Source organism: Drosophila rhopaloa, unplaced genomic scaffold (assembly GCF_018152115.1).
Source record: "Drosophila rhopaloa isolate 14029-0021.01 unplaced genomic scaffold, ASM1815211v1 contig_163, whole genome shotgun sequence".
Lineage (NCBI taxonomy): Eukaryota > Metazoa > Arthropoda > Insecta > Diptera > Drosophilidae > Drosophila > Drosophila rhopaloa.
In genome coordinates this window covers 4,117,430-4,239,944 of record NW_025335043.1, presented here as the reverse complement: position 1 = coordinate 4,239,944, position 122,515 = coordinate 4,117,430, and the positions used below count along the sequence as shown (strand labels likewise).

Sequence of the window (122,515 nt, the reverse complement as noted above, 5' to 3'; positions counted from 1 at the left end):
GGTTTTGGCCGGGTAATCCAAAATTAATGGCCTGTCAGTCATAGCCGTGCTACAATTTTGGCCCACTTTGGGCCTGAACCGTAGCTGCAGCTACAGCTGCGATTCCGTCTTATAGCCGGTCGTGTGCTACATCCTTTCTTTGTGTAAATTTCCGCTTTCCGTTTTCGGCAAAGTAGACCAAGAACAAGCTTAATCGAAAACGTATGAATGCAGCCGGGATCTAAAAGGCCTGTCTAGAGATGGTACCTTGTGAATAAGTGCAATTTTATTTTAATTTTAATTTACAAATTTAACAAAGTTATACTTTCTATATCACTTTTCTAAAGATTATAGATTTAAATCATATTTAAATTCCAAAACATTTTAAAACTTCAACTAAACATTAAACTAAAAATAAATGGTTTGTCTGATATTTCTTAATCAATAATCAGAACATAGTGTTATTATGTTATTATGCTATATAAATATGTTTGGTTTTATTTTATTACATCTTCAACAAGGAGAACTTGGTGCTATAATGGTGCTTATAGCTATATCCTGTGAGAGATTATTTAATAATTCCGCAAACAAGACGATTATTCTGATAAAAATCCCTTAAACCTAATTTAGACTTAAATTAACGTGATTTTCATTGCTTCTAGGGCTTATTTTACCCATCTCTAGGCCAAAGCCACATCAATTAAGCGCCTTTCGTGAGATATAATGCTATTTATAAATATAAAAGCTATATCCTGTGAGCGAATATTTAATAATTGCGCAAACAAGACGATTATTCTGATAAAAATCCTTTAAACCTAATTTAGACTTAAATTAACGTGATTTTCATTGCTTCTGGGGCTTATTTTACACATCTCTAGGCCAAAGCCACAGCACTTAAGCGCCTTTCGAATGATATAATGCTATTTAGAAATATAAAAGCTATTATGAAATATTTAATAATTGCGCGAACAAGACGATTATTCTGATAAAAATCCCTTAAACCTAATTTAGACTTAAATTAACGTGATTTTCATTGCTTATGAGGTTTATTTTACACATCTCTAGGCCAAAGCCACAGCACTTAAGCGCCTTTCGTGTTGCGCTTTTCGGCTCTCCTTTTGGCCGCGCCCAGACTGTGGTTAGAGCAGCCAAGTTATTACAAGCGCAAAAATATTTTCACTTAAGTAGCTGCCACCATTTTGCTCAATTTATTTCCAACATCCAGCTCTCATTCCTTTTTTAATTTTACACACAATTTTCGTGTAATGTTTGGCTTTCAGCTCATGCTCTTTTGAGCGAGAACATTTTGCAATCTTGGCTGGGAAAAAAACCGCTTCGTAATATTTAATTGAATGTTTTCTGTTAAATGTTATACCGGCATTTCTACTCGGGCTTTTGATGGTCTTAAAAATAAATCATTTATTCATCGTTGGCTTATTTTTGTGCCCCAAACCAGATCCATATGAAATTCCAGATGCAAAATCTGTGCAAATTTGTTGGACACTTGACTGCTACTCATACATGCATTTGTTTGCTGGTGGCTGCACCTTTTTCCTACCATTTCCGGGTCAACTGAACGAAGAATTTTTTTTTTCCAGAGTGCCACCCAAATGTGAGACGCCTGGAAATAAATGAAATTCACAACAATTTTTTGACATCGTTTTGCATTTCTGTGCATTTGGGCATTTAACGATGTGTAAAAACGTTTGCAATTTCGGGTAATTGAATTGTTTCTTTATGCCATTTTATGGTGTCTGCATGGGAGTGCGGTGAACTCAATAGAGAATATTTCACGTTTTAAGAGGACATTTATGATGCACTTGCAGAACATTAGGTTTTAATTAGTTATTTGTTAGAGATTTATTACTTGCCTGACTATTATTTAAAATGTGCAATTAAACTTTGGCTGTAAATAGTGTACAAATTAGTGACTTGAATACCTTTATGTTGTATATTTTCCAGCATCAGTCATTGAAATTTGTAGTTTGCTTACGTTAGAAACTAAAATTAAGGGTTTAGATAGAAAAAGAAAACTATCTTTAAACAAGCATGCATGAAATTAAATATTGTATGGGTTACAATTAACTCTAAAACTATATCATTAACGTCTAAATGGGAATAAAGCTTTACTTTTAGTTTCTACCCACTAGTTGCTAACTTTGATGGTGGAAAATATTCAACATAGAGCAGCTCACCACCTAAGTACCGTCAAGAGAAAGTGTTTAAGAAAGGAGCCGCCATCTACTAGCCCTGATTATCTGTAAATCAAATGTAATGAGATACAGTTTGAGCTAGGATTACACTTACACGACTCACTCGGGTCTCCCAGGGGATAAGAGAGCAGAAGGAGCGGTTATTTTTACGGCCTCAGCGGAATACGAAGTGCGAGCTTTGTTGAAAATCGGCTCCCAGGACATCCATGGGACTTAGGGTCGACGGCGAAGCGAGTGACCCATAAAATATCACGTATACGCAGGCCACATGGCCGCAGGAGGGCGCATGATGAACTAACACGAACATATGTTCGTGTGTGGATGCGTTTTTATGATTTGTGGCATAGGGCCCAAACAGCAGCTGATTGTAAATCTATGCGGGCTTCGAGAACCGCCAACCCAGTGCGGTTACTCAGGCCTAAAGAGAGAGAGAGGAATCGTTTAAAAGCATGTGGAATGGGGCTGGAGAATTGGGTATGGGCATGGATTATATTCGCCGGGGTCAAATCCTCTGCGGTTCGGCAAGCTGTCGCCTTCATCTTTAAACTTTAATGGCCAGCCAAAAGTTTTCGGCCGTGGTTTAAGCTTTAGTCAACAAAGACTTGGGCACGTCTTGGCCACAGCCAGATGCTTCCGTTCTAGCAGAAACCGTCGCATTATCCCCCTGTCCCTGGTTAATTCCCAGTACGTGTCCTGTTAGCGAAACGTTTTCCAAATATTTATTTATTATTTACTCTTGTCCACCTACCTTCCTGTTGGCCTTCAAGCCAGACCAGATAGGCGAAATAAAAAAAAAAATAAACTTAAAAAGTTGCGGGCAAAATTTGATTTAGCTGCTCTTTGACATCGGGTCTTAGTGGCTCTATTTATCTACGTGACGTTTTCGAGGCTCTTTAGCCAGCTAACAACTGAAAGCTGTCAAACACGACGTATACTTAATATTAATTACTGTGTACAGCAGCAAAAACAAAACAGTCCCTGATAATCTTGCGCACACTTTTTTCATTTCTTTATGAGTCAAAAGATCTGGCCATCGATAAGAATACTTCGATTAATGGAATTTATGCACTCCCAGAAAAATTCTCTTAAACATTTCCATTGATTTCCTTTTTGTTAACCATAAGCAAAGTTGAGTAATTGTCTAATTAAGTCATTAACTAAATTACTTGAGCCGCTTTTTGCTGAATAATGTTCAAATCGTATTCCAAACTAAGCTAATTACTTGTTATTTGGCAAGAAATTCGTAATTGTGGGCTGTTGGTGCTGAAGGTGATTGATGTTTAAGGAACACGTTTTTTTGCCCCAGTGGGAAATGTATTTAAGAACAGAAATGTATGCTTCATTAATAAAAAGAGTAGAATTTCTCTTCAAATATTTGTTAATACATTTATCGTATATTTGCCATTTTTTTTTTTTGTATTTGTTTATTTATTGCCTTAATTATTTTATATCAGTTAAATATTTTTATTCCTATAACATTTTATTATTTATAGACCTTTTATATTACCCCTTTTTCTCGCAGTACCAACATGTAAGTGAGGCACCAGACAGAAATCTTCCACATGCATAGAGAGCGTAAACCATTCCCCACCACTTGCAATTAACACTAAAATTAATTCATATTAATTAAGGCTCAGGGCTGGGAGCAAATGAGAACACACTTAATGCCTGGAGCTGTTAGCTTTTATGGGACTCAAATAGAATGAGGGCGGGGCAGCACTCCAGACACAGTCGAACAAATACTGACCTCAACAAGGCAAATGTAATAAATAAAAGAAAGGCACAACAAATTGGTTGGACCGGGCTGGGGGAAATGGGCAAACCCTGACCAGACATAACAACATTCATTAATAAGCACAAGCGAAATTGCGGCCCAGCTGGATATGGCTAGAAACAAAAAAAAAGAAAGAACAGAAAACAAAAAACAAAAAACACAACCCCAGCCAAATGAAGGCAACAAAGCATAACGAGAGCACGCATAATATTAATAACATTTAATAAGTTGCTGGAATTAGCAAGAAGTAGAGGAAATGGAAAAAAAATTATTTCGTAATTATGATGAATTTTTAAAACGTATCAAATTCAACCCAACATATTCCACGCTGACCCTTATGAATACAATCGCAATTAAGCAAAATCCCAGTCATTAAACTAATTAACCTTCATTTAAAACATTTCTGGACCACTTAACAAACTGAGTGGTAAAGAATCCTTGGAGATTTCTTGGTCGAGCAAAAGCTAACATTTTCTGCCAGCAACATTAACTATATACAATTTTACACATTTTTTGGCGTCAACTTGTTTTAGATTTTTCTTTTGTTTCCGTTACCTTCGCTGACAGGTGAACAGTTGCAACTGATGTCAAGTTGACATTAAGTTTTTTATAAATTTTTGCAAATGGTAGAGCTTGGCAATCGGACCAAAAAAATGGTGGCACTAAAAGTTTCTGACATTTAATAGAAATAACTGGAAATAAGGTAAAGAAACTTTACGTGATTTTACAAGAATTTTAGCACATTTAACACATATTTGTAATATTTAAATCATGTGATGCACCATGTTAAGGAAACTTAAGTATAGCTTAAATATAGATCTAAGCTTAACACTGTGAATTTAAGTGAGTTAAAATAGTTTTATCGATTTTATATACTACAAATATACCAATATTTGGAAATATATAGCATAGCTTAAATCCAATATTGGAAATAACTAAATTTTGAATTTATCATGGGCAAAGCTCAGTAATTTGATGTATATTTAATAATAACTCCTTGAGTGAGCAATGTCTTAATGTTGCTCCATTCAAGGAAATTTCAAATATGCCACAGATTCCAGGGCAAAACTTCGAGGCGTAAATTTCAATCAAGCAAACTAATGTAGGTGGGTGGCACTCTGCTCAAATAACGCCCACTCACAATTTCTATAAACACGTCCACCCACCATCGGTGATACGTAGATGCGGATATTTGGTGGTAGATCTTAGGCTTTCGGCACAGGTGTTGGCAACTACACGACGCCTGATTGCCTACTGTGAACAGACACCCAGGAATACATTAATGGTAATGCGCCTTTCGCCGGCGGGCAGAAATGAGCATCCACCACCAAGTGACATCATTAAACTAACTGCCAAAGTAAATCATATACGTATGAAACTTCAGGCAACAGCTTTGGGTATAACAATAACCGATGGCAGTGAGGGGGAAGCCAATCGAATAAATATAGGCCAGCTAAACCCTTGGCAAAGGCGGAGATGGTAGCAACAATTTGTCTGAGTAAACATGATGCATATAATTAAGTCAATTAAGTTAGGAATAAGTAGGTAGACTATTTGGTGTCAGTACAAAGGCTGTAAAATATTCCCAAAAGACAAATAAATATTTCAAAATCTCTGTGTTAATCAAATCTAATTTCGTAAGTGTGCACTTTGACTTGGACAGTATGATTTGGTCTAAAAAATACCTTTAATTTTAACATTTTTTTTAGATAGAAATTTAAAGTTCAAATAATATAAAATTTAATTTAACAATTTTTAAAAAAAATTACTATGCATTATGTTTATTTAGTTGAGTCGCCTAAATTGGATATTTGCCCATGAAAAGTTTATTAAAAGAGAAATACTTCGACGAAAAAAAATGTTTGCTTAAAAGTCGTGTTCTGATTTTGTGATTTTAATTTAAACAAGACCATACTTTCTTCTGGTTTCCAATCATTTCCATGGCTTTTCCCTTGCTTCGGCGTTCATTATACAACCACTTTTGCTTACGATGCACCCAAGGTCGCACATGACCAATTTCGATGATGAATTTTGGCATAAATGCAGAACATCGATAAAGGAGTACCCGCGTAATGCGGCAACAGCAGCATAGCAGCAAAATATTTTCACGCAAAGGAAAACCCGGGGCAGTGCGATACAGATTTTCCAGATTCCCGTTACAATTGTGCGGGCCAAGGAATGGCAGAGTCATGAATCATGAGCCAGGCGGAAGACGAAAGAGAAGTCCGAGAAAATGCCGAAAAAAATCATACAAGGAAAACCTTTGCAAACGGCAGCAGAAAACCCCAGAAGAAGAAGGTAACATTGTAAGAGAGAGAGCAAGAAAAAATTACTTATCTGCGAGTCAAAATGATTTATTGGCCCAAATGGCAAGCAAATAGCATTAAAAGCATGCTGGGGCCAAGACCGAAGGGTTTTCCTTGCATAAATTACCCCACCAGAGATGGGGATTCAAAAATCCTGCAGTTCTCTTCGATATTGGGCGGGTAAAAAGGGCGTGGCAGGGCGTGCCTTGACCGTGCTAGTAAACTATGCAAACAAATAGCAAACTTATTTTGGGTCTTAAGAAAATTGTACAGACCAGAATTCGTGTTGCAAAGCAACAGCTGTCGGGGCACTCAAAGTGAGCTGTGAAAAATCAGGAAAATTACACAACTCCCGGAATGCAAAATCATCTTTTGAAATGGAGAAACTAAATGGAAAATTTCAAAGAAATAATTGTGGTGCAAAGTCCATTATTATATTTTTTGTAGAATTATTTCAATTACTTATTAAAAGAGATTTATTATGTTTTATTTTCATGTTTACAATCCCTTGAATAAAAGAATGTTCTGCTGTTTCTCACTTAAACAAGCAGACCTTCTTTTTTACGTTTCCTTTTATAACATTAAAGTTCAGCTCGCCGAAAAAGAACAAAATTTCTGCGTATTATGTTATCATTTTTCCACCATTTTCAACTGGTTAGCTTTTGCCCACCGACATTCAAAAAAGCGTAATACAGTTTGGTAGTAGAGATCTCAATTAAATCCGCTTATCTAGTATTTACACTGGCCAATTTCCCGTTCTTTTTCTTCTTCCCCTTCTTTTTTTAGCATCCTCATACAAATGCGATTTATTGTCTGTTGTTTTAGGCAAAGGGCAAATATTTTGACTCGCCCGCCAGCAAAGCGTACTATATGGCCCATATATATACCATACTATCCATGATAATCCACTTATATAGTGAATAAAATAGTTATTTTTCCCAGGCAACATGTTGCTCGTTCACTCGTTTTTTCGCTTTGTTGATGTTCAATCAACCGTATTCGTTAGTTCGTTAAAAAATAATAGTTTCAGTTCAGTGGCCAGCACAGGGTCCGTAAATATTAAAAGAGGACAAACAAGACATTTTCACCCCTGCCAATACAAACATTTTCGGGGCATATTGAAACTCAATGAAATGAAATACATCCTGTAGAAAATAAATACAAATTCATTGAAAACTTTGACTGAACAAAATTATTATGAGAAAAAAAGTTAGTCTACGTGTCGTAACATGATTGTATTCGATAGCAAAATAATAAAAATGACTTTTTGCAAACTATGCAAAATATTTTTAAATTGCTTAGTCAAATCAAATAAAGGACTTACAAAGCATTAGTAAACAACATTTTAATCAACCTTTAATTAAAAAAGATTCTCACAATATATAATAACAAAATTTAAAAATAGTTAGCTCTCTATTTATACATTACATAAGTAAAAAAAAATAGTTAGAATGCTTTGCATTTATTTTGCACTTTATTTTGATTTTAAAAAATTCTTCCTTTGTCAGAGGATTGCAATTAATTAAATGTAAGTTATTTGTATAACACAACCAGAAAAAGACAATAAAATATGCCAACATAAAAATATTCAGAAATCACTGTGAAAATGGGAGTAACCGAGAAAATAGTGAAAAGTCGCTGGAAATAAATAAAATGTTGAGTTTAAATGTATTTCTGCAATTTTAATAAAATGAAATGCACGTGGGCCCAACGGTGGAAAATGTGAATGGACCGCCAGACACGCACACCACCCACAGTTTTTGTTTGCATGTGGGTGTGCATGTGTATGCCTGAATTTCTCCCTTTACCTGTCAACGTATATATGTGTGTGTGTGTTAAGTGTGTTTAAATGCAAATTACATTTCATTTCATTACAACGTGCGGCATTTTCACGCTGGGCCTGGAAATACAAGAATGCGCAAAGCAACGCAGCAAGAAAAAAAACAGGGGTCTGCATGCGAAACGAGTTAAAAATAGCAAACGTTAACGTCGGCACTCTGTGAATTAAGCCTTGAGGTGTATGCATTAGAGCCAGGCTGCCAGTTGAACTCACCCGTCCCCTGAAGTCCTCCATTTAGGTCCTACCCCCATCCATTCCTCACAGACATCGGGGGCCAGACAACGGTTATGAACATTCGCGCTAATGCGTTGTGAATGCTGCTGGCAATTTTGATGCCCATCAAAGAAGGTGGGTGTTCTAAACCTACTATTTACGATAAAGTTTAAAAAATAGGTAGTTTTTCAGCACAGGAGTTTAATTATTTAACTTTATATTTCTTTATATACGTACCAAAGAGTGCATTAATAAGTCTTAAATACATAGCTCTAAAATTTTAAGACAAATACAGTTTTTTTTTATTTTTGAATTCCGTTAAACTTTTTTTTTAATTTTTAAAATAAAATAGTTATTACTAAAACTTTTTTATAAAATTTTAATTCGCTGGGGGACAATTTTTCATAAATTATAAATGCGTTCGAATTTAAATTTAAAGCAAACAAGGTCATTTTCTAGTCGATTGTCCTGCTCTATTACTATACCATTTTGTATGCAAATTCCTGCCAGCAAGTGTTGCACATCGCATTGGAGCTTCCCTCCTGATGAAGCCGCTGTTGTTGTTGTTGCTGCTAATATGCAGCCGTGTCTGGGTTTAGTCATTTTCAGCCCCTTCCATCGTTTCTAACCCCCCTGTGTCACAATCCGCGCCTTCATGGTGAGGCAGCCTCACAGGTGCATTGCCCGCTTTTCTCTATTTTTTCAACCCTGCACTCTCTGCATTGCATTGAAAATTAAATTAAGTTTAAGATTTAAAGTGCAGTTGGCTTAAATTGCCGTTTACCATCTTGCGCAGCAAAATATAATGAATTGTTATCAAATTGCTGCTGGCAATCAAATTACTCGAGTTTGTTTAACAAACTGACCTACCCTGAAGCTGAGCTAGGTAGAGAAATAAAGTAAAGCAATGTTTGAACACACATTTAGGGTGAAAGGTATTAAAATATATTAAAGTATTAAAATATTCATATTTTATAAGACAAGAAAAGAAGCAAACTTCATCAAGCCAAGGTTTATATACCCTTGCAGCTCTTACAAAAATTTAATATTTTGTATTTCAATGCTTACCCTAGGTCGATTTCCCGATAAATTTTTAGATCGTTCCTATGGCAGCTACATAATAAAGTCGACCGATTCTAAAACTAAAACCGTATATTGGTAAAAAAAAACTATATTTTACAGAGTATTGGACAAACGGATAGACGGATGGACATGACTAGAATATATTTTCTTTATAGTGTCGAAAATGTGTCTACCCTCTGCAAGAGTATAATAAGTTTAAGTTTCTTGCCGAAGCTCAGATTGTTAGTTTAGGTGATAAATTAAAACATATATACATTGTTATGAAAGGGCAATGCTCACAGAAATGATATATTTCATTAATACCACAATTAAAACAATCAGAATATCACAAATCCCAGCTTAAATATTTATTGGATTACTGTGACCCACTTGCACTTCACACCAAGCTAATAGTTGCAAAGGCACCGAAATAAAACCAACTAAATTCAAGGCTTTCAGTGAAATTAAGTATACGCACAGTATTGCAATGGAAGCTGCTTTTGCCTTGGGTAATTTACAAGCATTCGCACACATATACACATGGAAATCCCCCGCCCCCTTTAAAGTATGGCATATAAAAACTTTTAGTGCTGCTAACCCAACAAGGCACGAAGTGCATATTTCGTTAGAAAATCCTTGTAAGCCACAAAGACTTGAAAAATTTGTGCAGAGCCACAAATTTCATGGGAATAAAAATGCAACGCAATAAACAGAGGAGCAAAAGTAGAGACAGAGAGAGGGTGGATGCGGTGGGGGGTGGTGGGGGTGGACCAATAAAGAACAACATCAAAAGAGCACCAAAAAATTCTAGAAGTGAAAAGCTCTTAGAAATCAACGCCAACATCCAAAATCGACCGCCACTCAATGGAGTGTGTGGCAGAGAATCGATTCGCCATTGCGTACTAGTTTCCAATTAAAAGTTTACTAATTATTTCTAAACTTTTGTACAGTGTGCGATCAATGAGCAGAGAGCATGCAATGCCAGCCACCAACTTCCCAATGAAAATTCAGCCACAAAAATTGGTAACGATTGCGAAAATGTGAGTTTCCTGGGTCTGTGCGTACATACATCCCTTGCCAAATGAAGATAGCAAGTTGTGCGGTGGCTGTTGGTGTTGTTTGCCTGCCACAACTGCAATTGCACTCAGAAAAATGCAAGAGATAAGTCTCTTTTTGACAACCTTATTTTTTTAAGACTTTTTGGTGGATTCCCTCAATGAATTTCTATGAATATTATGTATAAGATATGACAAAAAGTAAGTGCTATTATTTTAATAAAATTCAAAATTTTTGAAGATTGCATTTGATTTATTTTTTTTTAAGTGCCTAACTGCAACTGCAACAGGCATAGTTGATTCGGCCAACGGAATTTTCGTTAATTCCGTCATGCGCAAGGACATGCCACTGTTTGTGTCTTTACTAGCAGTTCCGACTCAATCAGACAAGCAAACGAATACTGCAACTGATTTGGGCTGCCACAGAATTCCAAGCGTGCTTGCGAATTAACAGCCATTTGCGAGACCAAACCCAACAGCTCTCATATTGATTGTGTCCCATATTCGAAGATCGTTAGCCATCCATATCAATTACCAAAATGTTGGGTAACTTTGCCAATACTCAAGTTAAGTTTTCTCCCACACATTGAGTAATAAGGAGGGTGGACCTCTTTGGAAACCCCCAGCGAGGGCGACAATGACTTTGGGTAAATAGAAACGACAATTGAAATTTTGCCAGCAACCAATATTTGTTATTGCGATGGTGATGTTGGGTGAATTTGTGCACCGCCCATGCATTTGTCGCTGATTTGTTGGCGTCATTATGTCGCATCTATAGAGACATTTCCCCCAGTCCCCCGATGATGCACTTAACGTTTTCAATTTGCAGACTCTGTCGCTAAATACGCGGCGTATACGTAATGTAAGGTAAATATTGTCAACGTGTTAGAGAAATGAGGCGAAAAAGCAGCAAGGGGAGAGTGTTTAAATCCAATGCCAACCCAACTTTATATAATTTGTTTTCTGAATTTGTTTATTTTGTGACCGCTTAATAATTTTGTTACCCCCATTTAAATTATTACATTTAGGTCCTGAGGTGCAAAAAGAATAAAACAGTAAACAAACATGAAAAGTATGTTAAAGGTAAAATATTCCGCAAATTGCATAATTTTAATCAATGCCTTTTTATGCAAATAAAGCATTTTAATTGTCATTAATGGCAAGATATACAAGTTATCAAAGATACGAATTATTAATACCACTTAGAGTTCTTTTTAAAATACAAGTTTAATAAAGTTGCAACATTCTTTATTACATCAATACAGATAGTAAATACTTAATTACGTTTAAATTATATTCATCCACAGCCACCAGAAATGTTTTTTAAATTGATGCGCAATCATTCTTCGCATAAATATTTAAACTTTTTTCTGACATCTGACAACAGAACAAATATAAATTGAACTGAAATTGCACAAATGAAAATCATTACATAAAATAATTAGACCATTTCCAGGCAAACAAACAACACTACTTTTGCATAGATATAAACGTGTTTGTTTGAATTTTGATTGTTAAATTGTGCAAATTATTACCAGCATTATTCATTGCACAAAAACATAAGAGGTGGAATATATAAATATGAAATGAATTATTTGGTCAAAATAAAACAAAAACATGTTTAATTAAAATAATTAACAGAATAGGGACATTTTTGACAGCTTGCGATTGAAAGGTTTATTCCCAAATATTAATAGCTACCAAAATTCCTTAAATAGTTGGATTTTTGCTTTACAGTAATATTTAACTTGTTTATTCAACAAATCCGCCGTTTTGAACCAACGCCCAAACGATATGGAAACAACACGTACGAGATGCACAAATAAATCCATTTTTATGATTTGCAATGCAAAATGATTCTTTTTTCCCGGCCGTTTTCACCAGCTCAATCCGTTTTGGCCCTGTGTTTCTGTTTTTACGGCATCACACATACACATGTTCCTTTTAACTTATTCTTACACTTTTCCAAGATTGTTGCTGCTGTATGGTTACAAAGTTGCTGTCACTGCGGCGGCTTTGTTTGTGTTTAGACATTTTTACACTCGCCGTCAGAAAGACACTTTACTGTTGCCTATATAATTCTCGACAAACTGCACAGCACGTGATCGCCGAGATAATACAGAAATACATATCAAGATACATATGTCTATATGGCTGGATGTGCGGAACATCCCACTCCTTTCGGTATAAAAATCATATACACACGTTTCTGGTTGTGGCATTTTATTGGCAGCGCTTTTATTTGCAACGCGTGAGACGCACAACAAAATGCTTTGTTTTCATGTTTTGGGGGGTATTTTTTTATTTAGTGTCGCATAAAATATAAAGGAGGAGAAGAATTTATTACTGAAAGCAAAGCAGTTTTAATCATTTTTGTTGAAACATAAACAAATTTGTAATAAAATAACCCCTAAGAAAATGACGTATAAGCTTTTAAGCCTTAAGGAATTTAATATACATTCTAAAAGTTTATTTTATTTATTCATTTGTATTCTATTATGAATAGTAAGCAACTTAACTAATACGAATTCTAGGTAATTTAAAATAAAACCAATATTGATTGACTCTAATATGAGCCGAAACTATTTTGGCTGCAAATGGCAAATAAAATTAATGGATTTGTCCAATTAGCAGACTTTCCAAAAATGCAAAGCTTTTTAAAATGTGCTCCGAAATCTGCCACATCTCCTGATTTATATATAGAAACGGAAAGCCCCAGAATATTTTTTGCTATTCATAAACGTTTGCGTGGTTGCGGCCAACATGGACGTATTTCAGGATGCTTATACGAATTTTATTTTGCCATAAAACGGCGGGAAACAAGTGGGTAATAAATGTGAAATGTCAATTGGCTTGCCGGCAAAAGTATCGCAAAAATTTAATAAATAAATAACGAGGAAAATGCGAGAGCATCACAAACTGCACATGTGTGCTGCTCGGGAGTCTCGATTTATTTCAATCGGAGTGCAAAAATTGCGCATACGCCCCATCAGACAGGGGCAGAGCACTGAGGACTGACAGATAAAATCATTAAAGTAAGAGAGCCAAGTCAACGCTAAAGCATATATCGACATGCTGCTTGACAGTTCGACTATTTGACTTAAGTATGCCCGGATGCCAGCAGACAGAGTCGGGTTTTCCTACACCGATGCTCCATTGAGATCTGGAGCACAGTTTCCCCGGAAAATGCGGGGTCCGAGGATGCTGATTTCAGTCCTGAATAAACTTGTAGACGATGAAAATCGCAAACATGCAGTTTTTCCCATCCAGACCTCTGCACCACTTTTCTCATAGCCCCGGGGCTTTGCAAAAAGTTTCGCATCTCGATGTGTGTGAGCAAATAAAATTTGTTTAGTGCTGAGGCGCAAACTACAGTCGTGTTGACGTGATGCATTGTCGTTTGTTTACCCAGTCAGAGCGGTACAACAAATGCAGCCAACGGATCTGGGGGTTTACGGCCCAGTTAAAGCGGAAACCATAAAGTTTGCATTAAATTAAAGATGGAATCGCACAAACTTTGACTGCAGAGAAAAAATATCTGCAAACTTGGCCTTCACATTAAAGCGGTTGCTATTTGTGAAAGAAACTTGGAACTTTATAAAAAATATTTTCATTGAAATCAAAATTAGACTTAATTATAAATTAACTTGTTTTTAATTTCTCTGAACGTTTTGAATCAAATTAAAATATTTCTTATTTTTAAAATAAAATAAAAGCCAATATAAACGTAATAGCTATTAAACAAAGTCTGTTATTTTATTACAAACCTTTTTATCTTATTTCCTTTTTGTATTACAGTTGTTTAAATAATTTAACCAAATAATAGTTTCTCTTTAATTTCCAATAATTTCCAATTTTTTTTCTTTGTGAGAAAAATTATAAGAATCCTTCTTTTCTTCCTCACCTTTCACTTGGCTGGCTTTAAAGAAAGCAAGCCATTCCATTATCTTTTACTCTGGCAGACTTCGGAGCTTGATTAATTACTGCTTGTTAACGCCTTGGCTGGATGCTCAAGGGTTAACCGGCATCAGCATCCGTCAGTCAAGGATTCGCTTTAATTTCACAGTTTACTTCCCACAATCCCGATGCTACGATGCTACTTTTAGCCAGTCAGGGCCAGGTCAGTGCTGGAATTGAAATGCATTTTTAATTAATTGAGAGAAAGCAGAAACTCTGCAGTGAATCCGTGAAATTGTTTGACCTTTTGAAGACTGCAACCAGTATTCTGAACTTGGCAAGGTTAACAACGATTAAAAAGTTATACCAGCCAATTGAATTAACAATTCCAATAAAATTCAGAATGGCTTAAATTGATAATATTGATTTTTTATTAAATATATTATTTAATGAATAATTAGTCCATAATAAACTAAACAGTTAACACTATCAACTTTTTTTTGCATTTTATTTTAATTATTTTCCTTCTACCCTTTTTAATATGAAGATGAAAATGCAATTACTTAGAGGCATTATTTAGCATAAAGACAAATAAGATCAAAATCTAGTACCAAAAGCAAGTAGCTATTAAATGAGTCGAAAATTATCAAAGCAAAAACTTTAGTTTCTTGCTTTTTATTTTGCACTTTGAACTGGCAAAAAGTTGTCAAGCTTTTTGTTCAGGAGCCAAACGAAACTGAAATCGGCAGAAGCCAAATGAAAATTGGACCCAAAAATCGTGGACATTCTGCTATGATTTTGTTGTAATATTTGTTAGGGGAGAGGTTAGCGGGGGATCAATTTGGGAGAAAAGTTTTCAACTGCGCCCAAGTACTTCAATTTAAACTTTTTAGCCAGCCCACAAGTTAATTTTTTGTTCTCCTCTTTGGCTGCTTTTATTTGGCTTCAAGGACACTGAAGATTTGGCATTAAATAAAGAAGGTAAATCTGTAAGGTTTTTGGATTAGGAAACATTAGAAAAGGGTTGCAGCTGAAACTAAATGAATTGCTAATTATGTTGGGACCAAACGAGGCTAAGTCAAGCTAAGCCTGGCAAATTGTTAATAATCCCGGCAGCATTTTTGCATCAGTTCCAAAACGTATTACCCTTATTTGGCCAGCGACGCGTATCGAACTTTATTTTGATGTGGGTCCAGGTCACTGACATATCAATTTGACCACAAAAGCTTTCAGACAAAGGCCGAACCCAAGTTGGCCGCAAAATTCAATTTGGCCACAATAAGACGAAGATGAGAAATGCTCAAAAATATCTCTTTTGCCAATAGTTTTGGGGAATTCCTGCAATTTTTATTTGTGACTGAGCTCAAAAGGTGGCCATCTAGTGAGAAATTCAAAGTGCAATAGGAAATACAAATGGGTTGGGGAATGGTCATTTCAATTTTGGATATGGAAAATTCCCAGCAAGTGGAACGAAATACATTTAAGGCTGATAAATATGTTTGAAGTATTTGCGGATGAAAATGTTGGCTTTCAGAGTCGAGCAATAAATATGCGAATAAATATTGGCATTCACACCTAAACAAATGCAATAATACATTAATAATTTGATAAAATATGATAAATAACAATTGACATTTTAAAATTTACACTTTTATCACAAAAACAAAGGTATTTTTAAAAAATTGGTTTAATCTTATAACATATTAAATCAATTATTTTAATGTATTAAATAAAAATCTTTAAAATCATGTGTTTCATCAATTCTTTTTACAATAAAAAATTATGTTGATACGTATTTAATGTCAATTTCTTTCTGTGTATTTTTCGTCTTTTTGTTTGAGCTCTTCTAGGAGTATATTTGTCTGCTTCCAGCTGAAATTAGCATTCTGTTCATTGAACTATAAGCACTTAAACCATCCGACTGCGAGTGCAAATTATGTGAACTATTTGGAGGGTGACTGCAAGTGCAGCTAGAAATGAGAGCACCCATGACATGAGTCAATAACCGAATCACGAGCTCCCAAAATCCAGGAAAACTGCATCAGCTTTGTGGGGCTAATTGGTTGACGATTCGGCTGCACTTTGTCCTCAATGCGCTTTTCAAATTCGCACTCATCCGGCTGCCAGTGCAGTTGTTATTGGTGCCGGAATGATATGATATGTCAATCAATCATGTTCATCTGATCGATCTCAGTGGGCGTTAGTCGTGTAGTTTGTCAAATCGAGAAAGTTGAGCTAGCTGCTTTCTCGCTGGGGACAGATAAATACAGAATTTTAGCAGGAGTCCAAGCTGAACGAAATTTTAATGAGAAAATTCGGTTCTCGCTTCCGAACTTAAATCGAAATCACATCGAAATCGATGACCTTAATTGGAAGTGAACTGAAATATGCTCCATCATGGTGCTTCACTTCATCGTTAACGCACATTGGCCCGGATCCACTCGAGGCCAAACACATGTTGGCAATCGATGATAAATGATTACTTATAATGCCGTTAACGTAAAAAGGCCCCAGATCCTTAGGCTGGAAAAAAACAACCGAATCAACTGGCCATAAAAGCTCGAGGAATTTATGTATGTCTATATCGAAGACGTCCTTCAAGGCATAAAAATTCCACTCATCCTTAGGCCATTTTTTTCCATTTGCATTATATTATTCGTTATTGATTTTATGACGGAACATTTCCTATGTGCTCTCATTATGGGGTTGCTCTTTAAATACAAGGCAATTTAACTGCCGGCGTTGTTAATTTTTACCATAAACGCGCTTAATTGGACAAATTATGTGTGCAAGCAAAGTAAAGGGGTAAAATACCCGGCAAAAAGTGAGCCACAAAGCAGTAAAACGAGTTGAAAAAAATAAACGGAAAAACGAAATTTTTTTCCCTTAAAAATGTACTAAAACTATGAACACTCTTTGGTAGAGTAGGGCTCTTCGTTTATTTAACTTTATGGCAGAGTGAGTTAATTATAAGACGTATTGGTAATTTAAATTAATAGCTAAAGGAGGAATATAAAAATGGTTTCCAGCTATACAGATGTGTTTAAAATTTTAAGTTGGTTTAATGAACAAACTAAAATAAATGCTTAACAATTATAAATATACAAATATTTTTTTTATAACCACAACAAAAATAATAAAAGTTCTTCTAAATAAAATATATTTTTATTAATACTGTCATTAAATTAAAACGTTATCCCACTCGTACCTAATTCCATCAAATTGTCAAAGGACTCTTTTTAGGCCAAAGTATGCAAAAACCAAAAAATGGATGGGCACGCAAAACTGCTGCCAATTGCAGTTGCCTAGTGGTTGGAATACTGCGGTTCTATGTTGGCTTGGTGGCGGTGACGTTTAATTTAAAATGAAACACATCATGCTGGCCAATTATTTGAGCAATTTGGCAAATTAGTGGCCCAAGTCGTTTCGTCTAGCCTCGAAAAACGGCCATTACCAGCTGGTATTCCTCCAACTCTTCTCTCTTTTGGCCATGCAAATTGTTGTAGCCCACTTTCCTGCAGTTGCTGCTGCTGCTGCTAATTACCGCACAAAAGACAATTGGATGTAGAGAGCGAAAGTCTGAGTTTCTAAATGCACAAATGTGGACTCCTCTTGGCAAGGTTAACAGCTTGACTTTTGTCAACGCCGTCTCAAGTGTGCTCCTCAACAATATCGCACGCGTACAGAATTACGAATGCCATGGGGCATGTTAAAACGCATTTCTGCCAAAACAATAGCCCCGGCAAACGAAGGGTGAAATCTGAATGGGATTTAGACACAAGGCGAATGAACACAAAAATACGCAACAACGAGGAATAGCAGAAACAGCCAAAGCGGGCCACACAATGAAATTTTAATTAAGTCTGAGCTGGGACTCGCTTTGTGCTGATGCAGCCAAATGAAATGCCACTGATTATGTTTGTATGCCGGCTACCCATTCATTTAATCAGAAAAAAGAGTATACTGGGATCTCAAAATGTACAATTTGGTTTATATCTAAATAAAACTAGATAGAGCTTTTCAGACAGAGTAAACGGCAATAAGATTCAAATCAATGATAAGTCATACCTACCTTATTTATATAAAAATATAGAGTTCAAAAATGTTGTAAGTTTTTAGGTGTTCAAATGTTGTTTAATTTGAGATAATTTTATCTATTTTGATTGACCTAATTAAAATGATAAATGCATGAATAAATAATTAAATTATATTAATCTTAATATTAAATTATTAAATATTTACATAAAAAACTAAAGATATTTATAAGCTGATGAGGTACTAATAAGTCCACTTTGAAACAACATCCTGCTTGAATAGCTCTTAAACTGCTGAAATGCTGGCACATACACATATTTGCTTGCAATTTTTCCACATATATAGTATGCATTTACTTTTCTACTTTTACTTTTCCCACCTACCCAAAACCCGACCCCCCCCTCTCTGCTTTCTACTTTCTCCTTTCCCCTATCTCGCACATGCATTTGATGCTTTGTTTTGCGACTGAATGGCTACACAAATACAAAACGTCTGCACATTGTATCTTGTTTAGTATGAAACATAAATGCATTTGTGTAATTACACAACATACATAACAGTATCTAAAGGGCCTTGTTTTAGGATGTCTGCTGGTCTAAGCCCACTGGGCGGGTGGGAGAGAGACGGAGCCGGCGAGGGAGGGAGACAGAGCGAGCGCGATACAGGCTTCTCACTAATTGAAGTAAATGTGCTAAAGGCTTGCCAAAGTTATTCGCAATGGGAGTGTTCTTTAGCTAATGATTGTTAATGGATTCATAAGGAATCTCTATTTTTATTTTCAGCAAACTTGGGTGATTTAATATTAAAGGGATTTGGGAAAGTTGCTTGCATGAAAGAGAACTAAATCGTATTTAATAATCGTTTCTAACTTTAATTTTTAAACAAAATAAAATAATAATACTCTATTTTTAGGTATTAGTATTACGCTATGGACATATTAAAAAAAACATGAAAAATAGATTTTTATAGCATATGTTTGTTTAAAACTTGATAGTAATAGCATTGAAGTATGCCTTATATATTATTATATTTTCAGTTTTATATTAATCTTGACTATAATTATTCTAAAAAAAAAACCATCTAATTGGTAAGTAAGTTAAAGATAACTAAAGCTTTATTTTTATAATTTGTACAATGTACATATGAATTTTGTTCCTTAAAGAGCTTACTTTTATCAGAAAATGTAACTTTATTGTTCAAGAACAAGTTCAAAAAAGCATCATTTTACAATTGAAAATCCATTTCGCTTAACCCACATAGACATCACTTAATTCCCTTTGCCCTTAATAACGCAATCAACTCGGTAAAAAGTAATTGCAACAATTGCCTTCGTAATCGAATAGTTAATTATGCCCAGCATGCAACAGACCAAGTCAAACTCTGTGGTCTTTGCTCTCATTTAGTTTTCATTACGAATTTTGGCGTAGCACGTGATGGGCATGGATAAATGAAGACAAATAACTCTTTCCTTCACATCCAACACAGCCAATCTTTACGATTTGTATGCATAGACTGACCACCAAAATGTAATACAATGGAAAAATTACTTGCTTACCTCTGGATCGCTGCGTTTTGCTTCCTGCTCCCTATTTAATTAAGCACTTAATTATTTAATGCGCTGATTGTGCAATATTTCAAAGGACCCCACCCAGTACTTAGCTTGCTTAACTCAGCTTAGCCAAAGTCCTTTGAGTGTGTGCCGTAGAGTGGACCTTTAAAGGCTCCAACAATTATTTGAACCTAATATTAAAAAAATCTTATTACGAATTTTATTATATTACTCATACGACTAGTGGTACACATTTCTTTTTAAATATACATTTAGATTTCATTTTCTCTGTTAATGAGGTCCACCCTAAAATAGTAGCGTGTGTATGTGGGGGTGTGAGTGTGTTGAGGTGTCATAATTATAGCATTGGGAAGCCGAAATTTAATCAGACCACCGCACCATAGGTCAAGTCAAGGTGTGGCTCCGGTTTTCCATTTGATTGCGTTTCTCTGGACTGAAATGAAATGAGGCGGGTAATCAATTACACTCAACAAAAATTATTCAGGCCCACACATACAATAAATTTAGTTGCACATAATAAAAACTCAACTATTTGGTATGCTAGCAATTTGGCATTAGCAAATTATATATATATGTTTGAATGAGAAGCTTATTTGCTCATAACATTTCATTCCTTCCTAGCTTTTTAATTAAAAATTTCTAATAAATTTTTAAGCGACCCTTCTGACTGGCTTCAAATATTTCTTTGACAACATATGCAACTTGGTTCCATGGTAAAATTTTAATAAAGTCTAGCATTGACTCCGTGGGCATTGCATTTCATTTCCAAATGCTGGCTCTGTCAACCGCCTGTCTCTCTAATTAAACTTTATGGAGAAGCCAACATTTGTTCGTCGCCAACGCCTTATTAAGCATTTTCATTATTCTGCACTTGACCAGCTCGGTCTCTTTTAATAAAGCTCATTTTCCCCGTTCCCAGCTCAAAGGAATGAAAATAAAATGGAGTGGGAAATGCGGGATAGTGTGAGTGGACATAATTGAATTACGAAATCAAAATGCTTTTATTTGCTATGATTAAAGCAGGTTTAAAGTGTTTAGGATTGTGAAATAAAAAACGTGTAATTGATGTGGTTATTGTTTTTAGTCACATTGTTTATTTACATTAAGCTGAATCTGTCCATGCATTCATTATTCAATCAGCAGTTTTCAATTAATGGCTAAGACAACATGCCCCACTCGCCGAGTCCCGATTCCATTAAAACACGAATCAATTTAATAGAGTTTTCACTCCTGCTCCCAAACACCCATTCGCTGGAGATAAAGCAAATATTGGCCCTCCTCACGATGCATGTGTATCAAAAAATAAAAAAAAAAAAAAACAAAATCAATTGAAAGTTGTTTGCTGCACTCAAATTAAAAACACAAACAGACCAATGCGAGGCTAGTGTAAGAGTGAATGTAAACAAAATGGCAAATAAATTTGATTTGTATGCAAAACGAGAGCAAAGCGAAACAAATACACTGAAAGTCAGTTGGGGTAATTTATGCGTTTCATGCATTTAAAATTGTAAAACAACCCAGAGGACACACACACACATACACACTCCTTTTGGCCCTGGCACATATTCTCAGCCTTGTTGTGCGGCAGAAAATTTGCGCTATTAATATTTGCATTCAACTGGCAACAGCCCAAGCAAAACCCATCCCGATCCCTTGGTGGAACTCCTCCTTGTCCTCTCAACACTCCTTGAAACTATCAACACATCTGCCAGCGGCATTGTCAGTTGACAATGGTCCTTTGGGGAGGTGGAGGTGGAGGAAGGACGAAGGACGAAGGATGCAGGGGGCCCAGCCGCTTGGCAATGGTGCGTATTATGGCTGCAGTTATGCAAGGGTACTTGTGCACCCGTATAGGGGGTTTCTCTATATTTAAAAAGGCTCAAGCGGCACTTAACTTCTGCTCAAAGCACGTCCTACCAGCACAATGTACTGTGGAAAAGTTGTAATTAAAACTACATAAAAAATAACAAGTAAGGTTTTAATTATGAATACGAAATTGGATCATTTAGTTTCCCTAAGCTTAGCCAAGATCTCTTCTAGATTTACATGGTAGGAAAGACTATCTATTTTCACTATTTCTAAACTCTTTGATTATTGAGGATCTCAAAACCCTTTTAAATCAGTAAACTTTTGTTGACTTTTCTTAAAACCTTATGTTTTAATAGCTTTGCTTTGATTTATCTATCAAATGAAATTCGTGAGTGTTTTTTTTCGTGTAGCAAATTTAGACGCAGTTTCCCAGGCATGGCCATCGTCGTACGGATCAAGTATTCCCCGTAGATTACGGATGCCTAACCAACTTGAGCCGAATTACTTGGATGAGCCGGAGGAATTCTCTCTTTGGCGATTTGTGTTTAAGCTCATTAAGATTGCTCTTCTGCTGCTGTTGTGGGGCTTCTTTACGTATATTCTGGTCCGGATTGCAACCACACCCGATGAAAGCTCGGTGGTCACCATATTGCCCAATGAAACTTTGCTACGCATAGTGTCACTTCCGAATGATGCCGTCAGGATAAGTATGTGGGGTCCTTTTGACCGGCATTCCAAAAGCGAGGATCAGCCCCTTGTGGGTGTGCGGTTGGAGTGGCGGGATTCGGGCCAGAATAAGATATTGGAACGGTCCGACATGTGGAATATCTATCTGCTGAAGAACGATGATGATAGTTTCGTGGGAACCACCAACACCTTGCACGTCTCTCGCACGAAAATGAGTAATGCCAAGAGCATGATTTCGCTGGAGGGTAAGAACGATCGTCCAGTGTCGCTGCTCATGGTGGTATCCGTCTGTCCCCTGGTAACCAATCATGGAGTGATCTACGCCTCCCTCCTGCTAATTGGTCTGTACATCCTGATTGTCTTCGAGCTGACGGATCGCACATTCGCCGCCCTCCTGATGGCCACCACCGGCATAGCTATTCTCACGGCCCTGGGGAATCGACCGACCCTCCAAAAAATCATATCCTGGGTGGACTTTGAGACCCTGATGCTGCTACTCGGGATGATGATAATGGTGGCCATAATGTCCGAGACCGGAATCTTTGACTGGATGGCCGTGTTGGCCTATAGGATCTCGAAGGGTCATCCCTGGCCGCTGCTTATTTTACTGAGCTCGATAACCGCCCTCATGTCCTGCATCCTGGATAACGTGACCATGCTGCTCCTCATGGCACCCATCGCCATTCGATTGTGCGAGGCCATTGGGGTGCAGACACCGCTCGTCCTGATCGCTGTGGTCCTCTATTCGAATCTCGGTGGCACCCTCACTCCGGTGGGCGATCCGCCCAATGTGATCATTGCCACCAATCCAGTGGTCGAGGAGAATGGCATAGACTTTGCCACCTTCACCGTGCACATGCTGCCCGGAGTTTTGTTAGCGGTGTTTGCCGGTTTCGGTGTAAACTATCTGACTATGAGGAAATCCCTGTTCAAACTGGGGGATCAACAAATTCAGCTAACGGCGGAAAGGGATGCTAATAGGCCTCGGCTAAGTGCGGATATTTCGCTTCGAGTCGCCCAAATGAGGGAACGTCAGTCGGCGCGGCCGTGCGTAAGGCCCTCGGAGAACTATTTCGAGATCCTGGCCCAGTTGGAGGCACATCATCGGATTCGGGACAAGACCCTGCTGATCAAGTGCATTCTCACCATGGCTTTTGCGATCATCTGCTTCCTGATGCACTCAATGCCCTTCATGCCCGGCGCCACCTTGGGCTGGGTGGCCGTGCTGGCTGCCTTCCTGCTCCTGATCCTGGCCAAGATGAACGACATCGAGACGATACTCGACCAGGTCGAATGGTCGGCCCTGCTGTTCTTGGCCGCACTATTTGTGCTCACCGAGGCGGTGGATCAGTTGGGTTTCATCCATTGGCTGGGCGAATGTACGGTCAAGTTGATCATGAGCGTTGGGGAGCAACACCAGACGACGGTGGGCATACTTATAATCCTCTGGATGACCGCCATTTTAGCGGCCTTCGTCGGCAATGTCCCAGTGACGACGATGATCCTGCGGCTGAACATCGCACTGCACCGCAACGAGGCGATCAGGATGCCGCTATCGCCCCTGATATGGGCCTTATCCTACGGCGCATGCTTCGGCGGTAATGGCACCCTGATCGGGGCATCGGCCAATGTGGTCGCAGCTGCGATAGCCCACCAGTATGGCTATAAGATCTCCTTCATTCAGTTCTTCATCTACGGATTCCCCATGATGCTGGTCACCATTTCTCTAGCCATGGTCTACCTCCTGGTCGCACACTCCGTCTTCACTTGGCACAGGACATAGTTCAAAGGCCTTCTCAGAGTTGTGATAGATGGGGATCGAAATACCTTTTATCTATGTGTTGCTCCGACGAAAAGTCTTAAATTGGGAGTTTGCGATCCAGAGATTTACCATTTGATGGGAGGTTTCTCCGTCGATGGACTGAAGGTATTGATTTCTAAATAAGGATAGCCTCCTTGGAACGCCGCGAGGCCCATAAAATACTCAACATTTGTAAAGTATAAAGTGTAATGTCATCCATTAAAGTTTAATTTTTCTAAAAATATTTCTTTAGGTAACTCGATTTCTTTTTCTCTTTTATACATATTTATTTTATGATATTTATAGTTTTTTTGGATTTTTTAAAACATAAGCTCGATTATAATTTAAGTTAATCCAATTTTTAGTCAAAGCAATAAATATAATTTATGTATATTAATTTTATATTTACAACCTGGACCAGCTACCACAAAAAAGCAGTAAACAAGATAAATATTGAAGTTTATTAATTTTAATTAATAAAAAATAAAGCAAGCCAAATCCCAAAAGGCCCATTTGGACATATTTGGACATATTTTCCCTCTTTTTCGCCCACTGTATTATTTAATATAGCATACTTTGGTGCGCAACGACCCCGACAACTCCAGCTGCAACGACAATGCGTAGCTTGGCTAAATTCTTCCACTTAATCGCGCAATAATAGCTCAAGGGTGTTAAATATGCATAAACAGCTGCAGCAACAAAGGCAACAACTGCGATTACAACTGACTAGATCTGTGTGCAGCAACAACATAACCACATCTACATCTGCTCCACGGTCCTTGTGGCTAAATATAAATCCGACTGTAAGGACTGGAGTAATAAGCGCTGGGAGAGATTTTAAATGTTGCAAGATAATTGGTAGCAATTACATTCCCCTATAAAGTTAATTGAGGAACTTAAATAAAATGTGGTTACCTACAGAAGTTCTTAAGACGAGAAAAACAACCAATCTAGCAAATTAAAGCCACTTGTTCATGCGGCATACACGTGTACACATTAAATAAGAATTCACTCGTGGCAATCAAAGAAATTCTTGGGAAAAACGCGAATAACAATTTCGCCGCGAGGGAATAACAAGGACAAACCAAAAACAACAACACATGCAATCCGCCAATAAATCAACTAATTAAATATTCCAATTCGTAGTCAAAGTATTTGATTTTTGCAAATTTAAACAACACGATGAGGACCCAATCGGAACGCAACCCTTGTGCCCTGCTTTGCATTTTGACTCTGATTTGATGTGGATGTCGCGACTTGAATCAACATCAGTAAATAAAGCAGCAACAGATATATGGAAACACGCGACGACCGGAAAAATAAGTGAAATAATATCAAATGAAATGAAATAAAACGAAATGTCTGATTGCGTTGGCGTTTTGGCTTTTCGATGTTTGTTGCTCCCCCACGGCAAACATGAAAGCGGCTTTGCATGTGAACAAAAAAATTAAGCCAAAGCAACAATATGTGGCAACAACAACAGCCAACGGGCCAAAAAGCAATGGCAACGTAACACTAATTACCGTAATTGCGCAGGGCGTGTAGAAACACTTGATGAAGGCGACGAGTACAAAACTTTAACTTGGCCTCTGGCCTCCAACCTCACTTGGCCGAAACTTTCTAACCGGACTAGAGATGAATGCGTAAAATGAGTTTGATAGCAAAAATAAAATAAAAAAATTCAAAAACTGCACACATTAACCTTATCAATTTTTATGGTTTTATAGCCCTAAGCTGGCAAGTTTTAAATTTAATTAAATTTATAATCTTACATTGGCGATTGTAAATAACATATTAGTAGTCATTATAAAATAATAAATTTTGAATTTTATATTTTAATTATAAAATAAATAAATTCTATGTTTTTTATATTAGAAATTTAAATATTTAGATGTTACTTTTAAGCTATAAATATAAACTTATAAAATAATTCATAATAATGTTTTTTTTGTCAATTCTTGTAAGTGGTTGTCGATAAGTTTTACTTTTCCTTAATACAAATGCAAAACTTTTAAATCTTTTTTAAATTATTTTTTTGGATTTAAATCTGAACCAGATGATATATACCCATGATCACCCTGCCAGCTCTATTTAGAATAAAAGAGCTCGTTACCTGGTTACGCGAAAACGTCACGTTGGCATCGCGTGCTGTGCAACGTGTGTCGGGCAACGTATAACGTATAACGTATTCGCCAAGGCGGCCAAATGTGTAGAAATAAAACATTAAATTACATTGGATTCTCTGTGTTCCTCTTGGCCTCTCATTGTCTCTCGCTTCTGACCCCCTTTTTGGGGCCAGGTGTGGTTTGCACGTAGATCGCGCACGTAGCTGAAATTTTAAGCACTCCGCAGGATGCAGAAGGATAGTCAGACAGACCGCCGGCGGTTTTGTTCTGAAGTGCGCTTTAATAGTTGGCTGTCTGCAGCTGCCGCAGCCGGAAAATCGGAAAAGTGGAAATGCAAGAGCAGCGGGCTATGGCATATGAATGTGGCGTGTTGGCAAGCCAGAGTGGTGTTTAATAAAATGGCAAGGAGAACTGAACTCATGGCACTGCTGCAACACGAACTGAAAGTGTAATTATGCAGATGTTTGAGGATCAGCCACAGCAATGATTTATGTATGTCTGCCAGCCACCAGGCGAACACAAATGTCGGTCATAATTACATCTGCAGCACCAGAGACACCGAAGAATGCATAGAATTAACCTAGCTAACACATGAAAGGCCCGAGAAAATCGGCTTTCACCTGGACAATCATGAATTAAATCAGAAATCCCCGACTTGAGGACACGAAAGTAATTAACTCGACCTGGGATGTATGCCCGGGGCCATCATCAATTTCCCAACTTGTCGCTCTCCGCCGGGAGTTGGTGTTAATTCTCGTCTAATTTGTAATTCACCTGTCCACCCACAAGCCCACATCAGCAATTAAAAATCCTTTAGGCCGACATAAAAATGCCATTAAATCTGCCTGTGATTATCCTTGTCTTGTGAATGTCCGAATGTTTGTTTGCTTGGAATTGGGCATGTAGAATTGGTGATGTGACAAGGATTTGGATTAGGGATTAGATTTACTAAATCAGGAAACTTTAAATTATCAGAAATTATCATTAATGGTAAAGAACAATTTTTAAAAAGGTTTGCCTATTTGATAAAAATAAAAATATTTTTTAAATTTTTGAACTTAAAACTTTCACAATTTTTCTAAAAAAAAGTAAAGAAAGGAAAAGAAAACAGTCTGCCTTTCCTGTGTACATATTTTTTGAATCATGAGATACTATAAAACCACTTCAGCTTACTAACAAAAGGCTTTGCTGTAGCTTGAACTAATCTCTTCCAATTATGATAAATATTTATCTTGAAATTTAGCCTTTACCACAATCCCATCACGATGCCATCTTTAGTAACGGACCCAAATATCCTTTGGTCACGCACACTAATGTCCGGACATAGTTTTCCGGACAAATACAGAGAATTAGGGGGTTGTGGTCATGACCATATCTCAGCCGAGTTGTCCTTGGTGTTATTGTTATTTTGATAGTCCCATTGCATTTTTTACATAGCTCTCTGAGGCCGGCATACATTGTTTACTGATGGTCATAATGATTACTTATTTCGAGGATTACTCACTCGTTCTCGCTCGCTCCACCGAGTGCTGCTCCGTTTTATTGGCATTGTTAATATTTGCTTTGTTGGCATCCTTAGTTTATTTGCTCAGGATTTGCAAGAATACCAAAGTGTGCTTTTTACGCCCACTCCACTTCTTAGATACACGCTCATTTAGTTTTATTGCGTACTTCGGATTGTGGCATTTGGGAAATTCAGTATTTTAAAGATGCTGCCACCAAGCTACCAAAAAATGCTAGCTATTTGTTTCCGTTTTATTTGCCTGAGGTTTTCCCACAAAAAGATGCAATTATAATTTTGAGCTTTGTGCTGAGATTCCTAAGTGTTTCTCAGGAAATATTTCGTGATTTCATGAAATGAAAAGGAGTGCTAAATAATACTACAAATATTTGATAAATGTAAGAAGATGAACAATGTTAACAAACCTCATAATAAATTGAAAAGGCAGATAATGGCAAGAATATCACACTTTTATTTGAAAAAAAATAAAATATTTTTTCACTTTTGATTAATGCGAGTCAAAATGAAAGCCAAATAGGCCACCGCTCAAAAAAAATCCTTAAATGTCAGCCCAGGATATTCATAAATCACAGAGATGTTCATTAATTCGCCGCTTGACAATTGGTCAATGCTCGCGATTTAAAATGCATTAAGAATATATTCTTATATATATATTCAGTATCCTTATAACCACAAAAAAACAGCACTCAACTCCCGGTCGTACAAATGATTAATGACAAATTATTTTATGAGGCCAAGGAAAATCATAAGACTGAGGCAGTCTGAGTACATCGCATTAAATGTATTTAAATTATTATTACACAGTCAAAACGAAATTAAACGTAATAAGGAGGGAAAAGACCATTTGATGGGTTGCTCAAATAAGAAAAGGAAATAAATCATGAATATTAAGTTGCCCGGCGGAGAACAAAAGTCAATTGGCCAAAGTTCATTGGGTAAGAGTGAGGCGGAATGGGCTTGGAATTGCTGGGCCACTTGAGGGCTCAACGGCTTAGAAAATAACCCTCTGTCCACTTCCCCCCGTAAACCTCACATTGCCTACAATTTGATTAGACGTCTGTCGTCCAGTGCCCTCAAACTCAAACTGAAAACTTCCCCGAGGGACAAAAATGTTTATGCAATTGGATTCAATTTTTCGATCCAAGTCAAGCAATTGAATGATGCCAGTCAAACTTACACACACACACACACACACTCCCTAAGGATAAGTCGATTAGTCTGTCTGTGTGGGCAGCAAAAACCTACTCTGAGGAAATTTTAGGTTTTCGTTTATTAAATTCTGACCCAACTAGAAAATTCCCACAAAGCACCAAGAGGAATTTTAGAATTTTTCATATTTTCCTGCCATACTTATTGAATTTAGTTTGTATTCTTTTATGTGTGAAATTGCTAGAGTATATTGATACAAAGTTTTCCAATAACAAAAAGTGACCAATTCCTTAGGTAGGTATTTTACTGATTGAATTCGTTAATTTGAATTGGCTAACTATCCGATTTATTTAAGATATAAAATTTAAATACCTCTTAATAAAGTGGAAATTGGATTAATAAATATTTAAAGCAAAAATAATATTAACCAGCCAATTCATTTAAAAATTTTGTTAAATCGACATTCATTTTATAAGTAAAAGATACAATTTTTGATTAATTTTTCAATCTACAGATTCTTACAAACTAAGCTTGATTAAGACATAAATTGAATTAATAAAAGCATTTTTAATACAAATAATTAATAAAACAAAACATTTGCGTCACTGAAATACATTTAAATTGCAGAAAAATACATTAAATATTAAGTAATTTATTTCACTAAGGGCCAGCTTATATGATTCTTAAAGTAAGACCCTCTTGATTCCACCTGTTTGTCAAGTAAATGCAACGAAAATCTTATGGTTAGCATAAAACACACAATCCCCAAGCCGCAAATGAAAGGCACAAAATCCAGGCAATACAAGGGCTCAGCCGAAAAGAGGGAAAAGTGTGGAAAAATAAGAAGCTGAGGAAAAGTGGGTGGGTGGGTGCCGGGGGGTACAGATGACAGAGAGGCGACTTGAGCTACGTAATTTCGTCCAAGTGGGTGAAACAAATGTTGAGATTGCAGGCCCAAAAATTCCGCAAAGGGAAAGCCCACCCATTTTTCCACACCCCTTGACCCACTGCGACTTTTTCATATTTCCTGCTTCAGACGAAGTCGAGTGGGGCTTCAAAAGCGAAGAAGAAAAGCGAAAAAAGAAGCAAGCAAATGACAAGCCATAAAAATTGAGTATACGCATTGGTTGCTTAAGGGATCAAAGGATGCGCACCCACACACTCATGTATATATTTGCCTTGTTGTATGCTTGTGGTCCATGGCATTCGATTGGCATTTCAATGTATGTAAGTGGCTGCGTGTGGGGTGAAAAGTTATTGCATCATAATTTCCCCCACTAAGCATTTATATTGCACATAATTACATACATGCCCAACGATGCCGTCTATAAAAAGGCTAACGGATATAGGATATTTCCACGCACACGCAAACAATGCAAATTGAGGGCAACATTAATGCAAACGGCTGTTTTGATGCAAGATTCTTTATCATAAATATATTGGAATCCCTCGAGCATTAATGCTCTGCTAATCGTACTTAATTTTTTTTTAAATTGGTACAGTTTTAAAATATTTGTTACTACCGACTCTCAAAAAGTCGTTAAAGTCATTGACTTGGAACGAAAACCGGTTTATTTATTAAACAACCAATAAATTGAACTACTTCAATTCTAATGTGTAATTAAACATAATGCAAGAAAATATTAAACAAAGCTCTTAATGAATAAACATTTTGGACGCACTTTAATATAATATATAACTTAATAAGTATTATTTAAAACACCTAAAATATCAAAACTTGTAGTTAATTTAAGCTACTTACTGAGCTTGGTTATTCGTCTCAATCACTACCGCTTGTAATACTTTATTATAATTGTTAAAAATTCGATCTGACAAATAACATAATTATTAAAGAAGTACCAGCAATATTATGAATTTGTGATTGTCTAAAACTATATTAAAATATCAATATTTTTTCCAAAAAAATCCGACTTACCAATCACATAACTGATTTTATCCGAGCTTTTCTAAATATTTTTATCCTTATTGGGGCAATACAAACGAAATCGGATTTTTAATGGCAGTGGTTCCCCTCAAAAGGGCATTCAAATAGCATTACAGACGGAATTCGAGAGGTATGTAGGTGTGGCGATAAAAATGCCTGTTAATGTTTATGCCGCCAGCAAGCCAGGACAATTGTCCTGCGGGGAGCCAAGCCGAGCTTATGGCCGAAACCATTATGGACAACTGCAATGGCGACAATAACGCGTCGTTGATACTTCGCACCTGAGACCCCCCCCATCCGCCTCCCTTTCGCACTTTCTCCCTTACAGGTGGTTGGCGCCGCGCCCAGAAGTATCCTATTAAACAGGAAAAAATTCCAACCACCACACAGGACCTACACTGAAAAAGGCTGCCAAAAAAAAAAAAAGAATAATGGCAACATGTGCGAGTGGCGAAGGGGTATACCAATTCGCTGACACAGCGGCCTGCAAATGTAACACAAATTTTGCGGTTTTGCGGCCATCCCATTTAAGCAGCCAGCCTGCAACAGCAATAATAGTTGGTTGTAAGCTTGTTAGGTGTGAAATATGCTCTTTTGCAGTGCCTCTTTTTTGATATTTTGTTTTGGCGCATATTCAATAAATAGCGCTTTTAGGGGAATGGCAAATCGATAGTGGTAAAGGAATTGAATTGCATAAATCATATATATACGCTGGGTATTTAAGTTTAGAATTTTTAATTGGTGAACATATTTTTATTGGTGAGTATATTTAATTGATGAGTGTTTTGTGGTTAATACAGCAACCTATCTAAAACTAAATGATTTCCAAAAAAAATATAATTAGATTTAGTATTTTAACTAAGCAAATGCAATTATAACTCCATTGATAATAAAAAAAACTGGTTATTATCCGATTTTTCATTAACTTTTATAAAATCAGCAATGACTTGGAGTTTCAATAATTTAAACCAATTTTCATTTTCATTTCATTCACCCAATTAGCTTTCTCATTTCATATGGTTCCAAAGCCATTTGTGCTCTACCTCAAGTGAATCAATACAATAAATTATAATTTACATGGTTACAAATTAAGTTTTTTCCTTTTAAAATGGCATGTACATACATTTCTTCGTTTAACATTACAAAGAAATCACCATCAAGTGGTCGCCACACCCACCGCTAATTGTTCAGCTCTCGGCCGAAAGGCATTTTCACAATTAAATTGAGCATAAATCCAAACAAATGCTAGACTCTGATTTGCCAGCCTCAGGCAGAGTTTAATTAAACGCGCGAAAAACGTTGGAATTTTAATCGTTTAATTGAAAAACTTTAACTGTTAAGCGAGTCAAAATGAAAATCCTGGAATGGGAATTGGATTGGCGTGTCCTACAAAAATATAGTTTAAGTGTACTTCACCGACTATAAGATACCCCGTATTTATGTCCAGATCTTTCTATCTGTTTTAAAAAGGAAAATATATTTTAAAATATAATATCTTAAAATATATATATCTTATCTTTCTTAATAGAATAAATACACAAAGACATAACTATTTTTAGTGCATAAGATCAAATAACGAAAGGTTTACTTTTTTTTGGTAGTATGAAAGTACGGTTAGTTGGGCTAAAAGCCGAACCACGGAAATCCAGCGAATCCGGACGTTGCAATCGAACTTTTGAACCATCCAAAAACTGTTTATAAAAACTTTGACGAGAAATCATCAAACGGATTTTTGAGCTACGGTTTTTATGTCCTGGGTTTTGGTTGCTTTGTGGCGACAGCGAGAAACGTTGTGCTATGAGAAATTGCGACAGCTGATAGTTGACAGGCATCGCTCATACGCACCGTGTGCCAGTGGCTCTGCCGAACGTCAAAGTGAATGGTTTTTCCAACTGCGTTTCGTTGGGCCGGGCAACATTAATTGACACGTGATAATTTAATTAACGTGGCAACCCACGAGCCTGGCAACTAGAAAGATCCAAAAGCGTGTACATCGAAGATCCGGAGGATGGAAGGATGGAAGGACCTGCCTGCTCGACTAATTGGGTCAGCTTCGGGCATGGAAGGGGGCGGGAACCCAGGGCCAGCGTGTGTTCATCCATTGTTTTCCCATCGGCCCGGGGCCATCGTCCCCGGTGCCCGGAATGGAGTGAAGTGTCTCTTAATTACGGTGTGCGCGTGTTGGCATAGAGGGATTTTCTTGTTAGCCTCTAACACCACCCAAAGACCCCCTAAAACCCTCAAAACCCAGGAAACCACCCCTACCGCCCCACGCCCCCCTCATTAACCACTTTGCATTGTTCGCCACAAAGTATGCAACAATAATTGACAAAGCGCAAAGCGGAAACAAAACGCAAACTAAACGAAAAGGGACCTTTGAACCTGAGTCCTGGTTATTTGCCTCATTATTCAATAGAAAAAATTCTGTTTATGAAATTAATTACGAGGGGGAAGGTATTTTATTACATTTCATTTGTATACCAATGGATAGTTGATAACTAATCTTGGTTTCTTTTGATTTTGTCCTTCAGATGCTGTGATAGGAAAATAAATTATGATACAAAAATTTTTGGATTTAAGTAATCGTTAAAACCTTTGTTATTCTAGTCTATATAGGAAATTTTTTCTACCAGAAAAGTTATTTTTTCTATACGATAAATTAATTTTTTCACCAACTTTCCTGACCAAGAAATCATTTAAAAAGTTAAATTTGGATAACAAAAAAATAGCCTAATACTTTGCCTAATGCATGCAAATGGAAATCAATCTCGCAGCTAAGTGTAATTTGGCTACATCAAAGCGTCCAATTTCAATTTATTTGAATTACCAAAAACCAAAATAAGATGAGCAAATGCGATATATTTGGTACACTCAATTTACTTAGCAAGGGCATTAAAATTAAACCCGATTTGCCGTTTGAACGGCTCAATTTTGTCATGTTGCAGCTGGCTGCCTTGGCCGGGATTTAATTACAAGCGCCGGTGGCAATAGAAATGGCAATGGTGATGGCGAAAACGGAGTGCTTGGCCGCATCTAAGCGCATTAAGTATGCGCCGCGTGCGCCAATTAGGTTGAGTCAGCTGCCTGGACTTACGGCCAGAATTGTGTGCTCACTTCCATCGTTCTACCATTTTTTTTTCTTTACCCATCCAATGTGCTTACAAACCAATTAACCTTTTGCAGTGTAATCGCTTCGGGTTTCATTATTAGCCGGGGCGAAAGGTGCGGATTTGCGAAGCACTTATTTGTCTCATTTTCCAGTGCTGACAGTCTTAGACTTGGCACTCGCCTTGAGCGGGCCATTAGCAAATCGATCGGACCCTGACAAATCTTCGGCCATCACTGTCGATTAACTTGTGGTCAATTCAAATGCGAAGCAATATCCTGGCAACCCATCCGACTCCATTCGCAATCTGCCTTAGTGAGGTGTGGGAAAAGTCTTATGACTGTCAATTGTCTAAAGTAATTGCACACATTAATGCTTGGCGGGTTCATGGACTTTCACTAATATTCACGAAAAATTTGAATAGTTTTTTTGTGAGTAGTAACTTATTTTATTCGTAAAGTTACTACATGGAGATACTAAAAACTATTTATTTTAAACCAGATAAAATAAGTTTTAAAAGTGAAACACTCTTTAAAATTTTCCCCAACTTATACTTTTTAAAAATTTTATTTTTTTTTTGGAATTCTAGATCAACATTTGATCTGTGCACTTTTTATACACAATATCCTACTAAAATGAGTTCAGTTCAACTTACGTCTGATACATTTATAAATACATATTTGGTGTTTTTTTTACTACAACTATAACCATTCCATTATTATTACTAATTGAAATAAATGTCACTGAAATCACACGATAAGATTTCAGGGAAATTTTTTTTTAGTCTTAAAAAATAACGGGTTTGTCCTCCGAGCTTATCGAAGTTACTCTCCCAACCAGAGTTACCACCTTTTGATTTAGCCTGTTAACGCACCTCTCTTACTTATCGATAATATTGGCACAAAAACATCTGTTTGTGTTCCATCTCTACAAGCATTCTTTTTGCACAGTTTTTAAAACAGGTTAGTTTGTGAATTAAAAAACATTTTAAAGTAGCTTTATAATAAATATTATATTTATAGGCCACGATGAGCGACAGCGATGGAAATGACAGTTTCTGCTCAGCATACGATGACAATCCAGCCAACATTCGATTTCCCCTCAGCCATGATGAACTCGAAAGCCTCAACAAAAAACTTACTCGCGTTGTTTACATCCAACAAACAGATGCAACTTATCATAGGGCTTTAAATGACATTAGGGATCAAACTTCGATATCCCTAATGGTAGAGCCGAGTTTTTATGGACGCCATCAAGTAACGTCCGTTTTGGCTGTGGCAACAGCCAATGAGACCTACATCATGGACATCAAAGCCATTGGATCCATTTATCCGGAAATGGCCAAGATTCTAGAGGCGGATCAGCCCCGAAAAATTGTGCACTACAGCCATCGTATTTCGGACCATTTGCGGCACAAACACGGAATAATACTGGCCGGTGTTTGCGACTCCTTTGTGGCATTGTGCATGGCGCGGCAGGAAAAATCGCCGTGCCTTTTACCAGAGGCTATATCCTTAGTATTCGGACTGCCATTGAAGGACCTCCTTTGCGAAGAGGTGATGGGAAGCAGTGAGTCGCGGAGAAACTTTACCGCTCGCCCCCTGACCCCCAGTCAACTGAAGTACATGGCCAGGATGGTTCAACTGCAGCACAGGATGCACGATCGCCTGATCTATAACAATATCTGCGCCCAGGTGCAGCGCATGTCGATGGAATTCAGCAGAAACTATTCAGGCTTCCAGTCTTCGGATGTGGCTTTAAATATGAGCCCCAGCAGTCGCTTTGGCTTCCACCTGATAGATCCCTGCTATAAAATTGCAGACGAGGGAGTCGCGCTGCCCACGCCCGAGGAGATCGACCATCACGAGCTTGAGCAACAAAAAGGTCGCAAGTAAATAGAACACTTCGAGAAGAATAGTATTAATATCTTGAGCAAAATAATTCTCATCCGCTGATGCTGGCAGGCCAAAGAATTTGCACGATACACATAAAAAGTTCCTTCAGCCTTGTCTCATACATTAAGCAATTAGTTTTATTTTATTTACATTTACTCCTCATTTCATGAATAACCTGAATACTACTAAATAAAATTGAATTAATGCTAGTGAGAAGTTTTGCCAACCTAAATTTTAAGTTAATCTTAAGATGGTCCAATACTGCTTACCTTATAGTATATAAAGCTTGAAAAAATAAAAAAGTCTATAATTACTACTACTAATTTTTTGATATTCTTATTTGTAATGAGCAGTAAATATGAGTGTCAAATAATTATATTTTTTAAGACTTAAGTTGTTGCAAGGACAAACGATTGGTTGGTAACCACAGTGGACAGTGTCTCCAAGACCTGTAAATGTGGACTGAGAATTAATTGAAAACAATTTATATAAGCCTATTCTAAGATATAGTCATTTTTTTACAATTTTAAAAATATAATTGCATTTTAACAAAACCGACTATTAAAATAGCTGTCATAAGAAAGAAAAAAAATGCCTAGAAAAAACCCTTTGCATTGTTGGCTTGCAAAATTTACACATCTACTCCAGTAATAATTCATAAACTTTATAAAAACAAACTACCATGTGAAAAGAATAATAAATTTTTGTTACAGCTGCAAGGGTATATCCACTTTGGCTTGCCGAATTTAATTTTCGAACTTATTTAGTTAATTTTAAATGTTTGAACGTGTAATTAAATAGCGATATCGATTAACGATCTGTTTCTGTTTTGACTCCGGTGTAATATTTGGTCACCCCAAAAAACATCAGTAAATCAGCTGGAAGACAAGAAGAAGAAGAATAAACAAGAACGTCAATAACATTAATGAAATCTACTCATATGTATATTATATATTGGAATTCTGGCCGAGCTTAAGAATGGGAAGAAAATGCAGAAAAACCATCCCAAGAAAGACAAGAAAACTGACCATAAAAATTGAACACGACCATCATGAAACAGGAATAGAAAATGGAAGTGCCCCCGATTGTAAGGATGCACGATCTTTGAGATCCATAAAAACAGAAGATTCCGCTGAAGAAACTTATCCGGAGACTGAGTTCTATGAGGGTGAAATATGAAACATGAATCGACCATCAAGTTTTAACGATCTGTCCATATTACAGTGGTTATGCTGAATGAGCAGAATTCGGTTAAGGAGGAGTATCATTTGGAGGATCAGAATGAGGAAGAGGAGACCGATCCGGTCGAGGAGGAGATAAGCTATCATTTGGCAGGCCCACCAAAAGTCTGCTCAAAATGCTTTGAGGCTTTTTCGATTGAAGAGTTTCCCACCCACGACTGCAAGGACATAAATGCCGACAAATATCCCTGCAAAATTTGCCCCCGGAAGTTCCGCTACAAATCTCTTTTAGTCATACACCTAAAGTGAGTTCTAGTTCAATTTCATCAGCTTTCCTTAGTCCTCGCTAATAGTTTAAAAACTATTATCATTATACATCCAATTGGTGATTATATACATATAAAAATGTATTTATATGAAAATATTTAGGTTTGGATAAAGTACAACATTTTTTGTCACATTTCGCAGAACACATCTTCGGCTGCAAAAGGGCGAGAGCATACCAGAATTGGAGGCAGCGAAACCTGCGAAAACAATTACTCCAAAAACCAAACATAACTACGAGTTCATTTACTCGCCGACTCCAAGATGGAAGTTATCTCGCCGCAGAGCCGGCGCCATGCGAATCCGACATCAGCGAATGTGTGACTATTGTCCCATAGCCTTTTCCAACGAAGCTCATCTGGAGAAGCACCTCAGAGATCACCATGCCGAGATTTTTAATGCGACCGAATTAATCACCCCAGATCCGGAGTCCGATAGTACGGAACTGACCTGCATAAAGTTAGAGAATAATGACACAGAACTGATTTGCATCAAGTTAGAGAATAAAGAAACGGCATAAAACACAGATATTGCATATCTATATATTTAAATTTAATACGCTTAATTAAAGGGACTCTCTATATTCGTATTTAAAGCTATAGTATTGCCTTTTGATCGCGCCCCCTTAACAAAACACAAATTGTTTAAAACTTCGGTTTTATTATAAAAATGTAATTGAAAACATAAGTTTAAAAATTGTTATTATGGCTTTCTAACTTTTTCGCTTTATCTAATAAATTCCAAATAGTTGTAAGCCAAGGAATAGAATATAACACATTTTTGGAATACAGCATTATTTTAATAGATTTAGGAAGCATATTTGTAGGTGGTGAGCCCTGAACGCTCTATACCGGCCATGTCTTTATTAATCAAAGCTTCAATCCTTTCTTTAATAAACCCAATTTTTGGAGTGAAAAGATTTTTCAGCTCCTCAATAACATGCCCAACTAGTTGCGAGTGTTCCAGAGTCTTATGCTTCTTCATTATGCGCACCACAGCCGCATCCATTTGGTTTGCGCGCCTTAATTTTAATTCACCATCTTCTTTATCTTCGATCTTTCTAGTTTTAGTCGGAACCTTGTTAAAGTTAAGACGGCGCTTCCTTTTTGTAAAATTCATGTTTACTTCCAAAGATAAGTCGCTGGAAACAAGAAATCCAATCTCTTTCCAAAAATTCAGAACCTAAATTAAATTAAATTAATAAGCAAATTACCCAAGAATGATTTTTAAATTGAGGCCATAGACTCACCGGCTCCAGGGTCTCCATATTTGTGCCCAACACGTCCATTATCTCGTCGGTTGTAAACTTCTCCCGATGGTTAAACAGCAGAAGAAGTGCCATTTGCAAAGTAGTTACCTGAAGGATATGAGTCGACTGACCCAAATGGCAGATCATCTCGCCGGTGGAGATTTCGAAATTTAATTCAATTTTCCGACCTTTATAGCATTGACTGTAAAATGAGTAAAACTCCTTTTCAGCTTGCTGCAGTTCCGTAGGCAAAATCAGCTTGAAATTGTCATCGCCACCCCTGGTTTCAAAACACGTAAGACGGAAATCGAATCCTAACTTCATATCCCTACAATCCAAATAATTTTTAAACTGATCCTTTACGACCCTGGACCGATCTAATTCCGCCAACTGATTCGATAGACTAAAAGTAGCAACATACCCAAACTTTTTGGTCAGCAGGGAAATCATTGTGGACTCATTTTGATCTGATGTAGATGTCTCGTTGATTTGACGAATCCTAAGATATTTCCAATATTGGTTAAAGAATTTGTCCTTTTCGTTTAGGAATTCCACCAACTCAACGATCCGTTTAAATTCCTCGATAACAGCCTTCGCAGAATAATGATTATTGGTCATTAGTTCATTGCAATGTATGTTAAGGACTTCGATGGGATCCCTTTTCTGGTTCATAGAGTTTATTGAATTTGAGCACACCTGATCAATCACGGCCACCAGTTCCTTGTGATCCCGCATTGCCCGTTCCAAAGGACTGTGGCGCAGTGACATGAAGGCATTTACGTAATCCTTGCCTCCCAATGCTTTTGAAATAGCTTTCTGCAGCTGTAAAGCAAGGTGTCGCTTAAGTACTCCCTTAAACTGGACCCCCTGTTTGATTTCTGGCATGGCTAAGCAGGCGTATTTGAGAAAGTGCTTTAAATCGCAGTAAGTATCGGATGAAATGATTTTTCTAAACTCCGCCAGGGTCTCCGAATGGTAGAAACCAACCGCTTCCTCCGTAAATACGTTGTTAAGTTTATTGGGCACTGTCACGGCTTGTTTCTCATCACTGGCGTACAGCTCCACAATGGATTGGAGCACCTTGTACAAAAGGGATTTCATGTATTCCCCGGAAGTTTGGCTCAATATCAGGGTAATGGCGGTGACCAGAGCCCTGTCAATGGGACTGAAGACCAGCTCTTTCCAGCGAATCATGGCCATGCGGTAGACCTCGTGGATATGTTTGTGGCCCTCAAAATGCTCCCGTTTCACCCAGTTCTGGTTGAGGTAGCGACATCCTCGGTCCAATTCTTCACAGGCTTTCTGATACGGCTTCCAATACTCGACGTATTTGATGATAAGCTGGTCGTCTTCCGTGATGTTCTCAATTTCAGCTGCTATTTCCTGAAGCCGGGTATTTAGGTAACTGATTAGGTTTTCGTAAAGATGACTTCCGGGATCCTGGCAAGGCACACTCGGATTTTGGACAAAGCTCGAACAGTGATAGTAGACATAGTCGTAGAATTTAATGAGATCATTGCAATTAAATGGAATGCGTTTATAGAAGATCTGGTCCAAAAAGTTAATCTCCTTATCCCAGAGATCACTTAATCCTTCATTGTAATCAAGACGCCTTTCGCGACGATTCATTGCTGATATCTGTTCAATTTTAAATTAAATATGAATATGAATGAGAAAAGGTCTGTATATTTTAGGGGAATCACGCAAATTCCAACTAACATACCTGGTAAAAAATTAACTTTTCTGATTTTTCTGTAGCTTACTTTATTTAAATGTGTTTATTAAATGCAAATTATTAAACCCGGCTGCAAATTTATAAGTAATTAAAGGTTTTATCAATGATTAATAATGCCTTTGTCCAAAACAGATCGTAGCTATTATCAATCTAGAGATGGACAAGTCTCGATTGTCATTCCTTGTTACTCAACTATCGATAGCTGAAGAACAAGAGAAAAAATAGAGCTTTCGATTTATTACACATATCTTCCTCAACTTTTTTTTTGTTCGTATAGAACTCTATACATCCCCTAAACCAAGATCTAAATAGTTTCTTAATTCGAAAATTATATTATTGAAGATTTCTATAGCTCATCACTATAACGAATTATAACAAGAACAGGGGACAAAATTTTGTATTTTAGAGGAAAACCTATTCTATAGGCTTAGATTCTTTTCCCCATTCAATAAACAAGTTTGAAATTAATTAAATTTAATTATCTTAATTACAAGCTTTGTAATTAAAAATCAATTATTAGCATCTGAGAAGATTTGTAACATTGCATAAATTAAATTCACCTTTTTCCCGGAATGGATCACCCAAACATTTTTAAATAAAAAAATGTATTTTGATCTTGTATTTATTGAAATGCTCATCTATGGCAATAGAAAAACTTAATAAGTTATAAATTTATAAAAATAAAGATAATTGTTCGACACATACAAAAGGGTGCCCTACTTTGTTCACATTTTCAAAAAAAACAAGTTTCGTTTCTTTTTTCCCTTTTCCAAAACAGGTGCTGGTTCAGACTCGTCTACATCCTTATCTAGGTCCGATTTTTTCCCTCTGCCCAATTTATTTTCTTCCTTAAGTTTCTTTCGTTCCTTCTTTGACAATTTTTTGGATGACTTATCTGCGCTTTTCAGAATTGCTGGTTCCTCGCGCTCTGAATTGTAAATATGTAGTCGGTTCTTAATGCTCATATCTTCTCGCGCCTCGCGAACTCTATCAGTCTCTAGACTATCAATTACTTCGTTGCGCATCTCAACAACCTTAACGAGGCGATTGATTAATACTTCTTCGTGGGCTTTATCCGAGTCAGTTTTGTTGTGCTCCGGTTGACCCATTAATACTCGAATTTCGTGTTCAATGTCAGCCTGTTCCTGTTCCAAACGGTGCTGCCGTCGAAGATACATCAACTCCGCTTGTCTGCGGAACAATTCATTTTTTTCGTTCACCAGCTCAAAAAGTTGCAATATAAGATCCTCTACTTCCTTGGAGTTTGTTATCTGCGAGTCTGTAGATTCGGAACCATCGGTTGTTGATGCACCTGGTTCCTCGTTTGTATTTTCCCTTGCATCTAAAGAGCGCTCACAACGATCTCGTATCATTTTTTCCAGTATAACCCCTTGTTTCTCGAGGCCTAACTGTTGTACGGCAATAATTTCAAATTCATGTCGAATTTCTTGCAGCGGAAGCCTTTGTAAAACTTTTCGGGGTGGTATAGGAACCGCTGGAGCTGGACCTTTCCTACGTTTCCATTTACCATGGGTTGATTTATTGTAACCCAAAGGACTTACGTTTCTATCAAAGTCGTTATAAACGATCGGGGTCTTTTTATCCTCCTTGTTTTCGGGCTGAGTGGGGGGAACCAAAATGCGACGATATACTATATTTACCTCTTCGTCAACATTTGAAGTGTTTAAGCTGTCCTCGTAGTTGCTCGATTCTGTTGTTTCATCAGAGAGTAAGCTCTGGTCGAGTGGTATTAATCTTCTGGTGGAATCACTCTGATTATAGGTCTTGTGCTGATTATGCAACAAAGCCTTTTGTTCATCAGATAATTTGGAAAATCCTGGTTCACTCTCAAAGTCGACCTGTTTTGGAGGCAAAGGTGCTTGGCGCTTCTTCCGCGTAGGTGATGTAATTGAACTAAGGCTGGTCGTTGGACTTAGATCCTCGCTTTTTAATGGAGTCGCTCCTGAGGCACGAAGTGGCTTTCGAGGCGCAATACTAGATGGCAAAGAGACGCTTGAGCCACGGTCATCTGCACCACGGTCGAAAGGTCTCGAGCTGTCTAAGTGCTCCGTAGATGAAGAGGAAATATTAAAGTTATTTTTCTGGTCTTGATGAGTCATTGAGTTTGCTGCAGTTGCGGGTTTTGATATAGATATTCTGGGTGTAGGCATCGGCAATTTTTTCCCTTGAGAAAGGGTAGGGCTGGAATGTTGATCTTCTGATGGTTTAGATACGGCTAGGCCTATTTTGGGTGGAGGTGGACGGGGCGGTACGACCTTATCTCTTTTCAGAATGCTTCCTTTGCCTTCTTGGTGTGGAATGGTTTTTAAAAGCTCAACTTCATCGTCGGAGCTGTCGAAAGGATTAGCACCCTTACTTGAATCATCATCGTCTTTAAAAGGATTTAAATCCTCTGGATAGTGAGTTTCAGTTTCTTTTGTCTCTATGGTCTCCTTGGGAGTCTCGAGATCCTTTTGTTTAAAGATATATTCTTCCTGCTTAGAGCAGCTTTCTGTTTTAGAGAAAATTTCATTTTCTGTATTACAGTTAATATTATGTTCAGTTTTGATATCTTCTTGAGTGTTACTTTCTGGAATTGGTGATAGCGGTGGTTCTGGAATTGGTGATAGCGGTAGTTCTGGGATTGGTGATAGCGGTAGTTCTGGAATAGGTAATTCTGACGTTGAGCTTGTGTCTTCTGGTTCATTTAATTTTTCGACAGTGGTTAAAGTCGTGGCTTCTTCAGAAAGAATGCCATCTTCTTCGTCTAATGCAACTGTACAAGTATTGGGTTTCTGTCGTAAATCAGGATTTACAGAATCATTAGTTGGATCTATAGTTTGTTCAGTAATTATTGGTTTTTCATTTTCCTTTTGTTCAGAACTTATTGGTTTATTATTTTCAGGTTGTATTGATCTTGTTGCTCTATCGTCTTCATTTAGTTCAGAAGGTATTGTTTTTTCAATTACAACTTCATTTTCTTTATCTAAGTTGGACGGCGTTTCAGTGACTAATGGGTTCTCAGTTGTACTTAAAGGCTTGTTATTGTCTTCCAGGTCTTCCTTGTTTTTATAATCGTTGAAATGGTCAGGACTTGCAGCCACAAGTATTTGACCAATAGCAGGGTCAATATTGGATGTCTTCAGTTCTACAATTTCTGATTCAGTTTCGCTTTCTTCATCGGGGCAAGTCTCGCAACAATATATATTATTAACCTCGGTTTCATAAAAACTGCCTGGTGTGAGTAATGAACCACATCGTGCACATTTTAAACAAGTGCGATGATAAGCCCGTTTTCCCACAAGAACTCTTTCAGCCAGAAAAACCGGGAGTTCACATTTCTGGCACTTATCACGCCGTGGCATTCCAACAATATGCATAATCTTTTGTGGCGGCTCACTTTCATCGGGAAACGATTCTTCCGGCTTAGGAATTTTGAGGCTCTTGCCGAGCACCTTGTAAAACTGGGACAAATATGTTAGTATGGATAGTCTGTCGGGTACTTCATACGAAACCATATCAGCTGCATCCAGCAAAGCGGGAATTCCTAAGTACTTCTCGGCCGTAGTAAAGGCCAAATCGTTGTTTTCATAGATATCAGCAGCCTTCAATTGATCGAAATCTATAAGATCCGGTCGAAAGTGATGTATAATTGCGCAAAAGGCGAGCCCGTTTCGCCACGAAGTCGTCATATTCTCGATCTTAACTCCATTATATCCTTGGGTTATAACTCGGCACCAGTACTCCAGGGCTTTTGTGCCTTGCGTGCCACGACGTTCGGTCATTTTAATATGTTAATTGTTGTCTTATCAGGAAATTACTTTAGGACGATAACAGCTTAAATTAATGTTGCACTTGGTAAGCAACAAAGAAACATTATGCCACTTAAGTCGGAAATAAAATTAATTTAGATTAATCTTGTAGAAATTACATTAAATGTAAACAAGGCAAAAAGGTGACTCAAAAATTCAAGACAAACACAGCCCGGTGGTGGGAGTGTCTCAATATATCGATACCTCGATAGTTTCCATCGGAAATATATTTGTTTCGCGGAAAATATGTTACCTTTCTTTCAATTTAAATTTCGATATTTTTTTACAATAAATCATTATATTTTATATTTGTTTAAAAATATTTAAATTGCGATAATGGACTGTGTACTTACACTATATTCTTTGGCTGTCTCTTAAAAAAGCTTGTGTATAACAGACAGCTGACCAGAAAACATTTACCAAACAAAAATAAATTTATAGAATCCAAAGTCTAAAAACCTACAAACTTATTAAACGTTTTAGAAATATTAGCAAATCAAATGTATACTAATATAATAATACTTTTTACTTAGTACTAAGAATAATCTTTTTTGGGGTAAACTTTCAACTTGTTAGTTATATCTGGTAAACTTTTTTTGTAGTGTAGTGGAATAGTATAATCTTTGGTTAGATTTTACGTGCACCGCCTGGTCACACTGTCGACTAGCAGTCCCGCATCTATCGAAGTTACGCCGGCACGTGTAGTAAAGTAAAAAGTTCACTCTTAAACTTTTATCAAACGCTCCAGTTTGCATTTAAGAACAAAAATGGTAAGTTAATTGTATATTACTTAAGAAGCCATTGAAACGGAGATGGAAATCAACTGGGAGTACGTTTTTCAAGAAGCTTCCAGAACTCGGGGTCCATCTCTCTTTTTTTTGCCGGGCTGTTGTGTAATCAATGAGAGAAACATGAAACATGGGTTAATTGTTGGGGGGCTTATTTCGTGCTTTCCAGGCCGCCGCTATCAAGAAGATCATCCCCATGCTGGACCGCATCCTGATCCAGAGGGCCGAGGCGCTGACCAAGACGAAAGGCGGTATTGTTCTCCCAGAGAAATCGGTGGGCAAAGTGCTCGAGGGCACCGTTCTGGCCGTTGGCCCTGGCACCCGTAATGCCGTGAGTATTTCGTCATTATCTCCGTCTAGAGAATCATCTAATTTGGTAATCTAACCGAATCCGCAGACAACTGGCAGTCACATTCCCATTGGCGTGAAGGAGGGCGATCGCGTTCTGCTCCCCGAATTCGGAGGCACCAAGGTTAACCTAGAGGGTGACCAGAAGGAGCTCTTCCTCTTCCGCGAATCCGACATCCTGGCCAAACTGGAGTAGATCTCGAGCCCGGATCCCGTCTCACAATTCTATGAATTCTATGTTTTCTATTAGTACGTAACACACAAACCCCAAACCAGAACTACAATAAACGCTGATGCAATATTTTAGTTTGCATTGCGCATGGACCGCCATTCAATAAACTTCAAGTTACTTGTTAAAATGTCTAAGGTTATACTTTTCATATTATCCATGGTTTGTTCAGTATTTTATTTTGGTTTAAATAAAGTCCAAAAAATATTTTTGAGCATACAAAATGTACGGGAATTATAAAGGTATAAATTCGCAATGATAAAACTACTTAAGGTTTTTATTTAATCATTTGACGTAAGTTTTAAATTGTAAAACTCATGAACTTTAATATTTCAAAAAAATCTATATAATCCTAGACACTGATTTTGCAACAAAGTATAAATCTTAATTGGACATTGAGTAAATTAAACAAAAAATTAACTAAAAATGTGAAATAGTGATATTTTTGACTAGTTTTTTTCTGGATAATAAGAAATTGATTTTATAAGACTATAGCTCCTTCTGCGAGTTATATAAATAAAGCGCCAAAAACTTATCCGATATAACATTTGCAATAGATAAGTTAAACTGTATCATTTACCGTTTGTGTAACTGCTAGTTAAAAAGGATATCATTTCGTTTCTTGATCATAGCACCAGAGATATAGTGGAGTTAAAATAAAACTATTGAATACTGTTGTTTTTTAAAGGTTATCCAAAATAATACAACTTTTTGTTCGTTAAAATATACAAAAATTTATATTTGAACTTCTAATTAAGGCTAAGTTAATCCAGCTTCAGGTTGCTCAGACCGTAAACCTGGTTAAAGGCCGACCTCCGCTTGATGTCCGGCAATCCTTCGACGGCGGCCCGCTCTCGAGAGATCCTCACTAAAGCTTCAAAAGAACGCGGCTCCCAAATAGCCAGATCGGAGAGGGTTTTCCTGAAGGGAATTATTCTTAAATAAATAAAATTTAGCTTCGCCTGTTGCTACATACTTGTTTAGCAGGATATCGGATCGAGCCAGGCCCTCCTTGAAGGTTTCCAGACCAACGCCGTACTGTTGGCATCCCGCCTCCACGCGCGTGCTCCAAAGTTGCGCCATGTCTAGTTTCTTTAGCTTTCGTCCTTTAGTCGCATAGGCCAATGCCCTGTGTACACTCCTTATGGCGAACGAGTAGACATTACGGGTGCGACTCCTGTAGTGCTGGAGAATATAAATATTACGGATTTATTTTTGTTATTTTGGATGGAAGCTAGGAAAACGTACTGCTGCCAGTTTGAAGATGCGTCTCTTTCTCCAGAATTCATCGGGACCACGGGCCCGTACCAAAAGTGGCAGACTCAAGAACACCATGACTGATATCTTCTAAACTGTTGCAACGATTTGTTTGCTATTTTAATTGATCTTAGCAATTTTACTTTTTATTTTACATAACCTGCACCCCGCCGTTAACAGCTGTTCATTAGGATATCGATAAGAAATCGAAAAGCTATGTGGCCTCATATAAATTTAATCAATGAAAATTCAAATATTTAAGTTTAGTTACGGGCTTAAAATAACCATTAATGGACAAAATTATATTTGTATTCATATTTTTTTACTTCATTTATTTAAAAGTATAATTCTTATATATCGATATAATATGGCTAATAAAAAGTATCGCGTAAAGCAACAGTTGGTATTGGCTATAACGAATTGTATAATGAAATTTAACTGTATAATCAAAAAGTTATGCTTATATTTAAAGATAAGAAGTAACAATTGAATTTTAAGCAATTGAATCAACAACTAAAAGTACTCTTTGTAAATAACTAAGTTAATTAAATTATCATTTTCTTTTAGGGTGCATTTACTGTTCTACCCATCGTTATCGGAATTGCCGGTTTATTTACATTTCGACGCATTGAAGCGAGCAAATGTTTTGAAAAACCGCAATATTGTGTTTTGGCGCACACGAGCAGCACAAAAAGAGTCCTGATCCTTCGATCATGTGTGCAAATAGTCCTCGGGTTCCCAGCCCCGGCACTGGAGGAGCCCTATGTGCCGAAGGTCGTCTAAGTTTGTATTGCTTTGTAATCACAGCAGCTTTGATCCTGATCCCCTCGGTGCCGCAGATCCTTTATGGATTGGTTCCTCAAGTGTGGGGCGCCGTGCTCTGGGGTCCTGTTCTGTACTACGCCCTGATCAACATGATTATACGGTTTGTGCTACGGAACCACGACTATCAGGTGAGTCACTAGATGTATAGAAACTTTATCAGCGTGTATTTACAATCTCTCCCCACAGGTGGCCATTAGAGCTTCCTTCCTGGGCTTCACCATGGCCGTTAGTGTGCTGGTCATCTGCTTTGCACCCACCGAATGGCAGCAATTCGGCGTCTACGGCAGCTTTATGTCCTTCTTTCACTACTCAGAGTTCCTGGTAATCGCATATGCCAATCCGCGCACCTTAACTCTCGATTCCTTCATGCTGAACCACTCAGTGCACTATGGACTAGCTGCTGCTGCCAGCTGGATCGAGTTCTCGCTGGAGGTGTACTTCTTGCCGGAGTTCAAGAGATTCGGACACATATGGCTGGCGGGCGTGGTCCTGTGCTCCTTCGGCGAAGTCGTCCGCAAGGCGGCCATTATCACAGCCGGACGGAGCTTTACACATTTGGTTAGTTTTTTTAGTTGTATTTTTTATAGGCGGAAACTTTGGACAACTTCAAAAAGTATTACTTTAGAATACATAGGAATGTTATACTAAAAGAAACATTAAGGCTTAATTTGAATAGGAAACAATTAAAATAGCAAATCATTTTTCAGAGAACTAGGAGGTTAAAGACTTTCGAATATAATTGCAAAGATTAAGGAAATGTTGTTCGTTGGCTATGGTAAATACGGTCGGACAACTAAAAACTATTTCAAACCCATTGATTAGAGACATTTTGTTAAACCCAAATATGGTCTTAATTGTCTCTCAAAAAATAGTAGAGAGTAACTATCTTATTTTTATGAAAAATAATTGAAGTCATAATAATGAAGTTTTAGAAACCATTTAAAATAGTTTTACATTAATTAGAATAACAAAAAAAGTAAAAGTACGTCCAGTTAAAACATTTATAAATCTTCGTAGGTCCAGAATGAGAAGCACTCGGATCACAAGCTAATAACGAGCGGAATCTACGCCTACTGCCGGCACCCGTCATACGTCGGCTGGTTCTGGTGGTCCGTGGGGACCCAGATCGTGCTGTTAAACCCCATCTGCATCTGCATCTACACACTGGTCAGCTGGCTCTTCTTCCACGATCGCATCTACGTCGAGGAGTACTCCCTGCTCAACTTCTTCCAGTCGGACTACGTGCGCTATCAAAAGCGGGTGCCAACGGGCTTGCCCTTCATCCGGGGCTATCTGCTCGATTAGTTCCACGGATCTTGGGTTCAATGTCACAAACAAGTTGCCAATGCAAACAAAAAGTTCTATTTAAGATTTAAGAAAAAAGCGTACACAACAGTCCTCTTTTGTAAAGACAAAAAAACATTGCAAAAGCACATTGTATTTTCGAAAATAAGTTTTTCTAATATTTAGCATGTTGTTTTGTATTCATAAACTAGTCAAAGCATGTTGCTGATAACCTAATCTGCTGATGGGTCTGGATTGTATATTTATGGGGCTTATAGGTTGCAAGGTCTAGCACAGCTGTGCGCTTTTCATCTGGCCTTTACTGACAATAAGTTGTCTGATATTTAGCATTCTCGCTTTTATCAATATGAAATATCGGTGTTATAAACCAGTCAAATTTGGTTGCTGATAATCTTATCGCCCGATGAACCTTATCTGCATATAAAATATTTTTGACATTAATAATAGTTGTTACACAGCTGTATTATACGACCGATTTTAACGTTTTGTTGTCTATTGAATGTTTACAGGAGCTACATAACTCTTTGCTAAGATAATCTTTATCTATCGCAATTGGTTGTCAAATATGCTGAAAATTTATGACTACCCGGAAAGATGATTTAATCTTTACAAAATTTGGTTTAATCTAAGCTGATAATTACTACAAATATTTTGATATTATTCACTCTTTCTAACAAGCTAGATAATATTATCTACTGACAAAGAGAATAAGTGTATTACTTTTTCTTGAATCATTTCAATTACAATCCGATAAGATAACCGATAAATTAAAGGATGAGGCAATGCACTTCCTTTTGGATAATTCACACCTCTTATCTGGAAGACAAAACAATGGTTTTAAGTTGTGCAAACTGTTGACTTTTGTGTTTCGCTCACGTGTGTGTCACTTTTGTTTTATTATCAATTTAAATTCGAATATTGCTCTATCTATAAGACACAAGCCTCACTCTCGCTATTTGTTTATGTCAATCCACATGTGTATGTTTTAGTATGTGTCTGAGTGTGTGGGTTATATGTACAAACAATTATCAGTGTTTTAACAAAATGTCTTAGTCACTCTCATTTACTTAATTAACAATTGCAAAATCATTGCCTGCCTCCTCTGTCTCTATTTTCGTGTGTGTTTAAGGTTTCGGTAGCTTCCATATCCGGGCTTTACTCGACGAATTCCGGCTCGCCGGAGTATGTGCATCCTGGATTCTTAATGATGTGCCCGGCCGCATAGTTGCCGCATCGGATGCAGACGTCCAGCGACTTGCCCTGCACAAACTGCGACAGGAAACCTCCAACGAATGCATCCCCAGCGCCATTGGTATCGACAATCTCATGCACCGCCAATTTTGTGACCGGGAACTCCTGCACCGAATCCTGCTGGATGAGCAGCACGGGATCGCAGCCCTGCGTGAGTATGGCAATGCGCGGCCGCGCCGGATTCAGTTTGTCCAGCGCCACCAGTCGCTTGCCAATCTCGCGCAGATCCCCGCTTGGCCAGTTCTGGGCCTCGGCGAAGGCCTGTGCCTCCGCCTCGTTGCCGAAGATGATATCCACGTAGGGCAGGACGGCCAGCAGCGGTGCCATGTAGAATTGCGATATGAATGGTGCGCTGAGGTTCATTAGGAACGGTCGCTGCTTGGCGTGGGCGGTGGCCGCCACCTGCATGATGCTCGGCGGGTTCACGGTAAGAAAGAAGCCCTGCGGAAATGGAAGAGATAGAGGGTAAATATTGGTTTGTCTTTTAAAGAAACTATTATAGTGGTTTACAAAAAATATATATTTAAACATATTACCCCTTTAAAAAAAGTTCACCCAGGTGTTGTAAATAAAGTAATCCAAATTAATTATTTAAAAGCCTTCGAATTTAAATTATATTCTTAAAATCAAGTAAGTTAAAAAATATTTATAAGATTTGTTAAATTTTGAGTTTATTAATTTTGTTACTTTGTAAATGTAATTATTAATTCATTTGCATAATTAGGAAGGAATATGCTAAGGAATCTTTTCAAGATTGGTCTTACTTGCCTGCATTCACACAGAAACATATTGGCAATCAAGAAACTCATAAATTCCCGCTGCTTATAACCTAATCGCTTGTATAGTTATTACTTCCGTCATCGATTTTATGGTATATTACAAAACAAAGGCAATGCACTCACCGAAATATAGTAGTATTGGGCGTTTTCCACCAGAGCCTTGTTGCCGGGCTCCTCCAGATGATCGATGGTGAAGTTGTTGGCCGCCGCCAGATTAGCGCAGAGCGATCGATGAGTGCCGGTTATAAGGACGGCACAGGTACCCGTGGGCACGTCTCTCTTCACCTGGTAGTGGACATCCAATCCGGCAGAACTGGCCTTCTCCTTCAAGATATCGGCGTACCTATCTTCACCGACGCATCCGAAGAAGACAGCCACCTTGGGCTGCCTCAGGATCCACTGGGCGATTCTTAGCGAATTTTGCACAGATCCGCCAGCAAGGAATTCAGCCCGGTAGCCTTCGACCAGCTCCCCGTAAATGGGCATGTGTCGGTCCTCGGCCAGGATCGCATCGTCCTCGTTCATCGAGTACCTCTGCAGGAAATCCAGAGGAACGACGGCGGAGATGTCCAGCAGCGGATTGCCGCAACCCACCAGGATTCCTTCTCTAGGGTAAAGAAAATCAAATGAAATTTAAGCATTATCTCCTTGATTTCAATGAGACGCTAGATTGAAGCCCCGAACCTAACGTTGCTGCTGATACGATCGCACATGTTGCTCGCCTGAGGGTCTGATGCTAATGCGCCCAATTAACTATTCCGTTCAACTTTTGAGTACAGCAAGAGCTTTCAGCGCAATCAGCTGGCGATGGACCTCAGAGATATAGCCCTACCCCCAACGAAAGGAAGACTATAAGTGGGAATATTAAGTATACGCCCAGGTCACACAGAGAAAAGTTGGGAGTAGGTTATAACCAGTTGATTTTTTCAAATATATAGCTGGTTTTTTTTAAAACCAAATCACAAATATTAGATGTTGAACGTCTCGGTTTAAAAATATATTAAGATAAGCATCAACATTTAATCTTAATATTATCTAGTTTTAGAGCTAATATAAAATTTGGTTAAAACTTTCTTAAATCGAACGATAAAAGCAAATTAAAATTGTTCCTAGCACTATAATATTTTTTACATCAATATAACATTTTGGGACGTTATGAGTTTTCTTAAACTGATTATGATTCTTTAATTTTTAAAGATCGAGCATTTCGAAATTAAACCATCCTATAACTAATAATAAAACAATAATCCATTTTTGAGACGCCAGTGTGGTCTTGTTTACGATTCAATTTGTAGTTGTTGGCAAGAATTCGGCCTCCTTATCAGCCGAATATTTCGGACTCGAGAGGTTGTGGCGCCGAAGAACACGCCCGGATATATATATTAATTCATTCATTTACCGCCCGGCAAACCCCCAAACCTCTGTACCCCCATTTTCTTTGTATCTTATGGGTCAACATTTGGAGAACCAAGAATCTAGAGTCTAGAATCTTAATTCCAGATAACGACAGCAAACACGCGCACACAATTTTCACATGTCGCTGTAAATTTTCGGCAATTATGTATAGTGTGTGTATGTGCGAGAATCGGGAGCACATGTTGAGTTTTTTTCTTTATTTTTTGTTAATAATAAAACCCCACTACAGATACAACTTACTGTAGCGTGCTCGTCATTATTGTTGTTGCTGCCTTGACTGCCTTCTTATGTAAACATAAACAAGTTGTAGTAATTGCACTTCAGATCTCCAGGGTGCGCCTTCAACTCTCGATTAAATCGCTATCCGGGGGAGAGTCAGATATAGTCACGGATATTTATAGGAAATTCCGTATAGCGGTTATAGTCGGAAGCGCGAGTTGCGGCCTTTTGGGAATTTGGGATTGTTTATCTTAGTGTTACCAGGTGCCATGGGTCAATCAATGTTTTGCTAACGCGTGGGCACACTGAAAACCGGAATTTTCCTATGCACTGCGAAAAAATGTTGACTAATGGTGGACTACATAATTTTTGAAAGTTCAACAGAAATTTGTAACAGTTTCCTTGGCTTTTGGCAATTAAAATAAATTGGCAACTCTAGTTTTTACGTATTTTCAGCCTTGAGGTTGTTGAATTGGCGAAATTTCAGAATTTAAATTGTAAGGGTCAGCGATTAAGCCATTAGACTTTTGGGGAATATCCAAAATAAATTGGCAATAAGTTGTCCCTCCGTTTGCATTTTCATAGGGCCATTTAAAAATAACTTTGTTTTCAACTCTTAGTTTAATATGGTACATGGCATTGTCATGATTATGTGGCTTAATTAAAGTTAATAATTCTTCAGTCTCCTTTAAATAACTAACATTTTAATAAAATATTTGGTATAGAGCATGTTAAAGCCAAAAAGGCATATCGAAATTCAAATAAATTTGTTATTGATTTCTTTTTATAGAATATCACAAGCTTACTTTGACTGAAAAGTGATCTTAAAATATATACAAAACTGTAAACAAAATTTTAATTAAAGAAATCAATGCATATAATTGTTTTAGCAAGGAGCTGAACGCAGAGTTTGCAGATGGTAATGAACCTCCGAATAAGATGGCAATGCATAATTAATTATTAACAATATGAATTTTAATTATTTGGTATTATCATATTTCCACAAGATTTTTATACGCACTACCAAAATGATAGTTTAATAAAATTAATAAAAATCGTACTGAACGGGGAATACCCTGATTAAATTTTATGGTAATATCGTAAAAATTAGTATTATAAATTGTAAACAGCTATCGATAAATCTTAAATGCGTCTATGTAGCAACTATCGATAGCTGAAAACTCACATCGCCAGCGCCCAGCCGATTTTGGTCTCTTTCTTTCCGGTTTTTCCAAAGGTACAGAAGTGAAAAAATAATTCCCCAAAATGCGAGACATCCCAGCTAATACTAACTTTATATTTTCATTTCTCAGTGAAGTGTATCCCAAACCGCTAAACAATGGCCGACGTTGATGTGTAAGTGGATATTTCATAGACAAAAATCGCAATTTATGCCTTGCTTGGCGAACCGCTTGTTGATGAAATTAATTGGTCCGTGTTTATGAATTTCCATTGATTATAAATTCTCCAATTACTGAACAAGCAAGGCTAAATTATGTTTTTGTGATGCGAAGGGGTCTGAGCAACGATTTAATGCTAATATAACTTGTTTTCCTAATGCAGTGATGTTCCCTCCGCCGCACCCGTTCTGGATGGCGCCATGGACATTAACACCGCCCTGCAGGAGGTTCTGAAGAAGTCCCTGATCGCCGATGGACTCGTCCATGGCATCCACCAGGCCTGCAAGGCCCTGGACAAGTGAGTAGTCCAATATCCCAGATATGAAGGTGTATAACCACTTCTTAACGTTTTAAGTGTATCTGCAGAAGTCTATAAATGCCAACTTTGTAGTTTATTTTAGCTCAATCTGTAGTTGTACGGTAATTAGATAGAAATGCCTTAAAGAGTCTCCATCTTCTAAAACATAAAAACCACGTTTTCGAAAATGCCGGTCCTAGCTCAGACTACATGTAGTCCCAAAAAGGCATCACCAAGCCATTTTAAATACATGTTCTTTTTAGCATCCTAAACATATAGTAATTGTTTCCATCTTAATTCTATTATTCATTTTATTTAGAGAATTGATGGTAAATGTGGGTAGATAAATATTTTGAAAATCCGACGAAAACACGAAACTTCAAAACCACGTGTTCAAAATTTTTAATATAGATGTTGTTTTAAATAATATATAATGTATAAAAAGGGGACTCTTTTAAATATAAAACCTAAGAAGTGTTTTACAACCTTAATAAGCTTGCTTTTGCCGATGCGTCTATGATGAAATTAATTGGTCCGTGTTTATGAATTTAAATTGATTAAAAACCTTCCAATTACTGAGTAAATGTCAGCAGTAAAGCAAACTGTATTAAACCTTTAACCGCTAACAATATACTAACCATTTCCCTTTATTCAATTCAACAGACGTCAGGCTGTTCTGTGCATCCTGGCCGAGTCCTTCGACGAGCCCAACTACAAGAAGCTGGTCACCGCCCTGTGCAACGAGCACCAGATCCCCCTGATCCGCGTGGACTCGCACAAGAAGCTGGGCGAATGGTCCGGTCTGTGCAAGATCGACAAGGAGGGCAAGCCCCGCAAGGTGTGCGGCTGCTCCGTGGTCGTGATCAAGGATTTCGGTGAGGAGACACCCGCTTTGGACGTGGTTAAGGACCATCTCAGGCAGAACAGCTAAACAGCTGTCCCCTGTCTGCTGAATGAGAGACTACGTGAAAGATTTTTTTAAGCTTATCGCTAATTGAAAATAAAACGTAATGCACCTGAATCCAGATGAAAATAAAAGAAAAGTTGACCTTTTACATTTTTGGAATGTTCTATATTAATCAAGCGTATGTGTAATTAACACTGGGATCTAACTAATTCTTAAGGCAGACGAGCTTGTGTTGCGGCCAATCCTTGAGCTGACAGTCTCTGAAAAATAAGAGATTGGTAATTATAAAAGGATTAAATGAAGAACAAAATCTAACCCACCGAGAGCAGTAGTGCACTTGCTTGCAGTTGGCGCACTTCTTTTTGGCCTTTTCCTGGCAAGAGGCACAGTTATGCTCCACTCCTCCATCGCCCCCAGCTCCGCAATCCTTTGGCTCCTCCACTTTAAGATCATCCATGTTCTGCTCCAACTCGCAGAGTAAGTCTGTGCCGTAGGCTTTGCTCAGGCGACTGGCCATAGCGCAGATATCTTCCTTGTTTTTGCTGAGAAACACAGAGTCCTGATCCTGAGCAATCTGGTAGAAGCCGCCGCACCGCTCCACCTCCTTCATCAGCTCCTCCTGGATCTGCGGGATGTCCTCCAGCAGCAGAATCTGCGACTTGGCCGTGTTACCACTGAGCGTCAGGCGGCTGAGGAACATCTTGAGTTCGATCAGCGGTGGCAGTTGGTCCATCAGCGTCTCGTGCATCAGGCCCAACAGCTAAGTAATGTGAATTAATCATAGGAATGTTTGGGTTTGGATAAAAATGGAATCTCCAACTCACCTTGCTCAACTGCTTGCAGCGTGCCTCATTCAAAGTATAGTTCTCCATGATCTGTGCATTTAGGAGAAGCTGGCGCACACAAAACCAGGCCTGAGCCTCCGGCTTGACAATCTTGGCGGCATCATCCACATTGGTCCACTTCTCATCGATGAACTTCTGCAGCCCCTTGCTGGTCTTCCTCTGCCAGGGTCTTAGTTCATACAAAAAGCTAGTCAGATTGAATCTGGAATCTGGAACCCTTAATGCTCACCGGAAAGACAAGACATCCACCATGAGCCAGGGAATGTCATGGGTCACCAGGAGGCGACGGGCGGCGCTCAGGTGAAACAGTGACACATTATCCGCCAGATAATTCAATACAGAGATGCATCGCAGCCCAATCTTATAGATAAAGTCGCGTTTTTGGCGCTCCAGCTCTGTGAGCACCGCCTCATCCACATCCAGCTTGGACTCGTTCTCGTGATAACCCATGCTGACCAGACCAATAACCTGGGAGACCGCCTGGGCACAATAGTCAATCAAATCGAGCACCGACTCCTGCAACGTCTCACAGCCACTGGGATGGTAGAGGCAAACATCCAGGAGGGATACCAAAGCAGCCTCGTGGTAGAGCACCGTGTAGATGAGAAAAGTGGCTTGAGGATTGGGATCGATCTCTAAAAGATGCGGCAGCACTCGGGTCTTCCAGAGGGTCACGCAATATGCCTCGTGGATTAGCAGGCGAAGCTTGTCCCGTGAGATGAGGAACTCCTTGACCTCCTCCTCGCGATTCTGGGCCAACTCCAGGCATGCCTGCTGGCTCAACTTGATGATCATCTCGTGCACCTCCAGCCACTTGGTGCTGCCCACGTCGCGCACATCAAATGGACGAATGCTCTCCACAAACAAATACATTTCCTCCGGATACACAAAATTCACCATTTTCGCTCGTAACTGATTGATTTCTTTAGCACTTTTCAAATCCGTTTGTTTGAAATTTTTTTTAGTAATGTTGGGATAGGTGGTTAAGTAAACAAATTGTGTTGCCATGACAGGCAGCGGTTGCTAAGATCCTGAAATGTTAGCCGGAGAAACTATCCTGCCAACAACCACTAACCATACAACATATAGACTGGTCATTTCATACAACGAATTTGGTCACAAAATTTTTCACTCGGGGAGCCCCAGTGCTGGAATCGGCAGGCCCCGACACTTCGTGTGCCTTCGGGTTTTTTCGCTCTCGTTCTAATTCTTATTTTGACGCTCGCGCTCGAGTTCGGTCGTTCAGTCGCAGAGACGCGCATTTTGAAGAAGGTTGGCCTGCTCTTGAATTGGGCTTTGTATGTATGCGTGTTCATGCATTCTCATACAGGGGTGCATGTGTGCGATCATTTCATTTCGATGCAGCAAGAATATTTTGTCTTTTGCTACTTTTCAGACTTGGTACCCTAACAATATGGGCGTATTCACTATTGGGTTAATGATAAAAATAAGAATATTATATGTTATAGTATATTTTTAATATTTCAGCATATATTTCATCTTGGTTTACAAATTCAAATCAGTGGTAGCAAAAAAATATTTTGCATATATGTATGTATTCCAATTAATAGAAATCAATCTACTGAGATAGGAACAGGGCACATCGCAGTCGGTGTCTGCGCTTAGTGGTTCAGAAAACTTCAAACCAAATCAGCTTTGGTTGTTGTTCTGCGAGCGTATGGTGCCTGCATAGCCTACCGACGATTGAATTTTAGGGGTGGCTACAGAAACAAGAACGTTTTTTAGGACACTTGTTTTGAATGATATGTTTAATGATAATTAATTTTATAATTTTTTTTTATATTAAAAATCATTAAAAGTTTACTTCTTGATTTAAAATAGTAATATAAATTTAAGAAAATCACTTCAAATTTTTTTTGTCTGTACTTTGTAGTGGATAAACAATTTGTTATTTTCCAAGATTAAAACTATAAAATTATTATATGTACATATGTATATTTATCGGTAACTAATTCAAGCGGCGACTTTCAAGAATAAGCAAACATAAAAATATATATAACTAGATCATTAAATAACAACATTAAACAAAATTACACTGCGAATCAAAAAAAAATCAACCAAAACTCATTAAACATATCATTCAAAACAAGTGTCCTAAAAAATGTAAACAAAACAAAAGCCAAACAGCCGTTCTTGTTTCTGTAGCCACCCCTAAAATTCAATCGTCGGTAGGCTATGCAGGCACCATACGCTCGCAGAACAACAACCAAAGCTGATTTGGTTTGAAGTTTTCTGAACCACTAAGCGCAGACACCGACTGCGATGTGCCCTGTTCCTATCTCAGTAGATTGATTTCTATTAATTGGAATACATACATATATGCAAAATATTTTTTTGCTACCACTGATTTGAATTTGTAAACCAAGATGAAATATATGCTGAAATATTAAAAATATACTATAACATATAATATTCTTATTTTTATCATTAACCCAATAGTGAATACGCCCATATTGTTAGGGTACCAAGTCTGAAAAGTAGCAAAAGACAAAATATTCTTGCTGCATCGAAATGAAATGATCGCACACATGCACCCCTGTATGAGAATGCATGAACACGCATACATACAAAGCCCAATTCAAGAGCAGGCCAACCTTCTTCAAAATGCGCGTCTCTGCGACTGAACGACCGAACTCGAGCGCGAGCGTCAAAATAAGAATTAGAACGAGAGCGAAAAAACCCGAAGGCACACGAAGTGTCGGGGCCTGCCGATTCCAGCACTGGGGCTCCCCGAGTGAAAAATTTTGTGACCAAATTCGTTGTATGAAATGACCAGTCTATATGTTGTATGGTTAGTGCAACAACTTAGCTAAATATTCAAAGAAAATAATTCGGTGTTTGACGATCTTTTATTTAGGGGTTGCAAAGGATATAATGCTTTTTTAAAAAACAATGACCCCGTGACGACCATAACAAACGACAAATGGAAAAATATAATTCTGAATGTTGCTAGCCAGTGAATGTATAGAAGAATATATACCTCAGTAGACCGAAAATTATAAATAATAGTTTGCTGTAAATAATATATACTTAAAAACCTTGTTTAGAAATAATTAACCTAATGAACCTTAAGCACAACTTTTCAAAACATCATATAACGATCGTATTCAAAAAGTTATTATTAACTTTTAATTAACTTCACAAAAGAAAATATAGAAAACTATTCTCCTTGATTCAAAAAAGTACCATAAGTTACCGCTTAAAAATAAACCAGCTTTATCAGCATAAACATACAGCAAGTCTAAAATAAACATAGATATTTAAATCCTGGGGATTTATGTAAGCATATTATTTATTTTTAGTTTTAGTGCATAAATAATAATAAAAAGAAATGTTAGGTCTAGACGCAAGCGTACATTTTATTACCTTTTAGAAAATGTAGTTTCTTCTGGCAGTCTGGAGGCTTTTTATTTTCATTTATTTTGGCAACTATTACGCCAGGCCAGTGAATTGTGGCCTCTGATAAAGGCGTTTGGAGCGTTGGCCGTGGACAATTGGAACTCGTTCCGTCACTTTCGCTGAAAAGTTGCGTTGACACTGCGCATGCGTGCCGTGTCATTCCGAAAGAAATGGCGGGAGGGGGTTTTCACTCTCATGTTTCATTTCGGACAATGTTTCTTTCGCTTCATTGTGGCACTGCGCTTGTTTCAATTGTTACTATTAATTTTATTTTATTTATACCCGTCGAGTACTTTTTCTGCACGACGCGACGACAATTGACTTTAAAAGTCGCCCGGACGAAGGGGAAAAAGTTACAACCACTATGAAAGTTTTTGTGGCCTTTCGGCGTTTTCTTCATTTTTCGATAATAACCATAGCGAATTGTAACTAATATAGCTTGATAACTTTCCCAAAAGAAAATGAAAAGCGTCTTTTAATTGTCAGACACGGAGAAATAGATGGAGAGACGAGCATTTACAGAATATGGCGGTTGCGTAATGCCATTAATCGATAACCAATTAACGGAAGCCCTTGCAGTCGATAAGTCAGTTTGTGATGCTTTCAGATTCGTTTCAAACTGAAACTCTTTCTCGCCACAATTATCATAATTACATCACGAAAATAATCTATTCGCGTCTAACCGTTGTGACCCCAAGAGCTGTAAATTATTAAAATTATTAATTGTAAAATTACTTTAATTTATAAGGCGAATAATAATATTATTCAACCAAAGAATCTCATCTTCCTCTGGAAATAGAAATACAACTTATTAAAAAACTACTTTTCAGAGTTAGTCCAGAGTAATATGTCAATACAGACTCATCCCTCACAAAAATTGTAGTACCTTCTGAGCAAGGTTCCGATGACAAAAATATGAGATCACATAATGTATCCACTCTAATCCTTCAACAAGTTTGGTTTAATTGACTTTTTTGGGCTATTTGATGGTAATGATTGGCTTTCTGCTGCTTCAGCTACTGCAAGGACTTTTTTAAATGAAATGATAAGTATTGAAATGAGATCTATATTAAAGACTTTGCTCCAAGTGTTATTATTTTAGGATACAAGGTTCTTGGACAAAGAGGTTTACTTTATTCCCATCTTATTTATCGACAATCAATGCTATAAAATAACAATAGAAAATGCTTAGAGGCTTAGGACTCATTCTGTTTTCGATCTTTATAGTTTTCTTTTTAGTTTGTTGTTGCGCCTGCTGCATTTGCATCGTGTTTACTGGATGCTGTTCGATAATAATGCGTGCCCTTAACTTGAGCCCACCTTATCAGGAAGAAAATCCCCAACAGCAAAATAGACAAATAGTGGTAGGAACATCACCACTAATAACACAGTCAGCAGTGGTAAATTTAGATGAAAGAGTGGCCCCTTGTGTTGATGTAGGGTCAGATGCGATCCAACTTAAAATTCCATAAGTAATTTCAATTATTTAAAAACTGTATACAATTCTATAATGGCACCCTCCTAGTTCCCTTAGTTCTGATGATTTGGAAAAAAGGCTTTTATCCCCAAGACTTTAATAGAATGTTTAGAACGAGGTTAAAAATGAACAAGTTTTTCTTCTTCGAGAATGTTAAAACTACTTAATGTATTGAGAAGAATCCAAAATTATCGAAGTGTTCTGAAGATTTGTCCATCTTAAGAAAGGTTTTGTAACGCAAACTAAAATATATATTTGATATGGGATGAATAACAATAACTTAAAATATATGAATTGTAAATTATATTAATGGTCCTTTTAATAAAGTAATAATAAGAACTATATATCAGCTCTACGATCGAAATGCGAACTGGTAAGTTGGTACGGGCAGTGTTCTGTCAGCACATATTTAAAGTGATCTACATAGCGCAGAATGACTTTACATTAGACTATAATTCTGTCAGTTCTAGTTTGATTTGTGTTGGTCGTCTGCCTGGGCTACTATCTGATATTCTTGGCTTGCTTTTGCATAGACTGTTTTTTGAGGAGCATTCACATGTATCCAGATCGGCACCCACAATGCCAGCGGGTAAACCAATCTGCAGCAGCAACATCGACGGCAGCAGCAGAAGCAGCAGCAACAGCGGCAACATCTGCAGCAGCAACACTTGGCACGACGGCAACAGGTTACGAGTGCGATATTGCCGAAGATCCCATTAACAGCAGCGACACACCAAGTTGTTAAGGAATGGTAAACGTTACCTGGTCCGTCAGTTCAGGTTGAGCGCTCGAGTTGGTCGGTTGTCAGACGCGCGTTACCTCCAAAGAGTTCAAAAAGGGGCTTCCAGTGAAATCAGCGACTTAGTGTGATATACTCATCGTTTCGTGAAGTGTAGTGAAAAGCCAATTCGAATCGGACAAGTCGCAGGCAGAAGGCACAACGATATACGATATACGAGACATTGTTCGACAGAACACCTCAAGTGCCCACCAAGTACAGCCAATAACACAACAATCAACCATCCAAACAGCCAACACACGCAGCTACAAAATGGAATACCGGTGCTTAAGTAGAAGTTCTGTCAAAGTAAGTGACCCCAATAAGCACAAAAAATAAAGACACTAAAGCCGTAGCGCCCACAAGGAGAGGCAGCTGCAAGATCTCTTACACTTCTCTCTTATTTTTTTTTTGTTATTTTTTGTATTTTGCCTGAACTTGGCATTGTTCTCGTCTCCATCGTCGTCTTCCTTTGGGAAACCAGTATGGCATAAAGAACACATATAATATGGCTATATACACATGCAGTCCACAAGTGAAGGCAACACCTTCGGTGGTCCACTAAGTGCCTGGCGTGGAATAATGGCATGGGTTTGGTTGGGTTGGGTTCGCATGGGCTGGGATGTGATAGGATGGGATGGGATGGCAGGGAGTTCTCCAACTGGGCTCTGGCGTTTCGCCCACTTCGACCCATTTCTCTGGCCCGATCGGCCGATCCGTTGGCATGAATTAGCACCTTTCTTGGACTTTCTTTTTGCCCGGTCTTGACGAATTTATAATGAATTTGCCTTGGCCAAATAACTTTTACTATGTTGCGTTCCCTCCGAAAAGCGTATGCATATATATATACAAACCCAGATATGTAGTTTTGTCAGTCGTCTCACGTCTAGGCTGTGGCACTCGAATTGGCAACAGCATTATAGTGTGGCTTAGAGAGCAGTCGCGGTTATGGTTACAAGTGATATATGGCCCTGTCAGGGGGTCGACTCGAGGAATGCGGCAGGAGATCTGACCCTGCGATTGGGCACAGCTGCATTCCTGCGGGAATTACTTGATTTCTTAGTACCAAAGGTTTTGAGACCTACAATTCGGGGCTCAGAACCCTTACCAAAGAATCAAAGAAACCTGTGTGAACTTGACCGACTTAGGACTCTTGAAAATGTTAATCATAGCCGAGAAAGCAAAAACACGCCCACGCTTAGTCAACGATTTCCCTTGAATGGAGTTTTTGATTTCTTTAGGCAATTCGATTCATTCGGTTGTTTTCTCTGCTTGTCCAGCAGATTTCCGAAATTTAAACATCTCAACCGGTAATCTACACAGAACAAAAAAAGTACGCAATCTAATGTTAGTCAGAAATGACCATATTAGTATCTTAGACAAAATACTTTTTTGAGTTACTTGTTAATGGTTTTCCATGATTTATTTATTATTCTTTTCACTAATTTAACTTTAAAATTTAAGGAAGCAAACGAACGTTGGTAACTATTATTAATCAGTAATAGATTAATTGGAGATTAATAAGATACAATATTGGTGATCACCTGGAATCAAAAAAAAAGCAGGTTTTGATTTCTCATAAGTTGTTCATTTTGATAGTAGACGCTTCCAAAGATCCATGATTAGCCAACTCATTTTAAAATATTTAATCGATCTTAAGAGTATCCAATTGTTTTGCTCTGTGTAGCGATGATTCAAAGCGTCGCCTAAATGCTCGAGTGCCAAGCGTGCCCTGGGCAAAAGCGAAATAAAAATTTTATAAAAAGTGGGCTAAACATATTCATACTTTGATTTTTATGGGTTTTGGCCGTTTGTCTTTGAGTCTGCCCTACAGGTAGAATATTCCCATTCAAGAATTCTCATTTTCTGGTATTTTTGCTGTTAGGCTGGCAGACGAACCTTAAAGAAGGTGCGTATAACTATTTGCCAAACGGAGTTATGAACTGTTAAACACAACGGCGTTCTGGGTCAAATATTTCCGAGATCTAAGTTTGCATTCCGATTGGTAGATTGTCATATATTTGTGTTAATTGCCGGCTTTAATGTAGCGCCAAATAATAACAGTACTTGGAGGGCCTGCCCAGAAAATAATGATGCGAATTATCCAGTGAAACTTCTGCCCAGATATGTATCTAGATCTATGGGATAAAAAACCGAGAGCGTAATGAGTAAAAGTGTTGCTGCAGGCAGGTCTCAAAGTCGCGATCTCCATTGTCATTAAAATACCTCGGTTCTAGTTTTGGTTAGCTGAAGCCCACTCTTAGCCCCGTTTCCACGGATTCTTTGGATTCGATTCGGATTCGGATTCGGATCCCACCATCTGGACAATGGTCGCAGTCCAAAAATGAAAGCGCCGCTGTCGTCGACGGAAAAAATGCGGGGGAGTGAAAGGGGCGGTGAAATAACCCGGAGGCGAAATAAGCCAGGTCCATTGCACTTGTCTCGCTCTATCTTTTTGTGGTCTGGGTCTGGGAAAACGTGATCTGCATAGCGGCTGCTTCTTCGGGGAAATAAAACCCATTGAAAGTTTTGTCGCTTCGGGGTTATCACGGCATCGAGTTTTGTTGTTTGTCGCGGAACGAACAAAAAAAGTGGAAAATCCAACGTAAAACAACGGTCTAATGCGCAACGGTGCTGAGAACTGGGAACAGAAAACACTTCTAAAGTTGCTTTGCATACACAAACTGTTCTTCTGTCGATATGTAATTGATCTGTTCTTCTGTCGATATGTAATTAATCGATAAATAGTAACAGCAGATTCTGGAGGTGCCAATAGGTAAAGTTCGATGAAACGATCAACAAATATTTTACCTTCGGATCGGGTTTCTATAGTTTAAAGTTTGTTAATTTATATGTATACACATTTCTGAAGGAAATAATAAATTACATTCCTTTGGCTTTAAACCAGGTTAATTAGCTTCATAATAAATGATTTAAAAATAGAAGATATAAAAATATTTGAACCTTACAAAAAATCGTCGTTGTTTTTAAACGATTTTAAACCGAAATTCTATTCACAATCTATTTTTACTAGCAGTTTGACACACTCCGTGTTGACAGCTTCTCCCGAACAATTGGCCTTTGCTTTTCATCGGCTTTTCCTGACCAACTGATCCACAATCGTCGAACAAAAGCCTTTGGGAAATTGTGTCAGTTAAGCGAAGCCAACGGCCAGGCACAATACTCTCTCGATTCGTTTCAATCACAATGCATTATCACTGACATCCATTGAGAATGTGGAACTGAGGTGCTGTAGAGTGTCAAAGAGGGGGGTTTACGTTTACAGAGAAGAATACCCGAGGCTGTGGGCTACGCTTATCAATAAACCAGTTCCTAAACAGAAAAAAAAATTTGTTCGATGTAGCACACATACTGATGATTATGTACAATGTTTGAAGATTTTTTCTAAGTCTATAATATCAAAAATATATTTCAATTTGACAATGATTATTTCCGATTTAGATTTTTAAATCATCTAATCTGGTCTTAAATAATGCGATAGATTTTAAAAAGAGCATCCTACATTTTTTTACTGTGTAGCAACATTGCGTGCAACGGTCGCAATCGAAATCACAGTCAAAGTCACAGTCACTCGCGACTATTTGTAAGCTGTCAATAATCTGTCGACATTGCCTTGCTTTCCCGATTTTTCCAATTTTCACCCGTGCAGCTGAGCTGTTAGAATATAATTTCATTTGTTATTAAACGCCAATGTTTGTTTATGCCAGCGGGAAAGAGAGAGAGGAAGAGAGATGGAAAGAGAGGGAGATGTAGGTCGTTAACCTCGTTATAACGGCACCTGATCCACGAACGAATCCGCTGCTCTTGACAGTTTTGCTCGTCTCGTCGCTTTGTCTCTTTTTGCCGCTTGTTGCTTTTGCTGTTCTGTCTCTGAGTCTTCGGTTCTTACTAGAGACGGGCCCAAGCCGTGCTTTTTTTCGAGATCCAAGCACGATAGACGCGCGTACTTTTAAAATAGTTTTTTTAATCGTCGTCATACGAAGCTAGATTTTAAACTGAGAATATTAAAAAAAACAGGCCCCTTAAACGGTTTAATTTTTTGCGACATTAAAAAAAAGTATAAAAGAGACACTGCTTTTAAAATAAAAAAATATTTTATACAATCATTTTAAATTATTTATCAAAATGTCATTCTCTTTTACTCTCACATAATTTAAGCACGCTCCCATCTCTGATTCTTTATAGCCCGGCTTAGTTTCGCGGTCTCTTTTGCTCGCAAGCTAAGCATTGTAAAAGCAAAGCATAGACAATCATGTAGTGCACTTTGTTGTTGTTTTTGTTATGTAAGCCTAATGACGGGGCAAACCGAAATTGTCAACGAATGGTCAATGGGTTTTTGATTAATGCGTGAATCGCCGATTTCCAAAAGCCCAATTACTCGAAATTATTTGCATTCGGTACAGTCATGCCGCAATCACTTGAATGAACCCTCGCAGACCTAAGAAAGTCGCCTCATTAGGCGACGAAGGCCCAATCAAGACGGCAATTACCAGGTAGAAATACGTCTTGTGACAGGTTCAAATGGCAATGGCTTCTCCGGGTCCCAGGGGTCCAGTCCATTTCGTCCCGTCTGCTTTAATGTCGAATTAAGAGGGGACCGCACCACACTACGAGCATTTATTAAACAAAATTGCTGAAGAGTCATAAAAACGGAAAGTCGGACCAACCAGCAACGAAATGAAATGACAATGCCGAGAAAAGCGCGTTTAATGAGGCACCAAAGAATTCGACAAAAGACACGGTGAGAGTGGCCATCGTTGCACTATCAAGCTTGGAAGACAGGTCTGGTCTGCACGTGTGTACCGGCCTTTCCCCGCTCCCACCAGACTCATTAAATTCGTGTAATGAATGTGAAAAGAATTAAATAATAGAATTTCGCTTTCGTTTTTCCCACCAGCGCAGAGCACACGCAATGACCATTATGGCCCCATCGTATTATTTTTTGTATTGTCTAATGTCTAACTGAAAAGAAAGTTGGCTAACAAACTTACCAAATGTGCGAACCGAACTGCCGACAAGCAAAACAATAATAGCAGAAAGAAAATATTTATATCAATTAAGAAATATTTGCGGTATTTGCCATTGACAGTTGGACAAAAGGCTGCAAGAAACGCTACGATTATCGCCTCGCACGTCCGTACGTGCAGCGATTTTCTCAGCAGAAAGTCAAATAGTAGGTTGAAAATAAAAAAAAAAGTTGGCAAATTTTGTGCTGCAATTTTAATTCAATCGAAACGGGTTTTTTGGCTTGGCGGGCACTTGATCAGCAGCCAAATCTGCACAGAGAAAGTGAAAGAAAATACATGCGAGCGGATAAATAAAAACCGCAAGAAGAGGCAATAAAAAGTTCAGACCATATTAGAAGTCAGAGTCAGCTTTGCATGCCATGCCGCTGAAAAATGTTGTATGTTTGTATGTATAAACATTTCTACTCAATGTGGGTTTCTTCTCTGTTTTTACTTTCACGTGCGATGCCCCGCGATATGGTTATTTATGAGCTTAATTAATTTGTTTATGGATTTCGGGGCTAAGCGGGTCAAGTATGTACCTACATACATACATATGTGAAAATAGAAATTTTTCATCGGCTGAAACCCTTGTAACTCTCGTCGCCATTGGCGTACTTTAAAGCCTTTTCCCAGAACTCTGTGGAGTCCCCAGCCAGATGCTAGACAAGTACCAGGGGCCATGGTCAGGGTCAGCGGTTCAACGACAGGCGATAAAACACGTTACAACTCTTACGGAACAACAGTGCAGACCAGTCTAGTTGGCTTTTCTGCATGACACAGCACTTCCCTCGACCACGGGCCTATAGAAATGATAGTAACAAAGTCCATAGCATAAATACAGCATTTAGTTCTAGGACCGTTACGTATCTTTTTGCATTTATAGTCTTTGTTCATAAGTCGAACTGTTGTTATAAATACTTAAAAATCTCTGGATTTTTATTTAGGAAATTTATTTCTCTTCATGTTATATTTATAGTTTTGTAGCCAAAAGTCGGACTATAATTTTAACATTTTTCTGACCAGCACCATTATTTTCATAAACTGATTTCATGAAACTCTCTTTTAGTAGTAAAATTAGTTTGATAGAACGTCTTATAAGCCTTGGTTTTTAGTTTTTATACAAAGATACATATACATATATATTTCCTAGTGAAATAAACAGTTATGTCTGCGCTATAAAATTAATTTCGTATTTTTAGACTTCGCCAAATCTACTCGAAATTAAATAGAAAGCGGAAAAGAAAATAACGAAGAAGCAAGCTATTAAATATTTTTTGATATTGAGTCATTTTCTGGGAATGTCTTTTGATGTAGGAGTGTCTTGATGTAATATTATTATCTGCCATGAAAAAGTTATTTAAATACTAGCGTAGCTTAGTAGATTTTGTTATGATTGATTATATCTAATAGTACTAAACCGATTCTTAGTTACAATGGAGTTCCAATTACATAACTTTTATTTGTATCTTTAACATTAATATACAATCTTGCACAATTACAGTATATTAATGAATGTATCTTATATTAATTTGTGTATCATAATCCGTCAACCTTGTTCGCTGTTTAAACCCCTAACCCTCCTAAAAGATGAGACTGCGTTAGCCTTGTGAACAATCTTTCCCGACCGTTTCATAACCCATATCCGTATGCTACATCTTGCAGCACCTAACGGCTCTCTGCGTCATCAGCATCGCACTCACCTGCGCAAATGCGGCTTTGTGGCCGAGTTACAGTAGCGACGATGCGCCCCCCAGTCGCTGCAGCGGTGGGCGTGGCCTGAAGTACCTATCCGGCGATGCGCTCACGGATTCACTGGACTGCCTGGGGCCCAACAATGCGCCATATCCAAGGTGAGTCAGTGGAAATGTGGTCAGTAACTTTCTTTTCTAACGCCCATAACCCCCTAATTGGGATCTCTGCAGCGCGGCCGTGGCGCGCACATTCTCCAATTGGAACGGAAACTCGCGACGTGGCCGCCAGAGCAAATTGCCCAGCACACTGGACCCCGCCATAACCACCAGTGCTCTGCTGAGGGCCTACGACGAGGTGAATAACGAGGCCGTCGGAAGCAGTCGCTATGGTAAGTCGGTCACCGCATCGCTGATTGATTGATTGACCGATGATTGATTGATTGATCCCATCCCATCTCATCGCAGGTCGATCGCTGAAGAACGCCACCCCGGCGCAGCAGTGCAAAAGTGAGACGCCGGCGCGACTCTGCAAGACCCGCTACAACACCACGGCGCCCATGTACGGGGTCAGCCTGACCTCCGGACAGCCGGTGACCATCGTCCAGAAGTTCCCCGATCTCCTCCAGCAGGTGGTCTTCGAAGTGTGCGAGTAAGTAAATAGCAGGAACGCCAAGTTTTTGGGGAATATATACCGGGGTGTCTCAAATTCCAACCCTTTCTTTATTTATTTATGATGGATTAAGAATGTGAAATATTATAATATGTGTAAGCACTACTTGAAGGGTGGTATTAATTGGTGTTAACACTACATGCAGGTTAGTCTCTATACTAAATGTTCTTCATATGATAAAAACAAAAATAGTTGTCCGATTATTTTTAACTTTCTTATGTCATTACTTATATTAAAGTTTATATTCGATGATTCAATGAATTTTTTTTATAAAAACCTTAAAACCTCACAGGGAAAATAAACTTAAATATTTATTAAAGATTATTTAATAATTGTGGCTGCAAAGATTTCACTAAAGAAGCTGATTTTCAAACGTTAATATAGTTCAACATATAGTAACTTTAAAGTAAAGTTAAATATGATAGCTAACAATACGTAAATAATTATTTTGAAATTAAATTAAAAATATTTTTGAAGCGTAATTTAAAGTGATAAATTTTGTATTCTCTTCCAGATCTTCTGAGTGCGATGTGGTCCGGGGCGAGTGTACGCAAACCTATGTACCCTACCTGTTCCTGGTCATTCCCCTCGGTCCGGTGACGCTGACTGGCCAGGATTACGTGCTGGTGGAGAGCGGATGCGTCTGCAAGCCCAAGTACTCGACGGGCGCCGCCCAGGAGCCCAATATGATACCTTAGAAGGAGCAGGAGGAGGCGGTAACCACCAGGAACACCAACAGCAACCAAAAGAACTGAGCGAGTTTTGGGTCGGAGCGGAGTGGAGTGGAGCTGGTCTGAACTGGCTGGCTGGCTAAATTAATGTGTACTTAAAAAGAGGAATTATTTTTTGTAGCGAAATCAATTTTGCAATGTTATTTAATGTTTTCCCCATCTCTCATTCTCCTTTCATCCCTCTCAGCTGTATAAAATTGAAATGCAATTTTGCTCGAAAAATAATCAAATCCTAATGTTAAGTCTAAATTTAAACAAAATTGAATTAATGCCTCCGAGCATTTGTAGTGTGTATTTATTAGAACCCCTAATTACGGCATTTCAAAATGCAAAATAAAAACATTCGTTTCGAAATGTGACATGATTCGTTTTATTAATGGTAAAGGGAATTATGTTGTTTCTAATTTTATATTTTAAATTTATGTGTGTCTCCAGTTTTCGTCAATAGTCTGGAGCATACACCCTTTCTTTAAAGCTACATATCAGGCATTTTAATGTCATTGAAGTAACTTGCACTTTGGTGTTAATAATTTTTCCATACTGAATTCCAAAATTATTTACTCGATTAAGGAACGTAAAAAAAACTAATCAGTGATAATCTAATGATTTTGGAAATGGCAATTTATTTAGATATTTGTAGCTTCTATACAAAGAACAATACTGCCGTAAATAATAATGTGAGTGACAAGGTAAAATTAGTGATTACTTTCTTTAAAAAAATTTGAAAAATATAAAAGAATGTAACGTTTTGTAAAGTACTTGGTATGAGAGTAATTAGATAACCAAATGATTTATATTTGCCGTGACTGCCTCTGTAGAGAGGTCTAAGCCACCTGGGCCTGTGCTAAAAGCTGAATATGTAAACTTTTCATTTATCCAATCAGATAAAATACAAGTTGCAACGATCTGTATTCAAAAACAATAAGAGTGATGCCATTCGATGTGCAAGGCCTCAGGAGTTGCCAGATCCCTATCGATACATGCACTCGATAGTTCCGCGTTCGTGTCGATTACTCGTGTTTTGGGCCGCTAATGCCATCGCTGGCGCAGACCGTTTTCACGAAAATATTTTATTTTGCGAAGGAAAAGTAACGCGAAACTAGCGCAATTAGGTGTCATAAAAGTGGTTTAACGACGGCGACAGGTGCAAGAGACTGATAACCGCGATAGCAGATAGTGCAGATATCGTTTAAATTGGGCAAAAAGCATCCGCTTCCCCGGCCATCACACATACACAGACGGCGAAAAGACGCTGCGCAAGTGTGTGTGTAATCGACTTGCGTGGTGCCGGGTTACATATATTTATATTAAATTTTTTATTGAATTTTGTGCCTCGCAATAAACAAATGTGCCTAGCCTAAAAACTGGGGCCACAAATTGGCGGCAGTGCATCCGAAATTCCCGCAGGAGACTAAGTAATCCCATACAAAATGATGTTCACGGTAAGCCAAACGAAACCGAAACAGCCCCCCGCAAAACCAATCGATAAATGGTTTTCCTCACCATCACATTCATTTTTTTTCTTGGCACATCCTGCAAAATATCCCTTTTTTTCCCCCAAAAAACAAATAGGGCACCAACCAGCAGCAGGACACCCGGTTCAGCGATAAGGAGAAGAAGCTGATGAAGCAAATGAAGTTTGGCGACTGCTTGAACAAAAGGGTGGACATGTCCAAGGTAAAACTGGACGTACTGCGTCCCTGGATCAGCAAGAAGATTACCGACATCCTGCACATCGAGGATGACGTCGTCGTGGAGTTTGTATACAATCAGCTGGAGGAGGAGAAGTATCCGTGCCCGAAGAAAATGCAAATTAATATGACGGGTTTCCTAAATGGCAGAAATGCCCGCCAGTTTATGGGTGAACTTTGGGCCCTGCTCTTGTCCGCTCAGGAGAGTGATTCGGGGATTCCGGCGGAGTTCATCCAGCAGAAGAAGGACGAGATACTCAAGCGGGAGGAGGAGCAGCGGCAGCGGGACAGATCGAGATCCCGGTCTCGTTCCCGCTCCCAGCGCGCCAGTTCTAGGCGAGACCGGCAGCGTGACCGCTCCAAATCCAAGTCGAGATCAAGATCCCGCTCGGTGAAACCGACCAACAACAACGGTTCGGTGCCCAGTGCCGCTCGAGAAGCGGCCGCCAATGCTGCGGCTCGAATCCGGAAGCGTGGCTCCTCCTCTGCCGCACGACCCGCCTCCCGGGAGCGCCGCTCCAGCCGTCGGCCACGTTCGCGTTCTCCTCAGCGTTCCCGCTCCCGAGCCTCCGGCAAGAAGGCGGGCTCGGTGGAGCCCGCACCCGCCAAGACTGTCAACGGCCGCCACTCAACGGACAAGTCGCCTGCCCCGGCGGCGACCAAGGGCAAGTCGCGTTCGCGGTCTCGATCCCGCTCTCCGCGCAGTCGCTCCCGTTCGGGAAGCCCCAAGAGGTCGCGTTCCCGCAGCTCCTCGCGTCGCAGCCGCCGACGAGGACGTTCCAGCAGCATCTCCCTGTCACCAGAGCGCAATCAGGATCATTTCGAGCATCGGCGCAACAAGAACAGTGTTCAGAACAAACGGCAGTACCGCAACAATCGTGGAGATTCGGCCAGTTCCATGGAGCGCGGTAATGATCGGGGCAGACAGTTTGGTGGCGGAGGAGGGGGTCGCCGCGGTGGCAGGCGCTTCTCGCCAAGAGGACGCAGCCCCATGCGGCAGGATAATGGCGGAGGCGGCGGAAATCGCTTCCAGCGATCCAATTCACGACGCCGTTCAAGATCTCGGCGACTTTCCCGCTCCCCCATGCGGTATTCCCGATCCCCAAGACGGTAAGTGGCTTCTTACCCTTATTTACTCTCTGTTAAACTAAGGCTTTCTTGCTCCTTCTTTGTGTTCAGCTTCAACAATCGTCGCCGCTCGCCCATGATGAACTTCAGAGGTGGAGGTCGCGGTGGTCGTGGCGGCGGTCATCGCCAGATGTGGCAGCATCGCGGTGGATCGCCCAACTTCCGCGGTGGCGGGCGTATTCACTGGCAGGCCAGGCATAGTCCTGGCGGCGGAGGACGCGGTGGTGGCGGTGTCATGGGACGCTTCGACAGACGCCAGTCGCCGCAGCAGAATCGTTATAATCGCGATCATCGCCAGTCGCCCATGCAGCAGGGCCAGCCGTTCCGTAAGCAATTCTCGCCGCATCCGGGTCCGGGGCGTCGCTTCTCGTCGCCGCAGCAGCGTCGAAATTCGCGAGATCGCCGTCCCAACTCGAGGGAGAGGCGCAGTTCGCCCGGTGGCGGTCACATGAATCGGTGGGACAACCCGCCACCTGTCAGGAATCGACGTTCGTCATCTGGTAGCTCGGCGGAGCCGGCAGGTGGGCGCCAGCAGCGACAGCGCAGCTCTAGTCCGGCAGAGAAGCGTGGACGCAGCCGCAGTCGCAGCCAGAGTCGCCAGAGAAGCCGCAGTCGCTCTAGTTCGCGGCGCAGTCGCAAGCGGGAGAGTCCAGTTGGTGAGTGACAAACAACTAGGGCACCCCTAAAACTGGTCATAAAACATGTTTATCTTCTTTTTTCTTCAGCACGCTCCTCGGTTGAGTTCACTGGCCCGGCATTAAACACTATCGATCTCTGCCGCGAGGAGCAGCAGCGCAAAGCCAAGCCAGAAACCATCATTGTGCTGGACGAGGCTCCCCCAGTCGCGCGCAGTGGGTTCGCCAGTCTGTCCCGCACGCCCTCTCCGTTCCTTAAGCCCCACGAGCGGCTCGCAGCCAAGGCGGCGGCTACGGCGGCACCAAAGAAATCCCGCGACCAGAGCCAGAGCAGCAGCTCGGATAGCAGTGCGGACAGTGATGACAGCGAGGAACCGCCGCGGCGCAAGAAGCAGCAAGCCAGTGAGGAGAAGTCCAAGGGCAAATCCAAGGAGAAGGCGCGACGCAGCTCGGAGAGCTCATCCAGCAGCGAACAGAGCGACGACGAGGACAACTCCAGCGGGGATGAGCGTCTCAAGAAGAAGCTGAAATTGCAGAAGGAGAAAGAGAAAGAGGCGGCGGCCCTCAAGGAGAAGGAGAAGGAGCGGGAAAAGGAGAAGGACAAGCGGCGCTCGGACAAGAAGACCAAGCGAGGGGCAACCTCCAGCGGCGATGAGGAGTCCACGAGCAGCCGCAAGCGTAGTCACAAGAAGACGCGTCGGGACGAGGGCGGAGAGGTCGGCAACGGAAACAGCGACTCCGAGGACGAGCATTTGCCCAAAAAGAAACGCAAGAAGGCCAAGAAGGCGGCAGACTCCAGCGATAGCGATTCCGAGGCCTCCTCCAAGCGCAAGAAGCATAAGAAACACAAGAAGCACAGCAAGAAGAGCAAGAAGCATAAGAAGCACAAGCGGAAGAGCACTACCGGCAAATCGCGGGGGGATAGCAGCTCCCAGGGCAGCAGTGACGAGGAGGAGCAACCATCTTCTGGAGCAGCTGCCAAGCGAAATGGAAACACAGGCAAAATGCCGCTACTGCTGCCGGGTTCTTCCGGCCCGGGCGTCATCAATGAGGACCTCGAGAAGCAGCTAAGGGAACGAGCCCTTAAATCCATGAAGAAGCTGGACTGAACGACAGACTATGTGCGAGAATGATTGCCCCAACCAAATCCACTCCCAGCATACTGACCCTCACTCATCTACCCATTGTGAATCGCTCGCCCTCACAGACAGACGTACGTAGCCATTAAAATAGAAATATACATTTAAACCAACTAAACATTCATTAACTGCATACATTGTATTTCTTAAAATGTATTTCACATAACGATAAGTTCTTTCGCCTAAACAAAAACAGTAGCGACTAAATTAGCGAGCCAACATTAAGCAAATGAATACAGTTTGTATTATGTACAAAAACAAATATGAAAAACTGAATTAACCATTATAACTATTTAGCCATCAGTGGTTTTAAATACATAATTTCCCGTATAAAAACATAATACACAAAACAAAGCGAGGACACATAAACAAACGTAAATCCGTTTGGCAAATTGTATTGTTGCCGCAGTTTAATTTATAAGTAGGTTTTACAGAATGTAATTAATAATGCCTAAAGCGCGAATTGTGTGTTTGAGGGGCATTAACTAAATGAGAAAATAAACACAATTGTAAAATTACCAAAAAAATATAACTGATATTTTTAAAACTCGATAGAAAATGTGTTTTGTCTCGATTATTGGCGCGCAATGCAGACGCGCGAAAACTAGTATTTTTTGGTGTGACCAAAAGCTAGTTCACACAATTTACAGTATTTTAATGGAGATATAATGGAGGCTATTTCCTCCGAGTGTTATACCTTTGAGACTTTGTCCATGACTACATTCTCAAATTTTACATATTAAAAATTGCATCTAAAATAAAAACAGGAAAATAAAAGATAACTTTATCAAAAAAATAAAATTAGTTATTATGTATAGAAGAAATTTAATTTTAGTGAACAAAAGTAGCTAACAGCATATCATTAAAGTGCCATTCAAAATGGTTGAGTTAGTTTTAAATAATTCAATCAAATCAGTCTTGAAAATATTTTGTAACCAATAAATCAATAAAAATGTTAAACTTTTTAGATATAGAAACTTCTATTTGAAGTAAATATAAACCTTAATTGTCGTGGGGTTTTTTGATTTGTGTAAGTTCCCATTAATATATACAACTTGTGCTCAAATAAATAAAAAGACTATACATATGTTAAGTCACATTTTGTTAATAAGTTACCAACATAAGTAGCTTTGTTTATTTCAGCGTTTCTTGTTTTATAATTTTTAATTACAGCTGACGGAGACTCAGAGATGCAACACCCGGCAGAATAGCCCTTATGTTTCTCGTCCCTGGCAAAAAGTAACCCTGCGTCTCTGGGAAATTTGTCTGGCTCCTGGTCACACTGCGCTCAAATATCTTCCTTTTCCTGTTGTATTGCCCGACGGACGGTACGTGTAATTTTTCATCATATAAAATTAAGGCCATCGGCGATTGTTATTGTGGGATGGCGATGGAAATGGATAGCCGACGAGTCGAAAAAAGCATCAGTGGCATTATTTGGAGCCCAAACATTGGGGATTTCCTGTTAATTGATGCGGCTTTTTGCGGTGGCGCCTGAATGTTTACACAAAACTAAAAGTATTATTATTCCATTTGCAGTGATCGCCCGTACAATATAGTGAATCAAACATGGTGAGTATTTCGCATGCAAAGATATTCCAGCGGAATAAGTTCAATCACTGGATGTTTGGCATTTCTGCTGGCCAATATCTCGTGATTTGTTGGAATATGAAGAATACAACTAAAACCTAATAATTTTGCAGGCGCGTGGCCCCAAGAAGCATTTGAAGCGCTTAGCCGCTCCCAAGGCATGGATGTTGGACAAGCTGGGAGGAGCCTTCGCCCCTCGTCCCTCGACCGGCCCACACAAGCTGCGCGAGTCGCTGCCCCTGCTGATCTTCTTGAGAAACCGCTTGAAGTACGCCCTCAACGGCGCCGAGGTTACCAAGATCGTCATGCAGCGATTGGTGAAGGTCGACGGAAAGGTCCGCACCGACCCCACCTACCCCGCTGGCTTCATGGGTGAGTTCTCAATGGGACTTCTCAAGATCTGTCTTATACTTATGGAACTTTCACCCCTTTTTAGATGTCATCACCCTCGAGAAGACCGGTGAGTTCTTCCGTCTGGTCTACGACGTGAAGGGACGCTTCACCATCCACCGCATCTCCGCCGAGGAGGCCAAGGTGAGTTATCAATACCTTCAAGAAGAGTATAGCCCAGTGGTTCCGGTTTGCACTTCCAGAATTAGTTAGATTTATAACTTTATTTACAACTAATTAGATTTCAAATGAGATCATAAAGTTAGTTAAGAATTCGTACCATTTTTTTAATTAAAAAGATCAAAATAGATTAAACCTCGTTAAAATATGTTAATAGGTTTTATTTGAAAGTCATATAAACTCAAAAGGGCTTTGTCGAAGACCGATTTGCGTTTCTAATAGTGCGTCAGTTGGTTCAAAACGAAGCCCATAGCAATTTTTGATACGACGGTCTCTGATTTGATACAACACAGTCAATTCAGTAACTTTTACGTGCAATTACAAACGTGCCAAAGTGAATCTATAAGGATAGTGTCTTTCAGTTTCAATACTCTAAAATAGTTTAAATGAAAAATTGTTTCAACAATTTAGAATAATAAATTATGTTAAAACTATTAAGGAATAGTGAAAACCGGAAAACTACTGTCAAGTTCGCATTTTGCCATGTGTTAATTGGATTAGATTAAACCTCGATAAAATATGTTAATATGATTTATTTGGAAGTCATATAAACCCAAAAGGGCTTTGTCGAAGACCGATTTGCGTTTCTAATAGTGCGTCAATTGGTTCAAAACGAAGCCCATAGCAATTTTTGTTACGACGGTCACTGATCCTGGTATTTCACAGCCACTTCAGTAACTTTTACGTGCAATTACAAATTAAAAAGTGTCAAAAAACTGAGTGTGACTAACATTTCCTATTCTATTTTGCAGTACAAGCTGTGCAAGGTCAAGAAGAACCAGCTGGGCGCCAAGGGAGTTCCATTCCTGGTCACACACGACGGCCGCACCATCCGCTACCCGGATCCCCTGATCCACGCCAACGACACCGTGCAGGTGGATATTGCCAGTGGCAAGATCACCGACTACATCAAGTTCGATTCCGGTAAGAAGACTACCTATCCGAACAAAACACCCTTTGGCTGTTTCGAAGACCACAATACGTATTTCAAAGTTGCGCGGTTCAAATACAAAAAAGCCAATAGCATTTTTTGTCACGACGGTCACTGATTCGGCATCCCACAGACGTTTCAGTAACTTTTACGTGCAATGACACTTGCCTACAATATTCCAATAGATTTGTTTCCAACTAACGAAATTTTTTTGATCCTCAGGCAACCTCTGCATGATCACCGGAGGCAGGAATTTGGGACGTGTCGGCACTGTTGTCAACCGCGAGCGTCACCCCGGATCCTTCGACATTGTGCACATTAAGGACTCCCAGGGCCATGTGTTCGCCACCCGTTTGACCAACGTGTTCATCATTGGCAAGGGTAACAAGCCTTACATCTCCCTGCCCAAGGGCAAGGGTGTCAAGCTGAGCATCTCGGAGGAGCGCGACAAGCGTCTGGCCGCCAAGACCCACTAAGATCCAGGAGTTTAAGGATTTTTACCTTTTAGCATAACACTCTGTACGTTAAGCTACGGAATTACAAAGCCAAGAACGTAACGAATTTGTTTTCTTTTCGATAAGGCACTGGGACAAACATTTAGAAGGTAATATTTGTGTTGAGAAAGAGTTCAATGTTTACTTCAGTTAACTTTGTGTAGAATTGCTTAAAGAAATAATTACAATAATATCGACGGAAAAATAGTTCAGTTGAAGATTGTGCGATTTTCAGTTTGTGTTTTTGTGCAGGACCTTTAATTCTGAATCCATGTGAATAATTTTGTTATGTAAGGTGGAGTTTTAGTATCTATCTAATCAAATGATAAATAAATTCAAAACATTTAGTTTAAATCAATCAGACAAAATTGTTTACAGCCGCCATGAGGTTTTCATTTGTGATCATCCCCAGAATGTCAACGTTAAATAGTTAAGATTAAACCATTTTTCTAGAAAAAACCTTTTTTAAAACTTGTATTTATAACAAAAAGAATTTTTGAGATATTTATAGATTTTGTGAACTTTGAAATGGTATTTTGGGTCGTTCTCAAAGTTTAAAGGTTAATACTTTAAAATTTCTTGGTTTTTGCTATAAGATTTCTTAAAAACTTATATTTATTTTACACCCAAACAAAAACTACAATTTTATAAAAATTAATTCACACAAGGGCTGAACTTAACCCTTTTGTGGTGGGCTGTGGCTAAAGTTGGCGCCAAATAATTCGATATCATCATCGATAAGTGATAGTATTGATGCTTTAAGCAAACTTTAAAAAATCGACTTAACCGATGGCCTCATCAAAGTTCTCCCATCTCTAGCTGCTGCTGCTGCAGAATTATCATTGTATTTTGTGTGGTGAAAGGCTTTGTGCGCTGACATTGTCCACGGAAAAGAACTCGCTTTGAAGTAAGTACCAGGTAATCCCGGTTTCAGGTAGAAGCCCTATAAGAACCCCCAACCCCATACGCAAATCATATGCGAAGAAGAAAGCACATAAATGTTGCCCCACCAACACACCGATACGGTAACACACCAACGCACCGACAGTCACGCACACAGGCAAACATCATATGTTGATAACAACAACAGTGAATCATTTGTAGGGATTTGTCTGTTTGCTCGGGAAGTGGTATTAAATGTCGGCCCATTTTTCAAGACCCGTGCTTTGAACCCAGATTTCACAAAGATATGCACTTACAGACATGTCCCAGGCCTTGAACAATCCAGCAGGAGGAGGAGGAGGAGGCGGTGGCCCGCATCGGGATTATGGAGCCATGGCGGATGTCACGCCCGAAGTGAGTTTCGCAGCCGCAGGAGGATCCTCCGGGTTCAGTCCCACGGAATTCATGTCGCTCAGCGAGGACATTGGCCACAACATCACTGCGGTCCACAGCAGCACCAAGCAGCTGGAGAAGCAGCTTAAACTGATAGGGACACCAAAGGAGCTGCCAAATATGCGGGAGAAAGTGCACTCGATAAACACCAAGAGCAATGCCCGGGTGCAGACCACCAGCCAGGATTTGCAGAGGCTACAGGCAGTAGTGCGGCACGGGGATCGCCAGCAAAAGCTGCAGCTGGAGAATCTCACAAGGGAGTTCCATGGCGTGATCGAAAAATACTCCAGTCTGCAGCGCCGCATTTCGTCGGCAATGCGACAGACCCTTCAGCAGGCCCAACAATTCGCCGACCAGGATGGGGAGCCCAACGCCCGCGCCGAGTTGCTCCAACAGCAGCGTTTGGAGCAGGCACATCTCCAGCAGGAGCATGACATTCTCGACGAGCGACGGCGGCAGGTGGAGCAGATCGAGTCGGACATCATCGATGTCAACCAGATCATGACCCGGCTAAGTGGACTGGTTCATGATCAGGGCCAGCAGATGGGTAAGTTGACCTCAAATACAAATTGAAGCCAAGAAACCACAAATTGTCAAACCGCAAACCGTAATTAATGTTCTCACTTTACCATATTGGCGATCAATAGGAATCTATAAAAGTTTTTGATAAATTTTAGTTGTTTCGAACTAATTTTAAAAAATATTAGACTTGCATTTAAAACTGCATATACGATTTAAAATGATTTCTCTATCTCTTAAAGTTGTGGATTCGGTGGCCTAAAAAACCCTTAGTCATTTAAAAATACGTGCATATGGAGCATTCACAGAATTCTCATTATTTATTTGTTTAGTAATAAACTCAACTGCGGTTGAGGAAATTAACAGATAATATGTTCACATCATCAAGTTTCCCTTTGCTTACCCACGGGACCTTTTTTGAAATATAATAGTCTTAATTGTATATTTCATTTGAACAGGCTGTTGTCCATGCCCTTATCATATCATTCAATTTCATTTCTGTTTACTTCTGTTGAACTTATTTGAACTCCAATCAAAATATTCCGCTTTATAATTACTTCGTTTCTTTCAAATATAAGGCGACATTGATAAACACACAATATTTGCAAAGAAATATATGCTTAATATTTAATTCCACCATTTGCAAATACTTATAAATTTTCTAAACAATTCTCTATTTTTCGGCAGACTTCATCGAGAACAGTATTGAGCAGACGGCCGCCAACGTGGAGGATGGCACCTCGCAGCTGCAAAAGGCGGCCAGAAGTCGCCAGAGCTACCGGCGCAAGATCTTGATACTCCTGGTGATCGCTGTGATAATAGGTTTAATCGTGACTGGCGTTATCGTTGCCAAACTGAACAGTTAATTGTTTTATTTGTATTCCCACTTTCAAACACACGCAAGCATACACACACAACCACACATGCATAGATTTTTGTAAAACGATTTTTATAAGAAACAAAATATTCGATCGTTGAAAACTCTGTTTAATCACCAAGTGAGCAAAGACAACAAGAATGTAGGGGAAAATCTGAAAAAAAAACAAACAAATACCATATTTATAAATATATATACACATACGTAAATAAGGATACTGAATCCCACTTAACTTGCATAAAAACAATATTCAGCGCTTTTAAATGTTAATGATTTCTTGTTAAAACGATTATCGCAAACAATTTAAGTTTTGCATTGAATGTGAAATTTTTGTGTTTAGTTTAAAGCAAGCGAAAAGGGGATTTCTGAAATTGATTTCAGGAATTCCTAAAATATATGTTAAATAATTCAAGTTACAAAATAAGTGAGCCAGCAATCGAAAATAAAGATAAACCGAACAAACCACTATATTTTTTGAATAGGGCGCCAAGTAACAAAATAAAAAAGGTTGGCAGCTCGCTTTAAGCGATAGCGTAGTAATCGATAGGGACTATCGGTATAAGGTCACTCTGAATCAAAACCAAAACAACGTGCTGCGGATTAATATTTTGTTTTTTTGTTAAATATAAATAAATTTAAAGATGCCCCAAGGAAAATTCAAGACAGCAAAGCTCCCTGCAGCTATACAGAAACAGAAGAAACAAAAACAGGCTGCATTCACCCGCCGTTCTAGTGAGTATCAACAAGTTGTCCTGTCTATCCATAACTAAGTTTTGCCTTGTATTTGATAGATGCCCCAATTCAGGCGAAAAAGGCGAAGTTTAATGAGACCCAGAAGATCAAGTCGGTTATCTCCAAGTCGGTCAACAAAAGCGTGGAGAGCGAACTGCGATCCCGCGCACACGAAGGATACATCCAGTTGAGCAAGGCGCAGGAGGCGGTGGCCAAGCACCACGCCTCCCAGGCGAAGGCTGCTGCAGCGGCCAGTACTGCCAAATCCACAGAATAGCCTAGTTTTAGCCGTTAATAACATGTTAAAAACCAAATGACCTGCATATAGTAATTCCCAATTAAACTAATTCAAACAAGAAGACAGTCTTAATGTCTACATATGTCTCATAAAAGTTTCCCAGGATATTAAATCACCGAAGGCCACAAAATGCACAGGATAGCCTAGACTTTATCTTAAATACTTTATTGATAACCGAGTGACCTGCGTGCAGTAAAACCTATTTAAACTGCATACCAATATATTGGTATTGCAATACTGCCTTTTCGGATGAAACCAGGAAATGTAGCCACATCATAGGGTTAGTTTTTCAAAAATACAATTGTAAACAGAAAACTATTAAAGAGTGGAAATCGAAAATCTTAGTTTGATCTAAATCTTGCGATTTTGATATATAATATTTTTTGAATAAGAATCGGAAGCAAAACAATGTTCTCTTGTGTGCCTTAACAACACTTCTTAAAATTTATATTCCTGTTTAAAAGGATCATTAAAACAGACAAATTGCCTGCATTCTTGATATAAAAACTTTATATGTTATATCATTTAACCTTACCAGATGTTTCGATTCTTATAGACTTGATTCCCTAAAATTCTAAACAATTTCGAATGAATTAATTTATTTAGTCAGAAATAAGGTGTATACCCCTGTTCCCAATTCATTTATTTTTTCAAAGTTTTTGTATAGTACAGTGTGCAATTCATTTAGTATGAAATATTCCCAGGGATTATATTATATTTTTAATATTTAAAAAAATAGTTTCGTCCCTTTTTTATACCTTAATACCAAACCTTGTAAGAAAAGTTAAAATGCACTTGAAAATTCTGTGAAAATTGTGAAAAATGTGTAATGTCATTAAGTTTTCTTGTTGTATGCTTCAAATTTGTCCTTGCGTTGTCTCAAGGGCTTGTTGAACAAGAAGTGCTAACTTTGACGTTTGCCCAATTTATGACCGGACCTTTAGTCGCGCTCTTGGAATAAGTTTTGCCTTCATGTTCCTACTTATCACAATCAGTTTGTTTAATTATAAAAATAGTTGGCCAACAAAGTTTGTTCCGCTGACATTTATTGGACGATTCGCTGCGGCTCCTTTTGCCCGAAATTCCGTAATTCCGCTCCTTTAACGACAGTTATTCATGGAAAACTTTTTCGGCATTGGCAGCTTTGACGAAGTGAAAAGGAAAAAGTGCAACTAACAATTTCTATTTAATTTTCGCAACGTTTCGTTTCGTTTGCTATGCAAATTCTGCCCGCTTTTGATGCGCTTTTAATTAGCCAGCATCCCGCACTCACATGCAGCCGGAAAAATCCACAGTCAATTGCTTGTTTTTTTGGTTTTTTTTTGTTTTTCATATCAAACACTTTGATTCCGCGCTTTTCAATCGCATGCAAATAAGCCCCAACCCCTGAGGAACATGTGACAGGTGCGCTCGTTAGTCGTTTTTTGATCGTTTTGCGTTTTTAGTTTAGCACCAGAATTGAAGTGCTCCCAGCATGCAAATGAATTTTTGCACTCAACCTGCAATTGGGAGGTCGAGCTTTTCGGATATGCAGTTTTAACACTGAAAGGAAGCAGTTGATAACAGGCTTTTCGAAGTTTTTGACACCTATCCCAGCACCCTTTCCAATTTTGGGTAGTGTTTCTGGCATGAAGGTTGTCTTAAAGAAAAAGGTTTAATATTGTTAAAAGTATGGAACAGGTTGAGGTTTCTGATTTGGAATGTTGGTAAATATTATGATTAAAATTTGTGTTTTTTTACAAACACTTAAAACGGTTTCAAAAAGTATGCAATAATATAATTCATTTCAAAATTACAACAAAATTTAAAATTGCATAAAAGTATACTATGTATTTCCGTTTCCAAGATTAAATGAATTTTCTTTTTCTTTGCTCAGCAAAAACAAAAATACAAATCATAAAACTATTAAAAAAAAAAAACAAGCATTATATGATTAGCAAGTAAAAATAAAACAAATATTTTAAATGGGTAATATTTTGCACAAATGGATGCTAAATGAGATCTAAACACGAACTTTCAAGATTCTTAGAGTATCCTTTATGCTAACATGTCTCCCTAAAAATAGCCATCCACTTGTTAGGGGCTTTTAGCCTGACGTTTCACTTAGTTAACAGTCAATCTTTTCGCACTCTCCAATTAGAGAACAAATTGGTAATAGCAGAGAGACACTTGAAAATTTATACCAATCGAAAAGCTTTTACAAACGCAACCATTTTTACTTTAAGCCTGCGCTGGAATCTGTGTTTCCCACATCAAAGTGATTGTTTTTTGCACCCCCGTTGGAATTTCTTTTATGGCTTATTTAATTGAGCATTGCATTTTGACCGCATTTGGCAGGAATTGATTGATTTGCCTCTGCACTCATCCATCCCACATATTATTTCCCTTGCCCACGAGACTTAACTCAGTCCATTTAATTAAAAAATATATTTCGAACAAAAGGAGCGGACACCTTTCACGCACTCCCGCACTCACAAAGGATAAAAGGCAGTGTCCAGAGCGGAAATCACACGGCCCAACATCCTTTTTTGCATTTTCCATCATTTAAATGATGCGTTTCTGTTTGCCTTTGCGTTTGCATTTGCCGGCTGCCTTCAACTGGTCGGCGACCTATTTGAATAGCGACGTGTGTCCCACTGTCGGACATTCCAGGTAGCTGCTGCATGAACCTGCATCGATATACTCAAAAAAATATTTTTTTTAAGTTCTAAGAAATTTGTCACAGGGAAAGAAATGTTGAAGTAAAATTTCCTTACGACACCTGGGTTAAAAAATATTTTTTAATGTTTTATTCCAATTTACCTATAAACATAAAGTTCTTATGTATTTAAAAATATATTGACTGTAGTAAAATATTGTCATATATCTTCCAGGAATTATAAGGGTTTTTTTTAATTTTTTCAATACAGAAAATATGTTTTTCCAAGCTCCCATGAATTTTTGTTGTCTTAACATAATTTGTTTTTAAGTTTTGAAAAATTAATATTAAAGTATGCATTTACAGAAACAGTAGACTTAAATAAGTTTGCCTGTACATAATTGTGGATTTGTATTAAAGGTCGGTTTTACCCCAGCCTTGAAATTAATTTTGTTTAATTTATTAGAAAGTTAGTAATTAAATTAAAAGTGATGTAGTTATTAAATTTAGACATCAGAAAAGATCGATTTTTGAATTTTGGTAAAGTATTGTTTGAAGTAAAGTATTGTTGAAATTATAAATTATTTGATAAATTGTAAATTTCTGGTTTAAGTAGGCCCTTTGTTTTGAGTGTGTGGAACATGGACCGCGGCTACCTGGTTACATGGACAGGTCAGCCTCCAACTCATTGTGTGCGAGGCGCGCATGTAAATTTGTCCAACTGCAAAGGCAAACACTTGAAAAGCGAGCGACAGAGGCCCACTGCTGGCGGCCACCTGCGGCATTCCACACCAAACCATGGCAAAACCATAAAAACCCATTCCATTGGATTCCGTTTTCATTATGTTTTTGTTTTTGCATACAATCGAATGCTTTGGTTCCTGGTTCTTCGAGTTCTATCCGTGTGCGAATTCTGATTTATATGATGAATGACAATGAGCTGGGTTTTGTATATTATTTCGTTTGGGGTATTAGGCATTCCGCTTTTGGGTTTTTTACACCTTTCATAGCGGGATTATTTTTGATCAGAAGAGTTTTATAGTTAGTTATATTTTTCAATGGTTAATCCGGGATATACACTCACAGTTTTTGATTTGAAAGCATTGTTGGAATATTCTAAAATACATACTTAATCTGGGATATATATTCACAGCTGGAATATTTTAAAATATATACATAATGTAGCAATTTATAATGTTAATGTTTAAAGTTAATGTTAAATAAAGACAATTATTAAAAAATAAAAACCTTAGAGACTATGCATCTACACTAAGATCTGAAGTCTGTCCAAATCACCTAGCGCTACTTCTAATGTCTAGTTAACAGAAATTCGTTTCGGCAAATGATTCCATTCAGATTCTTCTCCAGTGCTCTTTCTTCCCTATCATTGATATCGCAATGATAAATTCCCCACAGATACCTGTTCCTTCAATACCCCATCGCATTGTTAATGAACAACTTCAATACCTAAACTAAATTATACACTTCTGCATCGGTAGCCTTGAGGAAACCGGGAATGGAAGGAAAAAATTCACCTGTCCACACGGATTTCTAACTTTTAATACATGAATTAAGGCCCAAAGCCGAAATGTGGAGGAGAAAAAGAAACAAAAAAACACAAAGCAATCCACAGTATTAAAAAGATAAAGACCTGCCCGACCATTGAGATATTCCACCTGCAGTCGCGTCGCATATCCCCAGTCCCAGATCAACAACATATAATAATCCCATCAGCATTTTTGGATACGCTTTGCAAATGAATTGTAGAGCGGCATTCCCAACAAAAACCGGACTCGGAGCGTGGATAATAATAATGTGGAACCGAAAATGAGCTCGGATCTCGCTGACGACTGTCGACTGGTCAGCGAAGGTTCTGCATTTGCACCTGCATCGGATCGGAACTTTGATGGGCCTTGCGTGGCCTGGCTTATAATTAAATTGGACTTGTGGATACAATTTGATATCCTCGCCGATGTGCTCCATAAAACATATGAGCGCACGAAGATTACATAATGGTTTCGTTATTAAATGTCTTGCATTTACATTTTAAAAGGTGTGGTAGATGGAACTGCGGTGAGAATTTCATGGCCAAGAACAGCAATTTCGTCGGAATTTTCCTAATGAGATCGTAGAAATGTGTGACTATATTACATTTTTCTCATGTTTATCTGGTAGTTTAATGCCTATTTATTTTAAGTACCCATGAGTTTGTATTAAAATAATAATAAAGAAAATGAATCAGATAAACACGTAATGCTCTAAGCTCTGCTTAACGAACCAAGTCTAATTAGGCTTCCCAGAAAAAATACTTTTTACTTTAAAGATAATTTTTAACACATTTTTTAAGAGCGACTTAATGCTAAGAATGTGTAAATAATTTAGTTAAATATGTACATATAAATAACACTTCTGAAAAATATTTTAAAAATGCATAGTAGCAATTATACTTTAAAATATATTTTATATTTAAAATTTGGATTGTAACTTTTTGTCTTAGGTGTATTTAATTTTGAGTAATATGCAAATACAGATTATTTTAACTTCTCATATTTATGTCAGGTATTTAAAAGATTGATCAAAAAAATGTTATTGAACAATTCAATTAAATCAGACCTATCGTTTTTATGAATCGACCTTTCCCAACTTTTTGCAGCCAATGCAGAGCAAATTGTAAATTCAGTTATCATTTCCCAAATCATTTGCCGCGAACATTATTTGCCAAATTGAAATATTAAAGCACCGGAAAGCATATCACTTCCGCCTGCTGCAAATAAAAAAGGAATATTTCTCAAAAAACAAAGGCTTAAAAAATCGAAACAAGAGGAAAAGACAGCAAGGAAAAGCGAAGGGAAAAAATCTGTTGTTAAAAGGTGCACACAACAGGCGGATGTAAATGTGCCCAGCTGCATGCCAAAAACTGCAATTGTCATCAATATGAGCAGGGATTCGGGGCGGTATACAAAGCCAATTCATAAAACAAAAGCAACAGCGAAAAGTGAATTTCAATAACGGATGTAAATAAACCACATGAGATCGATTACCTCCCCAGCGTGCGGGTGAGCCGAGTCCTGCTGTCAGGATAACAGATGCAGGAAAAGGCACCGACTTCAGATACGGCTTGCCCACAGTAATAAAGCATCCTCGATATCAGTTAACTCAGAGCGGGAGGATGGCAAAAAAAGAATCATAGCGCTCGAAAAAAGCACAAGCCAGAAACATCTGTCTTTTCCTTGAAGGAGCAAGAAAAAATGCAGCCGGTTTTAAATTTATTTAAGTCAGCACCAGAAGAAGGCGGTTTCGTAAAAAAATTCAGACACAAGAGATGCTATTACAACAAAGCTTCAGAAAATATTTTACTTAAGTACAGAAAATTCAGAAACTATTAATATATTAGCGTTTACCAAAAAAAAAATATATTAAAAGAATTGAATTATTAAACAGTTTTCTTGCTTAATATTGTATTGTAAAAATTCGATTAAATATAAAAGAATGTTTAATACCAAAAGGATATTTATTAACATCCAAATTAAATTCATAAAAACAAGGATTTCAAAAATCTTTTTTAAAATAAATTAAATTGGGCTATAACTAAATAAATGTCCAGACAAAGAAAGTTTAAATTTCTTGTTCGAAAATGATACAACTTATTTTCATAACAAAATCGTTATAAAATTTTGTTTGTTAAACTAAATGAGTTAATATTATGTTACAATTTATTTCATTCGATTCCAGTGAAATGTATACACATTGTAGTTATGCAAAAACATCTGTCCAGTGTTAAAGGAAAAGGAAGAAATCCGGCAACTTTAAAATGTACTTAAATAAGCAGGACAAGAAGGGGGAAGAAATGCAGCGAGCGAGGAGCAGATACTTATGCGATGAAGAAGCAGCCGCAGGCCTGGTCATCAGAATACAAAAGCCCATTAAGGTATAGCACCTGGACCCAAGATCACTTCGGTTGGGCCCTCGAGGGAGTCAGGGGAGTTTGGACAGGAGTGGAGCCGAGTGGAGAGACCCATAAATGTGTCGATATTATTACGGTAAACAGTCTGATGCATTTTAAATTCAATTTTAAACTCATCTTGCACTCTCTAATTGGACCCTTTGCGAAAGCGGATCCCCGGCGAATAATGAGGCTTGTCATCAGGCCAAGTGATTTTCGGATGAATGAAGCTTATTGAAAATCCATCAATATATTTAATCTTCCCTTTCCAAGGGTAAGTGCTTAAACAGTTGCTTATTACAGGGTAGGCATCAGCTGACCCACAAAGTGTGCAATATTACTAAACAAATATATTGGGGTATGGGGGTATGGATTAAACATGAAAATCCATTAAGAAAAGGAAAGTTGTAAAAGAAAACACTTAACGGCTTTGATTAAGGTATACATTCTGTGGGAAAAAATTAAAATATACATTTAAAGATGAAAGAAACCTTTTATAATACACTTTTAAGGGAATAACTTTTACATTTGGGTTAAAAATGCTTCCATTAAATTGAATATTAAATAAATTGTTTAAATTTGTAAAAGTAAAAAGAACATAAAATGACTATGGAATATGTGAAGCATTAAAAATGAAAATAAGAATAGTGCAATCTAAATAGTTACTTAGATCTCTTTCTTGGATCCCTGTAAGCCAATTTCAGCTGCTGCCAAACAAACAATTCCAAAGTCATCCGAGGGTCATTGTGAGAGAATTAGGGAAAACCAAAGAGTTCGCCGCCTCGAAGGTGTAAAGAAAAGGTGCTGACCCAAGGACAAAGGATCAGAAAGGAGCCCAACGCCTTCAGAGTCACAATGCGTCAATAGAAACAGACTCGGACTGACAAGGAATTTGGCAGAAATTGTTTTCCGATGTGGAGGACGGGCCAACATTAATCATCAAGGACCAATTCCAGGGTCAATTGGTAAACCAACAAAAAGCCAGAATTCTGTGTAGATCAAGGCCATAAATGTCGCTGCAGTTTTAATAGAGCAAGCTGATTTTTACAGGACCTCTCACACTTGCAGCTGGGAAGGAAAACCACAGGACTCCGGTCAACAATGGACAAGGCGGCGGGGACAAAGGTCGCAAAGTCATTTGAGATTCGTTAAAGAAAAATTACAAGAAGTTTTTGCGGAGCAATTACCAGGTGTAAGAAAAAGAAGTGCATGAACAGCTTCAGAAATCGAGGGCGTGGACTAATTGTTCGACTCTTGGCCCGCTTGCAAAATGCTCATGACAAATGCATCGGCCAACAGCCCAACTCTGCAATCGAAAGTGCGTTGTAATTTCGACCTCCTTTTGTTGGCCAATTGTTCGGCCTGCCTTTGTCGGCACCCATTTGGGGCAACTTTTATTGAAAAGCATTCGATGCCGGTCCTGCATGGGTATGGTATTGGTATGAGTTGGGTAGGTGAACGCACATGGGTCCCAAGGACTTCTGTCGGTCCTCTACTGAGGCGTAATTAATGTTCACTGTCCACCGCAAACGGAGTTTGATCTCTGAGCTCTTGATGTTTCGGGAATTCGCAATACTTGGAAGAGTTCATCAATCTGAGCCTAGATCCGCTCAGAAATAAAATCGTTCTGGAATTAAGAAAGTCTAGTGACTTCAAAAATTATTGTGTTAGAGTGGTATTTAAAGCAATAAGGAAGTAATGTTCGTGTCGAATACAATATGTGTAACTTCGAAAAAAACAAAAGCACGTACTAACACCATTGTGTTTTTTAAAACAAATTTAAATTTAATTAATGATTTAAAATTGTTTTCCTAAGGAACTAAAACTCAGTTATAGGACTAACCATACAATATGTTGTACAACATGTTATGAGTAGGTTTAATATATTATCTATAATAATTGCTTTTTTAAGAAAATATATTTTTTATATATTTGTTCTTAAGCCTATATTCTGTGTTTACTAAATTATTTTTAAGACAATTTTTTTATATAATTGAACATTTTACATCTGAGACTATTCCTAAAATATTGGATGTTTTTAAATAATTATTTTAAGCTTATAGGATTTATCTTTCTTAATCTGCAAGCCGAAATGAAAAATTGCAATCCTGTTTCGCTTAGCTCTAAATTTAAAGCGAATGCAGGATTAGGAATCCATTTATATTTTCTTAAAGTTAAATCTCTGTAAATTTTTTTGTAAAAGTGTAGATCAATCTTCACTTAACGTTTCGGTTTAGTCGCTTTGTACACTCAATTTACGTTTTGGCTTCGTCCAAATCGTATCTGCAACTTGAACTTATCGGTAATCCATCGCCTTCCAGGGGCACTTAACATACTGATTATCTATCAATTCGATCTGGCCGCATTTCCTCTCCACAGAGTTCTCGGCCCAGTTCCTGTTCAGGCCGCAACTTCCTTGGCATTGTGGCGGGTTTTTTTTTTGTGTTTTTTTGGCAAACTTCTCGGGTGTCAAGGAGGAAGTAGGTGTACATGTTGTGGTTGATTCGGAGGATACATACCTGCTCCTTTCAAGGGATGCTGTTTGAAACCCGAATTGAGTGTCCTGAAAGCCGATACGAGCGAGTGTGCGCTCACGGTTTGGCATTTGTCTAAAATGCGGTTTTCCCCGGCATTTAATTTCTATTTCAACATTGCATTCGTAATTCGAGCCCTTCCCACAGGTGTGGGCCGGGGAATTGGAATTGGAGCAGGTTGTGCCAATCTCCCGGCAGTGTGTTTTAGCGCTCGAGTCCATCGTTTATATATTCATGTTACCTTGGAGAGCATTTTCCCTGCTTTTTGTTTGGCTTTCCCTCAAATTGTGCGTGCTAAAAACAGTTGACATATTCCATGGGCGAGGCACAACGTCTGTGTCTGGGGGCTTTTATCCGTGGCATACTGTATTACCTGAGCTACCTGCTCTGGCAACTCACTTGGCGCTCCTTAAAATGTCAAATGTTCTCGGGGACCAACCATCCATCCTTCCGTGCCCACACATATGATGTTTCCATACCCTCGAACTGTGCTAATGGAAATTGCGGTTGGCGGAGGCGTTTGCCGTTTGGCGACGACTTCCTGTCGTGCTCTTCGCCTGGAGAAATTTATGCTAAAAGGTTGCCAGTTTGACTTGGGGACGAGCTCCGCTTTCTCCCCGAGATATCTAGCAATTTAAGGCCTCCAATTCCTCGGGTTATCTATTAGAATATGAGGTATTTCTGTGGCATAGTCGGCGGTTGCAACAAAGAAAAAAAAGAATTTCACTCATTCATATTCCGGAGCAATTTGTCTGTACGGCAATCCCGGCCCATCCTTATTGTCCGTCCGGATTGAAGCCCCCTCTCCCATGTCCATTTTCCCCATATTCCCTGAGTGCGTGCGGCGCCTGGAAAAGCATTTTGTGTAAATGCGGCGCAAACAAGCTCGAGACTAATTACGACAGGGAGATAACAGCAAGCAGAGCCAGCCACGCCAGGATCCAGGATAATAATCTAAGCAAATTTATCAACACGAACACATATGAAAAAATATGAAGGGAAAAAACCACAGACAGCAAGGGATTGGGATACGCACCAAACAAGCGAGTGAAAAATTATGCGATGCGGACTCCAACAGACATATGGGAAAAAGAGGGCAAAATGAGTGCAAGAAGGGTTCCAGAAATGTGGGGGATTCGGCACAATTGGTCATACCTAGAGTTGCCGGTATAGCAGTTTTATAACAATTCAGATTTCCTTCAAAATTCATGATTTATTTGAAACCTTAAATATATTTAATATAACATAAAAATATGGAATACGTGTCTATAATAAATCAATTGCAGTACTTTTTTTCATTTGTATGAAATTAGTTATTTTAAAATATAGACTAGACTATAGTATTGTCCGTAAAAGTCTTTATAATTTACGCAGGAAAACCTAATAGCTTATAAGGATTTCAGATAGTTAAATATAAATTTATTATAATTTTAAACAAAAACTGTTCGTTATTTTGGTTTACTTTTCTAACAATTATGTTTTTTTAAAAATTTTTCTTTGATTAAATCAAGCCAACACTGTCCGTAAAAAAGCCCGCCACGTGCTTCTTAGAAAATAAATCAGACAAATACTGCGGCCAGGATAAGGTCTAAAATAAGGACTCAGCCAAGACTAGGCAGACAAAAGGATATTTGGGTGAGCCCCTACTTTCCCAGGAACTGGAAAATCTGATTTCCTTTTTGGCAAAGATCATTAGGGGAACACCGCCTACAAACAAATCCCGTTCAAATGTTTGCCCCTGGCATAACAACTAAATCTGCGCGGGAGAAGATGTTGCAACATGGCCTAATCCCAGATCGTAATGTCCTAAGCCGGCTTGGGATTAAATTGGCTTAAATGGGACCTAGAGCACAAAGGTGAAATGTATACAGTTCATCAAGGATTGATCCTTCGCATAATTTTGCGCAGTCTGTGGCAGGCGGGAAACCCCCAAAAAAGGAAAGGAAAGGAAACTGCGAGGCGGGAAACGGAACTTCTTCCTCCGGCAATGGAGGTGAAGGCGACCATCAATCATCGTCAGGCTCCGGGGCACATTAGCATTTATGAACTTTTGGCCGAGTTGATTTTTTCACAACTTGCCAAGGGCTGCGACTTGCGACTAGGATGGGTTGACTTTAATAGGATTTTCCATAATTTCATGCGCTTGTGCATATTTGGCAGTCAATTAATGTCAAACTAGTTTCCGCTCTCGCCTGCAATCGATCAAAATTTAAATGCAACCACCTCAGGGTTGGTGCAATAAAATAATTTGACATTATTCATATGACCCGAATGTGTTTATGACTGATGATGATGAGGTAACCTTATTAAAACGGAGCATAGGGAAAGGCACGTTTGAGGTGTTGATGTTTCCCGATAAAGAAGTTGTGGGAACATCTTTTGCCATCGGTTAATGATTCAGTTTTTATTACAGTCGCCATCAATTTGATATGGTGGTTAGGATACAGTGGTTCAGCAAGCTGAAACTAATCTAGAAATTCATGGGAGAACTTCTTAAGATATTGCCCCTCAGAAGTTCTTAATTAAGATTTGGGTTTTGATAAGAACGGAAAAATTGAAGTCTTCATGCTCGGTAAACTGATCGTTTTTTTTAGGAAAGCAAATAGATCAATCAGTCAGGTGTAAGAAATTTTATTTTTTGACTAAGGTATGGGATGTAAAATATGTATATTTTATATATATTTATAAGTAAATCCTATGTAACTCAAATATCCGAATAAACCTAGATCAGCAATAACAAATCCACCACATAAGCCCATTGTGTAAAATCCATTTTACTAACCGTCTTATGCAATAAACATTTATAAGCCTCGTAAAAAGCATTTCATTAAGTTAATTAATATAAACTGAATATCCCCAACCGGTCAAATGGAATTTTGCAACTTCGTTTTTCAGATTTTTTTTTGCTCTTTGGCATTATTAAAAGCGTTATTTTAAATGCCATTTTGCATTATGAACTTAATCCAATTGTTGATGGGGTAAAAAAAAAATCCGCAAGAGCAAACACAGAAACAACAATCAAATGATACGGTAATTAGTTAATTTATAAATATCATATAAACTGCTCATTTATGAATTCAATTAATGTCCGCAGACGCGTGAGTGAAGTGGATTAAACTCTAATTTAATAACCCAACTGGTGGGTGGAAAAAACGTGAGCACACAAAGTGTTCGAATTTATTAAATGAAAACCTCAAAATGGTTGACAGTTGCAGCACAATGATTTACACCACAGAACGACTGTCAACGGCTATGGATACTTTATAGGATTTCAACAGTTGCCGACACATGGCTGGGGATCGGTTGTCCACAATCCAGAATCCAGATATTCTGCCCACAGATGCGTTTACAACTCACTAGAACGCCCTCCTACATTCCGCATATGTCATGGATAGATGACTTACTTAAGGGAGCTGTCAATTGCCTAGGATAATGTTGGTGCCCTGGCCGTAATTTATGCATATCCCGACCTCAAGTGGTTCCACTTCTCGGGATGCGTCTGCACACATCTGTGTAACCCTAGATCGAAGTCCGCCCCCAGCTCCTGATGATCCTCCTGCCACTCCTCCCTTGCGGTATCCCTTGTGGTTAGGCCCATGCCAAAACCCGGCATAATCACATTGTTGACTGCAACTGCAACTAATTACAAATCAATTTGAACCAGCCCCCAAAGGCAAACGAATTCCGGGGAGAGCAGTATCCATGGCTAACCGCAACAGGAAACGGGATCGCGGGGAGAACCTCCTTAACACACCTGCCCGCACCCCATTAAAATGTTATATGGCCAGTGTCAATGCCAAGTTTAAAAACAGAGTACAAAAATAAATTGACATCTCAGGCTGGCCGTAAATCAAAGGAGACAACTTAGACATTCACCCATGTTGAAGTGACGAAATAAGCATCAGAAAAAGTCATAAAAACACTGGAATCTAGAGGAGATGGATCACATTTGATGGTTGTCTTTTATGATCCCACAATTGAGATATAAGGGAGGTCTTTGAAGAGCAATGTAGATTTGAGAGGAGAGATATTTAAGGAGGAAAAGATGGATCACAGTTGATGGATGTTATTCTTAGTCATTAGAGATGGGTGTCTAGGATATTATATGTTATTGAGGGCTGTAAAGGATCTTCTGAACTAAAAATATGGAGCTGATTAGGCTAAAAAAAACATAAAATATACAAAACTAACTTAGGATTTCTAAGATAACAAGTTTGTTAAAAACCTAAATAAATTATGCAATATTAACCTTAGTAAAACGTTAATGTAATGAAAATACATCTTGGAATATATTTCATGGTGCAAATATAATATGTTTAATAAAAAAAAAGAAAGACAAAAAGGATAGGTAATAAAAGAATTGTATTTATACAAACAATTAAAGATCCCTTTGCCAAATATATTTTTAGGATTGGATCTACCCCGATCCCAAACTCCAACTCTTTCCACACATCGTCTAAGCTTATTAGTACTCAAGTTTCTGTGTGTTTTTCATAAACCTTTCTCAAACTGTGGCGTACATAAGCACTTCAGCCTCGATGCCCGGCCATTGTTCGGGGATCTCGAGAAGAACAGAGGAATCATTTGTCTTCTAATTATGATTTTCAATGGTTTGGCAAAATCAAAGAAGGCGTAATTCGCTCTCACCATCGCCAGGACTCTTTCGGGGCTCCTTAAAGGCGGCAAATCGAATCAAAGAAATAACAAACAAACAAACAAAAAACACTCAGCACAACGGAAAAGGAGACTCCTCTATGGTATTGTTGACAGGCCGCCGAAAAGAAGGAGACCGCAAAACACACTCAGACAAAGGACGAGGAGCAGGGGCGACTTCATTTGCACAAAAGAAGCGGAAAAAGCGATCAAAGAGCTAACAAAAAGCGAAAGAAAGAACTCGAACTCGCAAACATAATGCCAGAGGCATCATCACATGTCCGACGTGAGGTAAACCCATCTGAAAAACCCCTAAGCAAGCCAAAATCCAAACCAGATCCATGCGGCCAGCTTAGGACTCCTGTTTTCTTAATTTTTTTTTGGCATCATCTGCTTTGTTGCCACCACATTGCGTCGTCGTCTTTAAGCTCTTTTAGCGAAATTAAAACATTTCACGCCGCAGCAGGAGGTGACTTGAAAATGTCGATATACTTAAAGCTGTTGAGGTGGAATATCAATTTAACCTTTATATCAAAACTGCATGTGGCTTACAACGCAATAACAACTTACCCGAACCGTATACAATATATACTAAGTATGCTATAAATCTGGCTTATGTTATTTTGGATTTAAGTCGTCTTATATAATATAATTTGTAAAATAAAACTTTCAATGCGAATCGGTTAAATATAAAGATGAAAATATAAAATACTAAAAGTCTTAGCTAAAATAGGTTCAATATCCAAATAAATAATTCGTTTTGACGAACGCCCTTAGAACATTTATCATAATTTAGGAATTTGATATTACAAGACATGAAGATATATTTAAATATCTTTTTAAAGGCTTCTTTAAATCGAAATTTATATCCTATTTCACAATTTAAAAGTAATGTAAATGTTTATTTATTGTGTAAAAAGTTGTTCTTTTCTGATAACTCAACATAATGCCATAATTAAACGTAGATTTAAAACCCTTATGAATTGAAATGTTGCAAAAACATCTTTTGCCCTATGTTTTAGCTTAGTTAAAGTGTTAAATTTTCTCCAACATAATTATTCAGAACACAATGGTTATCAGGTCCAGAGCACTGTGTTCGCAGTGGGCCACGTAATCGGAGCAGCCCGTTCCATGCGTGCCCGCATCGGAGGCCTCGTAGAGTCCATCCACGTGCTGCAGTTCCCGCTCCGCGGCACTCGTCGTGGGCCTGCATGGAAATCGGGGGAAAGGATGCCATAATTAGTGGCGACCCTTTGGACAGAACAGAGTTTTTTTTTTGGGGCGGGGGACTCACATGAATAGAATCTGAAACAGGCTGCCAACCAGTCCGTTTTGGGCATCCAGGGGCGACTCGCTGACCTCGCAGATAGTTCGCAGCAGGCAGGCAGAGCCATTGAATCCGTAGTGGGTCAGGAAGTTTATAATACTGCGATAGAAGTCATGGCGCCGGAAAGGAGGTGGAGATCCCACCGAACGACGCTTTACTTCATTGTCCTCGTCCTCTGGGAAATCTCCTGCATCCTGACGGGCATTTATGGGTGTGACATTACCACCAACACCCATAAAGTGATCGTCTAGATCCCACTGAAAGAAGGATCCAAGAAGACAAGTTATAAGAAATAATAAGAAGTATATACTCAGAAAATCATTTATCATTGGTAAAAGTAAAAACAAACTTCTGACTTAAGATTTATGTAGCCAGTTTTGGATATAACATTGGATTAACCTAAGAACGATGAAGACATGAATAGTCAAGTACCTACTTACTCAATTTATTCTGATTTATTTATTTATACCCCAACTTACTCTATCAATCCACTGATTGTAGGAATCATTGGATGGCAGTGCATAATTGGACTCGAAGTTAAAGGCCATGTACACGTTTTTGGGCCCAAGCTCCAGTGGAATGGCCACGGCAGCCAGCAACTGGAAATAGTTTAAAGATTACTATACCCTTAAGAAATATCCTTTACAATACTTACACCAAAGGATCCCTGACGTGGAAAGACCAGAAAGCAGTGTGTCAGACCGAAAGCTAAAGCCAAGACCACACCCAAGTAAAACTGCCAGCGAAAGGCGACCATTCTAAACCCAAGCTCTAAGGTAACTAAATGCACTTTGTACAAATTGCATGTTGCACCCAAGCGATGGGCGTCAGAATTGGCAAATCCGCTAATAAATGGGTGAGAAGTGGCTTACGGTACAGCCGCAGCCTGGAAAAGCAAACCGGAATATGCAAGATTTACACGGTTACCACTTTACCACGTCTCCAACCGATTGCCGTTGTCTATGCCAAAGGTGCTAATTGCTAGAATGTGTAACATTCTCGGACGAGAAAGTCTTCTTGAATCGATTGATGGAGCCGTTTTTTATTGAGAAATCAAAATGAAAGATTCGTGAGCCAGAAAAAGAACGCACAGAATATAGATTAGTAGCTTAAGGCCTGAGCTGGCATAAACACGCACTGAGATTCGTTCGGGCGTAGATTAAGAAAAAACAAAGAAATGAAATATAGTATAGTCATCATAGTGGTTAGTTGCCTGCTCCACCAGGTGATGGCCACCCTGGGAAGTCTCTCCAAGCATCAGAGGAGTAAGAGAGCTCCCATTCCCTGGCTTATATACCCCACCACATCACCCACCCGTGTTATGGTAAGAAATTTGATTGGCTAAGGGGAATACCTAATTCTAAGCTCTTACATTCCTTTTCCAGTTCATTGGCGGCATAGGTATTCCGCTGGAGGATCTCAACTATGAGGCGGTGACCACTGGGTATGTCTTAAAGGTGGAGTACTGGCTGCCCACCACTCCGGATGATCTGAGGACACCCACAGCCCTGCCCCTCACACAAGTGGCCACACCAGGAGTCACAGGAGCCAGAAAGCAGAGGAAACCCATGTTTGAGAACTTCCTGGTGGGTGTGGATGAACTGGGCAAGAACACCAGGAAGCTGCTGACCAGGACCAATAAGGTTTTGAGCAGCTATCGCTGGACAGTGTACAAGGGACTGGAGGGATTGGCCGATCGGCTGGGTTACCAGGGCAGGATTTGTGTTCTGAAGAGCATCTGCGAGGCGGCCGAGGAGCCCTTCCATTACACAAATGGGCTTTTTGCGGATCTCTTGCATATATTACTAACGTAAGTTTGAGAGAAAAAACCTTTAAAAGAGTGATCACCCAATAATAATCTCCAATACACAGACCCTCCTCTTCAGTGGACAAATTATCAGAACATGCGGATAACGAGTATTACTATGCGGAAAAGGTGGGTCAATCAGGAGCTGGTTGTGATCGCGTCTTCAAGGAGTGTCGACTTAGTCTACTCCAACACTTTAGTGAACTGCATCATAACCTGGACAAGATCTTATTCTAAGCCAATAAAGAAAGACTTAAAATGTTACCAAAACTTTCGGTCAGTGTTCTTTGTGGCAAACGGGGCTTCATAATAGAAACAAAAGTCGGTCTGCATTGTCGAGTGTTAATTGAGAGAACGTGAACTATTAGTCAGAAAGCTCACAGTGGCAGTGGAAATAATGGAGCCAATTCTGATCGTGACTAAAATGTGCCATATTGCCTGCAGCTAATGACACTTTCGGTTTCCTAATCGAAGAAAGTAAGAAGTTTCATTCGGTACGTTATTAAAGTGAAATCATTTTATCGTTTCCTAATTTAGTCAGCAGTCTTCTTTTGAACCGAAAGGTTATTGTTTATTGAATAGATTTTTAAGGACTTTATCATGCACGTTTTACCATCATCAGTTTTAGTTATTTGTTGTGTTTATGTTTTTGAAATTAACGCTTTTAATTCAACTCAGAATTATCATAGTAACAGTGATATTTTAGTGCGAAAAGCCCGATGGCTACCTTTAATTTATCCTAGAGCCAATCCTACTCGATTGCAGGTAAGTAAACATAAGTTAAGCTTACTTAATTATATTCTACATTACAATTTATCTTTAGTTATTTGTAAACTTTTTAAAGAACTTCACAATTTTTTAAATTTTGTATGAAGCTTTAACTTTAATTTTAACTTTGAATAAATGTAATAACTAAACTTGAAAAATCTTTACCTATTTATTCTCCAGATGATCGCAGGTTTTGGTATACCCGTGGATGAACTCAAAGTGGAATCGGTGGTTACGGGTTATGTTTTAAAGGCCCAATATTACTTACCATACTCCCCCAAGCAGTTAAGGACCAAGGATGTGCATGAAATCTCTGAAGGAAGGCTACTAGAGAATGCCACAATCTTTGATAAGGTCATGCAGATGACTGAACAAAAACTAGGTTTGGACAATATCCTGCAGGAGGATCTCCAGGCTTTGGGCAGTTATCGTTGGTCGGTCTACGAGGCTTTTACGGCTTTGGCCATTCGCATGAAGTTAAATGGCAGAGTTTGTGTCCTGAAGAGCATCTGTGAAAGTGCGGCGGCTCCCTTCGACGATCGAAATGGTTTGCTGGGTGAAGTGCTTCACATCCTGCTTACGTGAGTTTATGATCGTGGGATCGGCTCCATTTTAACCCTCTTCACCGCCCTTTCAGACCCTCTAGTTCGGTGGATCCCCTGTCGGAGCACTCGGACAACGATTACCTGCAGGCCGAGCGATTGGGAGCAGCTGGTAGCGATTGCGATCAGGTATATCCAAGGTGTTCCAAGTCCTTGCTGGAGCACTTCAGTGATGTGCATCATCTGGGCAGCGAGTTCCTCACCATGTTGGGTTGAAAAAGAAGCTTTTTTAAGCGTTTCGATTGTGATATTGATATAAAAAGAACAACTTTTTAGAGGTTTTGGTACTGAAATGTAACCATTTGCTTCGAAAACTTTTATATAAAAACATAAACTTAAAAAAAGTTAAAATATATAATGTGTTTAAAGATTTATAAATACAGGACTTAACATTTTTTATTGATATTGTTTCTAGATATTATTATTTTTTTAATTAAAACACTTACTATTTGTGTCATTTATAAATTTAATTAAAAATTTTAATTTAAATTAATTGGCATAAAATTTCTATAAGAACTGTTTAAATCTAGAAGACCGAAACAAAATGATTCGTAGAATTTTGGTAAAAAATAGTAGTAATAATTAAAAAATAATAAATTGAAATGGAAAAACAATATAAGTAGTGTTTTCTTAATAGTTGGAAAACTAAATGATGAAATAATATTTCAAATATGAAATCGGTAGTATAGTTTTTTTTGTAATTAGGTGTTGTGATTCATATCGCCCAAATTTATTATGTAGTCATATTAGTTGATTGTCAGTTTCCGTATAAGGTCTTTCTGGACTCTGAGAACGGTCGTAGCCCTTGGCACTTCCTCTCCGGTTGATTTCATCGGCAAGGGCGTGAAATTTATGCAAATATCCACATAATAACTCTTTTTGTTCTCCTGTCCTGGCCTCATCATCATCTTTGGATATTTCTCCACGCTCGGGTGGTCTTTTCTCCTTTCCAGCTATCGAAGCGTACGCATCTCCCATCTTTAGGGCCTATTGTCTTCTAATTCAATAATTACAGCCCGAGCTTTGGCTACCGGGGATTGTTTTCGGACCCACCACCGTCTGTCTTGGGATCGTCGTTGTGTTTTCCTCCGCGGTACCTGGGACAAATAGGCGTTTAAATGCAAATGTCTGCGCTGTAATTAATACGCATAATACGCGTATTATGCTAATGGCAATGTCATAATGACTTGAGGAAACCCGAAAAGAAAGACGAAAATATGCATTTCACACTCGGTTCGGGGTTCTCCGGGCTCAGTCATATATTCATCACTGGCGGAGCTGCATTGTTAATGCCCTTACGTACTAATTAGCTTTGACAAAATATACAACCGAAAACAAAGCTACTAAAAATTAGTAGTCGGGGGATCCGAGGAGGGGACTTTCTCTAATGAAGCCCCAGTTCCCAGACAAGTGCCTCTTGTCTGCGATGACAAAGTCGCGATAAGAGTTGGAATATATTTTGACAGGAGTCTGGACCTTTGAGTTAGATCGGGATCATGGGGATCCAAAACATAAACTAGAGGCGAGATGCACCTTTCACAATTTTCATGTTGTGTTGTGATTACCTTTAACCCCTTTACTGTCTACGGATCCCCACATTTCTGGTAGTGGGGTAAGGGCAATAATTTTCATTTTCATTGCCTTTCTTTGGAAACAATTTGTAGGAACATGCAACTTAACGAAGTAATCAGAGGCCAACTCCGAAGAGCGGGGGCCAGATGCTTATCCGATGCCAGAGAAGCCAGCCAGCAAGCGACAACTATTTTATGGCCTTATGTGTGGAGGATGCTGGCACTCGGTCGGTCTACCCCATCCTTTTTCTCAACGCTTTATATGGCTGGGATTGCTATTTTTGGTAACCCTTTTGCTGCTGCCTCCGGGCAGAAAAGTAGGTTACAGTACCTCCAATCCCCTCCACCCATTGCTCTGGAATTTATGCTGCGTAATAATTCTTTGTCCACAACTAAGTTGGTAAAAACAATGTAACAAATTGTTGTGCTCATACCTGGAGGAGAGCTGCGTATGCAAATCCACCGACTGGAAATGCCAACTATGTCAGGGTTTCCCCAAATGGGGTGGACACTGGTGACCCCGACCGCTGCGCCACTAACTAACCCACTGCCACCCATTAATTTCCCATCAACGGGCTCTTACGGTGCTTTATCTCTCAATTCAAAATTACTTTTGATGGCATTTCCACTTGATCTATATCGCTACTCGAGTTTAACGGTTACGAAGTCCCCCAGAGGGCCCCATAAAATTACTCAGATCTTATCGAAGATTTCGTATATTTCATGCTAATTAAAACGCCCAGATATTTGTTTAGCGATAAACGATAATTAATTGTGCTTATTTCTTTTCTTCTGCCATCTCTTCACCTGTTCCCATACCATCCTAAAAAAAGAGTTCTGCTGATTGAGTTGTATCTATGTGGAATCAGTTTCAGTTGGTTTCGGGCGCAATAAACCAAATCAAACCGTGGGATGGAGCCCTTTGGCTACTCCCCCACCGCCATCATGACGTATGCACATTGTCGTCATAACTCTGGCCATTGTCTCTGATTCCGACTCCCAGATAAATATATATTTTTTCTTTGCTTTCGCATAATGCCGTCTGGGGATTAGTGTTTTTTTGCGGGGGCGTGTGTGTGAACTGCAGTTTATTATTTAAACAACGTGACTAAATTTACGTAGTGCCAAAGGAGAGCGAGACTCTGGGAGAAAAAATCACCCGCAGGTGGTAAAACAATAATAGTAAACGTTTGCACAATGAAACAAGTCAAAGGGGGGGTTGCAAAAATAATGTATGCTTAAAATTAAATTTTAGGGCAGTGAAGTTTGACTTATTTATAAGGTTAAAATATCATAATTCGTAAAAAAAAAATATATTTTTGATGATAGCAAACAAACAGAATATGTTTTATGATTTATTTTAAGAACTTTGTTAGCTTTATTTGGAAAACAAAATCATTACTGTAATTATAAATTATTTAAGGATTTTTTTTTAATTTTATCTGGTTCTCTTTGCAGAATCTTTATTTGGTATTTTGATAATTATAATTCATTCAGCTAATAAAATAAAATTTATTATTTTAAAAATGTCGAAATGCAATAGTCTTGTCATCTTTTAAGCTTATAATAAAAAGTCAAGCAGTATTGGTGTATTGTACAAAAGGTATATATTATTGGTTTTAAAACTGCAGTTTTATTCGGGATTCAAGATGAAACCGACTTTGCTTTTATCTTTATGGTGTTTAGTATGTATGTATCGATTGGTGTCGTTCAATTTGCTGATATTGTTGGACTGTGTTCCAATTTGTAATGTTTTGCCCCACTGTTCTGCATGCCATATGCAAAGTGAACGTGGCTTTGGCCCCAGACAATTTTCACATGATAAATCGTTAAAGGAATATGAAAAAAACCCGCGAATTGTAACAGAAATAACATACAAAAAGCGAGCGAGGGCTGGGGAAAAAGTGCGATGAAGGAGGAAAGATAGCAAGAGAGTTGGGCTTCACCTCAGCCCCTGTCTTTTGTTTATGCAAAAAGCTTCACGGAATTGGCGCTACGTACGTGCCAAAGCATTTCATGGTCTGGCAACTTAATTCACCAGGATGTCCCACCCCCCTCCCCCCATCCGTAACCATATGATTCGGTGCCCCTCTTTTCGTCACCCATACTCTAGTTCCATGCGGGTTCCATTTCCATTCATCTTCTGTTTGCCGGCGTCTGTGCTAGTGTTTGTTTTCCGCGGAAACCCCATCCTAACCAGCTTTTCTCCGGCGCTCACGTGTAAATTTTCTCAAATAAATCATTAAAAGCTGCGCAGCAGCCGCAGCACATTGACATTGTCAGAAGCTTTGCACCCACTCACGGGACAAGGCCCCTTTAAAACCCCCTTTTGGAGACCCTTTCTTCCGGCCTCTATCTTTCGGAAGGCCACTCTTTTGATAGCAATCAACGGGGGAGCGCTCATTGTGAGGCCCACCTCATTCATCCTCATCCGCAGGCTCAGGTGCATCTATTCATAGATCCTTTGGATGCCTTCATAAAGCACCGTGCCATTGCACTCACCTCTTATCCGTGGGTGGGTGTGTGAAGAGGTTAGTTAGTGGCACTTTAGCGCTAAAGTTTATACATAAATTTGTCATTGGCATTCAGTTTGCTTGGCATCCTTTCCATCTCGCCCCGCCGTCATCTCGCCTTAAATGTCAATAAGTATAAAAATTAGTTATCCTGCGAAACATAGAGACTTAACTGAAATTGATACTGCACTTTTAAAATAAGCAAACGTGCCATATTACATTAAATAATAAATAAATTTGATGAATTCTACATAAAATGCAGAGATAAATATAATATATAACGTCCACTTCACATTTTTAAGTATACCTTTGCTGATTTCTAAATAATATAGAAAGTCGTCATATATTTTTAATCAGTTTTATGAAAGCAATAAATATTAACTACAGTTTTTGGTTTTCATACAATTTAGATTGAAAAAGAATAAATACTTTAAAACTGTGCTACATATTTTCAAAATCATTAACATAAACATTTCTTAATTCGATCCAATATAGTTACTTTATCTTATCCTCATTCTCAGAACTATTATTTTTACATATGAAATAGTGAATTTTCTGCGTGTACGCCTTGGGCAAACATATGTCTGGGCTTTTCATCATGCAGCTTTCCATGGCTATGCATTCAGGTTGTGTTTTCCTTTGATATTACTTTGGACTTCCTTTTTGGGGTGGTGCCTTTTAATTAAATCGAAAGACTTCCCTGGAAAACTCCTGCACAAGCCCCATTCTGACACCTTAACAACTCATTTTTCATACGCGGTGCCACCCTTGTTCGCATAATTTACAAGAAATCTGTTATTGTCTTATTAAGAGCGGAACTCTGCCTTGGCGCCATATGGCGTCAGATGCTTAGCAAATTGAGCGATCGTCGATGACTTGGCACCTTCCCAAAATCCAAAAACCGCATCGCGACACGAACATAAATAAATAATCGAAATGGAAAAGCGTGGCGAATGGCCCACAGCTGTGGCCGGGAAAATTCAAGGGCGGGGAGTCGAGCAATTTGCAATGCCCTTCCTTGCTCTTTCAGTTTTATTGCACAATCAAGTGCTGCAGTTGCAAAGAGGGCGCCGCCACGCCCACTTCACGCATCGGGCCCACACACACCTTTGAACGTTAAATGTGCCGCACTTAACACCCATCTCCTAGAATCTAGAGCTGATTACACTGAGGAAAACATAATATACGTATTTCATTTAGTTAATAGGTCAAATACTTAACAAATATTAATATAAGATCTAATATACTAATAACAAAAATAGCTTTTTCACATGAATCAAAAATATACTTTTGGTGAAGTAATTACTTTTTCAATATATAATTTAAGGTTAAATAAAAGTGAGTTTATTTCATACTACGAAATTATTTTGTTGGATTTTTTGTAAATAATGGTATAATAATGGTATTAATGGTATTAAAATAGCCTCATTTTCAAACTGTCGACAAAACTATAAGTAATATACAAATTTAAAAATCCATCATAAATAGATAAATTTAGAAAAATAAAAATTATTAATATAAAAATATCGTAAATGTGGGTGAGACATTAGAATTAATTTGTTAATCTATTGAAGTACATAGTAACTCTTTCTAAAGAAATTCCAAGCAGATAACTAATAAAGTAGTAACTACATTTTCATAAATGGTATGTATGGAATGGTATGTTTTTAAAAAGTCCCTTATTTTTTTGAGTGCAGGAGATTCACGAATGGACAGTGTGATTCGGGGAATGGTTTTCGATGGATGGATTGAAGGGAATGCAGGGCGGTGGGAATGACTGTGCCTAATGCGCGGCCTGCACTTGAGTTCTGTTTGCTCAAGTTCGGTCGATGCTCATCATCGCGCCCGATGCTGGCTGAAATAAATTAAGAATTTTAATGCGGAAAAAACAAAGGGAATAGACATAGAGAGCGGGTTCCAGGGACCCATAGACCCACAGACCCACGGCCGAGACACGACTTCATGCTTAATCAAAATGTGTTGTAGGGCAGCGCCTCTCTTTCGCCCAATGGATCGCGGATCCTTTGAACTGCCGACAGCCACCGTAATATTTAAACCAGATCAGATGAGATCAGTTCCATTCGCCGACTCTTGCCCATTCTTCGATTCCTCTTTGGGAAGTCTCTCCGTTTTTTGTTCTGGGTAAAATTATCACAGCTTCGCTAATGAAAGGGCAAACGAATGAAATTTTAACGAGCCCAGAGAGAAGCGAATTAGAGTCCTGCGGCAGGACCTCCTGGGTTGATTGTCCCTAAAAGGTGATAACGCCGCCATCAATTTGCCTTAAGAGCCCTCTTCCCAGGCTTGCGTAACGAATCGGATCAGGAGTTTATGCGTCTTTGTCGATTATTAACGTCTTTTTAGCATTTGGGCCTGGGAAATATATTTTTTAACAATCGAAAGAAAGCCGGTGATTTATGCACTTCTTCCTGCTTGAAAAATTTCCGATTTAACTATAAATATAATTTTTAACTATAAACTAATTAATAAATCAAATTATTTATTTAATTTTGATTGATAGTTTTTAATACGATTGCTTAAGACCAAATGGCGGATCTTGGCAATAATTGATAAAAGATATCTTAAATTTTGTTTATTTTATTTTTGATTATAAGACCCGAGTCTTGTCTTATAAGAAACCAATTAATTTTTAAAATCTGTTTTGATATTATTCGTTTTATGTAAATGTTTTTAATAGGTTTTTGTATATTATTGCTAGGTTTTTACTAAGAATTATATAAATAGCCAAGAAATGCAGCATAAAAGGCAACTTCCAAACCAACCCAGCTGATTGTCATTGATACCAAAGCAAAACTAACTCATAGCTGATTCAAGACAGGTCTCCTTTAGGAATCCGACTCCTGCAATAAAACTTTTACTATCTGGCCCCATACTGCGAGGTGGTAAGCCACACCAACCGACATTAGATGCGGCAACTTCTCCAGCTCATTATCATGGCTCGTCTCGGAGGTTGGGTTTCCCGTCATCGCGACATCCATCAGCTCCAGCGTAATCATTACCGACATATGTTACTGGAAACTTATCTCCCGTCTCACACACACACACACCGCCTCAATGTCAATGTCACATACTGAAAATTATCACACTTGGGATTAGCTGGAAAAGAGCGTTTAGCATGTAACACCAGCTCCAAGAAGGAAAACTTCCGCCCGACGGCGTAAATCTTTGGCAAACATTTGTCCAAAAACACCTACGCAACAAAGGCCGTAGTATGCAGATGTCGCCGTCTTAAATGTGTATATTTATTTATAAGCGAGACTCGTGATAAGGATGCTGCTAGTCCTGATCCCGACAATTTGTATTCACCAGATAAGAGGATGCGCCGCGAGGTGTTAGTTCCTACGGCCCGCGGTTGCTTTGCGGTTCCTTCGTGGTGTGATATTTGACAGTCCAAAAATGATAAGAATTATTTACATTTTTTTTGTCGGCGTGGCCTGCGTTATGCGCTCATTCTTCACGCGGTAATTTTTCTCATTAAAAGTTGCGGCCGCCAGTGAAAATTGTTGTCATTTAAAACATTATTTTTTTTTTGTTTTTTTTTTTACTTTTTTTTTTACTTTTTTTTTGGGTCCCAATGTGTGGGGCCCGGCGGCAAATAATTACCAGGACGTTTAAGCCACTCAGCCGAGCGTTGTGAAAATTCATAATATCCAGCACTTGGAATTTTTTTCGGTTGCTGAATGGCTGTTCCGGCCACTTGCGGGTGGCATTTTGCGCATAAATCCTTTCATTCCGTTGGGTTCAGACACCAAAAAAACGTGCGGTATATATGTATACGTAGGTATAATGAGAGAAAGGATGTGTTTGCTCGTGGGTTATTGTTTGGCACACTCACACAGGGATAGTAGAGAGGAGCGTACATAATTAAGCTGTCGAGGATTATTTTGATGTGTCACAGGACGACGACATCAGGCAGCGGCAGCTGATGATAGCCGGAGGTCCTTGGAGGCTCCCCTTCCCCCCCAACCTCATTTAAGCCAACTTTTGTTTGGTGAGAAGCCGAACAGCTGAGCATTCAAAATGAAATGAAATTCCGTGGAAATGCGTGAATGGTGTGTGGGGTAAAATTCTAGCGATCATTTCATGGAATTTAATCTTTCAGGTGTTAGTTGCTAAAGCTACTTTAAAGCAAGTTCCTAAGACCATTACCCGAAACGATCGTAAAGATCGGGCTCAGACAAAGCTTACCAAATCAATAACAATTTTTCACAACTTCTCTTCTTCGCAGCCAAATAACAAATTTCCCTCTTTGTTATACGACAAACAAAGGAGTTTCCCCCCAAGGGGCCAAAGAATGATATTTATGTTGTCGTTTATGTAAAAACCACAAATGGAAAAAGACGAGCGCCTTAACATGCGTGTAAATTATAATGCGAATCAAGCAAAGTGACTGAGAAGTCGGCTGAGGAGTGTAAATTAAATAATTCCTTTGTTGCGACCCGTGCGGCATTTGCATAAGACCTATGAAAGACTGACTGTGAATTCTGTCAGCGGGAGCCCCAAAAAAACTGAGAAAGCCGGCCCAACCTTAGACATTCTGACGACCTATCGAACTGAAACTGCTTGGGCTAAGCCTGTTTAAATTTCATTAGCAGCAGGAAAGAAAGAACCCGACCGAACCCATTGGAAATGCTAATGAAGGAGTGTCTTTGGGGAGCCAACTACCACTACCTGGTCACCTGCCAAATGCAAGGCAACACTTTTGTCACCTTCCGCCGGCCGACAAAAGACTTTTCCAACCGGTCCGGTTTGGTCAGGATCCCAATGCACACGCATCCGTAATGAGTTTGGCCCGGGGCCAAGTCAGTACTACTTTGATTTCGAATTAAATGTTAATAAGTTCAACTCTTTGGCACTCTGCGGATCGCACTCGATGATTGTTGTTTGCCCAAGGCTTTGGCTTTCCCTCGAGGGCGGAAATGTGGCCACCATTTAAATGCTAAGCAGGCGGGGCGGAGGGCACCACTCTGTCTCGGAATGTTACGAGTGTATACTCGTAAAATCGCCTAAATTATTCGTTTGCCTGAAATGTGCACTCTGTAGTTTCCGGCTTTCGAACGGATGAAAAAACCCATATAGATAAGAGCTATGAAAAATCGAAGATCTCTTTTTCTTGCAGTCTAAATATTTGTGGCGCAGATTGTATTTCTTTAAAAGTTTTCATTTCTATTATATGATCTGTTGGAGTTGTGATGATCGGTTTATGTGGGGAGAGGAGTCGTTAAAATGAAATCCAATCGGGTGTCTACCAAAAGAAAGCTGACTTCCTAGGAAGTTTAAGGTCCAGATTACTCTCTGTTGTAAAAAGCTATTGGTGTTTATTCTGGGAAATATAAAGCAATCCATTGAACGGGAAACAGAATGACTCATAGAGACATTTTAGTAGTTAATAAATAGCTTGAAAAATTTCTGAGGTCAACGTAAGAGCACTGTACTTATTTCCTTTTTTAATAAATGTTTTCATATTTTTTAACTGGCTAACAAATGTTAGTCACTATTCTTTAAAGAGTCACTATTTAAAGAGCATGTATTTTTGTAGTTAATTCATTCAAAAAATAAAGTGTATAAATAATAAATATTTACACAAATATAAATCGTATAGAAATTAAACTTTAATAATTTTCCATCATTCTTTATTTTGCTTTTAGATTATGCTCAATTTTAAAACATTAAATAAATAAATAAATAAATAAATGCCAATTAGATTTTTTTAAAAAATTCACAACAATTTATTCAAGCTCACAAACCTTTGCCTTTCATTTGGCAATCTTTCACAGAAATAACAAACCTTGAAGTTCAGACTAGGTTAACGATTCTCCTTAAATATGATGGATCTAAGGCACATTGGACTGCCCCAATCCTAACTGTTCTGCATGCCAATTTAAATGGTCTGCATTTTTTGTTCCATTTGGACACCAAGTCGAGCAGCTAATCACTGTTTTCAGGAGGCGAATCCAACTCCAATTACATTTAAATGGCCATGAAATGGTATTTGATTTGGTTTATTTCGTCTTGTTTGTGCGCAACCCATAATTACCAACAATTGTCAGTTGGCTGTGTACTTCTCACCGGCGATTATAGGGACATTGGGATGAGAGGGGAATGCGTGCTGGAAAATTATACCCTGCCCCATTAGCGCACCGAAATCCAAAAGTTTAGATTCGATTTGGTAGCATTTGAAGGAATTCAAAGTCAAATGACATTTGTCACGCAAGCCATCAACCTTTTTCTTTCGACTCAGTCGCAGACGAGGCCGATTAACTTTGATTTGGTATTGAACTTCTTGCGAGGAGGACTTAATTATACGTCCAAGAACGTAAGGATCCTGCTTCGTTGATTTTAATAACTTTTAGCCGGTGAGCAAAAACTCCCAGGCCAAAAGCGAAAAGTTCAAAGTTTCTGAGCTGCGTTTTATGCTCTAGCTCAAGGTAAATTTGAAATTTTTTTCGGCGGTTTCAGCTCATTAATCACAGGGCACAAAGGAGACCCAGGTCGCCAGAAATGGAACTTTCTGAACCGAACCGAGAAGCAGGCAAATATCAGGAATGCCTGGAGGATGTCGTCGCCACCATTCAAGTCTAACAAATCAACGTGCAATTTGCTCATTGAACTATGATCGCTTCGCCGCCATCGAGAAGTAAAAAATGTAAGTTGAAAGTATTTTTCCTTCTTTCGCCACCACTAAATCCGGGGGCGGAGTGTGGGTGGGCGTGGCTTGCCAAACTTGATGACATAAAACTTCTGCTAGTGCTGCGTAAAGTTCGCTTTCTGTGAAACTTTTGCGTGATTTATAACGCATGCAGGACTCAAGCGGAGAGAAGTCGAAGTGAAAAGCCGTCTGGGTGTGAGCTATGGGTACCGAAGACACGTTTTCAATAAACTTTTCGCCCAGACATATTCATATTTTATGCATAAATTCACACAAACGACATTCGAAATGGGCAAAGAAAGCTGCAATTGAAAATTCAACTTCGCCAAAGCGCCGAGTGTCAGACAATTAGTGATCAAAATGGCTAGAAGGGCAATTGTCGACTGTCTATGAGTAAGTGCCAAAGTTCGGAAAACATCGAGAGTACCAGGGGTTTATAAATTCAAAGAAATTATTTTTTTTTTGCTGTAATAATGTTTCGATTGTAGAAATAAATTATCAATTTAGTCTTCAGCTTTACCGGTTTCTTTTGGTTTGTTCCAAATTTATTTATATTTTTCTTGATTTTAAATGCCGGAGTGATGTGTTTGTAAAAATCAGGATCAAATCCATTAGACATAGAATAACTTATTAAATTTATTGGTCAATTGGCCCAACATTTTCCTTTTATTTATTTTACTCGTTAAAAATATAACCCTTGATATTTGTAAAATGCCAATTATTATTAGCTAGCTGTAAAATGTATACTATTTTTTTTTACTTTCTATGTGGCTTTTGTTTCACGTATAAGTCAGCTGCAAATTTTAAGCAAAGTTCATATGAGTTCAGTTTTTTCTATGAATGTTTTTACCAGGGATTCTTATCTTCCTTTCCTCATCGCTGTTCGAACCAATTCTGATAGGGGTACGACTTGAAGAAGTCGATGTATGGTCAGGGCTAGCGGCGCCCTTAATTCGCAGCCACACACGCCTTAGACAAACAAAAGACCCTTTTTTCATGTGAGCTGGCTGAAAAATCAGTTTCCACCTGCATCCTTTCGGGGGAATCGACCGGCAACTGTATCGGTATCTTCGTATCTCTCCAACCTTTTCGGCGATGAGGCAGGTACAAAACGCGTGCCCCGTCTGCCTCGATTAGCATTTGAAATCATTAGCCGGCCTGGACTGGTTTTTGGGTACTGGGTTCTGAGTTCTGGGCCTGGTTTTTGGTTCTGGTTGGTTGTGGAACCGGCGAGCTGACAAGGTGCATTCTGCATTATAGAACCGCAGCCGTGGTCGACCGACCAACATCATCATCGCTCACATCGTGGCATTTATCTGGCATTGTGCATCTTCTTTTCATTCTGTTCATACTTCGCACTCGGTCGTTTTTGGTTTTAGCTGAAAGCCAGCGGCGTCAAATTTGTAAATGCACCTGGATTTCCTCGTTTGTTCCTGCCTTTGTTCCTGGCCTTCTTCTTCATCGTGTGTTCGAAGGCCCAGACAGCCCGAACGGGCCGATATTTGTTTTTTTGATATATGTTTGTGGGCATTAGTCTGCCTCTCGTTGGAAATCCTTTGACATTGCAGCCGTTCGTCGGGGATCATCATCCATCAAAAATGATTGCCGAAAGATGCGTTTCTTGTGATTTGAATTTCAGATTCAGGCACTCAATTAGTTTAATTGCAGCCCGTACACTTTGTCCATCTCAGCAGGTGAAACTCCTTGTTCGGCACTGGTCTCTATGCTTTTAGTTTTCGCAATGGTTTTAAGGGTATGGCTTCTTGAAGTTGTGGGTGTGGACTGAAAAATAGATACTTGTAATTACTAGGCCTTTAAAAGTAATTCAATGAAACAAAGTGGTTTCGGAGGTGAGTGTTCATCATTTAGTATGGGTTTGGTATACCTGAAGAATTTTCGATACAGGTTTGTATGTTTAACGAATGAATGAATGGAAATAATATTGATTAATGTAAACTTTTGTTTATCATCCAATATTTTAAATTACTTATACTAAAATAAACCTTCATTTAATATCCAATTTCGGTTGGTGATGCTAGCTTCAACTAATCCATAGATTATTTCGAAGAGAACTAAAAAAGAATATTTTATTTTGTGGTTTTACACAAGTTAAAAGAATATATTATTGTTTTTAATTTTATATATTATTGTCCATAATTGACATATCTGGTATTGTCACAGTCATACCATCCGTTGCTTAAAACAACTTTAAAACTGCTTTAGATAACCCAATAAAATATAAATTTTTTAGTAAACAATTTTCCACATATCTGACTTTCTATTAATGGGTCTAAATAGCCTACAAATTATAACTGCACATGTTTTCACTCGACGGTAGAAGTGCTACCACTCGATCTTCAGGCCAACTGCTGCCACATAAACTTAATTTGGAAAGCTCATGTTTAGCGGCTGATAGAACAACCTGTTCGGACTATCAAAAATCACATTAATAATGTCCCCTGCCGGAGAAAATTAAACTTTTCGGATTGGACCATGCTCGTATTTCAATGATAACGTTTATTAAATATTCCCCACCCAAAAAAAGAACGCCGATAATGTCAATCGGGCACTCTGCTTCATTTGGGGGCCTATCTACGCGGCCTTATCTAAGCCAAAGTTTCTTTTAATTAAAAGCAAAGCAACCCAAAACAAAGACCCTCTTAGGTTCTCTGAGCCAATGACCCGCATGTGTCTTGGCCAGCATCCAAGCCAAGTCCAAACCAAGTCCGAACCAAGTCGAAACCAAGCAGCCGTTGGCAGAGACAAATGCAGCAGTGCACCGACACATTATTCATGCCGTTATCAGCGGAATGGTCGCTGTCTGGGATTTGGAGTCGGATTCGGATTGGAACTGCTGCTCTGGACCAGGAGAAACACTTGCGAGTGGATGGTGAAATATGTGTGCCACGTCCAGCCCAACTCGATACACATACTCAAAAAATGTAGTATTCGGTGTTAAATTAGTACCTATTAGTATCGAGTGTTAAAATTCCCACACCAAGTACTTTAAAAAGAAATAAAGAAACCTTATATATAGGTAAAAAAAATTATTCCCTATTTAGTATTCCAATATATAGTTAGTTTTGCTAAAAGTTTCTTAAGTTTCTGTGTGATGACCCTACTGATAAAAATCATTTTGTAACGAATTTAATACCTATTTTTTCCTACTTTCTTAAAAATTAACTCAAAACATCTAATTCAAAATTCAGAGAAATTATAACACTTTTTTACTCACTTTAAGCAACTTAAATAAAGCATTTTACAAACAATATCACTTGAAAATATATTGAATTAAATGCCTTTTCAAAATTTACATTTTTCAAAGTGCACTCAGCTTGGCAATTGTCCAGTAGCTGTTGACCTGACTATCGGCGGATCAGCTCGCTTGGTGGAAAAATTTTTCAGCTTGCCTCCGAGCAGGAATCGTGAACTATTTTGGCAATTTTAATTATAGCACAAAGGCGGGAGAGCGGGGAAAACACTTTCCCATTCGGTGGAATGCACCTGCACACGTCAGAAACTGGGATGATAAGGATCGGGATCGGGAGGAAATGCCTTCACGCATTGTCCTGGCTCTGACCCCATAATTTCCGTAATCGCTTGCGTGTGCTCTGGACCTGCATTAAAACCTGTTTTCCCTTTACCTTCTTTAATAACGGACATCAATTTTGGATTTCGAGGCGTGTCTTATCCTTAAAGGTAGCGGGTTCGGATATCTTTCGCTTACCTGTCGCCTAGCCATCATCATCATCATCATCGTGATACACTGTCGCTGTTGCATCTTGGCCTTGCCTTTCCCCTCCCAGAAATGTATTAATTAAAGCAAAATATGACTCTCAAACTGGTTCCATCGCTGTGCTGGTCCTCACATAATTGTTGCTCTTCGGAAAATCGTTTCAGATAATTGCAGTGATTTTTTCTTTCATTGTTACAATTTTGCTCATTCTGATGAGTGGCTGTCAAATGGGATCCCCTCGAGATGATTGCCGAGTTGTTAAGTGTGCCCGATTAGAGGGTCTAGGTGAAGGCCTAAAGATTGTGGTTATGTGTAATCTAGTTTTAATGAAATCTCTAATAATAAACAAGCCCATCATCGAATTTGAGAGTTGTACATAAAGGTTTTTAATTAATAATTATTGTAGTGACCGTAATTAATATCCTTGGAAATTACTGGAGGATTAACTTAACCAATGCTTTTATAAATAATAATATGTAATATATTTACACACAAAAATTTTCTGGTACCTTTTACTTTTATTGATTGATTCGGATTTTATTGTTAAAGCTCGCTATAATAGAAAATTATGGTTAGTTTTAGTTCTTTCTTATAGACTAAAATTATGTCGATTTTATATGGGTCAATTCGTCTTTTTTTAGATGTGCAATTATAATTTTATATTATTAATTATTATTATTCGTGGCTTATTTATTAATTTAAAACCGGAAGCCAAATAAAAATAATCTGATTTTATAGGCTATAAATCAAAACGGAATCCATTCTTTATACAACAAATACTCTTTGCTAGACTGTTCCTTGGGGTATCTATTGCATTCCCAGGAACTTCCTTAGAATTTGTCTCGGCCAACTTCCTGTGTCATCCTCACCGCATAAGTCTTCCGCAAAACATTAGTTGCGCTTATTAGACCCGTGACACAATGCTACCGGATGGGTATCACCCATTGACTACCTGTGATGGAAATCGAACCTCGATCGAATGCCGCAGACAAACAACTGGATTCCTCGGGCATTCGTTGCTCATTGTTGGCCAATTTCATGACAATTTTTCAGCAGCCATGTCTCCAGGGAACTCGGCTCTGTCAAGAGAACACCTAGCCAAAGTCAGAAATTGTGCATTTGTTTCATATTTACTTGGGCGAGGCAGCTGTGCAATTGGATTTCGCATCGGAGGACCATCAATGTCATGCATACAATTGTGAGCGACACATAGGGATTCGGGCCAGGATATGGGGATGTATTGTTGTCCTGGCCATTGGAAAATCTTGCGACATATCCGCTTCCTTTCAGCCAAAGGCAATATTTGTCTTTCGAGTGAGTGACACTTTTGGCCAGGACTCAAGGCAAGGCACTGTCGGTGGGACACAAAGGCTAATCCTCATGTTTACGGGGCTATTTACGGGTAGCGCGCCCATGACAATTTTTACAATAACCCACAATGCGCAAAAGGAAAATATTGAATGGAGACCGGCGAACTGTTTGCTTATCTTCCTGCCGAAAGGAAAACTATTTTGGCAAATTGCTTTAGAATAAAATTTAATTGGGGATTACCGGGAAACTCCTCTCCATTGGCTGGTATCGTTGTCGTTCTCGTTGTCGTTGTCTGTGTCTCTGGCCCTGTAATGCCCTGTGTTATCCCGGCCTTAAGGCTACTTAGGGGCCTGTCTCACATATTACCCATATTACGTTAAATGGCTTCCACAGCAGCCAACGGCCAAGAGTGTATGGAGCCCAAAGTCTGCAGCTGGCCGTTTTGGAACATGTGTAATCATCGTACGTGTTGGCAATTGACAATTATTATTACGTAGTTTGTTGCCATTAACAGGATGTTCTGCTGCCCCCCCATTTTCCCGATGTCCAACTGCCTTGACATTGGCCAGCCGGAATTTATAGAGTTTCCTCTGCAGCTCGATTGAAACTTGATTGGCGTGGCGTAGGTTGTGACAACAATTTGCAATACGAGTTACAAATTGTCTTACAAAATAATTGTTTTTAAGTTATCTATGCTTTTGGAATTGTGATATGACAGTGATAAGCATTTTCCCAAAAATAAAAATATTTTAAGCATATTGTAATATAGAAATGATCGATTGCATAGATGTATTTATACAGCTTATTTTCAATATATATTTTTGATTTTGTTTCGAAGTTTATATTTTATTATGGTTTTCTATTATGTTATATACAATATTACCCCTATTTTAAATGCAATTATAAGTAGATATTAAACAAAAACCGATTCCCTAACCAAGAACTTCCCAGTATTAAAACTGTTTCGTTTTTTTTAAGAAGACAGACACTTTGTTTTCACATTAATGTATTTTAAAGCTTCCCCTACATGGAGAACATTAAATTTAATTTACACAAGCTTGAAAATCTTCCCACACCTTTCCTTGAGATCCTTTGCCGAATCCCTGCTCAACCAAACTCATTTCCTTCTCATGGTATCCATGCACTAACAAGGAAGGCAATTAATCATTGCGTAAAATGTTCAGCGTAAAGTGCGCAAGTACTTCCGACTAACTGCGATTGATTTTTGCCAGCCAAGAAAAGGCGATTTCGGTTCCCACACCTAAGCAGCATCCTGGGAAAGCAGCTGCTTTTCTTACTTCCACCGACCATCATCCTGTGAAAAATTCGCAACGAAATGAAATTTTAGCAGCGGCAAAAGGCAACTAAAAAGGAACAGCAAATTCGGGAGTGAACAACAAACAGAAAAGGAGAAAAGGGTGCCAGACGCACCGCACAAACTTCCGGCTGGCCAAAAATGCAACAGGACCTGGTCCAGGACTCCAGGATTCGAAAAACTGAACAGGACAGTGGCGAACAGGTCCGAGCTCCTCTGGCTGGTCCTTCTTTGCTGCTTTTGTTTGTTTATTGCCACGCCATGGCATGCCATACAATGTCCTTCCGGTCATTTATTAACGTCAATGAAATGCTATTGCCTGCCCTCGCTCACTCTTCGCTGCAGTTGAGATTTTACTGCTCTGATTTGCTTTTTGGCCGGGACGCTCGAGTTGGCAACGATTTGTCGCCGAGTCAACACAACTCAGTCGAAGGTCCTTCCTGCCCGCATATATCCTTGATGCACTCATAAAGCAAAAATATTGCCAAATTGTAAATTCCGCTCTGCAATGGGAGGAGAGGCCACTGAAAGTTACGTGTCATTGCACATGTAGTGAGTATAACGTATTAGTATATATTATATTTTAGATTCTCATGTTAGGAATTTGAATTTTTTAGTTCGTAATTATCTAAGCTTATTTTTTAAACATAAACATATCGAGAAATATAAAAGAAAACAATATTTAGCTCAATATCTAATTTTTGTAAGAGCTGCAATTGAACACAACGTATGTTATTTCTTGCCAAAATCTGCATTCAAAATTTTCATTTTATCGTTGATCAAAATGTAGACCCATTTTCATGTTAGTTATTTTAACGATTATGACAACATGTAAAAAAGGGTCACCCACAACTGGACTTCCAAAGACCGTAACTTTACCAAACTTAAGTCGATTCCAAAGTGGCATTCCTCTAAAGACTTGTGGTTCGATTCTCTGAAAATCTGCATTCAAAATTTTCAATTTATCGATGATTAAAATTTTGACCCATTTTCATGTTAGTTATTTTAACGATTATGACAACATGTAAAAAAGGGTCACCCACAACTGGACTTCCAAAGACCATAACTTTGCCAAACTTAAGTCGATTTCAAAGTGGCATACCTCTAAAGACTTGTGGTTCGATTCTCTGAAAATCTGCATTCAAAATTTTCAATTTATCGGTGATCAAAATTTAGACCCATTTTCATGTTAGTTATTTTAACGAATTTGACAACATGTAAAAAAGGGTCACCCACAACTGGACTTCCAAAGTCCATAACTTTACCAAACTTAAGTCGATTTTAAGGTGGCACACCTCTAAAGACTTGTGGTTCTACTCTCTGAAAATCTGCATTCAAAATTTTCAATTTATCAATGATCAAAATTTTGACCCATTTTCATGTTAGTTATTTTAACGATTATGACAACATGTAAAAAAGGGTCACCCACAACTGGACTTCCAAAGACCATAACTTTGCCAAACTTAAGTCGATTTCAAAGTGGCATACCTCTAAAGACTTGTGGTTCGACTCTCTGAAAATCTGCATTCAAAATTTTCAATTTATCGATGATCAAAATTTTTACCCATTTTCATGTTAGTTATTTTAACGATTATGACAACATGTAAAAAAGGGTTACCCACAACTGGACTTCCAAAGACCATAACTTTACCAAACTTAAGTCGATTTCAAAGTGGCATACCTCTAAAGACTTGTGGTTCGACTCTCTGAAAATCTGCATTCAAAATTTTCAATTTATCGATGATCAAAATTTTTACCCATTTTCATGTTAGTTATTTTAACGATTATGACAACATGTAAAAAGGGTCACCCACAACTGGACTTCCAAAGACCATAACTTTACCAAACTTAAGTCGATTTCAAAGTGGCATACCTCTAAAGACTTGTGGTTCGACTCTCTGAAAATCTGCATTCAAAATTTTCAATTTATCGATGATCAAAATTTTGACCCATTTTCATGTTAGTTATTTTAACGATTATGACAACATGTAAAAAAGGGTCACCCACAACTGGACTTCCAAAGACCATAACTTTACCAAACTTAAGTCGATTTAAAAGTGGCATACCTCTAAAGACTTGTGGTTCGATTCTCTGAAAATCTGCATTCAAAATTTTCAATTTATCGATGATCAAAATTTAGACCCATTTTCATGTTAGTTATTTTAACGATTATGACAACATGTAAAAAGGGGTCACCCACAACTGGACTTCCAAAAACCATAACTTTGCCAAACTTAAGTCAATTTCAAAGTGGCATACCTCTAAAGACTTGTGGTTCGACTCTCTGAAAATCTGCATTCAAAATTTTCAATTTATCGATGATCAAAATTTTGACCCATTTTCATGTTAGTTATTTTAACGATTATGACAACATGTAAAAAAGGGTCACCCACAACTGGACTTCCAAAGTCCATAACTTTACCAAACATACCTCTAAAGACTTGTGGTTCGACTCTCTGAAAATCTGCATTCAAAATTTTCAATTTATCGATGATCAAAATTTTGACCCATTTTCATGTTAGTTATTTTAACGATTATGACAACATGTAAAAAGGGTCACCCACAACTGGACTTCCAAAGACCATAACTTTACCAAACTTAAGTCGATTTCAAAGTGGCATACCTCTAAAGACTTGTAGTTCGACTCTCTGAAAATCTGCATTCAAAATTTTCATTTTAACGTTGATCAAAATTTTGACCCATTTTCATGTTAGACAACATGTAAAAAAGGGTCACCCACAACTGGAATTCCAAAGACCATAACTTTGCCAAACTTAAGTCGATTTCAAAGTGGCATACCTCTAAAGACTTGTGGTTCGATTCTCTAAAAATCTGCATTCAAAATTTTCAATTTATCGATGATCAAAATTTTGACCCATTTTCATGTTAGTTATTTTAACGATTATGACAACATGTAAAAAAGGGTCACCCACAACTGGACTTCCAAAGTCCATAACTTTACCAAACATACCTCTAAAGACTTGTGGTTCGACTCTCTGAAAATCTGAATTCAAAATTTTCAATTTATCGATGATCAAAATTTTGACCCATTTTCATGTTAGTTATTTTAACGATTATGACAACATGTAAAAAGGGTCACCCACAACTGGACTTCCAAAGACCATAACTTTACCAAACTTAAGTCGATTTCAAAGTGGCATACCTCTAAAGACTTGTGGTTCGACTCTCTGAAAATCTGCATTCAAATTTTTCATTTTATCGTTGATCAAAATTTAGACCCATTTTCATGTTAGTTATTTTAACGATTATGACAACATGTAAAAAGGGTCACCCACAACTGGACTTCCAAAGACCATAACTTTACCAAACTTAAGTCGATTTCAAAGTGGCATACCTCTAAAGACTTGTAGTTCGACTCTCTGAAAATCTGCATTCAAATTTTTCATTTTAACGTTGATCAAAATTTTGACCCATTTTCATGTTAGTTATTTTAACGATTATGACAACATGTAAAAAAGGGTCACCCACAACTGGACTTCCAAAGACCATAACTTTACCAAACTTAAGTCGATTTAAAAGTGGCATACCTCTAAAGACTTGTGGTTCGATTCTCTGAAAATCTGCATTCAAAATTTTCAATTTATCGATGATCAAAATTTAGACCCATTTTCATGTTAGTTATTTTAACGATTATGACAACATGTAAAAAGGGGTCACCCACAACTGGACTTCCAAAAACCATAACTTTGCCAAACTTAAGTCAATTTCAAAGTGGCATACCTCTAAAGACTTGTGGTTCGACTCTCTGAAAATCTGCATTCAAAATTTTCAATTTATCGATGATCAAAATTTTGACCCATTTTCATGTTAGTTATTTTAACGATTATGACAACATGTAAAAAGGGTCACTCACAACTGGACTTCCAAAGACCATAACTTTACCAAACTTAAGTCGATTTCAAAGTGGCATACCTCTAAAGACTTGTAGTTCGACTCTCTGAAAATCTGCATTCAAATTTTTCATTTTATCGTTGATCAAAATTTAGACCCATTTTCATGTTAGTTATTTTAACGATTATGACAACATGTAAAAAGGGTCACCCACAACTGGACTTCCAAAGACCATAACTTTACCAAACTTAAGTCGATTTCAAAGTGGCATACCTCTAAAGACTTGTAGTTCGACTCTCTGAAAATCTGCATTCAAATTTTTCATTTTAACGTTGATCAAAATTTTGACCCATTTTCATGTTAGACAACATGTAAAAAAGGGTCACCCACAACTGGAATTCCAAAGACCATAACTTTGCCAAACTTAAGTCGATTTCAAAGTGGCATACCTCTAAAGACTTGTGGTTCGATTCTCTAAAAATCTGCATTCAAAATTTTCAATTTATCGATGATCAAAATTTTGACCCATTTTCATGTTAGTTATTTTAACGATTATGACAACATGTAAAAAAGGGTCACCCACAACTGGACTTCCAAAGTCCATAACTTTACCAAACATACCTCTAAAGACTTGTGGTTCGACTCTCTGAAAATCTGAATTCAAAATTTTCAATTTATCGATGATCAAAATTTTGACCCATTTTCATGTTAGTTATTTTAACGATTATGACAACATGTAAAAAGGGTCACCCACAACTGGACTTCCAAAGACCATAACTTTACCAAACTTAAGTCGATTTCAAAGTGGCATACCTCTAAAGACTTGTGGTTCGACTCTCTGAAAATCTGCATTCAAATTTTTCATTTTATCGTTGATCAAAATTTAGACCCATTTTCATGTTAGTTATTTTAACGATTATGACAACATGTAAAAAGGGTCACCCACAACTGGACTTCCAAAGACCATAACTTTACCAAACTTAAGTCGATTTCAAAGTGGCATACCTCTAAAGACTTGTAGTTCGACTCTCTGAAAATCTGCATTCAAATTTTTCATTTTAACGTTGATCAAAATTTTGACCCATTTTCATGTTAGTTATTTTAACGATTATGACAACATGTAAAAAAGGGTCACCCACAACTGGACTTCCAAAGACCATAACTTTACCAAACTTAAGTCGATTTAAAAGTGGCATACCTCTAAAGACTTGTGGTTCGATTCTCTGAAAATCTGCATTCAAAATTTTCAATTTATCGATGATCAAAATTTAGACCCATTTTCATGTTAGTTATTTTAACGATTATGACAACATGTAAAAAGGGGTCACCCACAACTGGACTTCCAAAAACCATAACTTTGCCAAACTTAAGTCAATTTCAAAGTGGC

The 122,515-nt window shown here is 38.6% G+C and overlaps 19 protein-coding genes and 5 non-coding genes across 26 annotated transcripts; 18 read left to right on the top strand and 6 right to left on the bottom strand.

The window, feature by feature from the left end:
• The first annotated feature begins 22,120 nt into the window (after nt 1-22,120).
• Nucleotides 22,121-24,485, top strand: LOC108037761 (P protein). Its single transcript, XM_017114407.2, has one exon. It carries the CDS (start codon nt 22,133-22,135, stop codon nt 24,221-24,223), a length of 2,091 nt encoding a protein of 696 aa, XP_016969896.2. The 5' UTR covers nt 22,121-22,132; the 3' UTR covers nt 24,224-24,485.
• A 10,509-nt stretch (nt 24,486-34,994) lies between these two features.
• LOC108037763 (protein Exd1 homolog) lies at nt 34,995-36,284 on the top strand. Its single transcript, XM_017114408.2, has 2 exons — nt 34,995-35,051; nt 35,112-36,284. The coding sequence occupies exon 2, from the start codon at nt 35,118-35,120 to the stop codon at nt 35,982-35,984; it is 867 nt and encodes a 288-aa protein (XP_016969897.2). The 5' UTR covers nt 34,995-35,051; nt 35,112-35,117; the 3' UTR covers nt 35,985-36,284.
• Nucleotides 36,285-36,855: 571 nt separating this feature from the next.
• LOC108037767 (zinc finger protein 268) lies at nt 36,856-38,100 on the top strand. Its single transcript, XM_017114412.2, has 3 exons — nt 36,856-37,152; nt 37,209-37,470; nt 37,634-38,100. The coding sequence occupies exons 1-3, from the start codon at nt 36,963-36,965 to the stop codon at nt 38,007-38,009; spliced, it is 828 nt and encodes a 275-aa protein (XP_016969901.2). The 5' UTR covers nt 36,856-36,962; the 3' UTR covers nt 38,010-38,100.
• A 32-nt stretch (nt 38,101-38,132) lies between these two features.
• Nucleotides 38,133-40,616, bottom strand: LOC108037766 (cullin homolog 1). The gene is made up of 3 exons (XM_017114411.2): nt 40,462-40,616; nt 38,739-40,376; nt 38,133-38,671 (listed from the first exon to the last, which is right to left on the bottom strand). Exons 2-3 carry the CDS (start codon nt 40,365-40,367, stop codon nt 38,297-38,299), a joined length of 2,004 nt encoding a protein of 667 aa, XP_016969900.2. The 5' UTR covers nt 40,368-40,376; nt 40,462-40,616; the 3' UTR covers nt 38,133-38,296.
• Nucleotides 40,617-41,079: 463 nt separating this feature from the next.
• Nucleotides 41,080-44,455, bottom strand: LOC108037765 (MICAL-like protein 1). The gene has a single exon (XM_017114409.2). It carries the CDS (start codon nt 44,256-44,258, stop codon nt 41,199-41,201), a length of 3,060 nt encoding a protein of 1,019 aa, XP_016969898.2. The 5' UTR covers nt 44,259-44,455; the 3' UTR covers nt 41,080-41,198.
• Nucleotides 44,456-44,926: 471 nt separating this feature from the next.
• LOC108037769 (10 kDa heat shock protein, mitochondrial) lies at nt 44,927-45,874 on the top strand. The gene is made up of 3 exons (XM_017114414.2): nt 44,927-45,055; nt 45,243-45,404; nt 45,471-45,874. The coding sequence occupies exons 1-3, from the start codon at nt 45,053-45,055 to the stop codon at nt 45,615-45,617; spliced, it is 312 nt and encodes a 103-aa protein (XP_016969903.1). The 5' UTR covers nt 44,927-45,052; the 3' UTR covers nt 45,618-45,874.
• A 490-nt stretch (nt 45,875-46,364) lies between these two features.
• LOC108037768 (39S ribosomal protein L20, mitochondrial) lies at nt 46,365-47,088 on the bottom strand. The gene is made up of 3 exons (XM_017114413.2): nt 46,899-47,088; nt 46,627-46,835; nt 46,365-46,571 (listed from the first exon to the last, which is right to left on the bottom strand). The coding sequence occupies exons 1-3, from the start codon at nt 46,983-46,985 to the stop codon at nt 46,415-46,417; spliced, it is 453 nt and encodes a 150-aa protein (XP_016969902.1). The 5' UTR covers nt 46,986-47,088; the 3' UTR covers nt 46,365-46,414.
• A 401-nt stretch (nt 47,089-47,489) lies between these two features.
• On the top strand, nt 47,490-49,253 carry LOC108037760 (protein-S-isoprenylcysteine O-methyltransferase). Its single transcript, XM_017114406.2, has 3 exons — nt 47,490-47,860; nt 47,919-48,290; nt 48,750-49,253. Exons 1-3 carry the CDS (start codon nt 47,621-47,623, stop codon nt 49,035-49,037), a joined length of 900 nt encoding a protein of 299 aa, XP_016969895.2. The 5' UTR covers nt 47,490-47,620; the 3' UTR covers nt 49,038-49,253.
• A 619-nt stretch (nt 49,254-49,872) lies between these two features.
• On the bottom strand, nt 49,873-52,960 carry LOC108037770 (adenosine kinase). Of its 2 annotated transcripts, none has more exons than XM_044457902.1 (3): nt 52,724-52,960; nt 51,191-51,674; nt 49,873-50,729 (listed from the first exon to the last, which is right to left on the bottom strand). In XM_044457902.1, exons 1-3 carry the CDS (start codon nt 52,738-52,740, stop codon nt 50,193-50,195), a joined length of 1,038 nt encoding a protein of 345 aa, XP_044313837.1. In that variant the 5' UTR covers nt 52,741-52,960; the 3' UTR covers nt 49,873-50,192. The 2 variants fall into 2 exon arrangements, with proteins under 2 accessions (XP_044313837.1, XP_044313836.1); XM_044457901.1 differs by lacking the exon at nt 52,724-52,960 and adding an exon at nt 51,752-51,876.
• A 917-nt stretch (nt 52,961-53,877) lies between these two features.
• Nucleotides 53,878-55,455, top strand: LOC108052335 (40S ribosomal protein S12). The gene is made up of 4 exons (XM_017134716.2): nt 53,878-53,939; nt 54,016-54,058; nt 54,266-54,400; nt 55,064-55,455. Exons 2-4 carry the CDS (start codon nt 54,042-54,044, stop codon nt 55,329-55,331), a joined length of 420 nt encoding a protein of 139 aa, XP_016990205.1. The 5' UTR covers nt 53,878-53,939; nt 54,016-54,041; the 3' UTR covers nt 55,332-55,455.
• On the top strand, nt 54,115-54,185 carry LOC123037460. The gene has a single exon (XR_006417505.1). It is a non-coding gene; the product is annotated as a small nucleolar RNA U18 (small nucleolar RNA).
• LOC123037459 lies at nt 54,914-54,984 on the top strand. Its single transcript, XR_006417504.1, has one exon. It is a non-coding gene; the product is annotated as a small nucleolar RNA U18 (small nucleolar RNA).
• Nucleotides 55,449-57,227, bottom strand: LOC108052333 (zinc finger MYND domain-containing protein 10 homolog). The gene is made up of 4 exons (XM_017134714.2): nt 56,382-57,227; nt 56,132-56,321; nt 55,628-56,067; nt 55,449-55,567 (listed from the first exon to the last, which is right to left on the bottom strand). Exons 1-4 carry the CDS (start codon nt 57,158-57,160, stop codon nt 55,513-55,515), a joined length of 1,464 nt encoding a protein of 487 aa, XP_016990203.2. The 5' UTR covers nt 57,161-57,227; the 3' UTR covers nt 55,449-55,512.
• A 4,580-nt stretch (nt 57,228-61,807) lies between these two features.
• LOC108052334 lies at nt 61,808-70,308 on the top strand. Its single transcript, XM_017134715.2, has 5 exons — nt 61,808-62,136; nt 68,520-68,707; nt 68,780-68,937; nt 69,014-69,197; nt 69,733-70,308. Exons 1-5 carry the CDS (start codon nt 62,101-62,103, stop codon nt 69,914-69,916), a joined length of 750 nt encoding a protein of 249 aa, XP_016990204.1. The 5' UTR covers nt 61,808-62,100; the 3' UTR covers nt 69,917-70,308.
• A 652-nt stretch (nt 70,309-70,960) lies between these two features.
• Nucleotides 70,961-75,060, top strand: LOC108052337 (serine/arginine repetitive matrix protein 1). Its single transcript, XM_017134717.2, has 4 exons — nt 70,961-71,391; nt 71,522-72,750; nt 72,820-73,424; nt 73,494-75,060. Exons 1-4 carry the CDS (start codon nt 71,380-71,382, stop codon nt 74,510-74,512), a joined length of 2,865 nt encoding a protein of 954 aa, XP_016990206.1. The 5' UTR covers nt 70,961-71,379; the 3' UTR covers nt 74,513-75,060.
• A 724-nt stretch (nt 75,061-75,784) lies between these two features.
• Nucleotides 75,785-78,190, top strand: LOC108052338 (40S ribosomal protein S4). The gene is made up of 6 exons (XM_017134718.2): nt 75,785-75,870; nt 76,082-76,114; nt 76,246-76,504; nt 76,569-76,666; nt 77,455-77,626; nt 77,856-78,190. Exons 2-6 carry the CDS (start codon nt 76,112-76,114, stop codon nt 78,107-78,109), a joined length of 786 nt encoding a protein of 261 aa, XP_016990207.1. The 5' UTR covers nt 75,785-75,870; nt 76,082-76,111; the 3' UTR covers nt 78,110-78,190.
• Nucleotides 76,886-77,028, top strand: LOC123037457. The gene has a single exon (XR_006417502.1). It is a non-coding gene; the product is annotated as a small nucleolar RNA psi28S-3327 (small nucleolar RNA).
• On the top strand, nt 77,258-77,401 carry LOC123037456. The gene has a single exon (XR_006417501.1). It is a non-coding gene; the product is annotated as a small nucleolar RNA psi28S-3327 (small nucleolar RNA).
• Nucleotides 77,657-77,799, top strand: LOC123037458. Its single transcript, XR_006417503.1, has one exon. It is a non-coding gene; the product is annotated as a small nucleolar RNA psi28S-3327 (small nucleolar RNA).
• Nucleotides 78,191-78,903: 713 nt separating the features above from the next.
• Nucleotides 78,904-81,323, top strand: LOC108052332 (syntaxin-12). 2 transcript variants are annotated; one of them, XM_044457817.1, is made up of 3 exons: nt 78,904-79,034; nt 79,329-80,009; nt 80,669-81,323. In XM_044457817.1, the coding sequence occupies exons 2-3, from the start codon at nt 79,331-79,333 to the stop codon at nt 80,845-80,847; spliced, it is 858 nt and encodes a 285-aa protein (XP_044313752.1). In that variant the 5' UTR covers nt 78,904-79,034; nt 79,329-79,330; the 3' UTR covers nt 80,848-81,323. The 2 variants fall into 2 exon arrangements, with proteins under 2 accessions (XP_044313752.1, XP_044313753.1); XM_044457818.1 differs by having other exon boundaries at nt 78,942-79,045.
• Nucleotides 81,324-81,427: 104 nt separating this feature from the next.
• LOC108053023 lies at nt 81,428-81,949 on the top strand. Its single transcript, XM_017135593.2, has 2 exons — nt 81,428-81,590; nt 81,650-81,949. The coding sequence occupies exons 1-2, from the start codon at nt 81,500-81,502 to the stop codon at nt 81,865-81,867; spliced, it is 309 nt and encodes a 102-aa protein (XP_016991082.1). The 5' UTR covers nt 81,428-81,499; the 3' UTR covers nt 81,868-81,949.
• A 14,766-nt stretch (nt 81,950-96,715) lies between these two features.
• Nucleotides 96,716-97,740, bottom strand: LOC108043800. The gene is made up of 4 exons (XM_017122611.1): nt 97,639-97,740; nt 97,463-97,582; nt 96,951-97,240; nt 96,716-96,863 (listed from the first exon to the last, which is right to left on the bottom strand). Exons 1-4 carry the CDS (start codon nt 97,738-97,740, stop codon nt 96,716-96,718), a joined length of 660 nt encoding a protein of 219 aa, XP_016978100.1.
• Nucleotides 97,741-98,114: 374 nt separating this feature from the next.
• Nucleotides 98,115-99,027, top strand: LOC108042701. Its single transcript, XM_044458067.1, has 3 exons — nt 98,115-98,307; nt 98,369-98,793; nt 98,856-99,027. Exons 1-3 carry the CDS (start codon nt 98,161-98,163, stop codon nt 99,025-99,027), a joined length of 744 nt encoding a protein of 247 aa, XP_044314002.1. The 5' UTR covers nt 98,115-98,160.
• Nucleotides 99,028-99,346: 319 nt separating this feature from the next.
• LOC108042700 lies at nt 99,347-100,376 on the top strand. The gene is made up of 3 exons (XM_017121097.2): nt 99,347-99,555; nt 99,739-100,139; nt 100,196-100,376. Exons 1-3 carry the CDS (start codon nt 99,391-99,393, stop codon nt 100,374-100,376), a joined length of 747 nt encoding a protein of 248 aa, XP_016976586.2. The 5' UTR covers nt 99,347-99,390.
• Nucleotides 100,377-122,515: the final 22,139 nt, after the last annotated feature.

What these genes read in the sequence shown, in the direction of transcription:
- LOC108052332 (XM_044457817.1), top strand. Translation starts at nt 79,331, where the DNA reads ATGTCCCAGGCCTTGAACAATCCAGCAGGAGGAGGAGGAGGAGGCGGT. An exon ending in TGATCAGGGCCAGCAGATGG is followed by an intron (nt 80,010 to 80,668) that starts GTAAGTTGACCT and finishes ATTTTTCGGCAG; the next exon opens with ACTTCATCGAGAACAGTATT.
- LOC108037768 (XM_017114413.2), bottom strand. Translation starts at nt 46,985, where the DNA reads ATGGTGTTCTTGAGTCTGCCACTTTTGGTACGGGCCCGTGGTCCCGAT. An exon ending in GCATCTTCAAACTGGCAGCA is followed by an intron (nt 46,836 to 46,898) that starts GTACGTTTTCCT and finishes TATATTCTCCAG; the next exon opens with CACTACAGGAGTCGCACCCG. An exon ending in TCCGATATCCTGCTAAACAA is followed by an intron (nt 46,572 to 46,626) that starts GTATGTAGCAAC and finishes AATTCCCTTCAG; the next exon opens with GAAAACCCTCTCCGATCTGG.
- LOC108037761 (XM_017114407.2), top strand. Translation starts at nt 22,133, where the DNA reads ATGAAATTCGTGAGTGTTTTTTTTCGTGTAGCAAATTTAGACGCAGTT.
- LOC108042700 (XM_017121097.2), top strand. Translation starts at nt 99,391, where the DNA reads ATGCACGTTTTACCATCATCAGTTTTAGTTATTTGTTGTGTTTATGTT. An exon ending in CCAATCCTACTCGATTGCAG is followed by an intron (nt 99,556 to 99,738) that starts GTAAGTAAACAT and finishes TTTATTCTCCAG; the next exon opens with ATGATCGCAGGTTTTGGTAT. An exon ending in GTGCTTCACATCCTGCTTAC is followed by an intron (nt 100,140 to 100,195) that starts GTGAGTTTATGA and finishes CCGCCCTTTCAG; the next exon opens with ACCCTCTAGTTCGGTGGATC.
- LOC108053023 (XM_017135593.2), top strand. Translation starts at nt 81,500, where the DNA reads ATGCCCCAAGGAAAATTCAAGACAGCAAAGCTCCCTGCAGCTATACAG. An exon ending in TGCATTCACCCGCCGTTCTA is followed by an intron (nt 81,591 to 81,649) that starts GTGAGTATCAAC and finishes TGTATTTGATAG; the next exon opens with ATGCCCCAATTCAGGCGAAA.
- LOC108052335 (XM_017134716.2), top strand. An exon ending in GCCTGCAAGGCCCTGGACAA is followed by an intron (nt 54,401 to 55,063) that starts GTGAGTAGTCCA and finishes TCAATTCAACAG; the next exon opens with ACGTCAGGCTGTTCTGTGCA.
- LOC108042701 (XM_044458067.1), top strand. Translation starts at nt 98,161, where the DNA reads ATGAAATATAGTATAGTCATCATAGTGGTTAGTTGCCTGCTCCACCAG. An exon ending in CATCACCCACCCGTGTTATG is followed by an intron (nt 98,308 to 98,368) that starts GTAAGAAATTTG and finishes TTCCTTTTCCAG; the next exon opens with TTCATTGGCGGCATAGGTAT. An exon ending in CTCTTGCATATATTACTAAC is followed by an intron (nt 98,794 to 98,855) that starts GTAAGTTTGAGA and finishes TCCAATACACAG; the next exon opens with ACCCTCCTCTTCAGTGGACA.
- LOC108037766 (XM_017114411.2), bottom strand. Translation starts at nt 40,367, where the DNA reads ATGAATCGTCGCGAAAGGCGTCTTGATTACAATGAAGGATTAAGTGAT. An exon ending in ATATGGAGACCCTGGAGCCG is followed by an intron (nt 38,672 to 38,738) that starts GTGAGTCTATGG and finishes AATTTAATTTAG; the next exon opens with GTTCTGAATTTTTGGAAAGA.
- LOC108043800 (XM_017122611.1), bottom strand. Translation starts at nt 97,740, where the DNA reads ATGGTCGCCTTTCGCTGGCAGTTTTACTTGGGTGTGGTCTTGGCTTTA. An exon ending in ACAATCAGTGGATTGATAGA is followed by an intron (nt 97,241 to 97,462) that starts GTAAGTTGGGGT and finishes TCCTTCTTTCAG; the next exon opens with TGGGATCTAGACGATCACTT. An exon ending in CTGTTTCAGATTCTATTCAT is followed by an intron (nt 96,864 to 96,950) that starts GTGAGTCCCCCG and finishes ATTTCCATGCAG; the next exon opens with GCCCACGACGAGTGCCGCGG.
- LOC108037765 (XM_017114409.2), bottom strand. Translation starts at nt 44,258, where the DNA reads ATGACCGAACGTCGTGGCACGCAAGGCACAAAAGCCCTGGAGTACTGG.
- LOC108037769 (XM_017114414.2), top strand. An exon ending in GCCCTGGCACCCGTAATGCC is followed by an intron (nt 45,405 to 45,470) that starts GTGAGTATTTCG and finishes CCGAATCCGCAG; the next exon opens with ACAACTGGCAGTCACATTCC.
- LOC108052338 (XM_017134718.2), top strand. An exon ending in TCTCCGCCGAGGAGGCCAAG is followed by an intron (nt 76,667 to 77,454) that starts GTGAGTTATCAA and finishes TCTATTTTGCAG; the next exon opens with TACAAGCTGTGCAAGGTCAA. An exon ending in CTACATCAAGTTCGATTCCG is followed by an intron (nt 77,627 to 77,855) that starts GTAAGAAGACTA and finishes TTTGATCCTCAG; the next exon opens with GCAACCTCTGCATGATCACC.
- LOC108037767 (XM_017114412.2), top strand. Translation starts at nt 36,963, where the DNA reads ATGGGAAGAAAATGCAGAAAAACCATCCCAAGAAAGACAAGAAAACTG. An exon ending in GGAGACTGAGTTCTATGAGG is followed by an intron (nt 37,153 to 37,208) that starts GTGAAATATGAA and finishes TCCATATTACAG; the next exon opens with TGGTTATGCTGAATGAGCAG. An exon ending in CTTTTAGTCATACACCTAAA is followed by an intron (nt 37,471 to 37,633) that starts GTGAGTTCTAGT and finishes CACATTTCGCAG; the next exon opens with AACACATCTTCGGCTGCAAA.
- LOC108052333 (XM_017134714.2), bottom strand. Translation starts at nt 57,160, where the DNA reads ATGGCAACACAATTTGTTTACTTAACCACCTATCCCAACATTACTAAA. An exon ending in GCTGCAAGCAGTTGAGCAAG is followed by an intron (nt 56,068 to 56,131) that starts GTGAGTTGGAGA and finishes CACATTACTTAG; the next exon opens with CTGTTGGGCCTGATGCACGA. An exon ending in CAAGTGCACTACTGCTCTCG is followed by an intron (nt 55,568 to 55,627) that starts GTGGGTTAGATT and finishes CTTATTTTTCAG; the next exon opens with AGACTGTCAGCTCAAGGATT.
- LOC108037760 (XM_017114406.2), top strand. Translation starts at nt 47,621, where the DNA reads ATGTGTGCAAATAGTCCTCGGGTTCCCAGCCCCGGCACTGGAGGAGCC. An exon ending in TACGGAACCACGACTATCAG is followed by an intron (nt 47,861 to 47,918) that starts GTGAGTCACTAG and finishes CTCTCCCCACAG; the next exon opens with GTGGCCATTAGAGCTTCCTT. An exon ending in GACGGAGCTTTACACATTTG is followed by an intron (nt 48,291 to 48,749) that starts GTTAGTTTTTTT and finishes AAATCTTCGTAG; the next exon opens with GTCCAGAATGAGAAGCACTC.
- LOC108052337 (XM_017134717.2), top strand. An exon ending in TATTCCCGATCCCCAAGACG is followed by an intron (nt 72,751 to 72,819) that starts GTAAGTGGCTTC and finishes CTTTGTGTTCAG; the next exon opens with CTTCAACAATCGTCGCCGCT. An exon ending in CAAGCGGGAGAGTCCAGTTG is followed by an intron (nt 73,425 to 73,493) that starts GTGAGTGACAAA and finishes TTTTTTCTTCAG; the next exon opens with CACGCTCCTCGGTTGAGTTC.
- LOC108037770 (XM_044457901.1), bottom strand. Translation starts at nt 51,780, where the DNA reads ATGTGCGATCGTATCAGCAGCAACGTTAG. An exon ending in CGTATCAGCAGCAACGTTAG is followed by an intron (nt 51,675 to 51,751) that starts GTTCGGGGCTTC and finishes TCTTTACCCTAG; the next exon opens with AGAAGGAATCCTGGTGGGTT. An exon ending in CCCAATACTACTATATTTCG is followed by an intron (nt 50,730 to 51,190) that starts GTGAGTGCATTG and finishes CCATTTCCGCAG; the next exon opens with GGCTTCTTTCTTACCGTGAA.
- LOC108037763 (XM_017114408.2), top strand. Translation starts at nt 35,118, where the DNA reads ATGAGCGACAGCGATGGAAATGACAGTTTCTGCTCAGCATACGATGAC.
- LOC108052334 (XM_017134715.2), top strand. Translation starts at nt 62,101, where the DNA reads ATGGAATACCGGTGCTTAAGTAGAAGTTCTGTCAAA. An exon ending in AACAATGCGCCATATCCAAG is followed by an intron (nt 68,708 to 68,779) that starts GTGAGTCAGTGG and finishes GGATCTCTGCAG; the next exon opens with CGCGGCCGTGGCGCGCACAT. An exon ending in GTGGTCTTCGAAGTGTGCGA is followed by an intron (nt 69,198 to 69,732) that starts GTAAGTAAATAG and finishes ATTCTCTTCCAG; the next exon opens with ATCTTCTGAGTGCGATGTGG.